The 144,179-nt window shown below is 43.8% G+C and overlaps 2 protein-coding genes across 8 annotated transcripts; both read left to right on the forward strand.

Moving 5' to 3' along the window:
- The first annotated feature begins 14,081 nt into the window (after positions 1-14,081).
- On the forward strand, positions 14,082-23,248 carry LOC139375398 (NIPA like domain containing 3). 2 transcript variants are annotated; one of them, XM_071117142.1, is made up of 11 exons: positions 14,082-14,422; positions 14,828-14,896; positions 15,027-15,198; positions 15,596-15,655; positions 16,161-16,306; positions 16,563-16,659; positions 16,952-17,087; positions 19,455-19,543; positions 19,636-19,699; positions 20,669-20,772; positions 21,129-23,248. In XM_071117142.1, the coding sequence occupies exons 1-11, from the start codon at positions 14,378-14,380 to the stop codon at positions 21,320-21,322; spliced, it is 1,176 nt and encodes a 391-aa protein (XP_070973243.1). In that variant the 5' UTR covers positions 14,082-14,377; the 3' UTR covers positions 21,323-23,248. The 2 variants fall into 2 exon arrangements, with proteins under 2 accessions (XP_070973243.1, XP_070973244.1); XM_071117143.1 differs by having other exon boundaries at positions 14,201-14,422; positions 20,669-20,763.
- Positions 23,249-23,350: 102 nt separating this feature from the next.
- LOC139375399 (calcipressin-3-like) lies at positions 23,351-109,131 on the forward strand. Of its 6 annotated transcripts, none has more exons than XM_071117151.1 (7): positions 23,351-23,401; positions 26,669-26,966; positions 57,020-57,118; positions 88,991-89,164; positions 95,751-95,922; positions 105,475-106,862; positions 106,926-109,131. In XM_071117151.1, exons 2-6 carry the CDS (start codon positions 26,769-26,771, stop codon positions 105,636-105,638), a joined length of 807 nt encoding a protein of 268 aa, XP_070973252.1. In that variant the 5' UTR covers positions 23,351-23,401; positions 26,669-26,768; the 3' UTR covers positions 105,639-106,862; positions 106,926-109,131. The 6 variants fall into 6 exon arrangements, with proteins under 6 accessions (XP_070973252.1, XP_070973248.1, XP_070973245.1 ...); XM_071117144.1 differs by lacking the exon at positions 23,351-23,401 and adding an exon at positions 23,687-23,879; XM_071117145.1 differs by lacking the exon at positions 23,351-23,401 and adding an exon at positions 23,705-23,879 and having other exon boundaries at positions 105,475-106,732; positions 106,824-109,131.
- The last annotated feature ends 35,048 nt before the right edge of the window (positions 109,132-144,179 follow it).

The raw sequence follows: 144,179 nt of genomic DNA on the forward strand, positions 1-144,179 counted from the left end.
TGTATTCTTAATGTGTTTGAGCCAATCAGTTGTGTTGTGACAAGGTAGGGGGGTATACAGAAGATTTGGTAAAAAACCAAGTCCATATTATGGCAAGAACAGCTCAAATAAGCAAAGAGAAATAACCGCCACAGGAAAGGAAGACCCAGAGTTACCTCTGCTGCAGAGGATAAGTTAATTAGAGTTACCAGCCTCAGAAAATCGCTGCCCAAATAAATGCTTCACAGAGTTCAAGTAACAGACATTTCTCAACATCAACTGTTCAGAGGAGACTGTGTGAATCAGGCCTTCATGGCCTAAATGTATCCTGCATAGCTGTCCTTTTTACTTGCATAGGGCTAGCATGAAAATCTGGGAAAAGAAATTGCCCAACTTGCTCCACGTGTCAGAATCATGATCATGCTGACTCGCTGCCTGCATTTATGATGGCAGTTCCTAAAGTTCACCCAGCAGAATTATGGAGAATATTTTTGGGTTGGTTCACACCAGAGTAATATACATCTATATCTCTATGAACAGAATGAAAGCATACCCAAATGCGCTTCAGCCCAGCTTGAGTAAAAAGGGAGTCAGGTGCTCAGCTCAGGGACTTGATAATCCCAAAAATCTGTCTTTACAACCAGGACACTTCAGCAGGTGAATGTCTGTAGAAAAACCAAAGCAAAAGGAAATCTCCATATAGAAGTTTGATTATTCACAGGGCACACAAACAGGCTTCTCTTTATTGACTTTGTCTGGTATAGTCAAACTATTGATGTGTCCTGGGGTAAGGAAGTATTTTTGTGATCTCTCTATATATATGTCTCTTATCCACAGCTGAGGGATACATGTCGTGTAATACTCTGACATAGGGTTGCAAAATTCTTGTACATTTTCCCGAAATTCCTTGGTTTTCCTTAAATCCTGGTTGGAGGACCCTGGATTTCCTGCTTATTCCTTTCTAATTCTGGGAATCTTCCAACCTGGATTCCTGGAAAACCTGGAATTTGGGGAAATTTTACAACCCTACTCCGACATGTTCTAATTTATGGCTACTTAGTTAACAGAAATTGTCTTTGTGTGAATAACGTGATGAGGGTGAGGAGCAGGTAGGTTACCTGAGTTGAGTTGACTCTGAGGGGAGCAGCCAGCGCTAGCCAGCATAAGGTGCATCAGACAGACAGGCAGACTATTGTGTGACTCAAGTACCTTCTGATTGAATGCACCTGTCAGGGAGAGAGAGGGAGGGAACGGGGGAACGAGGGATGGAGAGAGAGGGAGTGAAGGGGGGAACGAGGGATGGGGGAGAGAGGAAGGGAAGGGGGGAATGAGGGATGGAGGGAGAGAGGGAGGGAACAAGGGATGGAGGGAGAGAAGGGGGAACAAGATATGGAGAGGGAGGGAAGGGGGGAACAAGAGAGAGGGAGGGAATGGGGAACGAGGGATGGAGAGAGAGAGAGGGAAGGGAGGGATAGAGGGAGGGAATGGGGGAACGAGAGAGGGAGGGAAGGAAGGGGGGAACAAGGGATAGAGAGAGCGGGAGGGAAGAGGTGAATGAGAGAGAGAGGGAGGGAATGGGGGAATGAGAGAGGGAGGGAAGGAAGGGGGGAATGAGGGATGGAGAGAGAGAGAGGGAGGGAAGGGGGGAATGAGGGATGGAGAGAGAGAGAGAGAGAGAGAGAGAGAGAGAGAGAGAGAGAGGGGGGGGGGAGGGAAGGGGGAGAGAGAGAATGAGGAAATGGGGAATGAGGGATGAGAGGGAGGGGGAGGGAAGGGGGAGAGAGAGAGGGAGGGCAGGGGGAGAGAGAGGGAGGGAAGGGGGAATGAGGGATGAGAGAGAGAGAGAGAGAGAGAGAGAGAGAGAGACACAGGGAAGGGGGAGCGTGGGAGCAAAGGGGGAGAAAGAGAGAGACAGGGAAGGGGGAGCGTGGGGGCAAAGGGGGAGAGAGAGAGGGAGGGAAGTGGGCTAGAGGGATAGAGAGAGAGCGGGAGAGAAGGGGAGAAAGAGGGATGAGAGAGAGGGAGGGAAGGGGGAACGAGGGATGGAGAGAGAGAAAGAAGAAAAAGAGGTGCGAAGGATGACTTCCTTCAAGATGAATGTGGACTGTCATTATGTAAAACACCACAAATCAAGATTGAGTGTGAATGAAGGTTTGGAGGAGATAGAAGGAAAAGGAGGAGGACAAGGTGGAAAATACTTGGAGGAGGAGGAGGAGAGGAAGGAAGGGAGGGGGTGGTAACTTGTCATTATGTAAAACACTAAAAATCAAGATCGAGTGTGAATGAAGGTTTAGAGGAGATGGTCTGAGGAGGAGGAGGAGGAAGTGAGGGGGGGTTGTAAAACTTGTCCTCTCCTCTGCAACAGGTTAAACCTGAATTCAAAGCTAACAAAAGCCAGTGATTGCAGGGTGCTGAAAATAGGAAGGAACAAGCAAACAAAACAGAAGAAGAAATGAAACAGTCTTTGTTCCTCCTGCAGTCCTCCTCTCCCAGGACTTCTCTTTCAAAGCTCTGTCTTCAGCTGAGGGTCTCTCCCTCAATGCTTTGTCTTCAGCTGAGGGTTTCTCTCTCAAAGCTTTGTCTTCAACTGAGGGTCTCTCCCTCAAAGCTCTGTCTTCAGCTGAGGGTCTCGCCCTCAAAGCTCTGTCTTCAGCTGAGGGTCTCTCCCTCAAAGCTCTGTCTTCAGCTGAGGGTCTCTCCCTCAAAGCTTTGTCTTCAGCTGAGGGTCTGTCCCTCAAAGCTCTGTCTTCAGCTGAGGGTTTATCCCTCAAAGCTCTGTCTTCAGCTGAGGGTTTCTCCCAAAGCTCTGTCTTCAGCTGAGGGTCTCTCCCAATGCTCTGTCTTCAGCTGAGGGTCTCTCCCAACGCTCTGTCTTCAACTGAGGGTCTCTCCCAACGCTCTGTCTTCAGCTGAGGGTCTCTCCCAACGCTCTGTCTTCAGCTGAGGGTTTCTCCCAACGCTCTGTCTTCAGCTGAGGGTTTCTCTCTCAAAGCTTTGTCTTCAGCTGAGGGTTTCTCCCAACGCTCTGTCTTCAGCTGAGGGTTTCTCCCAACGCTCTGTCTTCAGTCGCAGAAACAAGATCAAGTTGTCACCGGACGACCGTGGCAAAATGTACCCAATCATACAGGCAACATGGCAGCAAGCATGCAGGCTGTGGCATACACACACACACACACACAGGATGGCACACAGGAAGGCACACACACACATATGCACGCAAGAAGGCACACACAAAGCAGCAATGCAGGCTAACACACACACACACACACACACACACACACACACGCCACTCCCAAACATAAATATACAGCCTCTCAATTACACATAATTATACATTCACACAGCCATACTAAATCAGGCACTAGCTGACACGCTGCTACACACAAACATACATAAATGACCATTATGAAAAATGAAGTGTTCTGAAGAAATGACAAAATATTAGATTTAAGATTAGGATGAATGCGTGGATTGTCTAAACACAGACCACTATGTAAAAACATACTTCTTACAGCACGTACAAAGGACGCTGCCAGAAGCATATGCAGCTGTGTAACATCTTAGCTGAGGTCAAAAGGTAAGACAATTAGTTCCTTTTCTCCCCTCGTCTTTTTCCTTGATTCGGTCATTGTTTCAGATCAGGGCTGTCAAAACATTAATGTTACAGTGGTGCAGTCATGGCAACACTGTCATAATGTTACAGTGGTGCAGTCATGGCAACACTGTCATAATGTTACAGAGGTGCAGTCATGGCAACACTGTCATAATGTTACAGAGGTGCAGTCATGGCAACACTGTCATAATGTTACAGCGGTACAGTCATGGCAACACTGTCATAATGTTACAGCAGTACAGTCATGGCAACACTGTCATAATGTTACAGCGGTGCAGTCATGGCAACACTGTCATAATGTTACAGAGGTGCAGTCATGGCAACACTGTCATAATGTTACAGCGGTACAGTCATGGCAACACTGTCATAATGTTACAGCGGTACAGTCATGGCAACACTGTCATAATGTTACAGCGGTACAATCATGGCAACACTATCATAATGTTACAGTGGTGCAGTCATGGCAACACTGCCCCGTTGTTGCTGTGACTTACGAGGACATTACTCACCTCTGCACAAAAACAAGCATGGACACACACACCAAGTCTGTCACGCACGCACGTACACACACACGGAGCATGACCCGTAAGCCCCAAACCTCCTCATTTGTATTCAGCCTAATTATAGTACTTATGTCATTAAGGATCTCCAGCAGGTTGACTCCTCTGTTTCTACTGAGCAGGTTGACTCCTCTGTTTCTACTGAGCAGGTTGACTCCTCTGTTTCTATTGAGCAGGTTGACTCCTCTGTTTCTACTGAGCAGGTTGACTCCTCTGTTTCTACTGAGCAGGTTGACTCCTCTGTTTCTAATAAGCAGGTTGACTCCTCTGTTTCTACTGAGCAGGTTGACTCCTCTGTTTCTACTGAGCAGGTTGACTCCTTTGTTTCTACTGAGCAGGTTGACTCCTCTGTTTCTACTGAGCAGGTTGACTCCTCTGTTTCTACTGAGCAGGTTGACTCCTCTGTTTCTAATAAGCAGGTTGACTCCTCTGTTTCTACTGAGCAGGTTGACTCCTCTGTTTCTACTGAGCAGGTTGACTCCTCTGTTTCTATTGAGCAGGTTGACTCCTCTGTTTCTACTGAGCAGGTTGACTCCTCTGTTTCTACTGAGCAGGTTGACTCCTCTGTTTCTACTGAGCAGGTTGACTCCTCTGTTTCTACTGAGCAGGTTGACTCCTCTGTTTCTACTGAGCAGGTTGACTCCTCTGTTTCTACTGAGCAGGTTGACTCCTCTGTTTCTATTGAGCAGGTTGACTCCTCTGTTTCTACTGAGCAGGTTGACTCCTCTGTTTCTACTGAGCAGGTTGACTCATCTGTTTCTACTGAGCAGGTTGACTCCTCTGTTTCTAATAAGCAGGTTGACTCCTCTGTTTCTACTGAGCAGGTTGACTCCTCTGTTTCTACTGAGCAGGTTGACTCCTTTGTTTCTACTGAGCAGGTTGACTCCTCTGTTTCTACTGAGCAGGTTGACTCCTCTGTTTCTACTGAGCAGGTTGACTCCTCTGTTTCTACTGAGCAGGTTGACTCCTCTGTTTCTACTGAGCAGGTTGACTCTGTTTCTAATAAGCAGGTTGACTCCTCTGTTTCTACTGAGCAGGTTGACTCCTCTGTTTCTACTGAGCAGGTTGACTCCTCTGTTTCTACTGAGCAGGTTGACTCCTCTGTTTCTAATAAGCAGGTTGACTCCTCTGTTTCTACTGAGCAGGTTGACTCCTCTGTTTCTACTGAGCAGGTTGACTCCTCTGTTTCTACTGAGCAGGTACGGATGGAAGGACAGGGATTGAGTGGTTTTGTCCAAGTCCTAATGGTTACACTTTCGGAGATGATCCATATCATGTTCTATATGGCCAGGTGTTGGGATCGTGCTGCTACCTTTAGAAATATGGGCTTCAGAGGGTTTGTTTGGTAACTCAATACAGTGAAAACAATTGTGCTTTATTATGTAGATGGCCTGGCATATGATAGGTAGTGAATCTGGGGCGGCAGGTAGCCTAGTGGTTAGAGCGTTGGGCCAGTAACCGAAAGGTTGCTGCATTGAATCCCCGAGCTGACAAGGTAGAAATCTGCCGTTCCCCTTTAACAGCATGCATTGTTAAATAAAGGTTCTAAAAATGAATAAAAAACGTATGAAGGTCAGTGATACGGGGACATAGAGGTTGCACGCTGTTACTAATAATAGAATGTTCTGGACTGGCAGAGTAGCGTCAGATCTCCCCAAGGAGATGTAGGTGTGGAGTCAGGCGCAGGAGAAACAAGTTCCGAAGGAAAATGACTTTTTTTTAAACAAGCTCAAAATAACAGGACACCGGACTACAACAGTAGCCACAAAACCCCACTCAGACACAGTCCAGGAAAAAAACACCTGTTAAAAATTAACTAAATTAAACGCAACCCAAAACTAACTGACAACAAACGAAAACAATTCCGCACAAAAACCCAAAGGAAATGTGAAGATAAATACCCCCCCCCCCCCCCCCCGATAACCAAAATGAAACCAGGTGAAACACAAAACAGACATAACCAAAAGAAAAGGAAAAAGATTCGGTGGCAGCTAGTAGACCTGCGACGACGACCACCGAGAGCGCCCACCGAACAGGGAGAGAAGCCACCTTCGGTGGAAGTCATGACAGTGCTGCACCTCCTTTACCGTGGTCAGAGTCGGCCAATTACGCACAGCCGCAATGCGGTCACACTCCATCACCACCCCAGATGTGGAAATGCGATACTCCAGGAAAGAGATGGCTTGTTTGGAGAACATGTATTTCTCGGCCTTGACGTACAGGTCATGCTCCAACAGTCGCCCAAGTATCTTGCGCACCAGAGACACATGCGTGGTGCGTGTGGTGGAATAGATCAGTATGTCATCAATGTAAACCACTACACCCTGCCCATGCAGGTCCCTGAGAATCTCGTCAACAAAGGATTGGAAAACGGCTGGAGCATTTTTCAACCCATACGGCATGTCGAGGTACTCATAATGGCCAGATGTGATACTAAACGCGGTTTTCCACTCATCTCCCTCCCGGATTCTCACCAAGTTATACTCGCTCCTAAAATCCAGTTTTGTAAAGAAGCGTGCTCCGTGGATTGACTCCACCGCCATGGCGATGAGAGGTAGTGCGTAACTGAACCCCACTGTGATGGAATTTAGACCAGTCAATGCACGGATGCAGACCTCCCTCCTTCTTCCTCACATAAAAGAAACTCGAGGAGACAGGTGATGTGGAGGGCCGAATGTATCCCTGTCCAAGAGATTCGGTGACATATGTCTCCATAGCCACCGTCTCCTCCTGTGACATGGGATAGAGGTGACTCCTGGGAAGTGCGGCGTTTACCTGGAGGTTTATTGCACAATCACCTCGTCGATGTGGTGGTAATTGGGTCGCTCTCTTTTTACAGAAGGCGAGTGCCAAATCAGCATATTCGGGGGGATGCGCACGATTGAGACTTGTTCTGGACTCTCCACCATCATTGCACCGATGGACACTCTCACACACCTACCTGAGCACTCCTCTGACCACCCCTTAAGAGCCCCCTGTTTCCACGAAATTGTAGGATTGTGATAAGCCAACCAGGGAATACCCAGCACCACTGGAAACGCAGGAGAATCAATGAGGAAGAGACTAATCCACTCCTCATGACCCTCCTGCGTCACCATGTCCAGTGGAACCGTGGCCTCCCTGATCAGCCCTGACACTAACGGTCGACTATCTAGGGCGGGTACGGGGAAGGGTTGGTCCATCTGAACCAAGGGAATCCCTAACTTAAGCGCGAAACCGCTGTCCATAAAACTCCCCACTGCGTCTGAATCGACTAGCGCCTTATGCCGGGAATGAGGGGAAAACAACACATACAGGAAATCAACACATACATATGACCAACTGGGGGCTCTGGGTGAGCCGGGTGCTGACTCACCTGAGGTGTTCGAGCCGTGCTCTGCCTGCCCTCTCGACTCCCAGACGAGCTCCTCCAGCACCGGTCAGCAGTGTGTCCTCTCCGACCACAACTGGTGCAGGAGGAGACCGTTGGCCCACTCCAGCGCTCCTCCATGGAGGTGGGAGCGTCCGCTCCTGCTGACTCCATGATTTAGTGGTGCGGGATTCTGTCAGATCTCCCCAAGGAGATGTGGGTGTGGAGTCAGGTGCAGGAGAAACAAGTTCCGAAGGAGAAGGGCGTTTTATTAAACAAGCTCAAAATAACAGGACACCGGACTACAACAGTAGCCACAAAACCCCACTCAGACACAGTCCAGGAAAAAAACACCTGTTAAAAATTAACTAAATTAAACGCAACCCAAAACTAACTGACAACAAACGAAAACAATTCCGCACAAAAACCCAAAGGAAATGTGAAGATAAATACCCCCCCCCCCCCCCCTCTGATAACCAAAATGCAACCAGGTGAAACACAAAACAGACATAACCAAAAGAAAAGGAAAAATGATCTGTGGCAGCTAGTAGACCTGCGACGACGACCACCGAGCGCCCACTGAACAGGGAGAGAAGCCACCTTCGGTGGAAGTCGTGACAAGTAGCTATTTAAGGAATAGAAGGAATGTTATGAAGAGGATTTCATACCGCCTGAATTCCACATTTAAAGACATCTCAAGGAAAAGGGTTTGAGAGTGAGCATCAACAGTTGTAGATGCGTAAGTAACAGCCTCTCAATGGGGCTATCGACTTCTCAACCTCAAAAAAAGCCCCATTGAACAGGAAATAACCTGAGAATTTAGGGTGTCTTAAAGATTACGAGATTTTTATAATGGCACATGCTTCCGAAAGCAATGCTCCCGATGGGTGCTTGTCCTAAAACAAACATAATGATCCAATCAATGCAGAATCATAATTCATGTCACACTCAAGGCAAAGGTATGCACAATCACACCCACCCAAACCATTCCTATAATGTTCTTGCTGGCACAGTCACCGTCACCTTTATGAATCAAAGCCTCTGTATTCCTGAACGTGCAAGGAGACAAGTCAGGACAGGTAGAAAGGATTTAAGAAAGTCCTGCTCTGCCACTACCTCATAACGACACAACATTCCTCTGCAAAATGGAGTACCACCTCATTGCTCAAAAGGAAACCAAACAGCCTTCCTGAAAAAGTGACATGCTGTTCGGTAATAACAAATACCCTTCCTTCCTCTTTTTTCTTCCTAATGTACATGGACTCTTCAGCCATGATTAGAGACGTATGTTTTGGCTGCCTGCAGGATTGTTTGCTTTTTGAAACTGGTTTGTCGGATGAAAGTGTACTTTAGGGACACTGGTCACCAACACACACTTATGTGCATTCTTACGGAGAAGGTGGGCATCGCCAACGCATGGCAACCAACGCACGGCAACCAACGCACGGCAACCAACACACGGCAACCAACACACGGCAACCAACGCATGGCAACCGAGGATGGCAAACGAGAAAGAGTGACATCCATACAGCTAAACACGATAGTTATATATGACAATATAAAAAAATGGATACATATGACATAACAGAAATAATATATAGTTAAATATGACAACATAAATAATAGGTATACATGACATAATATAAATATTACATAGTTAAATGACAATATAAATAATATATAGTTATATGATAACATAAATAATAGTTTGATATATATGACAACATAAATAATAGACAATATGACAATATAAATAATAGATAGTTAAATATGACAATATAATAATTAGATAGTTACAGCTGTATACAGTATATGACATAATAGGAATAACAGGGAGAATACGCATACGGAGGAGGCACGCATGAACACCAACAGACACACAAACAAGAACACACACACCATCAATCATGTGCTTCACCTCACAAACAATCAAAACTAAACACAATATATCTTGCCCCAAAGACAGAACAATGTTAAATATGAGATGCAGTAACAAAGACAATGGTGTGATGAGAGGACTCCTACACATCACCTCTGATCCCAACACTAACCCTAACTCCTACACATCACCTCTGATCCCAACACTAACCCTAACTCCTACACATCACCTCTGATCCCAACACTAACCCTAACTCCTACATATCACCTCTGATCCCAACACTAACCCTAACTCCAATACATCACCTCTGATCCCAACACCAACCCTAACTCCTAAACATCACCTCTGATCCCAACACCAACCCTAACTTCTACACATCACCCCTGATCCCAACACCAACCCTAACTCCTACACATCACCTCTGATCCCAACACTAACCCAAACTCCTATACATCACATCTGATCCCAACACCAACCCTAAGTCCTACACATCACCTCTGATCCCAACACTAACCCTAACTCCTACATACCCTTACTGATCCCAACACTAACCCAAACTCCTACATACCCTTACTGATCCCAACACCAACCCTAACTCCTACACATCAACTCTGGTCCCAACACTAACCATAACTCCTACACATCACCTCTGATCCCAACACAAACCCTAACTCTGACACATGACCTCTGATCCCAACACTAACCCTAACTCCTATACATCACATCTGATCCCAACCCTAACTCCAATACATCACCTCTGATCCCAACACTAACCCTAACTCCTACACATCACCTCTGATCCCAACACCAACCCTAACTCCTACATATCCCTACCGATCCCAACACAAAACTAACTCCTACATTCTCCTACTGATCCCAACACCAACCCTAACTCAAATGCATCACCTCTGATCCCAACACTAACCCTAACTCCTACACATCACCTCTGATCCCAACACAAACCCTAACTCCTACATACCCCTACTGATCCCAACGCCAACCCTAACTCTTACACATCACCGTTGATCCCAACACTACCTAACTCCTACACATCACCTCTGATCCCAGCACCAACCCTAACTCCTACATACCCCTACTGATCCCAACCCTAAGTCCTATACATCACCTCTGATCCCAACCCCAACTCCTATACATCACCTCTGATCCCAACACTAACTCCTATACATCACCTCTGATCCCAACTCCAACTCCTATACATCACCTCTGATCCCAACTCCAACTCCTATACATCACCTCTGATCCCAACTCCAACTTCTATACATCACCTCTGATCCCAACTCCAACTCCAATACATCACCTCTAATCCCAACACTAACCCCTATCTCCTATACATCACCTCTGATCCCAACCCTAACTCCTATACATCACCTCTGATCCCAACTCCAACTCCTATACATCACCTCTGATCCCAACTCCAACTTCTATACATCACCTCTGATCCCAACTCCAACTCCAATACATCACCTCTAATCCCAACACTAACCCCTAACTCCTATACATCACCTCTGATCCCAACTCCAACTCCTATACATCACCTCTGATCCCAACACTTTACTTTGACACTGCATCCGTCATAGCACATTAGACCAACACCTTTATGCACCTCCCCCCACATCCAAGACCCACACCTTCTACTGCGGCTTATGAAACGCCACAACCGTCCTCAGTCCTACCCATTCAACCCCCCAGTAAAACGACCTGCAGCTTGCCTTTATCCTCGACTGTAGAACCAGGAGGGAGTCATTAGCATTCAAAGCTATTACAATGACAAGATATTGGGGGATTTATTTTGGAGTAGCCGATTGATCCTCCCTTAACCCCTGTGGGTTATCCTAGCCAGACAGCTCAACAGCTGTAGAAACTCCAACGGTTATTATATGTGGGCGGATACAGGTGGAAAACTGAACTGGTCGGTCCACTATGCAGTATGTATGACCCTCTAAGGGCTCGAGTAAGATGGACCCTCTCCCCTTTGGCGCATGGCCCCAGGACCCCCACACCCACACTCATATATGCACACACACACACACACACACACACACGCTCACACACACACACACACACACGCTCACACACACACAAACACGCTCACATATGCACATACACACACGTTCACACGTTCACACGCTCACACACACACACGTTCACACGCTCACACACACACAAGTTCACACGCTCACACACACTCACACACTCACACACACACACACACACACACAAACACGCTCACATATGCACATACACACACACACACACACATATTCATTCATAGTCACAGATCACGTCCGAAATCTGTCTTGCCTACTTACTAAAATGATATACTGTGTACTAATTGTACTACATACTATTTAGAACATTCTGTTTAGTAAAAATGGAAGCAGTAAGCATCACACACACACATCCGTGTCAGGCGGTGCAGTTTAAGATGAGGGAGGACAATTTATTTTCATGACCATGGCCTTATTGGATGACAGTCATTCATATTCCCTTCACCCAGCTCAATGTAACATCGATGGGTTTAGGCTACTACATGATACTCAAATTTTCCCTATACACATCATTAGGTTGCAACAACCTAGCCTACGAATGAAAGTGTTCAATGTAGGTACACAGGTCGAGAGACATTTTTAAGTTATCAAGGTGACAGACAGTGACACATTCAATGCCGCCTTGCACACTTGCCTGCATCTAGCTGTTCTAAGGTGTAATCATTATACCAACAGTTGCAAACGAGAGTTTCTATTGGACAAATTCAGGTATGATTATCCCTGTTTCGTTCCGTTTGTTTCCGTTTGAGAATGAATACACCCCTGATCACACGCAAACACAGTTCACTTTCATAGCAGCCACATACGAACAGCATGATCAATTTTCTTATTGTATAATTCCTTCTGGCATCTATGCGCTCTCCTCCTTTTCCCTTCGCTTTCATCCATGTCAATGTGCCAATTTGAGTTTGTTATTCACTGTGTCTCATAGCTTCATTGCCATGGGCTTTGTCAGTTATTGTCAACACTGGCTACATGTCCCCAATGATTGAGTGAGTCTATTGGCAATTTCCCGTCTGACTAAAAACTCTGCTCTCTATGCAAAGTGATAGTACACTTCCAACTGCAAATTGACAACGTATCACATCAATTCCCTCAGTTCGTGTGGTTGTGTCCCCATGTGAGGGAATATCCAAGAGGCGAGTTGTTCTGGTTATTAGTTTTTTTTAAAGGGTTGCTTCAGGGCTGTAAGTATCACTTATACAAATCATATATATATATATATAGTTTTATTTGTCTGCGTTTATAATGGAATTCACCTACTCAAGGTAAGGACGACACTTTCCATGATCAAAGTCTACAAAATGAAGCCCAGGAAAGGTACTCCCTCTACTGGACATATTGCATGTTTTTCCCAACAAACTAAATACAAAATATAGACTACATGTAATCTATTTGCTTATTCACCACAAATAACAAATAGTAATGCATCCTCACATTAAGTAATGCATCCTCACAGACTCTCTGTCTGAAATATTTAATCTTATCATAAATGTGACATAGTTAGGCTACTTAATCGTATCATACATGTAACATAGTCTACTTAATCTTATCATAAATGTGACATAGCTAGCCTATTGTATCCATCTCCATCATTCACCTTTGTTTTATTATTTATATTTGACCATGGCTTTTCTCCAGTCCCGTATGCAAATCCTCGGAATGTAATTTCATTTAACAACTGAGTTCATCATGACTCATCTAGAACAGGTGTACAGGCGTGATCCCCGTGTGTAAAATTGGTGGGCACAAATATTTTCATCCCGTCTTTCACAGGCACAATACACCCTCCCTCTGTTGACCTTGCCTAAAGCTACAATTGCAGGGAATGCGTATGGAACCAGTGACTGTGACGCAGTGCAGGGCCTGTCAAATGCCCGTAGGACTGTATGGCACAATAGCAAAGCTTGCGTTTCATTAATCAACGTCAAAAATGACTGAATGGCATCAGATTATGGTGATCTGTCTCCAGGGTGGCCCGGTTACCACCCAGTTTTAATAATAACACCATAGAAAGTACAACGCACAGGCCGATCCCAAATTTAACACATTGCTGTATCCTACCATTACACATGTCACAGGTATGTTGTGGTGGATAGACGAACAGTCATTGGAAGACAACTTTATGAACCTCTGGTTTGCAAGCGTATAGCTTTAATGTAGTGGTTATTTATCAGAATTTGTTCTCCCATTATGATAAAATACGTTTTTATTGAGGTAAAAAAAAACATACTGTAAATAATAAACGCAAAAACCTAGACTCCTTCATACTGTAAATAATAAACGCACGTGTTGACTCCATACATAGGTAGTTACCTCCCTTATGTAGCCTTTTCCTTGCCTATTTGAAGAAATGGCTCGTTGGCGCGGCCTACTGTACTGATGTGACAGAGCGACAGCTGAATGGAGCATATCATGCAAATAAACAACATTGGCAAGAAAACAACTCTTGTTAAATTCGTGGCAATAATTTCCATTAGCAACAGGCCTACACACCAAATAAATCACATTAATTGTTTTTTGTTGTTGTGAATTTGTCATCTTTTTATTTGCAAGATGAACAAACCATTTTGGCATGCAAATTCAATCTGCTAAATTACTGTCATAGTCCCCCATCACCGCGCAAGTCATCAAAAGGATTGTAGTTGAAAGTTTCTCTCGCATTTCTATCACAGCATCCGTGTCCGTTTTTGGTCTTTCTTCCAGCGGCATTCAAATGAATCTCGCTGTGCGTCATGCGTAACAGCTGTGTGTAAAATAGAATCCGGAAATACAAGCATCCAAAGATGGCGTTCTTCTCGTAGAAGAGTCTTACTGGGAAATTAACTATTGCTATTGTTTATTGATTGAAGTTGCATTTGAACAGATACGTGATGTCTCTGGAAATGTTCGCCTGCTGTTGATGAATAGAAATTTCATTAAACCAGAATGGCAGGAGTAGAATATACTGCAGTCGGTGGCGATTCCTATACGGTGAGAATGTGATGCGTCGTGGCGAGTGTTACATCCTGTTATGAACCGCAAATAGCAGTTTAAAAAAAGAAATGGTCAAATGTAGCCAAAGAGCGATGCATTAATACATTTTGTCAAAATGTTCAGTCTGTAACTTGAAACAGCTGGATGAGTATGTCCAACATGTTTATTAGATCAACTGCCTGTTTTATTAGTTACGTTAAGGCGTTTAAAGTTTTGTGCTTAGTCTTATTCATTCGTCATTTGAAGATATCACATTCCATTAATACATTCTGTGTCCATGCAATAACAACATGTGGGTGTGGCCTACATGTCACCTGTGTCACTGCCCACATATTTGAAGTGTCTCTTGAAATATTTATGACCCCTAAGTGAATGGATTTGTTTGTTTGTTTGCATTTACAGGAAAACCTAATTGGAACCTTGCTGGCCATTTTTGGTAATTTGCTTGTCAGCATCTCTGTAAGCATTCAGGTAAGCTCAGGCAACTGCCAACCCTCATGTTGTATGTTTTGGATATAACAAGGAGTGGGTGTCCGAAGAGACACAATATTTGTACAACAGTGGTTCTATTTAATTGTCTTTATTTTCCTGAATTCTCCAGAAATACAGCCATGTAACATTAGCAGGGACCAAGGACCCCCGTGCCTTCTACCGAACCAAAACATGGTGGTGTGGCCTGGTACTTACCGTTCTAGGAGAAGCAGCCAACTTTGTCTCCTATGCCTTTGCACCTTTATCTCTAATAGCTCCATTGAATGCAGTGTCTGTCATAGGTAAGCAAATTACACTTCACTCTCACTGCTCGGGAGCTTGGCCTATCATAGCCTGGGGTGTATTCACTAGATACCGAAGAGAAGCGAACGGATTGGGGAGCGACCTACCTGAATTTGTCCGATAGACACTCTTGTTTTCATTGCAAAACGTTTCCCGTTTGGACAAAACGGTTTCCGATGCTAATGTTTTTTCTACGGTGCAAAACGTTTTGCCAACAGTGTCAATTTATGAATACAACCCTGAACTTGGAATTTAATAAATAAAAGGAAATGTGTACCAGATTGAAGTTGTTTATAACTATATTATCGACATTTCGGAAAGCAAACAATGCCTAAATGTCATGTGGCATTTTTTTTATCATGTTTAATGAACATTTGTTTTTTTTCTACTTTTCAGCAAGTTCAATCTTAGGTTTCATTTTCCTGAGAGAGAAATGGAAGCCAAAGGATTTTTTAAGTAAGTTCAATGGGTATTTTACGTTTTATGATTCAGTGTTGGAACTGACATTCTGCTTTAGGCAAATTGTATGGAAATGATGCTGAGACAATGCAAATACTGGTCCCACTGCACACACTGCTATTTGCTATGGATTTTATTTTCCTCATACAATAACCTGAATAATCAAGTGTTTTGGGGAAATGGGTGAAAAGTCTCTGAATATTTGTTTGGATGGTTATTCAATTTTTTAAATTTTTTTAAATGTAGTGTATATGCAGCCATTTACTTAGCATTTTAGAAATGCAAAACCCATATTTGGAAAGTTTGTGTACCAAAAGCATTTCTATACAATGCATGTTAATGCTAACATGATGCTAACATGCTAACGTGAATGCTAACATGCTAACGTGAATGCTAACGTAAATGCTAACATGCTAACATAAATGCTAACATGCTAACATAAATGCTAACACGCTAACATAAATGCTAACATGCTAACATGAATGCTTGTCTTTGACTCTAGAGCGATACGTTTTGTCTTTCCTTGGATGTATCTTGACGGTAGCCGGGACCTACCTCTTTGCCACGTTCGGACCCAACTATCACCAGAAACTTACTGCAGAGAACATAGTGAAACAGGTCGTAGGATGGCCCTTCCTCTTGTATGTGGTAAGAAATTTGATTCTGTATAGGAGAATGGGGATTGAGGTATTTCATAAATACTATTTTTAAGTCTACATACTTCACCTTTTTGTGCATAATTAGAATGTAAAAGATTTGGACAAGAGTGTATCTTTTTTTTTTTACCAGGTTGTTGTTTTCTTTGGCAAACCGATTTCCCCCGCCTCTATGTTAGTTATGATAAATGGGCTATTTATAAGAGCTGTAATATCTCCTGTTGTTGTTTGGGTTTTCTACGGGACAGTTCCTGGAGATTATTGCCTTCTGTCTTCTGCTGTACTTCTACAAGCAGCGCAACGCTAATCACCTTGTTGTCATTCTCCTGCTGGTGGCGCTGCTCGGTAAGTTGGACGACGGCAAAATATTAATGTTCAATATTTAGCAACAACAAACTATTTTCTGGACATCAGCAACGGAGAACAGCAGAGGTGTGTGTGTGTGTGTGAAGACCTCAACCCACTGATAGGTAGAGCTGTGATAAACAGTCCAATATTTGCTTGATAGGAATTGAACTCAGGTCTAAATAATACAATTTCATGAAAGTTGCTCTTTACTGAAAATGTCTCTTTTCACTAACATTTCTGTTTTTAAAGGGCTTGTTAACCACCCTACTGCACGGTGCTTCTTCCCCAGGTTCTGTGACTGTGATCACAGTGAAAGCAGTGGCAGGCATGCTGGTCCTCAGCGTCCAGGGCACCATGCAGCTCAACTACCCCATCTTCTACGTCATGTTTGTCTGCATGGTTACCACTGTGGTCTTCCAGGCTACGTGAGTGCACTGGCAGTTAGCAATAGCTAACCCTTCATTCCATTTTCCCCAAAAAATACAAATAATTGAGTATATACAGTCCCAGTGGAATGAATGCGTCCAAACTTTTGACTGGTACTGTATGTGGTAAGGACTGTATGTGGTAAGTATTCCATGAGTAGCCTACAGGGTAACTACTAGAGGTCGACCGATTAATCGGAATGGGCGATTAATTAGGGCCGATTTCAAGTTTTCATAACAATCGGAAATCAGTATTTTCGGACGCGGATAAAAAAATATATATATATATATTTTTTTTTACACCTTTATTTAACTAGGCAAGTCAGTTAAGAACACATTCTTATTTTCAATGACAGCCTAGGAACGGTGGGTTAACTGCCTTGTTCAGGGGCAGAACGACAGATGTTTACTTTGTCAGCTCGGGGATTCAATCTTGCAACCTTACAGTTAACTAGTCCAACACTCTAACCACCTACCTCTCATTGCACTCCACGAGGAGCCTGCCTGTTACGCGAAATGCAGTAAGAAGCCAAGGTAAGTTGCTAGCTAGCATTAAACTTATCTTATAAAAAACAATCCATCAATCATAATCACTAGTTAACTACACATGGTTGATGATATTACTAGTTTATCTAGCGTGTCCTGTGCTGCATTTAATCGATGCGGTGCGCATTCGCGGAAAAAGGACTGTCGTTGCTCCAATGTGTACCTAACCATAAACATCAATGCCTTTCTTAAAATCAATACACAAGTATATATTTTTAAACCTGCATATTTAGTTAATATTGCCTGCTAACACAAATTTATTTTAACTAGGGAAATTGTGTCACTCCTCTTGCAACAGAGTCAGGGTACATGCAGCAGTTTGGGCCGCCTGGCTCGTTGCGAACTGTGTGAAGACTATTTCTTCCTAACAAAGACAGCCAACTTCGCCAAACGGTAATGATTTAACAAAAGCGCATTTGCGAAAAAAGCACAATCATTGGACGACTGTACCCAACCATAAACACCAATGCCTTTCTTAAAATCCATACACATAAGTACATATTTTTAAACCTGCATATTTAGCTAAAAGAAATTCAGGTTAGCAGGCAGGTGAAATTAGCAGCCAGGTGAAATTGTTTCACTTCTCTTGCGTTCATTTGCATGCAGAGTCAGGGTATATGCAACAATTTGGGCCGCCTGGCTCGTTGCGAACTAATTTGCCAGAGTTTTACGTAATTATGACATAACATTGAAGCTTGTACAATGTAACAGCAATATTTAGACTTCGGGATGCCACCCGCTAGATAAAATACGGAACGGTTCCGTATTTCACTGAAATAATAAACGTTTTGTTTTCGAAATGAAAGTTTCTGGATTCTACCATATTAATGACCAAAGGCTCGTATTTCTGTGTGTTGTTATGTTATAATTAAGTCTATGATTTGATATTTGATAGAGCAGTCTGTAGGCAGCAGCAGGCTCGTAAGCATTCATTCAAACAGCACTTTCGTGCGTTTTTCCAGCAGCTCGTCGCTGTGCTTCAAGCATTGAGCTGTTAATGACTTCAAGCCTATCAACTCCCGAGATTAGGCTGGTGTAACCGATGTGAAATGGCTAGCTAGTTAGCGGAGTGCGCGCTAATAGCGTTTCAAACGTCACTCGCTCTGAGACTTGGAGTAGTTATTCCCATTGCTCTGCAAGGGCCGCGGCTTTTGTGGAGCGATGGGTAAAGATGCTTCAAGGGTGGCTGTTGTCGATGTGTTCCTGGTTCGAGCCCAGGTAGGGGCGAGGAGAGGGACGGAAGCTATGCTGTTACACTGGCAATACTATAGTGCCTATGAGAACATCCAATAGTCAAAGGTGTATGAAATACAAATGGTATAGAGAGAAATAGTCCTATAAATACTATATTAACTACAACCTAAAACCTCTTACCTTGGAATATGGAAGTCTCATGTTAAAAGGAACCACCAGCTTTCATATGTTCTGAGCAAGGAACTCAAACGTTAGCTTTTTTACATGGCACATATTGCACTTTTACTTTCTTCTCCAACACTTTGTTTTTGCATTATTTTAACCAACATTGAACATGTTTCATTATTTATTTGAGGCTAAATTGATTTTTATTGATGTATTATATTAAGTTAAAATAAGTGTTCATTCAGTATTGTTGTAATTATCATTATTACAAATAAGAAACATTTAAATCGGCCGATTTAATCGGTATCGGCCTTTTTTGGTCCTCCAATAATCGGTATCGGCGTTGAAAAATCATAGTCGGTCGACCTCTAGTAAATACATGTATTGTTTATATATAAGGTCTACTGCTATGTAAGACACTTGTATTGTGTTTGACTGACACCTCATTGTGAATCCTCTCAGGTTTCTCTCCCAGGCTACTCACCTGTACGACTCCTCCATGATAGCCTGTGTGAACTACATCTTATCCACATCCTTTGCGATTGTCGCAGGTAAGAGAGCTGCTGACATTGTCAATTTAACCTCTGTGGAATCACAGCTCAAGAAGGTGTGAACATCAAGTATTTTTTTTTCACATCTACAGGAGCCATATTTTACCTGGAGTTTAATCACGAAGACATTCTTCACATCTGCATGTTTTTGTTGGGGTGAGTAGGCGGTTCTATAATTGTCCACATGTGTCAGACTGGACATATGGTGATATGGCCCCAAAACTAGCGCTATCAGACAATTAAACAAATTAGATGTTTTTTTCTTTTCTTTTTCTATTAGTTAATTAATCTACAGATTAATCAGTTGTGTCATAAGTGGTATGTGATTGATAGTTTGAGTTTTATTTTATTTTTACAGGGACAGTGCACGTTTCAGTAAAAGTGCCGGTTTTAGCCAGCCGGCTAATTTTCAACCGCAGTCCCTGGGCAGGTTATTAAAAACAATTACAATATAGACAATAGCAACATAGGACAAGCAAGACGTAGCATACAGACAGAGCAACATTGAACAAGCAAGACGTAGCATACAGACAGAGCAACATTGGACAAGCAAGACGTAGCATACAGACAGAGCAACATTGGACAAGCAAGACGTAGCATACAGACAGAGCAACATAGAACAAAAAGCAGCAAAACAAAATTAATAAAAGCAACAAAGTGTTTCCACACCTCACAAGCTACAGACAACAGACAACATGGAAAGCGGCAACACACAGCTAGGGACCATGTTCACAAATCTGATTGACCTTTAGCCATGTCTTCAAGCATTTTGTGAAAGTGTGATATGTGGTGCAGTTATGTGTGTCTGATTGCAGTGTATTCCAGACATGGGAAGCTCTCACCGAGAAAATGGATTTACTAAAGGTGCTTTTCCTTAAGGGAACTATACAGTCACCTCTCATGGCAGACCTTGTGGATCTGCTGCCATATGTTTGGGTTTTCTGTTTAACAAAACTACTGAGTGGAGGGGGAGCCAGGCCATTTAGGATCTTGAATACAAGACATGCGTCGGTGTATTGCACAAGATTTTCCCAACTCAGGAGCTCATGCTTTCAGAGGATGTAACAGTGATGATGGCTATTGGGCTTCCTATCCAGGTAATGTCTTATCTCTGTCCTTCATTAGATGTTTATCTTGTTTCCTGGGAGTCTTCCTGATTACCAAGAACAGGAAAAGGCTAAAGACCTTTGAACCCTATGTGACAATGGACATGTCGCAAGGTAATGAAGGTACAGTTGCCGTGACGCCCCCCCCCCCCCCCCCATTGTCCCCAATACGAATTCAATAGCTTGCTGACGTTGTACGGTAAATTCCTTGCATCTTCTGACTTTAATATCAAAACTCGCTTGACTGTCTTTCAACATTAACAAAAAAAAGCTACCTGTGAATTATGATTGATTGCCACCATGGTGCTCTCCACGCGACACAGGCAATCTAACGGGAATTAAAGCCAATAGGTGAATTGGTTTCTGTGCCCCATTGCCATGAATTCAAACTCGCATTGAGTTAATGACATCTGCCTTGTGTTACAGATTCACCTTGTGTTATGAATTCATGTCATTCTCACCCCTTTTCCTAAACACAGGTATTCCCACCATTCACGACAAGGGCTGGCGAGCAGTGCAGCCGGACTATAACGGTTCCTTTTCCTACGGTGCCCTGGTTAACAATGACAGCGTGGCGCCCGCCACTCTACCAGAGCTGGATCATGACCAGCTGGCAGTCACACCCAGTCCCACCGCTGCCCCCTATAGTTCGGCAGACCTGAAGAACGACTGAGGCACCTTTCAGACGTGCTTCAACCTTCCCCTCCGTAGGCTGCGTCTCAATCCTCCACCCTTCTCCTGAAGTGGTGCACACGTCTGGAAAAGGGTTCAGAATAGGGATATAGCCATAGACTCAGTGTAGGATGATGTCATCATTACTATGTTACCCCCATCTGGCCATGTCTAACAATAAGGAAGTGTTTTGTGGGTTGTCAGAATCATGTGTAGCAATCATAAATGTTTAGTGGTTCCCAAACTGTGGGGTACCCCCCCCCCAAATAAACATTTATGATTGTTATTTTTGGGGGGGGGGGCACCCAGTCCAACTTTCAACTTACTCTTGAAAAGTTTTAGTAGTAGAATGCAGAAGGTGCAACTTCTAAATTGGGTAGTACATCATCAGTTCCTCTTGTCATGTCAGTCATTGCCTTCCTTAGTGAGCTAAAAAAAAAATGTATAACCTGTCAGAAATGTCCCGATCAACTGGCTAACTTTTTCTAGATAGGTTTTTTTAGCCCTTGGATTTTATGTTTGAGTCACTCAAATATCACATTTAAACATTACAAAATGTATAGCAATTTGAGTAAATTTGCTTTAAATGGGGGGGATGTTCCCCAATGCTGGAAGGGGGGTCTGGGTAGTTCCCCAAAACTGGAAGGGGTGTCTGAGGGAAAGTTTGGGAACCCCTACTCTACAGTAATTCAACTGAGCTGTACACTCTTCTTTTAATGTCTTCTTATCTACGGACTGCAATGAGGGACATTTCAACCATGAGACATTAGCTTTATTCCTGCAAATCATTCCAAGAAAGGTACTGAAGTATCCTGAAGTTGTCACTGACCACGGACAAACATCGACCTGGATCCAGGCCCATAGACATGTCATACCTTTGGACATTAATGTGCCTTAGACTAAAGCACCCTGCCTGTTTCTCCCTGCTGCTGTGTGTTCGCCACATAAGATTGAGTGACTTATTCCATGTTAATGCATTTCTGCAGGATTTCTTTCAATAGACTTGCCAATGAATACTGTCTGCAGTTTTCCTTGTATGTTTTGCTTGAGCAGTTGAAGTCACCCCACAATTCTGCCTCTGACGAGTAAGACGGTGTACGACTGCTTAGTCCAAAAATGACCAAAATGCTTAGAAACTGTTATTGTTTTAAGTTATTTTAGTTGCATTTGAATCATCAAGTTGTAGTTGGGACTATGGTCTTAAATGCACAATGATTGTGTGAATTTCATGTAAAACTGAAGAAAAAAAAAGTAACATATTTATTGTGTTTGAAGCATAATGTGATAAAAGTTGGACGGCTTTATTCAAGTGGTCTTCTTGTGTTAGGAATGGATTTGACGCTCGGGCTTCAAATCTACATAGCGTCTGACTGGGAGTGCTGATCTAGGATCAGGTCCACCCTGTCTATGTAATCCTGGATCAGAAACTCCAACTCTTGAGACGCTTTGTGGCTACGGGCCGAGTTCTGCTCACCCCACTATCCATTTATAACAATGTCAATGAGTGTGACGCCACTTTTCCGCTCTTTAAAAAAAAAATACATATGTTTTTTAAGTTGGGATCTACCTTTAGTTTAGCTGCGTTTATTATGTGGACTAAATGGGATTCTGAATGTCTTAAGTTATATAGATGTTATGACAATTTCCTTGTATCACTGTGCAAGCTAAACCAATATGAAGAAATGTCCAATGAGTGACTGAGCTGATTTAGAATAGACTACTGACGTCTCTGGTCAACGCTTGTTGTTTGTCATTCTGCCAGTCTTTTCAATGAATAGAAAATCCAGAGGTGCTGACACGACCAATGAGCTCACAGTATACTATTGTTTTCTTCCTGTAATGAATGATTTGTAACCCTTATTAACCTCATTGCCACCACTGTTGCTGTATTATGAACTAGGTAAGCAAATAAATAATATACTACTGACGTTCATGCAAAAGATTCATGTATAGATATGACTATATGAAACATTAAATTGGGAGGGTATCCAAATATAATTTAGGTGATGACAGAACGTCGTCGTTTTTCCACTAGGGTGGATGAGCTGCAACAAGTCCATTTGGAATCTCGCCCTCTGAGGTGAGCTGAAATTGAGGAAATATTAGTTTCAGACCTGTTATTTTCTTAGTCATGCAGTTTTTGTGGTATGTTAAATATCTCAAAAGATTTTACAACCCCATTGTCACTGTCGCAATATATCACCGAAGAGCTTCAGCATAGGGCTTCAGTAAAGTCCAGTGTGCGGTGTGTTTACTGCGTGCTTGCCACCAATCTTGAACACGAACATCCTCCCCTTGCTCAATTACCATTGGTAGAAAAGCGCATCAGCTGGGTTATCATTGGTCTCACCTGGCAGTGACCGGTGCTGGTGTAGGCTGCATCAGATATTGTACAATAATCTAATGTAAAGAAACACTGCGTCAGAGAGATACATCAACAACTGTAACCAACTGTTTTTCTTCAGGCGACAGTGAATGTTGATATTTCCGGCTGGACTGTCTTGACCAGAAATCATATTGACATTCTGGAATATTTTTTTTTCTTCTCAATGATAGTGGTAAGTCGTTTCAAGAGGCCACTATTCCGTCTATTGTCACTATAAAAAAATATCAATATGTCACTTTGACATTGATGGAGTTTCGCCCTTATTGACAGCTCAGCCGGCGCTATGCTTTTATCTGGCAGCTCTTATGTAACAAGTTTTGAAACAAATCGGTAGCTTTTAAAGAAAGACAAGTAAATATTACGTTAGGCTACAATGTTACAGTCTTGCGTTGTTGACATGCTGTGCAGTTTTGGCTACATCATTTGTTGTAGTCTGTAGACTATTCTGCGGTTTGGAAAGAAAAGTATGGCAGTTACGTTACCAGTCAGAAGTTTGGACACCCACTCATTCGAGGGTTTTTCTTTATTTGTACTATTTTCTACATTGTAGAATAATAGTGAATACATCAAAACTATGAAATAACACATATGGAATCATGTTGTAAGCAAAGAAAGTATTTTATATTTGAGATTCTTCAAAGTAGCCACCCTTTGCCTTGATGACAGCTTTGCACACTCTTGGCATTCTCTCAACCAGCACCTGAAATGCTTTTCCAACAGCCTTGAAGGAGTTCCCACATATGCTGAGCACTTGCTGGCTACTTTTCCATCACTCTGCTATCCAACTCATCCCAAACCATCTCAATTGGGTTGAGGTTGGTTGATTGTGGAAGCCAGGTCATCTGATGCAGCACTCCATCACTCTCCTTTTTGGTTAGCCCTTACACAGCCTGGAGGTGTGTTGGGTCATTGTTCTGTTGAAAAACAAATGATAGTCCCACTAAGTGCAAACCAGATGGGATGGTGTATCGCAACAGAATGCTGTGGTAGCCATGCTGGTTAAGTATGCTTTACATTTTAAATAAATCACTGACAGTGTCACCAGCAAAGCACCATCACACCTCCTCCTCCATGCTTCACGGTGGGAACCACACATGCAGAGATCATCCATTCACCTACTCTGCGTCTCACTAATACACTAATACACAATTTGGACAGATTTTCACCGGTCTAATGTCCATTCCTCGTGTTTCTTGGCCCAAGCAAGTCTCTTCTTCTTATTGGTGTCTTTTAGTAGTGGTTTCTTTGCAGCAATTTGACCATGAAGGCCTGATTCACACAGTCTCCTCTGAACAGTTGATGTTGAGATGTGCCTGTTACTTCTCGGACTGCAATTTCTGAGGCTTATTCTCTGCAGCAGAGGTAACTCTGGGTCTTCCTTCCCTGTGGCAGTCCTCATGAGAGCCAGTTTCATCATAGCACTTGATGGTTTTTGCAACTGCACTTTAAGAAACTTTAAAAGTTCTTGACATTTTCTGGATTCAAGTCTTAAAGTATTGATGGACTGTCATTTCTCTTTTCTTATTTGAACTGTTCTTGCCATAATATGGACTTGGTCTTTTACCAAATAGGGCTATCTTCCCTACCTTGTCACAACACAACTAATTGGCTCAAACGCATTAAGAAGGAAAGAAATCCCACAGATTAACTTAGAACAACAGTGTACACCTGATAATTGAAATGCATTCCTGGTGACTACCTCATGAAGCTGGTTGAGAGAATGTCAAGAGTGTGCAAAGCTGTCATCAAGGCAACGGGTGGCTACTTTGAAGAATCTCAAATATAAAATATGTTTTGATTTGTTTAACACTTTTTTGGTTAATTAATACATGATTCCATGTGTGTTATTTCATAGTTTTGATGTCTTCACTATTATTCTACAATGTAGAAAATAGTCAAAATAAAGAAAACCCCTTGAATGAGTAGGTGTGTCCAAACTTTTGACTGGTACTCTACATCATTGTATTTCAGCTTGACAGCATACATTAAATTGTACATATTGGATAAGGACTTCTTCCTCAACTATGATTATGAACGACATAGTAAGTTCTTACTACATTGTATTCATTTATAATTCAGGTTAGGTAGTGCTTTAATTATCCTTCTATTGGCCGCCAGATGTCACCCTATCCCACAACAGCGTTAGAAATTATCCTCAATTGATGTATTTGTTCAGGGCCCTGGTTCACCAATCTACGTCCCGCGTGCCAAATTCGGCCAGCTGTTGATTTTATTTCCCCCCCCCCCCCCCCGCCCTTCATGTTTTCTGAACACTTGTATTTATGTTGGACATAAAATACTGTGAAATTTAAATGAGGAAATCTGTTCCCAAGTATTCCCACGCATAAATAGAGAGACATCTTCTCCTCCTAGAGAGACACGTGATTGTATCCCAATTTGATCAAGGTTTGAAATAATTTTTTTGTTGTTGTCAAGTATTATATCTGGTTGGGATTCTTGCAGTCAATTTGCAGTGTACCAATTATTTATAACTATGTCTCCCCCCCCCCCCACACTCCCTACCATCTGCTCAAGGAAAAATCTGCCCACTGCTGAATGTAATTGGGGACCTCTGGTGTAGGGTATAAATGCTTGTGTTGCGGTCTTATAATGGGAAACACCCATAGACCTATAAGGACAAATAGGAATATCTGCAGTGTTTTGGTTTGTTCAATATTCTCATCAATTTGTTGAATAGAACTGTCTGTCTGTCATAAGATTGTGAGACCATGTAAGGAGCAGGGAAATTGCACCATCAATGTATACAATAGATATATTACTTGAGACAAGTGAAAACTAAATTCTCTCTCTCTCTTTCTCTCTCTCTCTTTCTCTCTCTCTCTCTTTCTCTCTCTCTCTCTTTCTCTCTCTCTCTCTTTCTCTCTCTCTCTCTCTTTCCCCCTCTCGCTCTCTTTCCCTCTCTCTCGTTCCCTCTCTCTCTCTCCTCCCCCCACCCTCCAGTCTTGTCCCAGCTAGAAGACCCAGAAAAGTTCCACCCCCCCTAGCGGCTCACCTCTCCATCCTATGTTCCCTGCCTCTGTGTCTTTGGACCTGGGTAGCCATGCTGCGGGAGGGGGCCAAGGCCTGGAGCAACGTCTCAGAGGCCTACAGCAGCGACCCTGAAGAGGAGGAGGAGGAGGACATGGTATGCGAGGAAGACGAGGACAGAGAGGAAGAGATGATGGACCTGAGTGAGCTGCCCACCGCCCTGTTCGCCTGCAGTGTCCACGAGGCCGTGTTCGAGGAGGACCGCCACCGGGTGAGACACTAGTGATGATATCACTTCCTAGTTCGGTTTCACCACACCCTCTTGTTGGGAGCAATTCACTTTTTTTTTATCTGACTATCCATCAGATGAGGCTTGTGGGAGGAGCTATAGGAGGACAGGTTCAATGTAATGGCTGGAATGGAATAAATGGAACGGTATCAAACACATCAAATATATGGACTCCGTTCCATTAATTCCATTCCAGCCATTACAATGAGCCCGTCCTCCTATAGCTCCTCCCACCAGCCGCCACTGCTAACCATGCACCATTAGTTCTGGATTAAGTTCCAAAAATAGCATGATGTCATTATCAGCGAGAATTTGCACCTCACACAGCCTCAGCCTGGCCAAATTCAGTCATCTCTCCCACAGTGGCTGCCAATGGCCCAGGATGCACACCTGCTGCCACAGGGTTCATTGGGGACATCAATGCCTGGAAACATCCCATGCTGGGGTCTGATATGATGACTCACACATCACACACTGTCCCTAGCTGAGCCACTTGCCATATTCAATCACCTCTGTCAGAGTTATGTGTGCTCATGTAAGAATGGGATCATTGTATGAATGCACATGGGGTTAACTTGGCCTGTGCCTGAAAACAGTACAATGATATAGTTTACAAGATCATACACATACACACACACACACACACCTACACAAACACCGACACACACACCTAAACTGAACCTATGGGCCCTGTCCACCTCTGTGCCACAGATCAAGGCCTGTCATATCTTTATCTACCAGAGATGACACACTTGGCCCAGGCTGACTGACCTTCATGTCTTAAAGTAATGATGGACTGTTGTTTCTCTTTGCTTATTTGAGCTGTTCTTGCGATAAGATGGACTTGGTATTTTACCAGATCGGGTTAACTTCTGTACACCACCCCTACCTTGTCACAACACAACTGATTGGCTCAAATGCATTTAGAAGGAAAGAAATTCCACAAATGAACTTTTAACAAGGCACACCTGTTAATGGAAATGCATTCCAGGTGACTACCTCATGAAGCTGGTTGAGAGAATGCTAAGAGTGTGCAAAGCTGTCATCAAGGCAAAGGGTGGCTACTTTGAAGGATCTCAAATATAAAATATATTTACATTTGTTTAACACTTTTTTTGTTACTACATGATTCCATATGTGTTATTTCCTAGTTTTGAGCCAATCAGTCTTCACTATTATTATGCACTGTAGAATATAGTAAAAATAAAGTCAAACCCTTGAATGAGTAGGTGTGTCCAAACTTTTGACTGGTACTCTATATCTTACTAGATTCAGGATATTTAAGCCTCTATATATCCACTAGTTTTAATATAACCATATTATTCGTAATTTCCTTAAGTGTTTGAAGGGGATAGTTGTATAGTGATTTCCTTTACGGTCCATTAAGGAATCGTATTATAATCTCCCACCGTAATAATTGAGTCATGTATTAACTGTAAGCTCGCTAAATCATTATATTTTCATAGAAGGATCATCTTTTAAAGGACCTACATGGGAGGAATATACCCCCCCCCCAGCCCTTTTTCCATACAACTTTGTCTAATGGTGTATAATGATTTTCCTGTAAACAGAAGATATTATATTCCTTCTCTTGTCGCCAGGTAAAGACTGGTCTTCTTTTCTTATTATCTACTAAGCCATTACAATTATAACTAGCTGTACTTATTTCACCACTGACCACACTGAACACAATATAACCCGATAAAACCTCCCCCCATCCCAAGTCGGGTTGTCGTTCCAGTGACAGGCTGACCAGCCCTGCACACATGGATCCTAGGACTTTAAGATATAGGGGCCCATCCTTTAAAAAGAGAACATGGTGCCACCTACAGTACAGAACCAGATTAACAGCCAACATCATTTGGAACGCCTTCACCTCGGTTCTACTGCATCTAGTTATATAAACATGTATACTGTGCCTTCGGAAAGTATTCAGACCCCTTGAATTTCCCCCCGTTTTGTTAGGTTACAGCCTTATTCTAAACTGTATGAAATCAATCAATCTACACACAATATCCCATAATGACAAAGCAAAAACTGTTTTTTTTTTAGAAATGTTTGCTAATTTATTAAAAAAAATAAAATAAATGAAATATCACATTTACAGACCCTTTACTCAGTACTTTTTTGAAGCACCTTTGGCAGCGATTACAGCCTCAAGTCTTCTTGGGTACGACGCCAAAAGCTTGGCACACCTGTATTTGGGGAGTTTCTCCCATTATTCTCTGCAGATCCTCTCAAGCTCTGTCAGGTTGGGCGGGGAGCATTATTGCACAGCTATTTTCAGGTCTATTTTCAGGTCGTTGTCCTGTTGGAAGGTGAACCTTCACCGCAACCTGAGGTCTGGAGCAGGTTTTCATCAAGGATCTCTCTGTACTTTTCTCCGTTCATCTTTGCCTGACTAGTCTCCCAGTCCCTGCCACTGAAAAACAGCAGCATGATGCTGCTACCACCATGCTTCACCGTAGGGATGGTACCCGGTTTCCTCCAGATGTGACACTTGGCATTCAGGCCAAAGAGTTTAATCTGGATTTCATCAGACCAGAGAATCTTGTTTCTGATAGTCTTTAGGTGCCTTTTTGCAAACTCCAAGCGGGCTGTCATGTGCCTTTTACCAAAGAGTGGCTTCTGTCTGGCCACTCTACCATAAAGGCCTAATCGATGGAGTGCTGCAGAGATAGTTGTCCTTCTCTCCACAGAGAAACTCCGGAGCTCTGTCAGAGTGACCATCGGGTTCTTGGTCACCTCCCTAAACAAGGCCCTTCTCCACCAATTGCTGAGTTTGGCCGGGTAGCCAGCTCTAGGAAGAGTCTTGGTGGTTCCAAACTTCTTCCATTCAAAAATGATGGAGGCCACAGTGTTCTTGGGGGACTTCAATAATGCAGAAATGTTTTGGGACCCTTCCCCAGATCGGTGCCTCGACACAATCCTGTCTCAGAGCACTACGGACAATTCCTTTGATCTCATGGCTTGGCTTTTGCTCTGACAATGCACTGTCAACTGTGGGACCGTATATAGACAGGTGTGAGACTTTCCAAATCATGTCCAATCAATTGAATTTACCACAGGATGACTCCAATCAAGTTGTAGAAACATCTCAAGGACGACCAATGGAAACAGGATGCACCTGACCTTCATTCTGAGTCTCATAGCGAAGGGTCTGAGTATTTATGTAAATAAGCTATTTCTGTCTTTTAAAAAAAAATACATTTGCTAAATTCTCAAAACCTGTTTTCACTTTGTCGTTATGGGGTATTGTGTGTCGATTACTGAGCAAATAATTTAATCAATTTTAGAATAATGCTGTAATGTAACACAATGCGGAAAAGGTAAAGGAGTCTGAATACAGAAAGTATTTTCCGAAGGCACTGTATATTAAAAAATCCTTCATATTTTAAGTTATTCCCACAATTGACAAATAATGGGCATAATAATATAAGCACTTCTATGAAGGATTGTTGCCCATAACAACGGTTGGTAGTAGGAATTCTACATGTTTGTCAACATATATGGGATTCGTACACTCACCCCACCCCACCCCTCCCCTCCCAAACAAACACCTCTGCTCCTCTCTCCCCTTCCACCCATAGATCGACCTTCACCCCCCCCCCCCCGCATGCACACACGCACACACACACACATACAAATGTGCAACAGTTGTTCCATCCCCGACCCCAACTCAAGAGAAGACTTGATGTGTGAATGTGTTTAACTGTTTGAGAAGGCATGCAACATTGATTAACCAATATCTAGTCTGAGCAGATGGAGCCACACACGCTCGTCCCCCATTGCGACCCATCTTCACAAGCACCTCTGTGCCGCCAGGGCCACAATAATATACCTCCTCTTTAATTGTCCGAGTGCGACTCCCTTCTTATGGGTTACTGCAGCCAGTGTTTGCCGGCACTGCCACTACCTGGGTGGGTGTACTCCACTGGAATTCCTACCGGCCAGGTACGAGGACGTCAAGGTTCTCATTAGCAGCTTTGAAAAATCCTTGTATATTATGTTCACCCTTCCGGGGGCTTTGGCTTTTGGACCAACCCTGCCAGGCAGGCTCAGAATCTTGAGGGGGCGGTTCTGATCTCATTTAAATTGCACAACAAATCTGATAACTAGAATGTGTAGACTTTCCAAGATACAGTGTGTCATCCTATCATCAGTAATAATGTCTCAGATGACAACTGATCTGACATCATATTCTTTAAGTATCAACGCATATTTTCAACTGGTTGGATTACCGAAATAGGGTTCTGGTCCCCACCCTTTTGATGTTTTCAGACTCTCTCTATGTTAACAAAGGACTTTCTAAGAGTGACTCTGTTGAGTAGAGAGAGAGGAAAGGGGGAAAGGTATTTATGGGGGTTATAAACCTCAACAGGCCAACGGCATGACAACATTATGGGAAAATCAAAAGAAATCAGCCAAGACCTCCACAAGTCAGTTTCATCCTTCAGAGCAAACGCCTGATTTCCAAACGCCTGAAGGTACCACATTCATCTGAAAAACAATACAAACAATAGTATGCAAGTATAAACACCATGGGTCCACGCAGCCGTCATACCGCTCAGGAAGGAGACGCGTTTTGTCTTCTAAAGATGAACGTACTTTGGTGCGAAAAGTGCAAATCAATCCCAGAACAACAGCAAAGGACTTTGTGAATATGCTGGAGGAAACAGGTACAAAAGTATCTATATCCACAGTAAAACGAGTCCTATTGTCACGCCCTGACCATAGTTTACTTTGTATTTTCTATGTTTTGATTGGTCAGGGTGTGATCTGAGTGGGTATTCTATGTTTCATGTCTGGTTTGTCTATTTCTATGTTCAGCCTGATATGGTTCTCAGTCAGAGGCAGGTGTTCGTCATTGTCTCTGATTGGGAACCATATTTAGGTAGCCTGGGTTTCACTGTGTGTTTGTGGGTGATTGTTCCTGTCTATGTGTTTTTTCACCAGATAGGCTGTTTTAGGTTTTCGTTACGTTCATCACGTTCTTTATTTTGTAGTGTTTGCATTGATTCGTGTTTTACGTTTGTTCATTAAAACATGGATCGCAATCTACACGCTGCATTTTGGTCCGACTCTCCTTCTCATCAAGAAGACCGTTACAGAATCACCCACCACAAAAGGACCAAGCAGCGTGTCAACAGGCAGGAGCAGCGCGAGGAGACGCGCAATAAGGATTTCTGGACATGGGAGGACGAATTAGAAGGAAGAGGACCCTGGGCTCAGCCAGGAGAATATCGCCGCCCCAAAGAAGAACTGGAGGCGGCGAAAGCTGAGAGGCGTAGATATGAGGAGGCAGCACGACGTAGCGGATGGAAGCCTGAGAGGCAGCCCCAAAAATTTCTTGGGGGGGGGCTAACAGGGAGTATGGCTATGCCAGGTAGGAGACCTGAGCAGACTCCCTGTGCTTACCGGGGGGCTAGAGAGACCGGACAGGCACCGTGTTATGCAGTGGTGCGCACGGTGTCTCCAGTGCGGGTGCATAGCCCGGTGCGGTATATTCCAGCTCCGCGTGTCTGCCGGGCTAGATTGAGCGTCGAGCCTAATGCCATGAAGCCGGCTCTACGCAGCTGGTCCCCAGTGCGTCTCCTTGGGCCGGCTTACATGGCACCAGCCTTGCGCTCGGTGTCTCCGGTTCGCCTGCATAGCCCAGTGCGGGCTATTCCACCTCGCCGCACTGGCAGGGCGACCGTGAGCATTCAACCAGGTAAGGTTGGGCAGGCTCGGTGCTCAAGAGCTCCAGTGCGCCTGCACGGTCCGGTTTTTCCAGTACCACCTCCACACCCCAGCCCTCCGGTAGCAGCTCCCCGCACCAGGCTTCCTGTGCGTGTCCTTGGCCCAGTACCACCAGTGCCAGCACCACGCATCAGGCCTACAGTGCGCCTCGCCTGTCCAGCGCTGTCGGAGCCTTCCTCCTCTCCAGCGCTGTCGGAGTCTCCCGCCTGTTTAGCGCTGTCAGAGCTTTCCGCCTCTACAGCGCTGCCGGAGTCTCCCGCCTGTTCAGAACTGCCAGTTAGCATAGAGCTGCCAGTTAGCATAGAGCTGCCAGTTAGCTTAGAGCTGCCAGTTAGCAAGGAGCTGCCAGTCTGCAAGGAGCTGCCAGTCTGCAAGGAGCTGCCAGTCTGCATGGAGCTGCCAGTCTGCATAGAGCTGCCAGTCTGCATGGAGCTGCCAGTCTGCAAGGAGCCGCCAGAGCTGCCTGTCTGCAGGATGCCGCCAAAGCTGCCAGTCTGCAAGGAGCCGCCAGAGCTGCCAGTCTGCAAGGAGCCGCCAGAGCTGCCAGTTAGCATGGAGCAGCCAGGGCCGCCAGTCAGCATGGAGCAGCCAGGGCCGCCAGTCAGCATGGAGCAGCCAGGGCCGCCAGTCAGCATGGAGCAGCCAGGGCCGCCAGTCAGCATGGAGCAGCCAGTCAGCATGGAGCAGCCAGTCAGCATGGAGCAGCCAGAGCAGCCAGTCAGCATGGAGCAGCCAGAGCTGCCAGTCAGCATGGAGCAGCCAGTCAGCATGGAGCAGCCAGAGCTGCCAGTCAGCATGGAGCAGCCAGTCAGCATGGAGCAGCCAGAGCTACCAGTCATCATGGAGCAGCCAGTCAGCATGGAGCAGCCAGAGCTGCCAGTCGACCAGACTCTTCCAGATCTGCCAGTCGTCCAGACTCTTCCAGATCTGCCAGTCGTCCAGACTCTTCCAGATCTGCCAGTCGACCAGACTCTTCCAGATCTGCCAGTCGACCAGACTCTTCCAGATCTGCCAGTCGTCCAGACTCTTCCAGATCTGCCAGTCGTCCAGACTCTCTCAGATCTGCCAGTCGACCAGATTCTCCCAGATCCGCCAGTCGACCAGATTCTCCCAGATCCGCCAGTCGACCAGATTCTTCCAGATCTGCTAGTCGACCAGGATCTGCTGAAACCGCCAGCCAGCCAGGTTCTGGTAGTTTCTACTACCTGCCTGGGCTTCCTCTCAGTGCTGAGCTTATTCTCAGTGCTGAGCTTCCTCTCAGTGCTGAGCTACCCATCTGTCCCGAGTTACCTCTGTCCCGAGCTGTCCCTCTGTCCCATGTTATCATTGTGGTGGGTAACCTATTTAGGGACGTTTAGGAGGGGGATTAAAACTGTCATGGAGTGGGGTCCACGTCCAGCGCCAGAGCCGCCACCGCGGACAGATGCCCACCCAGACCCTCCCCTATAGGTTCAGGTTTTGCGGCCGGAGTCCGCACCTTGGGGGGGGGGTACTGTCACGCCCTGACCATAGTTTACTTTGTATTTTCTATGTTTTGATTGGTCAGGGTGTGATCTGAGTGGGTATTCTATGTTTCATGTCTGGTTTGTCTATTTCTATGTTCAGCCTGATATGGTTCTCAGTCAGAGGCAGGTGTTCGTCATTGTCTCTGATTGGGAACCATATTTAGGTAGCCTGGGTTTCACTGTGTGTTTGTGGGTGATTGTTCCTGTCTATGTGTTTTTTCACCAGATAGGCTGTTTTAGGTTTTCGTTACGTTCATCACGTTCTTTATTTTGTAGTGTTTGCATTGATTCGTGTTTTACGTTTGTTCATTAAAACATGGATCGCAATCTACACGCTGCATTTTGGTCCGACTCTCCTTCTCATCAAGAAGACCGTTACACCTATATCGACGTAACCTGAAAGGTCGTTTAGCAAGGAAGAAGCCACTGCTCCAAAACCGCCATAAAAAAGCCAGACTACGGTTTGCAACTGCACATGGGGACAAAGATCAAACTTTTTGTAGAAATGTACTCTGGTCTGATGAAACAAAAATAGAACTGTTTGGCCATAATGACCATCGTTATGTTTGGAGGAAAAAGGGGAAGGCTTGCAAGCCGAAGAACACCATCCAAACCGTGAAGCACGGTGTAACGGTATTCCTGAGGTGAAGGAGAGGCGGACCAAAATGCAGCGTGGTGGTTATTCATGTTCTTTAATAAAGGAACTGTACATGAAATAACTAACAAAACAATAACTGTGCGAAAACCTAAACAGTCCTATCTGGTGCAAACACAGAGACAGGAACAATCACCCACAAAACCCAACACCAAACAGGCTACCTAAATATGGTTCCCAATCAGAGACAATGACTAACACCTGCCTCTGATTGAGAACCATATCAGGCCAAACATAGAAATAGACAAACTAGACATGTAACATACAATGCCCACTCAGATCACACCCTGACCAAACAAAACTATGGTCAGGGTGTGACACACGGGGGTAGCAGCATCATGTTGTGGGGGAGCTTTGCTGCAGGAGGGACTGGTGCACTTCACAAAATAGATGGTTTCATGAGGAAGGACAATTATGTGGATATATTGAAGCAACATCTAAAGACATCAGTCAGGAAGTTAAAGCTTGGTTGCAAATGGGTCTTCCAAATGGACAATGACCCCGAGAATACTTCCAAAGTTGTGGCAAAATTGCTTAAGGACAACAAAGTCAAGGTATTGGCGTGGCCATCACAAAGCCCTGACCTCAATCCCATAGAACATTTGTGGGCAGAACTGAAAAAGTGTGTGCGATCAAGGAGGCCTACAAACCTGACTCAGTTACACCAGCTCTGTCAGGAGGAATGGGCCAAAATTCACCCAACTTATTGTGGGAAGCTTATGGAAGGCTACCCGAAACGTTTGACCCAAGTTAAACAATTTGAAGGTAATGCTACCAAATACTAGTTGAGTGTATGTAAACTTCTGACCCACTGGGAATGTGATGAAAGAAATAAAAGCTGAAATAAATCATTCTCTCTACTATTATTCTGACATTTCACATTCTTAAAATAAACTGGTAATCCTAACTAACCTAAAACAGGGAATTTGCACTAGGATTAAATGTCAGGAATTGTGAAAAACTGAGTGTAATCAATTGAGTGTAACCGGGTCTCTAATCCGGACGCTTATAAGAAATCCCGCTATTTCCTCAGACGAACCATCAAACAAGCAAAGCATCAATACAGAATTAAGATTGAATCCTACTACACAGGCTCTGATACTCGCCAGTTGTGGCAGGGCTTGAAAGCTATGAAGGACTACAAAGGGAAGCCCAGACGCGAGCTGCCCAGCAACACGAGCCTAACAGACCAGCTAAATGCCTTTTATGCTCACTTCGAGGAAAGCAACACTGAAGCATGCACAAGAGCACCAGCTGTTCTGGATGACTGTGTGATACTGTTCTCGGTAACCGATGTGAGCAAGTCCTTTAAACAGGTCAACATTCACGAAGCCGTGGGGCCAGATGGATTACTAGGATGTGTACTCAAAGCATGCTAGGACCAACTGGAAAGTGTCTTCACTGACATTTTAAACCTCTCCCTGACTGAGTCTGTAATACTTACATGTTTCAAGCAGACACCATAGTCCCTGTGCCCTAGGAAGTGAAGGTAACCTGCCTAAATGCTTACCGACCCGTAGCACTCACATCAGTAGCCATGATGTGCTTTGAAAGGCTGGTCATGGCTCACATCAACAGCATCCTCCAGGATACCCTAGACCCACTCCAATTCGCATACCGCCCCAACAGTTCCACAGATGACGCGATCTATATCGCACTCCACACTGCCTTTTCCAACCTGGACAAAAGGAACACCTATGTGAGAATGCTGTTCATTGACTACAGCTCAGCGTTCAACACCATAGTGCCCACAAAGCTCATCACTAAGCTAAGGACCCTGGGACTAAACACCTACCTCGGCAACTGGATCCTGGACTTCCTGACGGGCCTCCCCCAGGTGGTAAGGGTAGGCAACAACATGTCTGCCACGCTGATCCTCAACACTGAGGCCCCTCAGGGGTGTGTACTTAGTCCCCTCCTATACTCCCTGTTCACCCTAGCTTCCTGCCATCCAGGAGGAAAACTCATAACATTGTCAGAGATTCCAGTCACCCAAGTCATTGACTGTTTTCTTTGCTACCGCACGGCAAGCGGTACCGGAGCTCCAAGTGTAGGACCAAAAGGCTCCTTAACAGCTCCTACCCTCAAGCCATAAGACTGTTGAACAATTAATCAAATGGCCACCGGACTATTACATAGACAGCATCAGCATCAGCATTTGTGGGTTCGATTACATTCTCAAAATGGACAGAAACACATAACTTTCTTCTGAAACTCTTCAGTCTATTCTTGTTTTGAGAAATTAAGGCTATTCACAGTGAGAAATTGCCAGGAAACTGAAGATCTCATACATCGCTCTGTACTACTCCCTCACAGAACAGCGCAAACGGGCCCTAACCAGAATATAAAGAGGAGTGGGAGGCCCCGGTGCACAACTGAGCAAGAGGACAAGTACATTAGAGTGTCTAGTTTGAGAAACAGTCCTCAACTGGCAGTTTCATTAAATAGTACCAGCAAAACACCAGTCTCAACTTCAACTGTGAAGAGGCAACTCCGGGATGCTGGCCTTCTAGGCAGTTTCAAAGAAAAAGCCAAAATCTCAGACTGGCCAATAAAAAGAAAAGATTAAGATAGGCAAAGAACACAGACACTAGACAGAGGAACTCAGCCTAGATGGCCCAGCATCGTTGAGCCTGGTGTTTTGCGGGTACTATTTAATGAAGCTGCCAGTTGAGGACCAGTCTTTCATCCCGTCGTTATGGAGTAACAGCCTTGTGCTAATACTTCATTTTACAGCCCGGTTAAAGCTGGTACCTTCCTTGTATTTACATGGTATTAACTAAGAAACTTTGTGGTAACAATGAATGCTATCTGGTACTTACCTGAAAGGATTCAACATTATTTGGAAGTACCATTTGGTATCAGAATAGTAACTACCGGGACCTCCCGAGTGGCGCATCGGTCTAAGGCACTGCAGTGCTTGAGGCGTCACTACAGATCCGGGTTCGATCCAATGTCGTATCAGAATATGTGTGAGGGAGTATTCAGTTAGTAACGAGAGAGAAGGAAGGGTGGCGGTGGAGTGGTTTAGGGACAAGGTCAGGAAGGCTATTAAGACCGCCCGATTCAGAGACTTTCAGAGATGCTTTCAGTGCTGCTGGCAGGAGCAATACTTGTAGGCTACTTTCACTGTCTATGGTGATTCAGGAAGACCCCCTGTCACAAAACAATAGCACAATGCTTTTTGTGGTGCAGACATGCAGCACTACCATGGAACAGTAGTGAAGCATCGGTAGTGCAGGGAAAAGTCCATTCTTAGTAACCCCGCAATATGTAAAGTGCTTTGAACACCAGGAAAATCCTAATCTAAAGTAATTATATGAAGTTTAAAGGGACACTTCGGGATTTTGGCAAGATTAACTCCCCAGAGTCAGATGAACTTGTGGATACCATTTTTATCTCTCTGTGTCCATTATAAAGGAAGTTAGAGGTAGTTTCACAAGCCAATGCTAACTAGCGTTAGTGCAATGACTGAAAGTCTATGGGTATCTGCTAGCATGCTCATTGCCAAAATCTTGAAGTATCCCTTTAACTATAATCAGAGAACATCATTACCATGATGGCATTGTATTGCCATTGTGCACTGTGGAATGTAAACCTCAGCTCATTACATCAGTGTTGGGATCAGCAACTCACTACGTCAGGGTTGGAGTGAACTACTCACTACGTCAGGGTTGGAGTGAACTACTCACTACATCAGGGTTGGAGTGAACTACTCACTACATCAGGGTTGGAGTGAACTACTCACTACATCAGGGTTGGAGTGAACTACTCACTACATCAGGGTTGGAGTGAACTACTCACTACATCAGTGTTGGGGTCAGCTACTCATTACATCAGGGTTGGGGTCAGCTACTCACTACATCAGGGTTGGGGTCAGCTACTCACTACATCAGGGTTGGGGTCAGCTACTCACTACATCAGGGTTGGGGTCAGCTCACTACGTCAGGGTTGGAGTGAACTACTCACTACATCAGTGTTGGGGTCAGCTACTCACTACATCAGGGTTGGGGTCAGCTCACTACGTCAGTGTTGGAGTGAACTACTCACTACATCAGTGTTGGGGTCAGCTACTCACTACATCAGGGTTGGGGTCAGATCCTCATTACATCAGGGTTGGGGTCAGCTACTCATTACGTCAGGGTTGGGGTCAGCTACTCACTACGTCAGGGTTGGAGTGAACTACTCACTACATCAGGGTTGGAGTGAACTACTCACTACATCAGTGTTGGGGTCAGCTACTCACTACATCAGGGTTGGGGTCAGCTCCTCATTACATCAGGGTTGGGGTCAGCTACTCATTACGTCAGGGTTGGGGTCAGCTACTCACTACATCAGGGTTGGGGTCAGCTCACTACATCAGGGTTGGGGTCAGCTCACTACGTCAGGGTTGGGGTCAGCTACTCACTACGTCAGGGTTGGAGTGAACTACTCATTACATCAGGGTTGGAGTGAACTACTCATTACATCAGGGTTGGGGTCAGCTACTCACTACATCAGGGTTGGAGTGAACTACTCACTACATCAGGGTTGGGGTCAGCTCACTACGTCAGGGTTGGGGTCAGCTCACTACGTCAGGGTTGGGGTCAGCTACTCACTACATCAGGGTTGGAGTGAACTACTCACTACATCAGGGTTGGGGTCAGCTCACTACGTCAGGGTTGGGGTCAGCTCACTACGTCAGGGTTGGGGTCAGCTACTCACTACGTCAGGGTTGGAGTGAACTACTCACTACATCAGGGTTGGGGTCAGCTACTCACTACATCAGGGTTGGGGTCAGCTCCTCATTACATCAGGGTTGGGGTCAGCTACTCATTACGTCAGGGTTGGGGTCAACTACTCACTACATCAGGGTTGGGGTCAGCTCACTACATCAGGGTTGGGGTCAGCTCACTACGTCAGGGTTGGGGTCAGCTACTCACTACGTCAGGGTTGGGGTCAGCTACTCACTACGTCAGGGTTGGGGTCAGCTCACTACATCATGGTTGGGGTCAGCTCACTACGTCAGGGTTGGGGTCAGCTACTCACTACATCAGGGTTGGGGTCAGCTCACTACGCCAGGGTTGGGGTCAGCTACTCATTACGTCAGGATTGGGGTCAGCTACTCACTACATCAGTGTTGGGGTCAGCTACTCATTACATCAGGGTTGGGGTCAGCTCCTCATTACATCAGGGTTGGGGTCAGCTCACTACGTCAGGGTTGGGGTCAGCTCCTCATTACATCAGGGTTGGGGTCAGCTACTCACTACGTCAGGGTTGGGGTCAGTTCACTACATCAGGGTTGGGGTCAGCTACTCACTACGTCAGGGTTGGGGTCAGTTCACTACGTCAGGGTTGGGGTCAGCTCACTACATCAGGGTTGGGGTCAGCTCACTACATCAGGGTTGGGGTCAGATCCTCACTACGTCAGGGTTGGGGTCAGCTCACTACGTCAGGGTTGGGGTCAGCTCACTACATCAGGGTTGGGGTCAGCTCACTACATCAGGGTTGGGGTCAGCTCACTACGTCAGGGTTGGGGTCAGCTCACTACGTCAGGGTTGGGGTCAGCTCACTACGTCAGGGTTTGGGTCAGCTCACTACGTCAGGGTTTGGGTCAGCTCACTACGTCAGGGTTGGGGTCAGCTCCTCATTATGTCAGGGTTGGTGTCAGCTCATTACGTCAGGGTTGGGATCAGCTACTCACTACATCAGGGTTGGGGTCAGCTCCTCATTATGTCAGGGTTGGGGTCAGCTCATTACGTCAGGGTTGGGATCAGCTACTCACTACATCAGGGTTGGGGTCAGCTCCTCATTATGTCAGGGTTGGGGTCAGCTCATTACGTCAGGGTTGGGATCAGCTACTCACTACATCAGGGTTGGGGTCAGCTCCTCATTATGTCAGGGTTGGGGTCAGCTCATTACGTCAGGGTTGGGATCAGCTACTCACTACATCAGGGTTGGGGTCAGCTCCTCATTATGTCAGGGTTGGCGTCTATTCTAAGTAAAGTCAGTCAATTCAGGGAGTAAACTGAAATTCCAATACAATATTTGAAAAAGGTGATTTTATTTTCAATGTCTTCTCAATAAACCAAAAAGGATCAACTATTCATTTTAATTTGTAGAAAGAGGAGGAAGGGACACGCTACTAAGGTACACAATAGTACATTTTGGTAGACAGAAGGGGCTCTTTAGTAAAAGGGGTGAATTGGTCATCAAAAAGAAAGGAGGACCAAGGCACTCTTCATATAATTAATTAAAATGCCTTTATTTGTATGGCATGTTCAATAGAAACAAAGTTGAAAAAATCTGACGTGTTTCGGCTGCATGGCCTTCGTCAGGGAGTACAAAGAAATAATACAATGTCCTCTTTTGAACAGCTTTTCCAATCAGCCCTAATTGGAAGAGGGAGTGGTTACACAATTGATTGGACACACCTAGTAAGCAATACCATACACATTAAAAGGTGAAATACTGCAGCTATGTTATCATAAAAATACAACTCCAAGCTAGAAGTATCAGAACACTTAGAAAGGTAGTTCTAACCTTAAATATGACTGGGAGAAGTGTCAAGAATAAGAAAGGAATATATTCCATAGAACCCTGGAGCACAGCAAAACATGAACAACAACAGTCTAAACATAACTAAAGGCAATTGAGCAAAATGTCCACTAGATGACTGCAAATGGACCCACCACGACCCTACAGGAAGGGTGAGAAATCCATATCTTCATTTAAACCAGGGTATTTAGTGGCCTGTAGTTTGTAAATCCATATCTTCATTTAAACCAGGGTATTTAGTGGCCTGTAGTTTGTAAATCCACATCTTCATTTAAACCAGGATATTTAGTGGCCTGTAGTTTGTAAATCCATATCTTCATTTAAACCAGGATATTTAGTGGCCTGTAGTTTGTAAATCCATATCTTCATTTAAACCAGAGTATTTAGTGGCCTGTAGTTTGTAAATCCATATCTTCATTTAAATTAGGGTATTTAGTGGCCTGTAGTTTGTAAATCCATGTCTTCATTTAAACCAGGGTATTTAGTGGCCTGCAGTTTGTAAATCCAAAGACTTTCCCTTTGGTTTAGCTGTTTCAGACGGTCCCCTTTTCTAATAGAGGATGGAATATGATCAATACCCATAGCTTGGGTATTAAAAATCCTACAATGTGATTTTCTGGATTTTTTTTCTCAATTTGTCTGTCATTGTTGAAGTGTACCTATGATGAAAATTACAGGCCTCTCTCATCCTTTTAAGTGGGAGAACTTGCACAATCGGTGGCTGACTAAATACTTTTTTGCCCCACTGTACAGTATATATATTTATTTTATTTATATGATTATTGTTATTATTTTTTTCATTCACAAAAGTAGTGCCTTTAATAGGGCTGCATTAATGGACCGGTATAGCGTCTGTAGCACGGGCAATAATATTTTTTCAGCACCCCCATTGAAGATACAGTTAAAAATATATAAATGTTTACAGAATCTACGCAGCACCCCCACCCCCAAACTACTTCCCGCAGCTATGTGAGCAGCAGAGCCATATAGAGCAGAGACTAGTGTCGTGGCCAGTGTGTTTGTTTGTATCGAGAACAGTGAGGTGACACCAGACAGAAGGATAGAGGGGATTGTGGAGAGAGAGAGCTACTGTGCTGCATGTGTTAAGTTGTCCGTCTATTTTTGGGACTCTGTCCCAGAGGGGGAACGTGCGGGAGGGTGTGCAGTTGGCTGAAGGTCATCTAGGGCTGGGCGATATGGACAAATATCATATCACAATATGTTTTTTAAAATTAGGTGGTCTTTGAGAGTATTTTATGTTTTTGAATAATAAAGGTTATAAATGTGTTTTGTGAGTAGTTCATGGCCCTAGGGTGGCAACACATACATTATAAGTGATTTCAATGGGTCTTTCTCCATTCTGATTGTTTTATACTGTTCAATGCAACTTCAACCCACATTTTTTTAAAATCATTTTCAAGAATTTCTGCATTTCCTGCACTAATTTGAGATAATTTCCACACTGCCTGCCACGCAGGGCGGCACGATATGGGCAAACCTTATTTTTAACCAATATTGCAATTGCTATTTGACTTGCGATTTAGAGCAAAACACTTAGGTGAACTATTGAAATCATGGAAATAAAACGATTATTCTAATTCTATAGTTAGAACATAATAGTGGGCACTTTGAATACAGTGTTGTTTGACATGACAACAAATTAAAATGCCAGAGAGGAGTTATTGTGACAGGGTAGGAACCAACGTGTTGATAAGTGTTTCCTAGGGGACCTTATAATCTTTAGCTACAGTGAATGTGTTCTCTTAGCTTCTTCATGTAGCTAACATATTCTTGGTTTGCGTATTCCTCTTTGATTTATTAGATACTTTTGCACAAACAAAATGTCAATGTACACTACCGGTCAAAGTTTTAGAACACCTACTAATTCAAGGGTTTTTCTTTATTTTTACTATTTTCTACATTGTAGAATAATAGTGAAGACATCAAAACTATGAAATAACACATATGGAATCATGTATTAACCAAAAAAGTGTTTAACAAATGAAAATATATATTATATTTGAGATTCTTCAAAGAGCCACCCTTTGCCTTGATGACAGCTTTGCAAACTCTTGCCATTCTCTCAACCAGCTTGATGAGGTAGTCACCTGGAATGCATTTAAATTAACAGGTGAGTCTTGTTAAAAGTTCATTTGTGAAATTTCTTAATGCGGTTGAGCCAATCAGGTGTGTTGTGACTAGGGTTGCAAAGGGTCGGAAACATTCCGGTAAATTTCTGGAATTTTTCCAGAAATTTTCCATGGGAAGTTAAGCCTGGGAATTTGGGGAATTTTGCTTAAATTAATAAAAAAAAGTTAGCTTATAAAATTGAAGCTTTTTGTGTGATACACATAAGCTAATTCTAGGTCTTATGTCATATTTTGGTTAAACTATCCCCAATTCAATGGAATTGCAACCCTCTGCATGCGCAGTGCATTCTTCCATCACATGTGCAGTGCACTCTTCCATCACATGTACAGCTGAGTCTCAAGATCTTGCACACTGATGAGATGCTATTGAGCCAAGGACTACATGCTTTCTGGTAAGTTTTGATTACAATACTGGCTGGGGTGAATATATTTTAAATGACATACATGATTTTATGTTAACTAGTAAATAGTAGCCTACAGCAAAATGTGTATAAATCATTTTTACTTGTTAACAATGTCTGCTAGTTCGTTTTTGCCACCATGTAGGTTTTAGCTAGCTTGAGCCTGCTAACTAAGGAGTGTTAATTCACATGTTTCCAAACATGTTTCATTTTAAAACATTTATCTTACAAAGGATCTGTTTAATCTAACTGCTTAATTATTTATCTATGCATGGAATTGTATTAAATCAGAGTTTTTTTTTACTCAATGGAGGAACGTAGTCAGAGAAATGCTCTTGCTCGAGCTGTGTATGCAACTGGTCCACCTCTGATGCTCACAGACAATATGTATTGGAAGAGATTTATGAATGTTCTTCGCCCAGCATACACCCCTCCAACCAGACATGCTTTATCTACTCATTTGCTGGATGCAGAGTTCAACAGAGTTCAAGTGAAGGTCAAGCAAGTCATAGAGAAAGCAGACTGTATTGCAATCATCTCTGATGGGTGGTCGAATGTTCCTGGGCAAGGAATAATTAACTACATCATCTCCACCCCTCAACCAGTATTCTACAAGAGCACAGACACAAGGGATAACAGACACACCTGTCTCTACATTGCAGATGAGCTGAAGGCAGTCATCAATGACCTTGGACCACAGAAGGTATTTGCACTGGTGACAGACAATTCTGCGAACATGAAGGTTGCTTGGTCTAAAATTGAGGAGTCCTACCCTCACATCACACCCACTGGCTTTGCTGCTCTTTCATTGAATCTGCTCCTCAAGGACATCATGGCACTGAAAACAATGGATACACTCTACAAGAGAGCCAAGGAAATGGTTAGGTATGTGAAGGGTCCAAGTTATAGCAGCAATCTACCTCACCAAACAAAGTGAGAAGAATAAGAGCACCACATTGAAGCTGCCCAGCAACACCCGTTGGGGAGGTGTTGTCATCATGTTTGACAGTCTCCTGGAGGGGAAGGAGTCTCTCCAAGAAATGGCCATATCACAGTCTGCGATATGGACAGCCCCATCAAGAGGATCCTCCTGGATGATGTATTTTGGGAGAGAGTGGTAAGCAGCCTGAAACTCCTGAAACCTATAGCAGTAGCCATTGCATGGATTGAGGGAGACAATGCCTTCCTGTTTGCTGTTCAGATTCTGTTTGCAAATGTAAGAGAAGAAATCCATACTGCCCTGCCCACTTCAATGTTGCTCCAAGCAGAGGAAACTGCAGTTCTGAAATAAATCAAAAAGCGTGAAGGCTTCTGCCTGAAGCCCATACACACCACAGCATACATGCTGGACCCTAAGTATGCTGGCAAGAGCATCCTGTCTGGTGCAGAGATCAACAAGGCCTATGGTGTCATCACTACCATGTCTCGCCACCTTGGCCTGGACGAGGGCAAGGTTCTTGGAAGTCTGGTAAAGTACACTTCCATGCAAGGGCTTTGGGATGGAGATGCAATATGGCAGTCGTGCCAACATATCTCATCAGCCACCTGGTGGAAGGGACTTTGTGGATCTGAGGCTCTTTCCCCTGTTGCCGCCATCCTCCTCCGCATCAGAGCGCAACTGGTCCTTGTTTGGGAACACACACACCAAAGCACACAACAGGCTGACCAATACAAGGGTTGAAAAATGTGTGGCCATCTGGACAAATTTTAAGCTTTTTGAGCCTGACAACGAGCTATCCTCAACAAGGTAGCAAAGTGACAGTGAAAATGAGGCCTCAGAGTGTGATGTTCTAGAGGTGGACATTGAGGAAGTCCAAGGAGAAGACATGGGAAGCCTGAGAGGAAGACAACCAAAGCTTTAGTTTCTAGACTATTATTTTCCAGATGTATGTTGAAAACGTTTTTGGGAGATGCAATGGATCATTGGGGATCTTTTGATGTTCTCTTTCTTGTGTTGTTCAGTGAAATCATCCCATGTGAAGAGTCAACTCACCGCCACAGGAATGGAAGACCCAGAGTTACCTCTGCTGCAGAGGATAAGTTAATTAGAGTTACCAGCCTCAGAAATTGCAGCCCAAATAAATTCTTCACGGAGTTCAAGTAACAGACACAGCTCAACATCAACTGTTCAGAGGAGACTGTGTGAATCAGGCCTTCATGGTTGAATTGCTGCAAAGAAAACACTACTAAAGGACATCAATAATAAGAAGATACTTTCTTGAGCCAAGGAACACGAGCAGCGGACATTAGGTCTGGAGTCCAAATTGGAGATTTTGGGTTCCAACCTCTGTGTCTTTGTGAGACTCGTGTGGGTGAACGGATGATCTCCACATGTGTATTTCCCACTGTAAAGCAAAGAGGATGAGGTGATATGGTGTGGGGGTGCTTTGCTGGTGACACTGTCTGTGATTTATTTAGAATTCTCCATCCCATGTGGTTTAGTGGGACTATCATTTGTTTTTCAACAGGACAATGATCCAACACACCTCCAGGCTGTGTAAGGGCTATTTTACCAAGAAGGAGAATGATGGATGGAGAGCTTCATCAGATGACCTGGCCTCCGCAATCCCCCAACCTCAAGCAAATTGAGATGGTTTGGGATGACTTGGACCATAGAGTGAAAGAAAAGCAGCCAACAAGTGCTCAGCATATGTGGGAACTCATTCAAGACAGTTGGAAAAGCATTCCAGGTGAAGCTGGTTGAGAGAATGCCAAGAGTGTGCAAAGCTGTTATCAAGGCAAAGGGTGGCTGTTTGAAGAATCTCAAATATATTTTGATTTGTTTAACACTTTTTGGTTACTACATGATTCCATATGTGTTATATATTAAAGCATAGCAGCTAACTGCTATGCTTTATCTTGGTCAGGTCGCAGTTGTAAATGAGAACTTCTTCTCAACTGGCCCACCTGGTTAAATAAAGTTGAAATAAAAATAATAAAACATTTCATAGTTTTGATGTCTTCACTATTATTCTACAATGTAGAAAATAGTTTTAAAAAATACAGAAAAGCCCTTGAATGATTAGATGTTCTAAAACTTTTGACCGGTAGTGTAGGTCTACACCATCACTGGTATTATCAGGCTCTTTAGCTAATTATGTTTGTGCTGACTCAGTACTTTTTATTAGTGAGCTAGCAATTAGCATTAGCAGCTAACAAGATTTATGCCCAAGTTGCTATAAAAATACAAACCAGCTGTTTGCAGATGTAACAAATAACAGTCTAATAGTGTAATTATAGAACACTAGTGTATTTACAGTGCATTAGGTAAGTATTGAGACTCCTTTACCTTTTCCACATTGTGTTACATTATAGCCTTATTCTAAAATGTATTAAATAAAACATTTGCCTCATCAATCTAACACAACTCCCCATAATGACAAAGTGAAAACATGTTTTTTTTAAAACATTTAGCAAATGTATTAAATATTTCTTTAAACAGAAATACCATATTTACATAAGTATTCAGACTTTTACTATGAGACTCGAAATTGAGCTCAGGTGCATCCTGTTTTCATTTGATTGGAGTCATTCTGTGGTAAATTCAATTGATTGGACATTTTGTGGAAAGGCACACACCTGTCTGTATAAGTTCCCACAATTGATAGTTCTGTCAGAGCAAAAACCAAGCCATGAGGTCAAAAGAATTGTCTGTAGAGGTCGGAGACTGGATTGTGTTGAGGAACAGATCTGAGGAAGGGTACCGCTCAGGACCTCAGACTGGGGCGAAGGTTCACCCTGCAACAGGACAATGACTCTAAGCACACAGCCAAGACAACGCAGGAATGGCTTCGGAAAAGGTCTCTGAATGTCCTTGAGTGGCCCAGCCAGACCCCAGACTTGAACCCGATCGAACATCTCTGGAGAGACCTGAAAATAGCTGTGCAGCAAATGGGAGGAACTACCCAAATATAGGTGTGCCAAGCCTGTAGCTTCATAGCCAAGATGACTTGCGGCTGTAATCGCTGCCGAAGGTGCTTTAACAAAGTACTGAGTAAAGGGTCTGTATACTTATTTAAATGTGATTTTTAAGGTTTTTTATATTGAATAAATGAGCAAAAATGTCTAAAAACCTGTTTTTGCTTTGTTATTATGGGGTAATGTGTGTCAATTTAAAAAAAATCATTTTAGAATAAAGCTGTAACGTAACAAAATGTGGAAAATGTCAAGGGGTCTGAATACTTTCTGAATGCACTGTATATTAAGAAGCAAAGTGAAAACTGCATCGTTGTCATTAACATGTTGCATGTGCTGCATTGATCATGCAGACTGAATGCAAGTGTCTCGTGGTCAAGGAACAACAAATGTGCTCCTTGAGTGTCAGGGGGTGGGGCTAAATCTTTGGAAAGCGGCATGGAGAGAGAGCGAGACAGAGATGACTCAAGTAGCAAAGTAAACTATAAAAATGGACGTTAGTCATGGCATATCACATTTAATAAACCAAACATTCAAATACCATTATAGGAGGTAAATTAAAATCCTAAACCGGTCCGTACATCAATACAGGTATATTGTAAAATACATTATACCGCCCAGCCCTAAGGTTACCCATGATGCAGCGCAGATTGCATCCATCTTCCAGCCCTCCTGCGGTCTTCTGTAAGCCTTTGGTGAGGTGAGCCTGCCTCTGGGTCAAGTCCATGGTTATGTAATGGCTAATCTCTTTGTTGAGGTGAGCCTGCATCTGGGTCAAGTCCATGGTTATGTAATGGCTAATCTCTTTGTTGAGGTGAGCCTGCATCTGGGTCAAGTCCATGGTTATGTAATGGCTAATCTCTTTGGTGAGGTGAGCCTGCCTCTGGGTCAAGTCCATGGTTATGTAATGGCTAATCTCTTTGGTGAGGTGAGCCTGCATCTGGGTCAAGTCCATGGTTATGTAATGGCTAATCTCTTTGGTGAGGTGAGCCTGCATCTGGGTCAAGTCCATGGTTATGTAATGGCTAATCTCTTTGGTGAGGTGAGCCTGCCTCTGGGTCAAGTCCATGGTTATGTAATGCCTAATCTCTTTGTTGAGGTGAGCCTGCATCTGGGTCAAGTCCATGGTTATGTAATGCCTAATCTCTTTGTTGAGGTGAGCCTGCATCTGGGTCAAGTCCATGGTTATGTAATGGCTAATCTCTTTGGTGAGGTGAGCCTGCATCTGGGTCAAGTCCATGGTTATGTAATGGCTAATCTCTTTGGTGAGGTGAGCCTGCATCTGGGTCAAGTCCATGGTTATGTAATGGCTAATCTCTTTGGTGAGGTGAGCCTGCATCTGGGTCAAGTCCATGGTTATGTAATGGCTAATCTCTTTGGTGAGGTGAGCCTGCCTCTGGGTCAAGTCCATGGTTATGTAATGGCTAATCTCTTTGTTGAGGTGAGCCTGCATCTGGGTCAAGTCCATGGTTATGTAATGGCTAATCTCTTTGGTGAGGTGAGCCTGCATCTGGGTCAAGCCCATGGTTATGTAATGGCTAATCTCTTTGGTGAGGTGAGCCTGCCTCAGTCAAGTCCATGGTTATGTAATGGCTAATCTCTTTGGTGAGGTGAGCCTGCCTCAGTCAAGCCCATGGTTATGTAATGGCTAATCTCTTTGGTGAGGTGAGCCTGCCTCAGTCAAGCCCATGGTTATGTAATGGCTAATCTCTTTGGTGAGCCTGCCTCTGGGTCAAGTCCATGGTTATGTAATGGCTAATCTCTTTGGTGAGGTGAGCCTGCCTCAGTCAAGCCCATGGTTATGTAATGGCTAATCTCTTTGGTGAGGTGAGCCTGCCTCAGTCAAGCCCATGGTTATGTAATGGCTAATATCTAATCTCGACATCCAGAAGCAGCCATCAGGTGATGGCTGACACTACACTGCTATCAAAATTAAGAATATAGCAACCCAAGTGCTTTTCCCCCATCAGACCTTTTCAATTTAAGCAACGTAATGTTTATAGGATTATTGATGTGACAAATGAAATATCATGGATTGCCTTGATCGATAATAATGACCGTACAATATCATAATCTAGTAATAAATCAGGGAGGCCAGATGACATCGTTCCTATTATCTAGTGTTATAATATGTTGTAGTTAGTTACATTACTGTACAACATTCAATTAAAACAGGCAACATTCTATGTTTGTTGTACTGTGCTATTTTTTGGCATTCACGATCTGCAGCAGATGAATGTACTTCAATATGTAGGGCAAAGGAGGATGCCTAGTCAGTTGCACAACTGAATGCATTCAACCGAAATGTGTCTTCCGCATTTAACCCAACCCCTCTGAATCAGAGAGGTGTGGCCTTAATTGACATCATCGGAACCCAGGGAGCAGTTGTGGTTGGGGGTTAACTGAGTTGCTCAAGGGCAGAACAGCAGAATTGTCCACCTTTCCGGCTCAGGGATTCGAACCAGCAACCTTTTGGCTACTGGCCCAACGCTCTTAACCGCTAGGCTAGCTGCTGAATGGTGTGTATCTCGGCTGAGCATGAGTAATGAAAAGAATCAACACAGGGTGCATTTTCAGTGTCAATAGCTTGTAGTTTTACTTACATCGTAAATTTGTCTGGCAGTGGTTAGAAGTATTGTGTTGGGAAGTCTGCCATGGTTTGACCTCCAAAGTATTGTGCAGGTTGTTGTTATTAAAGAAGGAGCGTGTGACATTTAAAGTACACTTCTCTTGTGCCCTTTGGAGAAAGGATATATCGACAACAGGCTTATGCTTTTGAGGGTGCTTGCAATTTGTCAGGTGGGAGTCTTGCTGGAGAATAACAAGTCAATGTATTACTCTCTCTCTTTCCATCTCTTTTTCTACACATATCACGGTCTGTATCCCTCTCTTGTCCTTACTTGCTCTCCATCTCTTAAAAAATATATATATTTTATGTACTTTTACCCAATTGGTAGATACAGTCTTGTCCCATCGCTGCAACTCCCCTATGGACTCGGGGTAGAGCCGTGCGTCATCCGAAACAGAACCCTGCCAAACCGCACTGCTTCTTGATACACTGCTCGCTTAACCCGGAAGTCAGCCGCACCAATGTGTCGGAGGAAATACTGTCCAGCATGGAGAACGGCCCGTCACAAGGAGTCGCTAGAGCGCGGTGGTACAAGGAAATCCCGGCCGGCCAAACCCTCCCCTAATCCGGATGACGCTGGGCCAATTGTGCGCCGCATCATGGGTCTCCCGGTCACAGCCGGCTGTGACACAGCCTAGGATCGAACCCGGATCTGTAGTGACACCTCAAGCAACGCGCCACTCGGGAGGCTCTCCATCTCTTTTTCATCCGTCCTCCATTTCGTCCTAGTCATTAACTCTCTCGCACGTTTTCTTTAAAGGTATTACTTTTATTCCCATGGCTTGTTATCTAGATACTGTATCTCTTAATGGCATTGTTAAAAACAGCGAGAGAGAGAGAGAGAGAGATGAAGAAATGGGAACACTTTCTATACTTGAGCAAAGTTCCATCCCTTCATTCAGTCTGTGATTTCCGTAAACAACAATAACGCTCCTTCTCTCTCTGTTTCTTTGCCTGGTGAAAATAGCACACTTAGTCTCGGAACACTGTGCTGTCTTCAATTCTGTGTGGTCTTCAACGCTGTGCTGTCTTCAACGCTGTGCTGTCTTCAACGCTGTGCTGACTTCAAAGCTGTGCTGACTTCAATGCTGTGCTGTCTTTCTCTACACATGCGTTTGAGCCAATCAGTTGTGTTGTGACAAGGTAGGTGTGGTATAAAGAAGATAGCCCTATTTGGTAAAAGACCAAGTCTATAATATGGCAAGAACAGCTCAAATAAGCAAAGAGAAACGACAGTCCATCATTACTTTAAGACATGAAGGTCAGTCAATCCGGAAAATTTCAAGAACTTAGAAAGTTTCTTCAAGTGCAGTCGGAAAACCCATTAAGTGCTATGATGAAACTGTCTCTCATGAGGACCGCCACAGGAAACGAAGACCCAGAGTTACCTCTGCTGCAGAGGATAAGTTAATTAGAGTTACCAGCCTCAGAAATTGCAGCCCAAATAAATGCTTCACAGAGTTCAAGTAACAGACATCAACATTAACTGTTCTGACTGTGTGAATCACGCCTTCATGGTCGAATTGCTGCAAAGAAACCACTATTAAAGGACACCAATAAGAAGAAGAGACTTGTTTGGGCCAATGACAATGGACATTAGACTGGTGGAAATCTGTCCTTTGGTCTGAGGAGTCCAACTTTGAGATTTGTGGTTCCAACCGCCATGTCTTTGTGAGACGCAGAGTAGGTGAACGGATGATCTCCGCATGTGTGGTTCCCACCGTGAAGCATGGTGTCACGACTTCCGCCGAAGTCAGTCCCTCTACTTGTTCAGGCGATGTTCGGCGGTCGACACTACCGGCCTTCTAGCCATCGCCGATCCACTTTTTATTTTCCATTTGTTTTGTTTTTGTTTTACATTAGTTTTGTTTTTCAATTCCCCAATTACATGTTCATTATTTAACCCTCTGTTTTCCCCATGGTTTTTGTGCGTGTTTGTTTCATGTGTTTCGGTCCTATTGTGTGGGCTTAGTATTACTACATGTGTTTGGTCATTTTGAGTTAAGTTACTTTTATTACTCATCTCTGCTGTCCTGTGCCTGACTCCTCTGCACAAGCTACACCCAGACCTGTTACACATGGAGGAGAAGGTGTGATGGTGTGGGGGAGGTGCATTGCTGATGACAAGGTCTGTGATTTATTTAGAATTCAAGGCACACTTAACCAGCACGGCTACCACTACATTCTGCAGCGATACTCCATCCCATCTGATTTGCGCTTAGCGGGACTATTTTTTTTTTTTCAACAGGACAATGACCCAACACATCTCAGGCTGTGCAATAGTTATTTGACCAGTAAGGAAAGTGATGAAGTGATGCATCAGATGACCTAGCCTCCACAATCCACCGACCTCAACTGAATTGAGATGGTTTGAGATGAGTTGGACAGCAGAGTGAAGGAAAAGCACCCAACAAGTGCTCAGCATATGTGGGAACTCCTTCAAGACTGTTGGAAAAACATTAGAAGTGAAGTGGACAAAGCTGTCATCAAGGCAAAGGGTGGCTACTTTGAAGAATCTCAAATCTAAAATATATTTTGATTTGTTTAACACTTTTTTGGGTTACTTCATGATTCCAAATGTGTTATTTCATAGTTTTGATGTCTTCACTATTATTCTACAATGTAGAAAATAGTCAAAGCTAAGAAAAACCCTTGAATTAGTAGGTCCAAACTTTTGACCGGTTGATAAGAGAATTATGTTCTCCAGGTACATCACCCAATTTAATTATATTACTCAGTCTGCAAACCAGAATGTGTAAGATGCTGGTCGAATGAAACAGACAGAGGCCCAGCTAAATAGTCAAAAAGGTTTATTCACGGAACGTTCTACCGTCAAGAATACAAAACAATTCATTTTATACTGACTTCTCACACCCACACAGCCACACAGCCACACGCACACACACACAAACAGACGCACACACATGTCCTGCTACCCAGCCGCCAGAGCTTTGTGACCTTGTTCTTGACACGTACTCCCTGTTCTCTCCCAATCTCCAATCGTCAGGTCGGCACCAAGCTCAGACAGTCTGTGTTTAAAATACCATAAAGACATTTTTTTACCCTAATTCTGACTAAGACTACACATTTATTGATTATGATTTTATACATTCTAATCAATTCCATACAATTATATGTTTCAGGGCAGAATATTCTAATCATTCAATTAACAGACAATTCTCACCTATCACCGGTACATTACAATAAAACAATATTAGACTATTGATTAAATATGCTCCTCATTCAACATAAGAACTGATATCGACGAGAAGAACCTCCTATTGTCCTATTGTACCATAACCAAAATCTTTCCTACGATACGTGCGCTAGTGCATTTTAAAGTATATTCCTTGGTCTCTTCCTATCATTTGGTCAGAGTCTTTATGGGCTGTGCTCTCGTCCAGGTCTCTTCCTGGTCAGAGTCTTGCTGGGCTGTGCTCTCGTCTAGGTCTCTTCCTGGTCAGAGTCTTACTGGGCTGTGCTCTCGTCTAGGTCTCTTCCTGGTCAGAGTCTTGCTGGGCTGTGCTCTCGTCTAGGTCTCTTCCTGGTCAGAGTCTTACTGGGCTGTGCTCTCGTCTAGGTCTCTTCCTGGTCAGAGTCTTGCTGGGCTGTGCTCTCGTCTAGGTCTCTTCCTGGTCAGAGTCTTTCTGGGCTGTGCTCTCGTCTAGGTCTCTTCCTGGTCAGAGTCTTTCTGGGCTGTGCTCTCGTCCAGGTCTCTTCCTGGTCAGAGTCTTTCTGGGCTGTGCTCTCGTCTAGGTCTCTTCCGGGTCAGAGTGTTTCTGGGCTGTGCTCTCGTCTAGGTCTCTTCCTAGTCAGAGTCTTTCTGCGCTGTGCTCTCGTCCAGGTCTCCTCCTGCACTGCGTTATCAATCTCTATACCTGCTGTCCTCCACCTGGCTTCTCTTGTTCTCGCTCTCTCTTTCTCATTTTTGCTTTCTCCCCCTTCTGTCTCTTTCTCCCCTCTCTCTCTCTTCTCTCTCTCCATCACTCTCTTCTCCTTCGCTCTGTGTTCTTTCTCTCTGTCACTATTCTCTCTCTCTACTCTCTCTCACTCTCTTCTCTCTCTGTCACTCTCTTCTCTATCGCTCTGTTTTTTCTCTCACTTCTCTCTTCATAATTGTTCTCTCATTTCCTTTCCCTCGCTCTCCACACTCTCTCCTCTCTCTCGGTTTTCCCTGGCTCCCTTCGCCTGTACATGGCCGATTTGCTTTATAAATAGCTTGGCCTAGATTACGGCAGCTGCAGTGGCGCCAGGGGGTGGCTGGGCAGGGCCGAGTGAGGTGGTGGGGCACTGGCAGCCTCCATCGCTGGGAAGGCTCAGGAATAGTGTGTGTGTGGAGGGGGGGGGGGTGTATGTATGTATGTATGTGTGTGTGTGTGTGTGTGTGTGTGTGTGTGTGTGTGTGTGTGTGTGTGTGTGTGTGTGTGTGTGTGTGTGTGTGTGTGTGTGTGTGTGTGTGTGTGTGTGTGTGTGTTTTGATGCAGCTACTGCCTGCATGCCTGCTGTGTACACATGCACAATGCCCAGGGCTCATACTGACCCCCATTCCCTCCCCCCTAGAGCCCTTGCCCCTTGCAGCTCGACAACCAAAACGACACATGACTGTTATGTCTCATGTCAGATGTGGAGAGGTTTGTTTTCTGGTGTGTGAGTCTCACGTGTGTATCCTGAAGGTTTGACGGTGTTGTTGCGTGTCATTGTGGGTTAGTGGGTGTCCCCTCTGTATGTGCAGGCTCAAACCAGATCAAATCGATGGTCTACTACCCTGGTTTCATGTTCCCACACACAACCATGACTTTGGGATTGCAAATGTCCATTATGTTTTACATAAAGTGGATTTTTGTGATGGTACAGTCAATTTAGCAACAGTTCTTTAATATCTGTGTACTTCTGTGGTCTGAAGTAACATGTTATGAGTCAATCATCTAGTAATGTCCCCATTTTAGATTCCCTATCAATTTTTTATTTGTATTTTTTTTAAACCTTTATTTAACTAGGCAAGTCAGTTAAGAACATGTTCTTATTTTCAACGACAGCCTAGGAACAGTGGGTTAACTGCCTTGTTCAGGGGCAGAACGACAGATTTTTACCTTGTCGGTTCGGGGATTCAATCTTCTAACCTTTCGTTACCAGTCCAACACTCTAACCACTAGGCTACCTGCCATCAATCAGGGATCTGGTGAGGGGGAAAGAAGTTTGAATATCCAGGACACCCAGAATATTCACATTCACAGATTTGCAAGGAGCATATACACCTCTGAAAGATCACATGATTAAAGGGGGGTAGATGATGGGTTTTTATTCCAATTACATTTTAAGATGGGTTTTGAAAATGCTGACTAACTGAGAGAATTTGAAATGAGGAGGAAGAAAACTAGAGGAGTGCACAGAAAATGCCTTAGTCTATTCACACCCTCACAGAGACCCCCCATTGCCTCAGGCCTGTCAGAACCAGATTGAGCCACCCTATAGTTACAGAGCATTATATCTGGCTCATGTGGTTGTCTATCTGAATGTCTGTCTCGGGACAATGTACCCTGTGATGAATGACATGACACACAGACAGACAGAAATAGCCCGCTGCTTCGTCCAGCCCATTGCCTACTCATCGTGGCTTATTGTCTTAGCTAGTGAATGATGAAACTGAGAGCTTGTGCCAGAGTTGATGAGTGTGAGGTTATGCAATGCTGAAGCCTGTTGGAAGTTTGGACCAATCGGATAAGGCTGAACTAGTAAGGGAGATATGACAACTGTGTTTACTGTAGATACTACACCACAGGCTGCTTCTGCAATGTCCACTACGTTATACAGTAAATTAGCAGGCTATACTGGATTTGTCTGGATTGTTTTTTACTTATTGAAGTAACTCTGATATTTCAATAACAGAATAGTCCTACATGGAAAAGTATTTAAATGGAACAGACTCAAACTTACTAGCATAGAGTAAAACATTAGATGGTGCATTCCGTTTCTGAAGAAAGACAAAAAAGCTGCATTTATGAAACCAAGACAATAGTGAAATTCTATTCCAGGATATTTTTTGTGGACTTCATTATAGGCCGTTCTGATTAGTGTTACTGGGTTAGAAGTAGGCCTAGAATTCATCATTTCAGAGCTATTGTCGCAGTTATGTTCATGGGCTAAATGAGAAGAAAAAATAAATAACAGAACCGAAGTGTAGCTCTACAAGCTGCAGTGCTCCGACCAACAGCATCGCAAATGAACAAACGAGGCTGATAATGACGTCAATGTTGTGCCCGAACGCGCGCTGGTTGGTGCACTCGAGAATGTTTCTGACCGCCGCTCTGTGTTGGAGCGGGGAGAGCGAGTTTTCTGCTGCAGCATCACTCACTTCAAATAGCGCACCCAAACTGTGAGGATACCACCTCATCCGAAGCGAACCCATTGGAGTTACAATCACCTGCGAGGCTGCGACTGCGCTTTCTCTGAAGCAGACAAGGACCGAACGAAATAATTTATTTTATTTATCTTTTCTCTCAGCTACGAAAGGGAATGCCATCTATAAATATGAAACTGGAGATGGTGACCATCATCGCCTGCGAGGTAGACACAGAGGTGTTTACGTCCGACAAGCTGCAGGTAGGCCTATGACGTTACAGTATCATTAAACCGCACGTTGAATATTTCAGAATTTTTGTCTGTTTGTGAAAAAACTTTGAATATTTCTTCCTTTTTTGTCTGTTCATACTCCGAAGTAGCAAAGACCCGTTTTTTCTGCATGTCCCAAAGTGCCTGTCTTGCTTACGTTCACCCTTGGTTTTTTTTTATCAATGAAACCGCAACTCATCAAAATGCACGCCCTGAATGCGCATGGATGCCCTCGGTGCCATTGATTGACGTTTGTGGGTTTGCTGAAGTGTGGACGAGAGGGGGAGATGGGGGGCAGACTTTTGTTTTTACTGTATGCGCTATAGACGACATCTTGCTGTCGCATCACTGGTCAATTTTAGTAGGCCTATGCAAGTTACATTCTTAAATGCAGGGGGTTTATAGGAGGGGGGGTTGTTGAATTGAACATGTGGAAGAGCACAGAACAGAAGTGAGGAGCAGTTTACACGCAGTGTCACAGTCTGACCTCCCTTTCAGCATTGCAGGTCTGCCAGATACATAAGAGCGCATGCATCGAATACAACAGTCATGGAGGCAGATGGTACTGAGATGCCTAAAGCCTTGACATTAGAAAGTGCCAGTGTTTACTTTAAATGCCACACAGATGGTGGTCAAAGCCATGGCTTACCCACTGAAGCCTTTAAAATTCCTTAGCCACATGTTTCCTATCCACAGACTGTCATTGTGGATTGAGGCCATTTGCCATCCATTGTAGCCTGTTGTACAGCACAGAGCCCAGAACATGCCGTACCAGAACAATAACTTATTAAGATTCCGTTATCCTAAGTCTTTCCTTAGTACAGTTAATCAGTCTGAACAGAGATCCTATACTATGAGTCAAAGTACAAGGTAATGCTGCCATGTTCTCAGAAAACATAAACATTGTGCACATGTCTGCACACCAGGGGTCGGAAAACCTAAATTATTTTCCAATAATTTAATTCTGAACAGAAGCATTTATTTTTTCCATTCAGTTCCACTGTTGCGACCAGCAACATAAAGTTCCAAACTGGTTGGAATCCCCCAAAAGTAATGGCTAATATCATTTCTTTCTTTCCCTTTTTAAACCTCTGAAATATATATATATATTTTTTTTAGCTCGACATTAAATCATTTCACCAAACAGTACCGATAGAGCATCTTGCTATGGAGCAGGCAAGCTATAATAGTTATTTACATGCATTGGACAGACAAGTGTATGGCATGAGATGCGACTGACATTTTGCTGATAGGGAGAGAGAGAGAAATAGTGGAGGAGGATACTTGGCTTAAAGTGCTGGGCATAATTAAACCTACAGAGGAGGATTGGCTTCTATGAAGGAATTTTGAATGTCTCAACTTCTGAGAGTTGGCTTAACGTTGGACCAGAGCTAACTAACTAGCTAGCTAACAAGATTGTGTGTGCAGAGCAGCACCATAATTAAAATAACAACACTTCTTACCTTTTTGTAGTAAAAAAAAAAAATAGAATGTGAAATGTAATAACTATAGTATCCTTAACTAGCATTGAAAAAGTTAATCAATTCTCAAATGAATCATCTCTCTCCATAATTTCTTAATCGCGCTATTATGCAGGTCATGTTCTTCACATTACTGTCTCTGGACACACTATATCAAATAAAATCTATGTTTATTTGTCACAAGATACAAAAAAAGGTGTTTTGCATACAAAAGGTGTAAACGCTACAGTGAAATGGTTTCTTGCATAACAGCAATATCAAAAACAGGAAGTGTCCAGATGAAAATATTTCATAATTATGAGATGACGTATACAGTACCTGACACACTGGTCTAACTTGATGGGTCATGTGAAGGAAATGCCATAACCAACCCCAGATACGTCTAGATAAGTGGTTGGGTCACTGTTGTTTAGACATGTACACATGTTCACGAAATACAATAGATGGACATAATCACCCCCAGACACACCTGGCTAATTTGATGGGTCACATACAGTGCATTTGGAAAGTTTTCAGACCTCTTCAGACCTTTTTCCACATTTTGTTACGTTGCAGCATTATTCTAAAATTGTGTCAATCTACACACAATAGCCCTTAATGACAAAGCAAAAACAGGTTTTTAGAAAATGTTGCAAATTTATTAAAAACAAAAAACTTAAATATCACATTTACATAAATATTCAGACCCTTTACTCAGTACTTTGTTGAAGCACCTTTGGCAGCGATTACAGCCTCGAGTCTTGGGGAGTTTCTCACATTCTTCTCTGTAGATCCTCTCAAGCTCTGTCAGGTTGAATGGAGAGCATCGCTGCACAGTTATTTTTAGGTCTCTCCAGAGATGTTAGATCGGGTTCAAGTCCAGGCTCTGGCTGGGCCACTCAAGGACATTTGGAGACATGTCAGAAGAGGACTGGCCACCCCTCAGAGCCTGTTTCCTCTCTAGGTTTCCTCCTAGGTTCCTGCCTTTGTAGGGAGTTTTTCCTAGCCACAGTGCTTCTACACCTGCATTGCTTGCTGTTTGGGGTTTTAGGCTGGGTTTCTGTATAGCACTTTATGACATTGGCTGATGTAAAAAGGGCTTTATAAATACATTTGATTGATTGATGTCCCGAAGCCACTCCTGCATTGTCTTGGCTGTGTAATTAGGGTCATTGTCCTGTTGGAAGGTAAACCTTCGATCCAGGTCCTATGTGCTCTGGAGCAGGTTTTCATCAAGGATCTCTCTGTACTTTGCTCCGTTCATCTTTCCTTCGATCCTGACTAGTCTCCCAGTCCCTGCCACTGAAAAACGTCCCCACAGCATGATGCTGCCACCACCATGCTTCACCGTAGGGATGGTGCCAGGTTTCTTCCAGACGTGACGCTTGACATTCAGGCCAAAGAGTTCAATCTTGGTTTCATCAGACCAGAAAATCTTGTAGTCTGAGAATCTTAAGGTGCGTTTTGGCAAACTCCAAGCGGGCTGTCATGCACCTTTTACCGAGGAGTGGCTTCTTTCTGGCCACTCTAACATAAAGGCCTGGTGGAGTGCTGCAGAGATGGTTGTCCTTCTGGAAGGTTCTCCCATCTCCACAGAGGAACTCTGGACCTCTGTCAGAGTGACCATCGGGTACTTGGTCACCTCCCTGACCAAGGCTCTTCTCCCTCGATTGCAAAGTTTGGCTGGGCGGCCATCTCTAGGAAGAGTCTTGGTGATTCCAAACTTATTCCATTCAATTTAATTTTGAATTTACCAATGAAGTTATAGAAACATCTCAAGTATGATCAATGGAAACAGGATGCACCTGAGCTCGATTTCGAGTCTCATAGCAAAGGGTCTGAATAATAATGTAAATTAGGTATTTCTGTTTTACATTTTTTATACATTTGCTAAAGTGGGGTACTATGTGTAGATTGATGAAGATTTTTATTTATTTAATCAATTTTAGAATAAGGCTGTAATGTAAGAAAATGCGGAAAAAGAGAAGGGGTCTGAATCCTTTCTTAATGCACTGTTGTCATCTGGCAAAGTGGAGTGTTTTGTTTAGCTAGCTAAACAATGAACCAGCATAATCCCAACTCATACCACTACCAATACAAACATTGTCATAGGTTTAGTATGAATGTGCAATACATTTCTGAGTGACAGAGTGAGGGCTTTGCATAGGCACGTTGTTGTGTGTTTGTTATTTTTAGTTTTTTTTGTTCTGTTCCCTGGATCGGTTCCAACCCCTGCCGCACACACACACGCACACACACACGCACACACACGCACATGCGCGCACACACACACACACACACGCACGCACACACACACACACACACACACACACACACACACACACACACAGAGAAAGAGTATAGACAAGCACCCAAAGGTATTTGACCTACGGGGAAGGGTAAGGTAAACAGAACAGACAGGCTCATACCACCTTGTCTTGATAAACAGCAGCTCATCTCCAAGTCCACGTTCTCCCCTGCAGCACCTGAGCTCTGCATATAACTCTTCACCACAGACTCCCAAAACCCTACTAGCACATCTTGTCTGAGGATGAGCGTAACATCATGCAACGCAGACGTCCCACTTCTTGGCAGAGTAGCCTATGTTTATGCTTGCCTTGTTTGTTGTGCATGTTATGCAAGTGCACATTTTTTATGTCATCGGAAAAACCACAACCCCTCATCCTACTACCCCGATCGGTCTTATCTGTACTGAGACTGATCTGAGTGCAGCCTTCAAAAACATCTGTGGGGGGAGAGAGAGAAAGGGGAGCGAATGGGCTGACTTTGGGGGAGGATGGCAGATAGATCTGAACTAATCCTGGTTTCTGGCACGTCCTGGGGACAAGAGGACATTAGGTGAGGGGGGGAGGAGGGGGGACGAGATTAGTGGGGTTAGGGAAGGCTCTGATTGAGCTCATCTCTCCCAGGCAGCTTGCCGTTGGTTCATCTCATCTGTTCCCTGTGTGTCTCTATTTATTACAGGTTTTTTTCAATTGCTAACAAGCATCGGTCAATACTGAAGCCACTTTTTCAAAACTCTTCACAGTCTGCATTACCAACAAAACACTTCACACAGTCTGCATTACCAACAAAACACTTCACTGCATTACTGCATTACCAACAAAACTCTTCACACAGTCTGCATTACCAACAAAACACTTCACTGCATTACCAACAAAACACTTCACACAGTCTGCATTACCAACAAAACACTTCACTGCATTACTGCATTACCAACAAAACTCTTCACACAGTCTGCATTACCAACAAAACGCTTCACTGCATTACCAACAAAACACTTCACACAGTCTGCATTACCAACAAAACACTTCACTGCATTACTGCATTACCAACATAACTCTTCACACAGTCTGCATTACCAACAAAACACTTCACTGCATTACCAACAAAACACTCTACACAGTCTGCATTACCAAAACACTTCACTGCATTACCAACAAAACACTCTACACAGTCTGCATTACCAACAAAACACTTCACTGCATTACTGCATTACCAACAAAACACTTCACGCAGTCTGCATGACCAACAAAACACTTCACACAGTCTGCATGACCAACAAAACACTTCACACAGTCTGCATGACCAACAAAACACTTCACGCAGTCTGCATGACCAACAAAACACTTCACACAGTCTGCATTACCAACAAAACAATTCACTGCATTACTGCATTACCAACATGCATCTTGGACAAACAGTTAATCTCACCTCTAAAACTCACTCAAACCACCAAAACATGTCATACATGTCTCAAAATTACCTCGTTCGACCATAACATCAACATCGACCATAACGCAACAATTCTCATTCAGAAAGCATGCATAACACACTGACCTAAAAACACTAACAATAGGGAGCATTACATAAATGATAAACGTTTTTCTTTGAGGTCTGAATGATTTTTCACAAAAATCAGTATTTCATAATAGAAAAATAATATTGACTTGTACTAAAGTATATGTAACAAGAATGAATCAGAAATGCAGCAGTTTGCTTTAATAGCCTTGATTTTTTTATATCACTTTGCAGATTAGTAATTTACATGTGAAAAATAAAAAGTTGAAACAAGAAACTAATTCTTAAAATTCCAGGGCTGCAATAATAATAAAATAAAACAATCAATAACATGTATAGTATAATCACTCATACTGTACAGTACTGAGAGGGTTCTAGTTCTCATCAACATGTATAGTATAATCACTCATACTGTACAGTACTGTAAGGGTTCTAGTTCTCATCAACATGTATAGTATAATCACTCATACTGTACAGTACTGTAAGGGTTCTAGTTCTCATCAACATGTATAGTATAATCACTCATACTGTACAGTACTGAGAGGGTTCTAGTTCTCTTCAACATGTATAGTATAATCACTCATACTGTACAGTACTGTAAGGGTTCTAGTTCTCATCAACATGTATAATATAATCACTCATACTGTACAGTACTGTGAGGGTTCTAGTTCTCATCAACATGTATAGTATAATCACTCATACTGTACAGTACTGTGAGGGTTCTAGTTCTCATCAACATGTATAGTATAATCACTCATACTGTACAGTACTGTGAGGGTTCTAGTTCTCATCAACATGTATAGTATGATCACTCATACTGTACACTACTGTGAGGGTTCTAGTTCTCATCAACATGTATAGTATAATCACTCATACTGTACAGTACTGTGAGGGTTCTAGTTCTCATCAACATGTATAGTATAATCACTCATACTGTACACTACTGTGAGGGTTCTAGTTCTCCCTCTCTCCTGCATTTGGCCACAAGTTCTCATCAACATCACATTTTATGTCTTCTCTGGCAATGCATCTTGGGAAGAATCTTCTGGAATGTCTAATCCAACCCTGTCAGTCTTCAGGAGAAGTGTCTCCACACCCTGCATTCATGGCATCCAGTAAGGACATCTGGTCATGTGGATGGTGGCCATAAACCTTCCACCTCCATGCAGAGAAAAACTCCTCTATGGGGTTTAGGAAGGGGGAGTATGGAGGCAGGAATATTTCTGACATCCTGGGATGTGCAGCAAACCAGTCTGACTGCAGCAGAGTGGTGGAATGCCACATGATCCCACACAACAACGAAGGTAGGGGAGTTTCTTGCCCCTCTCCTCCACTGGCACATGTCGATTATGCAGGTCATCCAGAAAATAAATGAGCCTCTCTGTATTGAAGGGGCCAATGAGTGGTTTGTGTAACAGCAAACCATCATTGGACAGTGCTGCACACATTGTGATGTTAGTCCTTCTCTGGCCTGAGACATCCACTCTCTGTCCAATCACATTTCTTCCCCTGCAGCGTTTTTTTGCCAGGTTGAATCCAGCTTCATCCACAAAGATGAATGTATGCGCAGTTTGCCTGGTTTCCATCTCCATTACTCTCTAAAATACAGTAAATCCACAGTTTTACAGTACTTTACATTATGCATAGCTGTGGATGTACCATGTTTGGTAACGAGACTAAAAACAGGACTCCTGGGTAGGCTTTTAGCTGTAAGCGTATACCTCAATGGTGAATACATACTCAGCTTTCTTTAGAAGTGGCATGGAGTTGTTTCTGATTTGTTGGGGTGGATATATAATGATTAAATTATATAATGATTAAATATTCTGCTGAGATTTTCTATATGTTTCAATCTGCTTCCTGCAAAAATGCACGACGTTTGCCATCATTCTGTTTTTGAATTTGTTAACAGTTTTGGAAACAGTGTGTTAGCATTTGAAAACGTGCTTCAAATATATAGTTTTGCAGGTGGTGGAGTATGAATGAGAAAAGAGTTCATGGATTTCGGAGAATGTGATCATTGAATGCAGTTTGTGTGAAAACAATGAAAAATGATTCACAGTTTGGTCCACATACACTTCTGTTTCCCTTGACTGTGTGAAGTGTTTTGACAATGTGACTTTAGTTTTGACCAATGCATGTTAGCAATTGAACAAAACTGTAATATATAGATGCCTGATCATCCCGCTCTGCTTTAGAGCTGTGCATCTGGGTTAACTGAACTACTATAGGCTGTGATGGACCACGGAATGGATCACTGTGATTCACAGTCAATAACATTAATATTTCAGCATGGTGTTCTAAGCTATAGCTGAGATATGAATGTTACCGAGCTAGCACAAAATGTTCCCTAAAAGTTCTCCTTTGGTTATTTTTGGTATATTTATTTCACCTTTATTTAACCAGGTAGGCTAGTTAAGAACAAGTTCTCATTTTCAACTGTGACCTGGCCAAGATAAAGCAAAGCAGTGCGACAAAAACAACAACACAGAGTTACACATGGGGTAAACAAGTGTACAGTCAATAACACAATAGAAAAAATAAGTAATTACAATTTAGCAAAGTAACACTGGAGTGATAGATGTGCAGATGATGATGTGCAATTAGAAATATTCTTGTGCAAAAGAGAAGAAAAGTAAATAAAAACAATATGGGGATGAGGTACAGCTGTACAGCTGCAGCGATCGGTTAGCTGCTCAGATAGCTGATGTTTAAAGTTAGTGAGGGAGATATAAGTCTCCAGCTTCAGAGATTTTTGCAATTCGTTCCAGTCATTGGCAGCAGAGAACTGGAAGGAACGGCAGCCAAAGGAGGTGTTAGCTTTGGGGATGACCAGTGAGATATACCTGCTGGAGCGCGTGCTACGGGTGGGTGTTGTTATCGTGACCAGTGAGCTGAGATAAGGCGGAGCTTTACCTAGCATAGACTTATAGATGACCTGGAGCCAGTGGGTCTTTGAGAAACAACTTTCCCATTTACATTCTATGAACAAACATTTGTGAGCTTGTTGAGGTGGTAGGAATTGAGGGGAAATGTGCGATGCTATTGTTGGTTATAGTGATACAGTGTCTGCTTGTGAAGGATACTCTGTCCATCTTGTGGTGGTTCATGGCCAACCTGCAACTGATACGGGTACTGTTCTGATTCTGCCATATTGAGGAATTGCCACCAACAATATCATACTTGACCTCTGTCTCGCTCATGTGCAGGGTGTTACTATGCATTCCTCTACTAACACCCTGTATCGGCATTGGTAGAGGAACCTTAGTAACCCAAGCCTTGCTGCCTGTTTGGATAGGATCAGACTTGGGCAGGGAAGTGAGATACCTGGTCAATTGCACAACTGAAAGCATTCAATCAAAATGTGTTTTCCGCATTTAACCCAGCCCCTCTGAATCAGAGCAGTGCGGGGCTGCCTTAATCAACGTCCACATCGTCGGGGCCCAGGGAGCAGTTGTTGTTGGGGGTTAACTGCCTTGCTCAAGGGCAGAACGGCAGCTTTTCCCACCTTGCCAGCTTGGGGATTCAAACCAGCAACCTTTTTGGTTACTGACCCAACGCTGTTAACCGCTAGGCTACCACCACCAACTACCATACTATGTTTTTTCAGATAGCCTCTGGTCTTGGATTAATCAGTCTGAAGTACTGGTTGGTCCTTTTGTCAATAGTGTGCTATAAACTGAACCGGTGACACTGCATATTCGATAGGCAAAGAGTTGAAAAACTACAAACCTCAGATTTCCCACTTCCTGGTTGGATTTTTTCTCAGGTTTTTGCCTCTCATATGAGTTATGTTATACTCACAGACATCATTCAAACAGTTTCAGAAACGTCAGAGTGTTTTCTATCCAAATCTACTAATGATATGCATATATTAACCTGAGTAGCAGGCAGTTTACTCTGGGCATCTTATTCATCCAAGCTACTCAATACTGCCCCCAGCCATAACAAGTCAAGTTGATTGCTGGCCTAGTCCTTAGCAGTTGCTATAGGACCGGAGATAGCTGATGCTAACAGGGTTAGTTTAAGTGGATGGCTGGCAGTTGCAATAGGACCTGAGATAGCTGATGCTAACAGGGTTAGTTTAAGTGGATTGCTGGCCTAGGCCTTAGCAGTTGCTATAGTACCGGAGATAGCTGATGTGTTAATCTGTGTGGTGGTGTGTTATTACCTGGAGAATATAGAGCAGCATCAGCAGATTAACACGCGTAAGGAATGAAATAGATGAACAGGCTCTCTAATTGGTACACGTCAAACATCATACAGTATACACGCACATACATGCAAACACACGTGCGCATGAACATACACATTACGCACACACACCACAGAGAAAAAATACACACATGCATATGACTATCACACACACACCAATACATTCTGTTTTACTACTAAGATGTTTAAATATATATATGTGTGTGTATATATTATATATGTGTGTGTATATATACAGTGCCTTGCGAAAGTATTCGGCCCCCTTGAACTTTGCGACCTTTTGCCACATTTCAGGCTTCAAACATAAAGATATAAAACTGTATTTTTTTGTGAAGAATCAACAACAAGTGGGACACAATCATGAAGTGGAACGACATTTATTGGATATTTCAAACTTTTTTAACAAATCAAAAACTGAAAAATTGGGCGTGCAAAATTATTCAGCCCCTTTACTTTCAGTGCAGCAAACTCTCTCCAGAAGTTCAGTGAGGATCTCTGAATGATCCAATGTTGACCTAAATGACTAATGATGATAAATACAATCCACCTGTGTGTAATCAAGTCTCCGTATAAATGCACCTGCACTGTGATAGTCTCAGAGGTCCGTTAAAAGCGCAGAGAGCATCATGAAGAACAAGGAACACACCAGGCAGGGGCGAGATACTGTTGTGAAGAAGTTTAATGCCAGATTTGGATACAAAAATATTTCCCAAGCTTTAAACATCCCAAGGAGCACTGTGCAAGCGATAATATTGAAATGGAAAGAGTATCAGACCACTGCAAATCTACCAAGACCTGGCCGTCCCTCTAAACTTTCAGCTCATACAAGGAGAAGACTGATCAGAGATGCAGCCAAGAGGTCTACAGAGATCTACAGCTGAGGTGGGAGACTCTGTCCATAGGACAACAATCAGTCGTATATTGCACAAATCTGGCCTTTATGGAAGAGTGGCAAGAAGAAAGCCATTTCTTAAAGATATCCATAAAAAGTGTAGTTTAAAGTTTGCCACAAGCCATCTGGGAGACACACCAAACATGTGGAAGAAGGTGCTCTGGTCAGATGAAACCAAAATTGAACTTTTTGGCAACAATGCAAAACGTTATGTTTGGCGTAAAAGCAACACAGCTCACACCATCCCCACTGTCAAACATGGTGGTGGCAGCATCATGGTTTGGGCCTGCTTTTCTTCAGCAGGGACAGGGAAGATGGTTAAAATTGATGGGAAGATGGATGGAGCCAAATACAGGACCATTCTGGAAGAAAACCTGATGGAGTCTGCAAAAGACCTGAGACTGGGACGGAGATTTGTCTTCCAACAAGACAATGATCCAAAACATAAAGCAAAATCTACAATGGAATGGTTCAATAATAAACATATCCAGGTGTTAGAATGGCCAAGTCAAAGTCCAGACCTGAATACAATCGAGAATCTGTGGAAAGAACTGAAAACTGCTGTTCACAAATGCTCTCAATCCAACCTCACTGAGCTCGAGCTGTTTTGCAAGGAGGAATGGGAAAAAATGTCGGTTTCTCGATGTGCAAAACTGATAGAGACATACCCCAAGCGACTTACAGCTGTAATCGCAGCAAAAGGTGGCGCTACAAAGTATTAACTTAAGGGGGCTGAATAATTTTGCACGCCCAATTTTTCAGTTTTTGATTTGTTAAAAAAGTTTGAAATATCCAATAAATGTCGTTCCACTTCATGATTGTGTCCCACTTGTTGTTGATTCTTCACAAAAAAATACAGTTTTATATCTTTATGTTTGAAGCCTGAAATGTGGCAAAAGGTCGCAAAGTTCAAGGGGGCCGAATACTTTCGCAAGGCACTGTATGTATATATATATATATATATATATATATATATATATATATATATAGATATATATATATAGATATATATAGATATATAACTTCCCCTTAGTGTAATTACCAGGTAAGTCGATAAATGCATTAGGTGTGTGAAGTTCACTGATGGATTGTAAGCTGGGCACGTTTAAGCATTAGAGGACAACAAAACGTGTAGGCTGTTTAAGACATGACCTCTTCCTAAAACACTGGAAAACATTATTAGGAAACTACAGATAGGAGAGAAACAACATATTCTGTGAGCTACACACTAGATACTAGACATCCTATACACACACACACACACACACACACACACATACACACACACACACACACACACACACACACACACACACACACACACACTCTCTCACTCTCTCTCTCAGTGACTCAGCAAGATGGAATAAGTTAGTTGTTGTTAATTCCGTCTCTGATAATGTTGTGTCAGCAAACCTCCATCCATCCAAACTAAATCCCAGGACTGTAGAACCCTACTTTCTTTCCATCAGCAGTTGAGGCCTGCTGGTCTGTTCCCAAGCCTACCATCATAACAATGGCAGTTGTCTGTGTCACCTCTGACTGTCGTCCTGGAAACTCAGCGTAGAGCTTTGAGGAGTCACACCTGTTTTGATGCCTGGCCAGCTCACTTCGACTTCTGTATGGTCTATGTTTTTGCTGAGATCTGTGTTTTGGTCTCTTGACTATTTATCAAGCATATTCTAATGGTACAGTATAGGGCTGGGTGATATGGCCAAAATATCATCTGATATTTTTCAAATTTGGGGTGGTGTTTTTATGGTTTTTAATAATAAAAGTTATATGTGCTTTATGAGTAGTTCATGACTCCAGGGTTGCAATCACATCCATTATAAGTGATTTCATTCTGGTTGTTTTATATTGTTCAATTCAACTATATTTAATTATTTATTTGGTGATGTGAATATATTTAATGTAGTTTTATTTAAAAAATTGTAACTTTATTAATGTTTCACTATTTTTATGAAATTCACTGAGGAGAATGGTCCTCCCCTTCCTCCTCTGCTGGAGATCTGTGTATAATGACAAGATGCTAATTTCTCCGCCCTAACAATAGGAGTTGTTGTCCCAAAGGCGGGAAGGCAGGCAACAAGCTTTGGTTCAACCTCTCGCATCACATGTAGCTAGCTAACATATTCATTTTACTTAACTAGGCATGTCAGTTAAGAACAAATTCTTATTTTCGATGATGGCCTAGGAACAGTGGGTTAACTGCCTTGTTCAGGGGCAGAATGACAGATTTTTACCTTGCCAGCTCGGGGATTCGATCTTGCAACCTTTCAGTTACTAGTCCAATGCTCTAACCACTAGGCTACCTGCCTCCCCAACGCTCTAACCACTAGGCTACCTGCCTCCCCAACGCTCTAACCACTAGGCTACCTGCCTCCCCAACGCTCTAACCACTAGGCTACCTGCCTCCCCAACGCTCTAACCACTAGGCTACCTGCCTCCCCAACGCTCTAACCACTAGGCTACCTGCCTCCCCAACGCTCTAACCACTAGGCTACCTGCCTCCCCAACGCTCTAACCACTAGGCTACCTGCCTCCCCAACGCTCTAACCACTAGGCTACCTGCCTCCCCAACGCTCTAACCACTAGGCTACCTGCCTCCCCAACGCTCTAACCACTAGGCTACCTGCCTCCCCAACGCTCTAACCACTAGGCTACCTGCCTCCCCAACGCTCTAACCACTAGGCTACCTGCCTCCCCAACGCTCTAACCACTAGGCTACCTGCCTCCCCAACGCTCTAACCACTAGGCTACCTGCCTCCCCAACGCTCTAACCACTAGGCTACCTGCCTCCCCAACGCTCTAACCACTAGGCTACCTGCCTCCCCAACGCTCTAACCACTAGGCTACCTGCCTCCCCAACGCTCTAACCACTAGGCTACCTGCCTCCCCAACGCTCTAACCACTAGGCTACCTGCCTCCCCAACGCTCTAACCACTAGGCTACCTGCCTCCCCAACGCTCTAACCACTAGGCTACCTGCCTCCCCAACGCTCTAACCACTAGGCTACCTGCCGCCCCTTTCATGCTTCTGATTTAGACGATACAGTTGCACAAACAAAATGCGTATCTAGGCCTACACCAGCATTAGATCGCTTGTTCTGACTAGTACATTTACCATGCTAGGTTGCCAGATAACTGTCAATTAGCATTAGCGGCTAACAATATTTATTTTAGTCACAACTTGCTGAGAAAAGACAAACTAGGAGACAGTAGTTTGCAGACAGTAGGATACACAAACTATAAGTGTAATTATAGAACACTTGTGGAAAACAGCATGTCACCAACATCGTACTGCATCTATCTGACTGTGCAGCATTGTGACCGGCAAGAAAGTGTTTGTGACTCCGTGGTCGAGCAACAGCTCTCTCTTTGAGTGACAGGGGGTAGGGCCTGGTGTGGAACGTGACATGCAGCAGAAGGGAGAAAAACGACTCAAGTAGAAAATGGAGAAACTAAAAAAAAACTGACATTACACGCGCCAAGTGAAGTACCGTTATAGAAGGTAAAGTAAAAACCCAAACCGGTCAGTGCATCCATACCGGTAGTAAAATACGGTATACAGCCCAGCCCTAGTAGAGTACATCAGCTAAAAATTAAATGTGTCAAAATGTCATGTTTGAGATTATGAGATTATGAAATGACATTTGATTGAAAACATGGAACATTTGGATTGCTGTTTGGCTTGCAAGGTCATCATATCAAAACAACCTGCAGTGATAAAAGTCTATACATATTTTAAACAATCAGCAAATAACCTTTAAGCAAGGTTGCACTCAGCAAGCCGTCACAAAGGGCAGCACTTGCTCGATGATATAACCACTCCAAAACAGCTGTGTAGATGTTTACATGGCTATAGTAGAGATTTAGACAAACAGCGTGTCAGACGGACCGGTTAAGGAGAGGGGGAAGAGTGGCGGACGATGCGGACGGCTGTACTATGTTCTGTCCAGGTGGGAAACCAGATCTGGCCCTGGCAGGTGGACCAGGCCGGGGAGCATGGGGCTCAGGTTTTTACTTCTCCCAGTCTGGGGACATGTCGAACTGGGCCACGGTCGGCTCACATTCCCCCAAAACCTTAGAGAGGCTCTGGGTCTCGGGTGTCACGTTAGAAAGGTTAGAACGATGTCCGCTGGTGTGACGTAGAAGAATGACTCTGGCTTCTATCATTGCCGGGGTGTCGGGTTACGGGAGCCAGGATGACGGGGTTGTGAGATGATAAGGTGAAGTCTAAAGGAAAAACCTTCAGCTAAGCAAATGGAATGTGGGACAAAGCTTTTTATTAATTGATGGGGACGTCAATTCGACATCTATTCCATGTTAGTTCAACGTAATTTCCTTTGAAATTATGTGAAAACAACGTTGCATCAAACAGTGTGTTTATGGATGACTTGATGAATTTATGAAATTGCTTCTTCCAATTATTGATAAAGAAACTGTTAAGAAACTGACTGTTAGAGCTGTTCAGGCTCCATGCATTGATGAGGAATTAAAAAATGGTTGAAAGAGATGGGGCAAAAGGAGTGGCTAATAAGTCCTGTTCTGACTGGCTGACTTACTGCAAATTGAGAAATTATGTGACTAAATAAAAAATAAATATTAATAAACTATATTATGAAGCCTTTTTGATATAAAGAATGATGGAAAAACAATTTGGAGTACTTTAAATGAAATTATTGGCAGAAAGACATTCAACTCCATCATTCATCGAATCAGATGGCCAAGTCATCACCTTTAATTGTTACCATGTATTTGAATGATTACTTCATTGGCGAAGGGGGAAAACTTAGGCAGGAAATGCCAACAAGGAACAGTGAGCCATCATACTCATGCATAAAAAAAAATATTAATGAAAGAAAATAATTTTAAGTTAGAATTTTGTAAAACCTCCTGACATTGACAACTTAGATGGAAAGCTACTGAGGATGGTAGCTGACTCTATAGCCACTCCTGTCTGTCATATCTTTAATCTGAGCCTAGAGGCAAGTGTTTGTCCTCAGGCCTGGAGAGAAGCCAAAGTCATTCTGCCACCCAAGCAAACTGTTGGAAAAAATAGTGTTTGACCAAATACAATGGTATTTCTCTGTAAACAAATTAACAAAAGACTTTCAACATGCTTATAGAGAAGGGCACTCAACATGTACTGCACTGACACAAATGACTGATGATTGGTTGATAGAAATTGATAATATATCTAATAGAACTCAGAGGGTTTTCTTTAATGGAAGCTTCTCTAATGTCAAACATGTAAAGTGTGGTGTACCGCAGGGCAGATCTCTAGGCGCTCTACTCTTTTCTAATTTTACCAATGAACTGCCACTGGCATTAAACAAAGAATGTGTGTCCATGTATGCTGATGATTCAACCATATATGCATCAGCAACCACAGCTAATGAAGTCACTGAAACCCTTAACAAAGAGTTGCAGTCAGTTTTGGAATGGGTGGCCAGTAATAAGAGACAAAGGAATTCCACTATCGTGTATACAGCTGATAACTATGCTCATGGAAATGTGAATACTTTGCAAATAAATGGCCGCTCATTCGAAAGAATTGCAATGTACCTATTTATGTGTGTATGTCTTTGCTGTCTCTCTGTTGAAAACACTTGATCCATCTACGGGGAGTAATTCAACAGAAAGTCTCTGGTTGTGTAAGTCTCTAGTTGTCCACCAGAGGTCACCAGGTCCTTTGTAGCTGCAGAATGGTTCTGTCAGAGTACCACCCGGTGGTTCTCGGTCGAGTTTTACTAGACTAAAGTACTTAAACAGCTTCAGACTGAATGTTACTGTGTAGTCTTCTTTTTCTTCTTCGAGAGAGAGGGTTTCAGAGTTTCTAACCATTTCGTACCTTTCAGCTCATGCTGTCTCATTTAAATTCCAACCATTTCAACGTGCAGCCACGCTCCACGTTTTTCTGGTCCCGTAGATTGTAATCATTCGTGACATCCGGTTCAACACCATCCGCCTGCTTTGTCTAGTGTAAATTTCATTAGGATGGGTTTTATGCACTCTGGCAAAAGGGGGCGTTCCATGACGCCAACATAATGTCTGTGCTCACGTGGGTGTGGTCACTGACTGGGTAGTACGTTTATATGAAAAACCATTCTCATTTAGAAGGCTAACATCACATGTCATCTTCTCACAAATAGTTTCAAATTGAATCCTATAAATTCCACAACATTTGGATGTAAACCTGACAACTGGGAAGTATACACATTCAGAGATACAGTTATGTTGTTACACCGTCCTTAATGAGATCCCAAAACAACAACTGATCTGACATAATTGTTCTTTAAGTACCCACGGACCATTCCAACTGTTTGGATTACAGAAATATTCTTTCATTATTCAACCTTTTGATGTCACTGTACTGTAAAGTCTCTCTCTGTGGTAACAAAGGGATATTTAACTTCCATTTCTGCAGAGTGGGAGAGGGAGTTGTAGGTATTTACGACCGTCATAAAACTGTGGTGGGAGAGAGAGGGGGGGAGGGGGAATCTGGCGCCTATGATCCTCACCCAAGAGGGCAAATCATGACACCATATAGCCAACTCCTTGGCATTAGGCGTATTTGTGACTCTGATTTATCATTTGATGTACATGCAAAAGATTTATGTGAGTGATTCAAAACAAGAGGGTATAAAGAAGAATTATTGGACAATTGTCTTAATAGAGTAAGACAAACTGAGCAGAATGCATTATTGCAACCACGTCAAAGGAATCCCTCTCCTCCCTCAGAAACGTAGGTGTCCACATACAGTCCCATTTCAAGGTCGATCAAGGAAGTGGTTAATAGACATTGGCACATATTACACAAATGACCCCAGCTTTGGTAATGCATTAGTAGGTTCTAAATAGGCAGAACATTTAGGTAAGGACATCATAATGTATTGGAATTGTGTGTCTATCTTTATTTGATGGTCATGTCTCCCCTACAGCGCCCTCTGCTGGGATCTCTTGATTGGGTTGATACTGACTGGGAATGTAAAATGATGCCCAACCTGTGAGATCTTGTTGTTTTGACATTGATTGTCATCGCCTTTCACTCTGAAGAAGGGCTCATACCCCAAAAATGTTTGTGCGGCATAAACAATATGTCAGTTTAAGTTTATTTACAGGAGGGCTGTCCTAATTCTGTTCTTTGGATTATATATGAGGATCCAGCACCCGATTTTAAGTTTATATAAGGTGGAGTCGAGGACGTTGTTTATCTTTTCATGTGTTTATGTACTGACATGTACAGTTGAAGTCAGAAGTTCACATACACTTAGGTTTGAGTCATTAAAACTTGTTTTTCAACCACTCCACAAATTTCAAACTATAGTTTTGGCAAGTCGGTTAAGACATCTACTGTGTGCATGACGCAAGTAATTTTTCCAACAGTTGTTTACAGACAGATAATTCACTGTATCACAATTCCAGTGGGTCAGAGGTTTACATACACTAAATTGACTGTGCCTTTAAACAGCTTGGAAAATTCCAGAAAATTATGTCATAGCTTTAGAAGTTTCTGATAGGCTAATTGACATAATTCGAGTCAATTGGAGGTGTACCTGTGGATGTATTTCAATGCCTACCTTCAAACTCAGTGCCTCTTTGCTTGATATCATGAGAAAATCAAAACAAATCAGCCAGTACCTCAGAAAAAAATTGTGGACCTCCACAAGTCTTATTCATCCTTGGGAGCAATTTCCAAATGCCTGAAGGTACCATTTTCATCTGTACAAACAATAGTATGCAAGTATAGACACCATGGGACCACGCAGCCGTCATACCGCTCAGGAAGGAGACGCGTTCTGTCTCCTAGAGATGAACGTACTTTGGTGCGAAAAGTGCAAGTCAATCCCAGACAACAGCAAAGGACCTTGTGAAGATGCTGGAGGAAACAGGTACAAAAGTATCTATATCCACAGTAAAACGAGTCCTATATCGTCATAACCTGAAAGGCCGCTCAGCAAGGAAGAAACCACTGCTCCAAAACCGCCATAAAGAAGCCAGACTACAGTTGGCAACTGCACATGGGGGACAAAAATTGTACTTTTTGGAGAAATGTCACCTGGTCTAATGAAACAAAAATAGAACTGTTTGGCCATAATGACCATCGTTATGTTTGGAGGAAAAAGGGGGAGACTTGCACGCCGAAGAACACCATCCCAGCCGTGAAGCACGGGGTTGGCAGCATCATGTTGTGGGGGTGCTTTGCTGCAGGAAGGACATCTCAAGATGCTCGTCAGGAAATTAAGCTTGGTCGCAAATGGGTCTTCCAAATGGACCTTGACCCCAAGAATACTTCTAAAGTTGTGGCAAAATGGCTTAAGGACAACAAAGTCAACAAAGTCATTTTGACCCCACGGGGTGAGATCTTGCGTGGAGCCCCAGATCGAGGGAGATTATCAGTGGTCTTCTATGTCTTCCATTTTCTAATAATTGCTCCCACAGTTGATTTCTTCAAACCAAGCTGCTTACCTATTGCAGATTCAGTCTTCCCAGCCTGGTGCAGGTCTACAATATTGTTTCTGGTGTCCATTGACAGCTCTTTGGCATGGCCATAGTGGAGTTTGGAGTGTGATATTTTGAGGTTGTGGACAGGTGTCTTTTATACTGATAACAAGTTCAAACAGGTGCCATTAATACAGGTAACAAGTGGAGGACAGAGGAGCCTCTTAAAGAAGAAGTTACAGGTCTGTGAGAGCCAGAAATCTTGCTTGTTTGTAGGTGACCAAATACTTATTTTCCACCATAATTTGCAAATAAATTCATTAAAAATCCTACAATGTGATTGAACATTGAATGAACATTGCAGGCCTCTCTCATCTTTTTAAGTGGGAGAACTTGCACAATTGGTGGCTGACTAAATACTTTTTTGCCCCACTGTATGTAAGCTTCCGACCCACTGGGAATGTGATGAAAGAAATAACAGCTGAAATAAATAATTCTCTCTACTATTATTATGACATTTCACATTCTTAATTTAAGTGGTGATCCTAACTGAACGAAGACAGGGAATTTTACTAGAATTTAATGTCAGGAATTGTGAAAAACTGAGTTTAAATGTATTTGGCTAAGGTGTATGTAAACTTCAACATCCATCCTGCCCTCCCTTTCTAAAATCTTCGAAAGCCAAGTTAACAAACAGATCCCCGACCATTTTGAATCTCACCGTACCTTCTCCACTATGCAATCTGGTTACCAAGCTGGTCATGGGTGCATCTCAGCCACACTCAAAGTCCTAAATTATATCATAACCGCCATCATTTAAAAAACAGTACTGTGCAGCCGTCTTCATCGACATGGCCAAGGCTTTCGACTCTGTCAATCACTGCATTCTTATCGGCAGACTCAATAGCTTTGGGTTCTCAAATGACTGCCTCGCCTGGTTCACCAACTGAGTTCAGTGTGTCAAATCAGAGGGCCAGTTGTCCGGACCTCTGGCAGTCTCTGTGGGGGTGCCACAGGGTTCAATTCTGAGGGAGAAGCATGAAGACCTGGTGGACTGAGGGAGACGCATGATGACCTGGTGGACAGAGGGAGAAGCATGAAGACCTGGTGGACAGAGGGAGAAGCATGAAGACCTGGTGGACAGAGGGAGAAGCATGAAGACCTGGTGGACTGAGGTAGACGCATGATGACCTGGTGGACAGAGGGAGAAGCATGAAGACCTGGTGGACAGAGGGAGAAGCATGAAGACCTGGTGGACTGAGGGAGAAGCATGAAGACCTGGTGGACTGAGGGAGAAGCATGAAGACCTGGTGGACAGAGGATGAGCACGAGGAAAACAGAACAAGGTGTTCTCTAAAGCTTTTCATCACAGTCGGCCCCTGTGGGCCCTGTTCATCTAACTTCATGGGGGAAGGTCTGTGCAAAATAACTGGGGGACATTTTATGTCACTGAAGCAGTAACAGGACATAATGAATGTTCAAAGTCTGGTTTGATCATATGAATGTACTGTAGATAAGTCAGTAGGTAAATAGCCTTGGCTTGTGTGAGCCGGAAGGTCTCATAGGAGCAGGAGCCTGTTTCTGCAGCGTGAGGCAGCTTGATGTACAAGTACCCACCCTGGACAACAGGATGCTAGTAAACTCATCAAAAAAAGAAACGTCCTCTCACTGTCAACTGCGTTTATTTTCAGCAAACTTAACATGTGTAAATATTTGTTGGAACATAACAAGATTCAACAACTAAGACATAAACTGAACAAGTTCCAAAGACATGTGACTAACAGAAATTGAATAATGTGTCAAAATCAAAAGTTACAGTCAGTATCTGGTGTGGCCAACAGCTGCATTAAGTATTGCAGTGCATCTCCTCCTCATGGACTGCACCAGATTTGCCAGTTCTTGCTGTGGGATGTTACCCCACTCTTCCACCAAGGCACCTGCAAGTTCCCGGACATTTCTGGGGGGAATGGCCCTAGCCCTCACCCTCCGATCCAACAGGTCCCAGACGTGCTCAATGAGATTGAGATCCGGGCTCTTCACTGGCCATGGCAGAACACTGACATTCCTGTCTTACAGGAAATCACGCACAGAACGAGCAGTATGGCTGGTGGCATTGTCATGAGCCTGCAGGAAGGGTACCACATGAGGGAAGAGGATGTCTTCCCTGTAACGCACAGCATTGAGATTGTCTGCAATGACAACAAACTCAGTCCGATGATGCTGTGACACACCGCCCCAGACCACGATGGACCCTCCACCTCCAAATCGATCCCGCTCCAGAGTACAGGCCTCAGTGCAACGCTCATTACTTCAACGATAAACGCGAAGGACGATCAACTGTCCGTCCTGTCTCGTTATTGCCCTGGCCACATCTGCCGTCCTCATGCCTCCTTGCAGCATGCCTAAGGCACATTCACACAGATGAGCAGGGACCCTGGACATCTTTCTTTTGGTGTTTTTCAGAATCAGTAGAAAGGCCTCTTTAGTGTCCTAAGATTTCATAACTGTGACCTTAATTTATTTTTTATCTTTATTTAACTAGGCAAGTCAGTTAAGAACAAATTCTTATTTTCAATGACGGCCTAGGAACAGTGGGTTAACAGGGGCAGAACGACAGATTTGTACCTTGTCAGCTCAGGGATTTGAACTTGCAACCTTCCGGTTACTAGTCCAACGCTCTAACCACTAGGCTACCCTGCCGCCCCATCTGTAAGCTGGTAGTGTCTTAACGACCGTTCCACAGGTGCATGTTCATTAATTGTTTATGGTTCATTGAACAAGAATGGGAAACAGTGCTTTAACCCTTTATGATGAATATCTGTGGTTATTTGGATTTTTACGAATTATCTTTGAAAGACAGGGTCCTGAGAAAGGGCTGTTTCTTTTTTTGCTGAGTTTATATCATAGTTCCTTACCCCCAATCTCTCTCCTTAATGCTGAGTGTCAAGAAAAAACCCATCTGGTCAAATTTTTTGTCTCTTTGGCCAAGCCTGAAACAGACAAAAGGCTCTGTTCCAATAGCCAATAGCTATACTAAAATATAGCACTTAGTATGAGGCAACCCACTGGGCATCCATTCTAAGTACATTGGAAAGTAGCCAAAGTCTACCCATCTCAATGCCACCTTTATGTACAACTCCAGGTGATTTGGACTGGCCAATGAGCTGGTCAAAAGGAGCCAAGAGAGAGAGAGAGACAGAGATGAGTGACACAATCCCCTGAGGCAGTGGTCATCTTTCAGCAGATTGCCCTGTGGGTAATGTGGTGGTCATTTTCCTGGTGGTAATGGAAAAGCTGTCATGGACATAACAACATCAAGACAACACAGATAGCAAGACAGGAAGTGATTATTCCCGAAAGGAAATCAACCGAAAAACAGTTGATCAAGCTAAAGACATCGATGGTTTGTGAATATATTGCGAAGGTACTGTTTGTTGTTCGGCTACTTTGGTCTAGGAGCGACACAAGGGATGAGTTAGAGATCGAATTACAATGAGCTGTCTCTGTGGTGTTACAGTGTGGATGAGAGGAACACACACCACACACGCACGTCTCTCACACACACAAACCGACAGCAACACACACGCAAATGTATCTGTCTGTTGTGTTAAGTAAACGTAGCATGACGTTTGCTTAGTTTAGCATCGGGCTCAGTGACGATTAGCAGGGCTGCGGGCCCATACTTAAAAACACACACACACACACACACACACACACACACACACACACACACACACACACACACACACACACACACACACACACACACACTCTGCTGATGCACTCAAACCAGGGTCATACAACAACAGTTGGGCTGTACTTCTATAAGCAGAAACAACGTCTCCCTGTTATTGCAAAGTGCTAATCACTGTAACAGGGCTGTTTTCCCTTCTGCTTGAATGTAGAAAAAAACAACACTAGGTAGTCATCTGGATGAAACCTCAGACATTTCATATTTGCAAAGTCCAAAGAGTTAAGTGAATAACATAATGGTGACTAAATGTTTTCTGATGACATAAGCATCAGTGGAAATGTACTGATAGTGGTGATTTCAGCATAACATTGGTACGACCCTGATCCAACCCTGGTTGACTAGCCAAAAACTCATATCCGTCTAGTCAGCGGGTAATCAGTGCTCCCATGAAGGCAGAGCTTTAGTTAACAGGGCTTTAGTTAAGGTCAACCCACCGAGGCAGGGCTTTAGTTAACAGGGCTTTAGTTAAGGTCAAACCCATTGAGGCAGGGCTTTAGTTAAGGACAAAGGCCTTCCCGCCTTTAGGAACAACACCCATTGTTAGGGCAGAGGTGTGCATCTCTTCATTATATACAGATCTCTGGTGTAAATGGGGAGGTGCACACATCACAGAACACCAAAAATACAACATGAGAACAAGCGGAAAAACTGTCATAAGAAAACGAAAAATAACTAAACTGTGATTATTTCAAAGCAGGCATTTGGAAAACATACATTTGCTTTAGTGAAGGACAAACCCATCAAGGCAGGGCTTTAGATAGGGCACTTGCAGCGCCAGGGTAGTGGGTTCGATTCCCATGGGGGACCAGTATGAAAAAATGAAAAAACAATGTCTCTCTGGATGAGAGCATCTGCTAAATGACTAAAATGTCAATGTAAAATATAGTTAACAGGGCTTTAGTTAGGACAAACCCATCAAGGCAGGGCTTTAGATAGGGCACTTGCAGCGCCAGGGTAGTGGGTTCGACTCCCATGGGGGACCAGTATGAAAAAAAAACAACAATGTCACTCTGGATGAGAGCATCTGCTAAATGACTAAAATGTCAATGTAAAATATAGTTAACAGGGGTTTGTTTAGGACAAACCCATCAAGGCAGGGCTTTAGTTAGCAGGGCTTTAGTTAACAGTACTTTAGTTAACAGGGCTTTTGTTAACAGGGATTTAGTTAATAGGATATATCACTAACCTCACCTACCATGCAATAGTGAACAAACTGCAACATTTTACAATATTTACATTGACAATATCAGCCATCTACTGTTTGCCTTTGCCTTTGTCCCTATTCTCAAATTAGCCTTGAACCAAACGTGTGTCCAATTGTAGGAAAGGGTGGTACTTGGTAGGAAAGGGTAGCTTTGAATGAGTCTAGATTATAATATCGAGGCTGTAAAAGAAACGGATGCATCTCATAATGAACGATAGGAGTGTTTGTTTGGTGTGGAAACAAGATAGCACAATGCGTTCACCCCCATACTAACTGGTAGGATTGCAGAGCACAGAGGCGAGTGTTAGCGCTCAGGCTAACATCTAGTTTACTTTCTGATTCTGCCCGTTGGGAGAGTGACCGTCACCTTCACCACAGACAGACTGAGTGAGGTCTGAGGTTGGCAACGATGGGAACTACTGACCACAGACTAGTCTGGACAACTTCACCAGACGCTATTATGAGCATTAACCTCAGATTGGGTAGTTATTCCTCACGTGCTAATGCTAAAGACAATACCAAACCAATAACAAAAAACACACGCACTTAAACTTTAGCCTAGCCTTCAGCGCTAGAAACTTGCAAAACAACTCACATTTACCTCCCTCATAGAGGCTTATGCTAATGCAGATAAAACTAAAACACACGTTAGATATCCTAGCCACAATAAGCCTTAGTATTCACTGCAACAACAAAAAAAACCTGTCCAAACAGTTAAACAACTCATGTCAAAATGACTGTGAGTCTACATAACTGCAACTGAGGCAGTCTGACAGTGGTTGTGTTATTGCTGTGGGATCGATATGGGAGTGGGAACGGTATCGACGGATGAGATGTAATGCCCCTGGGGACTCGCTCCGTTCCACAGAGATAGAAATCAGGGTATAGCGTTAATCCTATAGAATCCTATAGAATACAATTCAAATGGGGCTGGAAATATTGGCATACTACAGCTGAAGTCGGAAGTTTACACACACCTTAGCCAAATACATTTAAACATTCCCTGTCTTAGGTCAGTTAGGATCACCACTTTATTTTAAGAATGTGAAATGTCAGAATGATAGTAGAGGGAATTATTTATTTCAGGTTTATTTCTTTCTTCACATTCCCAGTGGGTCAGAGGTTTACATACACTCAATAAGTATTTGGTAGTATTGCCTTTAAATTGTTTAACTTGAGTCAAATGTTTCAGGTAGCCTTCCACAAGCTTCCCACAATAAGTTGGGTGAATTTTGGACCATTCCTCCTGACAGAGCTGGCAAAGTCAAGGTATTGGAGTGGCCATGACAAAGCCCTGAGTCAGGTTTGTTGGCCTCCTTGCTGACACACACTTTTTTCAGTTCTACCCAAACATTTTCTACGGGATTGAGGTCAGGGCTTTGTGATGGCCACTCCAATACCTTGACTTTGTTGTCTTTAAGCCATTTTGCCACAACTTTGGAACTCTGCTTGGGGTCATTGTCCATTTGGAAGACCCATTTGCGACCAAGCTTTAACTTTCTGACTGATGTCTTGAGATGTTGCTTCAATATATCCACGTAATTTTCCTGCCTCATGATGCCATCTATTTTGTGAAGTGCACCAGCCCTCCTGCAGCAAAGCACCCCCACAACGTGATGCTGCCACCACCATGCTTCATGGTTGGGATGGTGTTCTTCAGCTTGCAAGCCTTCCCCCTTTTTCCTCCAAACATAACAATGGTCATTATGTCCAAACAGTTGTATTTTTGTTTCATCAGACCAGGTGACATTTCTCCCAAAAGGTTTTTTTTAAATTCCCCATGTGTAGTTGCAAACCGTAGTCTGTCTTTTTTTTATGGTGGTTTTGGCTTCTTCCTTGCTGAGCGGCCTTTCAGGTTATGTCGATATAGGACTTGTTTTACTGTGGATATAGATACTTTTGTACCTGTTTCCTCCAGCATCTTCACAAGGTCCTTTGCTGTTGTTCTGGGATTGACTTGCACTTTTCGCACCAATGTACGTTCATCTCTAGGAGACAGAACGCGTCTCCTTCCTGAGCGGTATGATGGCTGCATGGTCCCATGGTGTTATACTTGCGTACTATGAGGGTTCTAGTTCTCATCAACATGTATAGTATAATCACTCATACTGTACACTACTGTGAGGGTTCTAGTTCTCCCTCTCTCCCACATTTGGCCACAAGTTCTCATCAACATTACATCATATGTCTTCTCTGGCGATGCATCTTGGGAAAGATCTTCTGGAATGTCTAATCCATCTCTGTCAGTCTTCAGGAGAAGTGTCTCCACACCCTGCCAGTCTTCAGGAGAAGTGTCTCCACACCCTGCCAGTCTTCAGGAGAAGTGTCTCCACACCCTGCCAGTCTTCAGGAGAAGTGTCTCCACACCCTGCCAGGCTTCAGGAGAAGTGTCTCCGCACCCTGTCATTCTTCAGGAGAAGTGTCTCCGCACCCTGTCAGTCTTCAGGAGAAGTGTCTCCACACCCTGTCAGTCTTCAGGAGAAGTGTCTCCACACCCTGCCAGTCTTCAGGAGAAGTGTCTCCACACCCTGCCAGTCTTCAGGAGAAGTGTCTCCACACCCTGCCAGTCTTCAGGAGAAGTGTCTCCACACCCTGTCAGTCTTCAGGAGAAGTGTCTCCACACCCTGTCAGTCTTCAGGAGAAGTTTCTCCACACCCTGCATTCATGACATCCAGTAAGGACATCTGGTCAAAGCTCTAACCCCTAGGCTACCATGCCTGTATGACAAGGTCTGTGGATGTTATGGTGCCATACTGTGACAAAAAAATAAGAAAAGGGAGAATTTTATTTTTCAGGCTTGTGGCCATAAACCTTCCACCTCCATGCAGAGAAAAACTCCTCTATGGGGTTTAGGAAGGGGGAGTATGGAGGCAGGAATAGTACTGACATCCTGGGATGTGCAGCAACCCAGTCTGACTGCAGCAGAGTGGTGGAATGCCACATGATCCCACACAACAACGAAGGTAGGGGAGTTTCTTGCCCCTCTCCTCCACTGGCACAAGTCGATTATGCAGGTCATCCAGAAAATAAATGATCCTCTCTGTATTGTAGGGGCCAATGAGTGGTTTGTGTAACAGCAAACCATCATTGGACAGTGCTGCACACATTGTGATATTAGTCCCTCTCTGGCCTGGGACATCCACGGTTGCTCTCTGTCCAATCACATTTCTTCCCCTGTGGCGTTTTTTCCCCAGTTTGAATCTCCATTACTTTCTAAAATACAGTAAATCCACAGTTTTACACTACTTTACATTATGCATAGCGGTGTATGTACCCTGTTTGGTTATTGAACCTGGACATATTGATACCGGAGTTCTTTCACACGTTCACCGTTTCTCTGAAAGGGTACAGTTTACAACTGCTTCGTCCTTATTTAATGTTTCTCTGGGACTCTGGCAATTGTCGTTGTGCTGACCGTATTCACATTCCCAAAAGTGATATCGTCTGCCAGCACTCTGTCCCGAATTTCCTGCAGTTTTAGTGCATTGTTGTGCATGTCAACAATGGCAATTTCCTGCGCGTCTGATAATATTCTGCCTCTCCCTGGGAGGCAACCTTTGGGTCCTACTGAAAAACACAAAACAATCAATATATTTCAAAATGTCAGTACATGTAAAAATGTGAACATACTGTTATTGTACTGTGATATGTATTATCACTTATCAATTATCACTGACGGATGCACATCTCACCTGTTGTTTTGCTAGAAAATGTGTGCTATTGATGCAACTGTTGAACGCTGCAGATTTGGTTGCACCCTTAAACCGGTCTCTCTCAAAGAGAGAGCATGGTTTACAACAGGGTCGATAATTGTGGCCCTTATCTCATCAGAGACCACCGCTCTTGGTCTTCATCTCCTTTGTCCTCCCCACATTCTCCCTCTCGCTCCCTGACACTCTTCTTCCCCCACCAACCTGTCTTCCTTGATCCCATGTTTCTAAACTAAATCATCCTGAAGCCGTCCTCTTTTGTCTCTTTGGTAACGAGACTAAAAACAGGACACTTGGGTCGGCTTTCAGATGAAATTACAATCAGCTGTGTTTGGAATGATTAAATATTCTGCTGAGATGTTCGATATGTTTCAATCTGGTTCCTGCAAAAATGCACGACATTTGTCATCATTCTGTTTTGAATGTGTTAACAGTTTTGGAAACAGTGTGTTAGCATTTGAAAACGTTGTGCAAATATATATTTTAGCAGGTGGTGGAGTAGGAATGAGAAAAGAGTTCATGGATTTTGGAGAATGTGGTCATTGAATGCATTTTGTGTGAAAACAATGAAACATGTTTCACAGTTTGGTCCACATACACTTCTGTTTCGCTGACCGTGTGAAGAGTTTTGACAATGTATGTTAGCAATTGAAAAAATGTAAATGAGTGTGGGGTATTTCAAAGTACAAGTTTATCACTGGGAGTTTGATGGCATGCAGCCTAGGTCCATTCCTGATTAGATTAGGGCATGTTTCAGGTCCATTCCTGATTAGATTAGGGCATGTTTCAGGTCCATTCCTGATTAGAGTAGGGCATGTTTCAGGTCCATTCCTGATTAGAGTAGGGCATGTTTCAGGTCCATTCCTGATTAGATTAGGGCATGTTTCAGGTCCATTCCTGATTAGAGTAGGGCATGTTTCAGGTCCATTCCTGATTAGATTAGGGCATGTTTCAGGTCCATTACTGATTAGATTAGGGCATGTTTCAGGTCCATTCCTGATTAGATTAGGGCATGTTTCAGGTCCATTCCTGATTAGAGTAGGGCATGTTTCAGGTCCATTCCTGATTAGAGTAGGGCATGTTTCAGGTCCATTCCTGATTAGATTAGGGCATGTTTCAGGTCCATTCCTGATTAGAGTAGGGCATGTTTCAGGTCCATTCCTGATTAGATTAGGGCATGTAGAGCTTAAGAGGACTCTACAATACAATACAATGCAACACAATACAACAGACTTTAACATAATGTCAACAAATTGGTTTTAAAGTTTTAGAAAGATAACTTATTCCAATCAGGTCAATGTTTTGGTCATTTTATTCATATTTCTGAAGTAGTCTTGAAGGCAGGATTGTCTGGAACATAGCAGACAGAAACATTGGGGAAAGGGGGAAACCTAGTCGGTTGTACAACTGAATGCATTCAACTGAAATGTGTCTTTGAATCAGAGAGATGCAGGGTGCTTCCATAATCGACATCCGCGTCTTCGGCGCCCAGGGAACAGTGGGTTAACTGCCTTGCTCAGGGCTAGAATGACAGATTTTTACTATGTCAGCTCGTGGATTTGATCCAGCCACCTTTTGGTTTCTGGCCCAACACTAACACTAACCACTAGGCTAGGCTAAATTGAAGCCTGTCATAGCATGAGTTGAAGTTACCATGATGTAACCATTATGTCATTATGGCGTAACTGTGACTGGATGAAATCACTCACTGTACTGTAGCGGAGGATACCGTACATCTGCACTGAGGTTCTTCAACATCCTGTTGTTTACTATGACATCAACTTTTTAATCACACTGTTTCACCGGCCTGTCGTGCTTACCTAACACCGAGACCCGGACCAAACACACCTATGTTTACCTTACTGTGTGTGAAGCACCCACCACTTTTGCCTGTTTTTCACACTACGCACTACACACTACGCACTACACACTACACACTATGACTACATACTACGCACTACACACTACGTACTACACATGACACACTACAGACTACGCACTACTCACTACACACTACAGACTACGCACTACTCACTTCCCACTACCCCCTACGCACTACAGACTACGCACTACACACTACGCACTACACACTACACCCTACACACTTGATCTTAAAGGTGAGCCTGTCTTGTCTTCTCCTTGTGCACAACAACACATCACCAGATTACACAACAACACATCACCAGATTACACAACATCACCAGATTACACATCACCAGATTACAAAACAACACATCACCAGATTACACATCACCAGATTACACAACATCACCAGATTACACAACAACACATCACCAGATTACACATCACCAGATTACACAACAACACATCACCAGATTACACAACATCACCAGATTACACATCACCAGATTACACAACAACACATCACCAGATTACACAACAGCACATCACCAGATTACACAACAACACATTACCAGATTACACAACAACACATCACCAGATTACACAACAACACATCACCAGATTACACAACATCACCAGATTACACATCACCAGATTACACAACAACACATCACCAGATTACACAACAGCACATCACCAGATTACACAACAGCACATCACCAGATTACACAACAACACATTACCAGATTACACAACAACACATCACCAGATTACACAACAACACATCACCAGATTACACAACAGCACATCACCAGATTACACAACAACACATTACCAGATTACACAACAGCACATCACCAGATTACACAACAACACATTACCAGATTACACAACAACACATTACTAGATTACACAACAACACATCACCAGATTACACATCATCACCAGATTACACAACATCACCAGATTACACAACATAAGCAGGTTACACAACATCACCAGATTACACAACAACACATTACCAGATTACACAACAACACATGCCTTAGACCGCTGCTCCACTCGTGTGCCCGAGTGTGGGGTACTGTGGGGTATTGTGTGTAGATTGATGAGGATTTTTTTTATTTAATCCATTTTAGAACAAGGCTGTAATGTAACAAAATGTGGAAAAAGTGAAAGGGTCTGAATACTTCCCAAATGCACTGTAAATAGACCCTAAAGCTCTGTGTGTAGGACGATACTATTGGAACGAGGTGAATTACATGATATGATCTTGTTATCATCTTGTACCAATAGTAAAGTCTGACACATACGCCTACAGTACACATACCAATATTATTTGTGTTTCATTTTGAGGACTAATTCTTATTTTGTGTCATAGTATATTAAGCTTCATTCATTCAATTGTGTCATTTTAGTAAAAACTACAGTATGTATGTGATTGAGAGCCTTTCTGTTCAGCCAAATTCTATCACAGTTGCTCTAGCCCAAAATGGCACAGCCAAGCCGACCAGCAGGCAGTCGGCGCCATTTAAACGTTGCCTAGTTTCATGGCTACTTGTCTTCCCTCTCTCCGGAACAGGTTTGATGAGCGAGAAAGAATAGTCTCCTTGATGGCTCCTTGAAAATCCACTAACCGTAGCATATGCCCCTAGAGTGCCACCACAACAGACGGGAGTAACAAGAAGAGGATCTATGACATGGGACACCCCTATGTCCCCTATTGCTCAAATGACAGGATCATATCCTGTTTCAAATGGCTGAATGATTCACCTGACTTTTCCGCTACTCCCATCTCTCCCACTGTATTTCTGCTCCCTTTGACGAATGAATAGAATAGATACATTATTGTCCCTTTTGTGAGAAACAGAAATGTGGGCCAGACACGTAGCAATGCCCTTGGGCTATGCTACCTTACAAACAATGCCCAACATGATGTGGCATGCTACAGAAAGAAAGTCATGTTTCTTGAAAAATGGATTACATGCAAAATTACATGCAAAACATGTTGGGACTGTATCATAAGTAAATACCAACATATCGAACAAGGAACATCAATGCAATGTCATAGACATTTCCAAGCACAAACCTGTGATAGAGCTAGAAACATGAATTGGCGTTTTAGTTAATAGCTATTTATTTAACTAGGCAAGTCAGTTAAGAACAATTTTTTATTTTCAATGACAGCCTAGGAACAGTGGGCCTGTTCAGGGGCAGAACGACAGTTTTAGCACCACTACCTTGTCAGCTCGGGGATTTGAACTTGCAACCTTTCGGTTACTAGCCCAACACTCTAACCACCTGCCGCCCTATGTAAACAGGAAGTTAGTGGTGCTAAAACTACAGCATTCAGTAGAACTACATAATCAACATCTTGTAACATACAACAGAATGCTGTTTTTTGAATGGATTTTTCCTTTAACAGAGACATTTCAGGACGGGTGCAGGGTCATCTGTAGTCTAAAATGGCCATCCTCTCTTTCTTTCCTTCTCTCCCAGGAGAGGTTCGAGGCCCTGTTCAGGATCTATGACGAACAGACGTCCTTCCAGATGTTCAAGAGCTTCAGGCGAGTCCGCATCAGTTTCAGCACTCCGGAGGCGGCCGCCCGCGCTCGCATTGAGCTCCATGAGACTGAGTTCAACGGCAAGCAGCTCAAGCTCTACTTTGCCCAGGTGAGTGAGCTCTTCCTGGGGGAAGGTTTGGTCCGGAACTGGGGCCTTTTGGGAGATATGGGAGTCATTACAGTCCAGGTTAGACCTGCCTTTTTAGAGTGTTTTCTTCCAGTTAGTCTGTTTTCTTTCATTTGGTGCATAATGAGCACGGCCCCAGATATTACAGAGGCTAAACTCAGAGCAGTATACTGAATCCTAGGGCATGCACTGTACTCTCCAAGGGTGTGAAACTGGCCCCAACAAGACTGGCCCCAACAACACTGGCCTCAACATGTTTTTTGAAAGACTACCTCATCTCTGTACTCCACACATTCAATTATCTGTAAGGTCCCTCAGTCGAGCAATGAATTTCAAACACAGATTCAAACACACAGACCAGGGATGTTTTCCAATGCCTCGCAAAGAAGGGCGGCTATTGGTATTTAAAAAGCAGACATTGAATATCACTTTGAGCATGATGAAGTTGTTAATTACACTTTGGATTGTGTATCAATACACCAAGTCACTACAAAGATACAGGCATCCTTACTAACTCAGTTGCCGGAGAGGAAGGAAACTTCTCAGGGATTTCATCATGAGGCCAATGGTGACTTTAAAACAGTTACAGAGTTTAATGGCTGTGATAGAAGAAAACTGAGGACGGATCAACAACATTGTAGTTACTCCACAATACTAACTAAAATGACAGATTGAAAAGAAGGAAGCCTGTACAGAATAAAATATTCCCAAACATGCATCCTTCACTAAAGTGAACCTGCAAAAAAATGTGGCAAAGTAATTCACCCTTTGTCCTGTATAGAGTGTTACACTATATATGCACAAGTATGTGGACACCCCTTCAAATTAGTGGACTCAGCTATTTCAGCCACACCCCTTAATGACAGGTGTATAAAATCGAGCACACATACATGCAATCTCCATAGACAAACATTGGCAGTAGAATGGCCTCACTGAAGAGCTCAGTAACATTTTGGGGAAGTCCCTTTCCTGTTTCAGCATGACAATGCCCCGTGCACAAAGCAAGGTCCATAGAGAAATTGTTTGTCAAGCTTGGTGTGGAAGAACTTGACTGGCCTGCACAGAGCCCTGACCTCAACCCCATCGAACACCTTTGGGATGATTGGAACGCCGACTGCGAGCCAGGCCTAATCGCCCAACATCAGTGCCCGACCTCACTAATGCTCTTGTGGCTGAATGGAAGCAAGTCCCCACAGCAATGTTCCAAAATCTAGTGGAAAGCCTTCCCAGAAGAGTGTAGGCTGTTTTAGCAGGAAAGGGGGGACCAACTCCATATTAAAGCCCATATTTTCGGAATGAGATGTTCGAGGAGCAGGTGTCCACATACTTTTGGTCATGTAGTGTATGTTTGGGGCAAATCCAATACAACACGTTACTGAGTACCATTCTCCATCTTTTCAAGCATAGTGGTGGTTGCATCATGTTATGGAAATCCTTGTAATCGACTGGGGAGTTTTTCAGGATAAAAAAATAAATGGAATGGAGCTAAGCACAGGCAACATTCTAGAAGAATGAATTCACCTTTCAGCAGGACAATAACCTTAAAGACAAGGCCAAATCTATGCTGGAGTTGCTTACCAAGAAGACAGTGAATGTTCCTGACTGGCCGAGTTACAGTTTTGACTTAATAAATCGACTTGAAAATCTATGACAAGACCTGAAAATAATTGTCTAGCAATGACCAACAATCAATTTGACAGAGATTGAAGAATTTTGAAAATAATAATATGGAAATGATGAACAATCCAGGTGTGCAAAGCTCTTGGAGACTAACCCAGAAAGACTCACAGCTGTAATTGCTGCCAAAGGTGCTTCTACAAAAGTATTGACTCAGGGGTGTGACTACTTATGTCAATTAGATAGTTCTGTATTTAATTTTCAATACATTTGCGAAAATTTATTTCAAAATGTTTTCACTATGTCATTATGGAGTATTGTGTGTAGATGGGTGAATCTGTTTTGAATTCAGGCTGTAACACAACAAAATGTGGAATAAGTCAAGGGTTTGAAAACTTTCTGAAGGCACTTGTGGCGCAGGTTGAATCAAAGCACTCGGGAGGAGCCTATTTGTGTGCAGACTTTTATCCTTTCTTTATTTCTCTACTGTACTCTCCCCATTCAGAATGTAGTGGTATTTCTCTACTGTACTCTCCCCATTGAGAATGTAGTGGTATTTCTCTACTGTACTCTCCCCATTGAGAATGTAGTGGTATTTCTCTACTGTACTCTCCCCATTGAGAATGTAGTGGTATTTCTCTACTGTACTCTCCCCATTGAGAATGTAGTGGTATTTCTCTATTGTACTCTCCCCAATGAGAATGTAGTGGTATGTCTCTACTGTACTCTCCCCATTGAGAATGTAGTGGTATTTCTCTACTGTACTCTCCCCATTCAGAATGTAGTGGTATTTCTCTACTGTACTCTCCCCATTGAGAATGTAGTGGTATTTCTCTACTGTACTCTCCCCAATGAGAATGTAGCGGTATTTCTCTGCAGTACTCTCCCCATTGAGAATATAGTGGTATTTCTCTACTGTACTCTCCCCATTGAGAATGTAGTGGTATTTCTCTACTGTACTCTCCCCATTCAGAATGTAGTGGTATTTCTCTACTGTACTCTCCCCATTGAGAATGTAGTGGTATGTCTCTACTGTACTCTCCCCATTGAGAATGTAGTGGTATTTCTCTACTGTACTCTCCCCATTGAGAATGTAGTGGTATTTCTCTACTGTACTCTCCCCATTGAGAAGGTAGTGGTATTTCTCTACTGTACTCTCCCCATTGAGAATGTAGTGGTATTTCTCTACTGTACTCTCCCCATTGAGAAGGTAGTGGTATGTCTCTACTGTACTCTCCCCATTGAGAATATAGTGGTATTTCTCTACTGTACTCTCCCCATTGAGAAGGTAGTGGTATTTCTCTACTGTACTCTCCCCATTGAGAATATAGTGGTATTTCTCTACTGTACTCTCCCCATTGAGAAGGTAGTGGTATGTCTCTACTGTACTCTCCCCATTGAGAATATAGTGGTATTTCTCTACTGTACTCTCCCCATTCAGAATGTAGTGGTATTTCTCTACTGTACTCTCTCCATTGAGAATGTAGTGGTATTTCTCTACTGTACTCTCCCCATTGAGAATGTAGCGGTATTTCTCTACTGTACTCTCCCCATTGAGAATGTAGTGGTATTTCTCTACTGTACTCTCCCCATTGAGAATGTAGTGGTATTTCTCTACTGTACTCTCCCCATTGAGAATATAGTGGTATTTCTCTACTGTACTCTCCCCATTCAGAATGTAGTGGTATTTCTCTACTGTACTCTCTCCATTGAGAATGTAGTGGTATTTCTCTACTGTACTCTCCCCATTGAGAATGTAGCGGTATTTCTCTACTGTACTCTCCCCATTGAGAATGTAGTGGTATTTCTCTACTGTACTCTCCCCATTGAGAATGTAGTGGTATTTCTCTACTGTACTCTCCCCATTGAGAATATAGTGGTATTTCTCTACTGTACTCTCCCCATTGATAATGTAGTGGTATTTCTCTACTGTACTCTCCCCATTGAGAATGTAGTGGTATTTCTCTACAGTACTCTCCCCATTGAGAATGTAGTGGTATTTCTCTACTGTACTCTCCCCATTGAGAATGTAGTGGTATTTCTCTACTGTACTCTCCCCATTAAGAATGTAGTGGTATTTCTCTGCTGTACTCTCCCCATTGAGAATGTAGTGGTATTTCTCTACTGTACTCTCCCCATTAAGAATGTAGTGGTATTTCTCTACTGTACTCTCCCCATTCAGAATGTAATGGTATTTCTCTACTGTACTCTCCCCATTGAGAATGTAGTGGTATTTCTCTACTGTACTCTCCCCATTGAGAATGTAGTGGTATTTCTCTATTGTACTCTCCCCAATGAGAATGTAGTGGTATTTCTCTACTGTACTCTCCCCATTGAGAATGTAGTGGTATTTCTCTACTGTACTCTCCCCATTGAGAATGTAGTGGTATGTCTCTACTGTACTCTCCCCATTGAGAATGTAGTGGTATTTCTCTACTGTACTCTCCCCATTGAGAATGTAGTGGTATTTCTCTACTGTACTCTCCCCATTGAGAATGTAGTGGTATTTCTCTATTGTACTCTCCCCATTGAGAATGTAGTGGTATTTCTCTACTGTACTCTCCCCATTGAGAATGTAGTGGTATTTCTCTACTGTACTCTCCCCATTGAGAATGTAGTGGTATTTCTCTACTGTACTCTCCCCATTGAGAATATAGTGGTATTTCTCTACTGTACTCTCCCCAATGAGAATATAGTGGTATTTCTCTACTGTACTCTCCCCAATGAGAATATAGTGGTATTTCTCTACTGTACTCTCCCCAATGAGAATATAGTGGTATTTCTCTACTGTACTCTCCCCATTGAGAATGTAGTGGTATTTCTCTACTGTACTCTCCCCATTGAGAATGTAGTGGTATTTCTCTACTGTACTCTCCCCATTGAGAATGTAGTGGTATTTCTCTACTGTACTCTCCCCAATGAGAATGTAGTGGTATTTCTCTACTGTACTCTCCCCATTGAGAATGTAGTGGTATTTCTCTACTGTACTCTCCCCATTGAGAATGTAGTGGTATTTCTCTACTGTACTCTCCCCATTGAGAATGTAGTGGTATTTCTCTACTGTACTCTCCCCATTGAGAATGTAGTGGTATTTCTCTACTGTACTCTCCCCAATGAGAATGTAGTGGTATTTCTCTACTGTACTCTCCCCATTGAGAATGTAGTGGTATTTCTCTACTGTACTCTCCCCATTGAGAATGTAGTGGTATTTCTCTACTGTACTCTCCCCATTGAGAATGTAGTGGTATTTCTCTACTGTACTCTCCCCATTGAGAATGTAGTGGTATTTCTCTACTGTACTCTCCCCATTGAGAATGTAGTGGTATGTCTCTACTGTACTCTCCCCATTGAGAATGTAGTGGTATTTCTCTATTGTACTCTCCCCATTGAGAATATAGTGGTATTTCTCTACTGTACTCTCCCCATTGAGAATGTAGTGGTATGTCTCTACTGTACTCTCCCCATTGAGAATGTAGTGGTATTTCTCTACTGTACTCTCCCCATTGAGAATGTAGTGGTATTTCTCTACTGTACTCTCCCCATTGAGAATGTAGTGGTATTTCTCTACTGTACTCTCCCCATTGAGAATGTAGTGGTATTTCTCTACTGTACTCTCCCCATTGAGAATGTAGTGGTATTTCTCTACTGTACTCTCCCCATTGAGAATGTAGTGGTATTTCTCTACTGTACTCTCCCCATTGAGAATGTAGTGGTATTTCTCTATTGTACTCTCCCCATTCAGAATGTATTGATATTTCTCTACTGTACTCTCCCCATTGAGAATGTAGTGGTATTTCTCTACTGTACTCTCCCCATTGAGAATGTAGTTGTGTGTGTGTGTGTGTGTGTGTGTGTGTGTTCTGTGTATTTATGCATGCCCGTCTGTGTGTGTACTCAGCATGTGTTTGTTCTGAGTGTGTGTTCTGAGGTGTGGGTTCCATAAGGGACGAGCCAAGGTGTGTGTGTCTTATATTAGATATAATCCAGTACATTGTGTTCAGTCCAGGGAGCCAACAGGAAGATCATTTATATATTATACTGATCCAGTCCTCTCAGATCTACATGAATAGCCTATAGTGGTAAGAGTCTATAGGGGTAAGAGTCTATAGGGGTAAGAGTCTATAGGGGTAAGAGTCTATAGTGGTAAGAGTCTATAGGGGTAAGAGTCTATAGGGGTAAGAGTCTATAGGGGTAAGAGTCTATAGGGGTAAGAGTCTATAGGGGTAAGAGTCTATAGGGGTAAGAGTCTATAGGGGTAAGAGTCTATAGGGGTAAGAGTCTATAGGGGTAAGAGTCTATAGTGGTAAGAGTCTATAGGGATAAGAGTCTATAGGGGTAAGAGTCTATAGGGGTAAGAGTCTATAGGGGTAAGAGTCTATAGGGATAAGAGTCTATAGTGGTAAGAGTCTATAGGGGTAAGAGTCTATAGGGATAAGAGTCTATAGGGGTAAGAGTCTATAGGGGTAAGAGTCTATAGGGGTAAGAGTCTATAGGGATAAGAGTCTATAGTGGTAAGAGTCTATAGGGGTAAGAGTCTATAGGGGTAAGAGTCTATAGGGGTAAGAGTCTATAGTGGTAAGAGTCTATAGGGGTAAGAGTCTATAGGGGTAAGAGTCTATAGGGATAAGAGTCTATAGTGGTAAGAGTCTATAGGGGTAAGAGTCTATAGGGGTAAGAGTCTATAGGGGTAAGAGTCTATAGTGGTAAGAGTCTATAGGGATAAGAGTCTATAGGGGTAAGAGTCTATAGGGGTAAGAGTCTATAGGGGTAAGAGTTAGAGGTCGATTGGGAATAGAGACAGTTAAAAAAAAAACAGGCAGGGACTACCTAGACTTGTTTCATTTTCAGTTGCTAAACGTTTTCAACATTTTCCATTCCAAATGAACATGACCCAGATTTTATCACTGACATCCATTCTGACATGTCCCACTCTCCTCTCCACTTCATATAGATTCAGAATTCTGGGGAGGATATAGACAAGTCGTACCTGGCTCCTCCTGCTCCCGTCAAACAGTTCCTCATCTCTCCCCCTGCCTCGCCACCCGTGGGCTGGAGCCAGAGCGAAGACGCAACGCCTGTTATCAACTATGACCTGCTGTGCGCGGTGGCCAAGCTGGGCCCAGGTCAGTGCATACATATACACACACTCACATGCATACACACATAGATACATACACATACATATTGACAGTCTACACACCCTACAAACTCATATAGCATGTATCTACTGGCACTGTTATCTGAACTGAGCTCATCAGCTCCATGTGCTGTGCTATTGTGAGAATCCTAGGATGGCAGTAAGATACCAGAAAGTGCACCAAGTAGCGTAAACACATCCAATTCCTTTGTGCAGTATGCAGTATGCAGTATGCAGTATGCAGTATGCAGTATGCTGGACGGTTATCTAAGTATGAATGTGTATCAGAAAAAGAGATTAATCCTTACAATATTTACAATTTAGTAATTTAGTCGATGCTCTTATCCATGGGTGATTTACAGGAGCAATTAGGGTTAAGTGCCTTGCTCAAGGGCACATCGACAGATTTTTTCACCTAGTCGGCTCGGAGATTCAGACCAGCGACCTTTCGGTTACTGGCCCAACACTCATGAGCGCTATTCTGTTTCTTTAATGGCTCTCTTATGGTACACAAACTTCCTAATGGCATACTCTGAGACTGTCTATCTGGCTGAGTTAAGGGCTAGCATTGACCATACTCTGTGATTGTCTGTCTGGCTGAGTTAAGGGCTAGTGATGGCCATACTCTCTGACTGTGGCTGGATGAGTTAAGGGCTAGCGTTGGACATACTCTGTGATTGTCTGTCTGGCTGAGTTAAGGGCTAGCATTGGCCAAACTCTGTGACTGTCTGTCTGGCTGAGTTAAAGGCTAGTGATGGCCATACTCTCTGACTGTCTGGCTGGATGAGTTAAGGGCTAGCGTTGGCCATACTCAGGGACTGTCTGTCTGGCTGAGTTAAAGGCTAGCATTGGCCATACTCAGGGACTGTCTGTCGGGCTGAGTTAAGGGCTAGCGTTGGCCATACTCCTGTCTCTCTTGCTAGGTAAAGGGCTAGCGTTGGCCATACTCTGTCCCTGTCTCTCTTGCTAGGTAAAGGGCTAGCGTTGGCCATACTCTGTCCCTGTCTCTCTTGCTAGGTAAAGGGCTAGCGTTGGCCATACTCTGTCACTGTCTCTCTTGCTAGGTAAAGGGCTAGCGTTGGCCATACTCTGTCCCTGTCTCTCTTGCTAGGTAAAGGGCTAGCGTTGGCCATACTCTGTCCCTGTCTCTCTTGCTAGGTAAAGGGCTAGCGTTGGCATTCAGGAGGTGACCTTTTAGAAATGCCAGCCATATCAAACAGGGAGTGTTCTTTCTACTGGAGACAGGGCAGTAGTGTCACATGGTTCAAGAGGTCACCGAGTTCTCAGAATGCTTCACTGTGTCATCTGGAGTCTTTTCTGTGCGGCCCAATACTGTGTCCTTTATCCTGAAGTGTGCACTCGTACACAACTCCCCAACAAATGTAAAAGCATTGAGCTAGAAGGAGTTTCCACCATGTTTCTTTCAGCCATTTCCTTCCTCGTCTCCTCCCCTTTGAACTTCTCCTCCAATGGGTTTTGAGATGAGGAGAGAGGAGAATGGACGCAAGGAGTATGCTTTTGAGATCCCTATGAAGGAATGTGAATAAGTGCAGATTATTATTGTATTTGTTTACAATGGTATAGACCCTGGTTATCTATGGAAAGGAAACCCTTCTCACCAGTAATATACGAACTTAACGGCAGACAGATCCTCTAGTTAGTTACTCCTTTATATGATTTAGTAGGTTCCGGAGGCAAAGAGATTGTCTTGGCCACTCCCAGCCTGGGTTTTTGTCTGTGGTTGTCTGGAAATCCAGACATCTGAATATTGCAGCACTTTGAGTGCCTCTATCTGGTCTACCTACAAACCTGAATGGCTGTCAAAGAAGATGTCATTGAGCATGGCTTTGACTTGGCTTCATCTTTTATGCACCTCCCCCAGCCCCTCAGCATAATGCATTACAGGAAAGAATAATGATTCCTACATTACATGATTTACCATGTTGCAGTGAAGACCCACCATCACAGTGCCGTTACTATGGTAACACCAGAAGGCATCAGGAAATAGGCCTTGGCTCTTGCTGGGGGTTCTTTAGCCTGCCTCTAAATCATATTAGTGCTCTGCTGCAGTGTGGCCCGCTGGCGCTCTCTGCTGGCCGCCTGTGGTAGTGACCTTCCCAAAACGAAACAGGGCCTTTTTCTGTCAGACGGCAGTGTGGGAAACCTCTTCTCATGTTTCCCTTGGCCCTGTCTGGTCTCCATGGCAACTGTGATGCAATCTGCATATGCATTTGTGTTGCTTTAATCCTGGGATTCTCCGGATCCCACAGCACCGACTACATCAAATCTTATCTGTGATACCTCAATTTTATGTACTGATACTGGCTGTATTTTTTAGGAATCAGGACATTACTGTTATGGCATGGATAAAATGTGTGTGTGTATGTATATATATATATATATATATATATTGTAATGACCTGACTAGATCATAAAGGAACAATTGTCCAGACTGAGGCTTGAGTTTACGCATAAACCAACCGTGACCTTCTCTTGTGAATGCCAGACGTAAGAGAGAGAACAATAGCTAAACCTGGTTTTAACTTCCAATGCTCCATCCCCCTGCCCAACCCCCCTGCACGCCACTCCGCCAATCGCCAGAATGCCAGGCATCAGAACATTCCAGGCATTCCCATTATTGTCAGATAGCAGGTTGATTGGCATGTCGGACCCCGCGAACACTGGTAAGTACAACACAACCCACTATTAGCCTAACACATAACACACAGCTGTCTGTGCGGGTCCCTACACAGCCCCCCCACCACAAAGTCGCTCGTCCCCGAGGGAACAAACAGTGTCTCTGAAGCGACCCAGAGGTCTCCTTTGCCTGCCTGGCCGTGATGGTCAGGGAGTGTCCAGATGTGAAACAGGGGCTCCATCCGTGGCAGGGGGCTGCCCCTCTGGGACCCAGGGGATGAAGGAAGGGATATGGGGGACAAGGAAGCAGGAATGGGGAATACAGTCCGTGGCTCCGGGGAACCACGCGGTGACACAGGGAGGGAGACAGGGGAAGTGGGCTGTCTGGAGCCTTGTCTGCGGCACCTAGGGATGGGTGCCTGGAGAATGTCATTGCCAGAGAGGGGAATTGTGGAGGTCCCTGGGGTTTGGGGAGAAGAGGCCCCTCTGTATGGAGCTAACCTGTCCCGGTGCAGTGCCACCTTTCTCCCCCTGGGAGGAAACTGCACCTGGTAAACAACCTCCCCTACCCTCTCCAGGACACTGCAGGGTCCCACCCAGTGACTGTCCAACTTGGGGCATCTGCCTTTCTTTCTCATGGGGCTGTAGACCCAGACCAGCTCCCCAGCCACAAAGTGCACGTTGTGTGCACGTTCCTCTTCTGCCTCACACCTGCATTCACCAGCTGTTCTCTGGCGAAGGTGTGGGCTGTCTCCAGGCGGTCCTGGCGTCTCCGGGCATACTCCGGTCCCGGGGAAACAGGAGGACTATCCCGGGGCTGACCAAACGCCATCTCCGCAGGGGTGCGGATCTCTCTCCCCAGCATGAGGAGGCGTGCAGGAGGTGGAGTCTTGGACAGCGGAGCGGCATGCCATGAGGAACATAGGCAGGTGCTTGTCCCAGTCACGCTGGTGTTTGGCAGAGACGATGGCAAGCTGCTGTCCAAGCGTTTTGTTGAAGCGCTCCACAAGGCCATCACTTTGAGGATGGAGAGGAATAGTACGGGTCTTGTGCATACCCAGCCTCTCACACATGGTGGCGAACACACGGGACTCAAAGTTTCTGCCTTGGTCGCTGTGGATGGACTCTGCAGCTCCAAACCTGCTGAACATCCCCACTGTCAGGGCGTAGACAATGGTCTCTGCCTCCTGTGGTGGGGAACGGCCCAACTACATCCACTCCCACCCTCTCCATGGGAGCTCCCACTGGGAACTGTTGGAGCTGAGCATGAGAGCGGCCTGGGGGAGCATTTCTCGCTGTGCAGTGGTCACAGCGGCGGCAAAAGTCCTCCATATCCCTCTTGTGCTGCCCCCAGTAAAAGCCCTGACGTAGGCGGCGGAGTGTTTTTGTGACCCCAAAGTGTCCAGTCCCCACCCCCCCATGAGTACTCTGGAGCACAGCCTCCCGCAGTGCTTTTGGGACCACCACCTGCCACCTCTCCTCTCCCGTAGCTGACTCCTTCCATGCCCGCTGTAGCACGTCTTCAGCCAGCCGCAGTCTCTCAAACTTTGACCACAACCCTTTGGTCGCGAGTGAGAACGCTGTCACCTCTTCCCATGGTGGCCTCACCTGCTCCTCTACCCACTGTAACACTGGCTGTAGGTCTGTGTCCCGTCCCTGCTGCTGCCCCCATTCAGCCACGTCGACAGTCTGCAGCTCACAGCAGACAGGCCCGCTCGCCCGACACACTGCGGCACAGACCCCTTCCTCTGCACACAGCTCTCTCTCCCGTCCCTCTCTTCGCTCACAGCGGCGGCAGCCGTCTGCAGTACAGGGCCGACGGGACATGGCGTCGGCATTGGAGTGGCGTTCCCCTGCCCAGTGCACTACGGTGAAGTCATATGGCTGATGCTCCTCCAACCAGCGAGCCACCTGCCCCTCTGGCTCTCTGAACGACATGAGCCACTGTAGAGCAGAGTGGTCAGTCCTTACAGTAAAGGGCAGGCCACCCAGGTAGTACTTGAAGTGTTTGACGGAGGCCACAACAGCCAAGAGCTCAGTAGCGGCGCTCGTGTTTGTTTTGCTGAAGAACGCCACCACTCTCTCCCCCTGTGGCCCCACCTGGGCCAGCACCCCACCCATGCCCACATTGCTCGCATCTGTGTCCAGGATAAAGGGCAAGGTGAGGTCAGGGGGAGCGAGCACGGGGGCCTCGATCAGTGCACGTTTGAGGGTGTTGAAGGCCTCATTACACTCCACGGTTCAAGTGAAGGCCTTCGGGAGCAGGCGGTTCAGGGGAACAGCTACGCTTGAGAAGCCCCTTACAAACCTCCTGTAGTACGAGGCCAGGCCCAGGAAGCTCTTCAGCTGACGCTGGTCGGTGGGGGTGGGCCAGTCTCGGACAGCCCCCACCTTGTCCTCCATGGTGCTGATCCCCTCCTTTCCCACTCTGTGGGCCAAGAAGGACACCTCTTGAAGTGAAGTGACACTTCTCGGGTGGAGCTTCATGAAGTGACACTTCTCGGGTGGAGCTTCAGACCTGCCACCCACTCCAGCACACGCCGAAGCGCCACCAGGGCTGACTGGAAGGAGCTGCCATGGGCCAGGATGTCATAGAGGTATACCAGACACTGCTGTCGGGGGATGCCATCCAGCACCCTGTCCATCAAACGCTCAAAAGTAGCTGGAGCATTGCACAGGCAGAAAGAAGCACAGGACCTTGAACTGCCAGTGTCCTCTGTTAGTGGAGAATGCAGTTTTGGCTCTGGCCTCTGGGGAGAGGGGCACCTGCCAGTAGCCATTGCGGAGGTCTAGTCCAGGTCCAGCGACTCATCGATACGTGGTATGGGGTATGACTCCTTCCTGGTTACCTCATTCAGCCTCCTGTAGTCCACACAGAACCTCAGCTTGCCCTCCTTCTTAGAAACCATGACGACTGGCGCCGCCCGGGGGCTGTCTGAGGGCTGTCTGCCCGCTGCATCTCCAACACAGCCTTGTCTGCCGCCTCCTGGCGTGCCAGTGGGATACGGCGGGGACGCATCTTGATGGGTCGAGCATCACCTGTGTCGATCTCATGCTGCACCAGATGAGTCTGACCCACCTCCTCCTCACTCTCTGAATTCAAACAGCAACTGCCACAATCGTTCCTGCTGCTCGGGGTCAGGACCAACACAGTTCCTCATAAAAAATATGACGTTTCCAGCTACAATGGTCATTTACAACATTAACAATGTCTACACTGTATTTCTGATCCATTTCATGTTATTTAATGGGCAAAAAATGTGCTTTTCTTTCAAAAACAAGGACATTTCTAAGTGACCTCAAACTTTTGAATGGTAATATATATATATATACATATATACAGTTGTTTGTTGGGAAGAGCCCGTGAGTAAGCATTTCCCTGTTCATCTACACCTGTTGTTTATGAAGCATGTAACAAATAAAAGAGGGAATGATTTATTTCAGCTTTTATTTCTTTCATCACATTCCCAGTGGGTCAGAAGTTTACATACATTAAATTAGTATTTGGTAGTATTGCCTTTAAATTGTTTAACTTGGGTCAAACGTTTTGGGTAGCCTTCCACAAACGTCCCACAATAATTTGGGTTCATTTTTGCTCCTGACAAAGCTGGTGTAACTGAGTCAGGTTTGTTGGCCTCCTTGCTCGCACACACTTTTTCAGTTCTGCTCACAAATGTTCTATATGATTGAGGTCAGGGCTTTGTGATGGCCATTCCAATACCTTGACTTTGTTGTCCTTAAGCCCTTTGCTACAATGTTTTGCTGACAACGTTGTCCATGTGGAAGTCCCATTTGTGACCAAGCTTTAACTTCCTGACTGATGTCTTGAGATGTTGCTTCAATATATCCACATAATTTTCCTTCCTCATGAAGCCATCTGTTTTGTGACCAGTCCCTTCTGCAGCAAAGGACCCCCACAACACGATGCTGCCAGCCCCGTGCTTCACGATTGGGATGGTGTTCTTCGGCTTGCAAGCATCCCCCTTTTTCCTCCAAACATAACGATGGTCATTATGGCCAAACAGTTCTATTTTTGTTTCATCAGACCAGAGGACATTTCTCCAAAAAGTACGATCTTTGTCCCCATGTGCAGTTGCAAACCGTAGTCTGGCTTTTTTATGGCGGTTTTGGAGCAGTGGCTTCTTCCTTGCTGAGCGGCATTTCAGGTTATGTCGATATAGGACTCATTTTACTGTGGATATAGATACTTTTGTGCCTGTTTCCTCCAGCATCTTCACAAGGTCCTTTGCTGTTGTTCTGGGATTGATTTTCACTTTTCGTACCAAAGTACATTCATCTCTAGGAGACATGAGCGGACATGAGCGGTATGAGGGCTGCGTGGTCCCAGGATGTTTATACTTGCGTACTATTGTTTGTACAGATGAACGTGGTACCTTCAGGCTTTTTGAAATTGCTTCCAATTTGGATTTGGATTTAGGATTTTCCCATGATGTCAAGCAAAGAGGCACTGAGTTTGATGGTAGGCCTTGAAATACATCCACAGGTACACCTCTAATTGACTCAAATTATGTCAATTAGCCCATCAGAAGCTTCTAAAGCCATGACATCATTTCTGGAATTTCCAAAGCTGTGTAAAGGCACAGTCAACTTAGTGTATGTAAACTTCTGACCCACTGGAATTGTGATACAGTGAATTATAAGTGAAATAATCTGTCTGTGAAAAATTGTTGGAAAAATAAGTTGTGTCATGCACAAAGTGTAGATGTCCTAATCGACTTGCCAAAACTATAGTTTGTTAAACCTCTCTGGGATATGTGGGACGCTAGCCTCCCACCTGGCCAAAAGGCAGTGAAAATGCAGAGCACCAAATTCAAATAAATTACTATAAAAATCAAACCTTCATGAAATCTCACATGTAAGATACCAACTTAAAGCTACACTTGTTGTGAATCCAGCCAACATGTCAGATTTCAAATAGGTGTTTTGGAGAAAGCAAACGACACTATTATCTGAGGATAGCACCTCCGTAAACAAAGAGAGAAAAACATATTTCAACCCTGCAGGTGCGACACAAAATGCAGAAATAAAAATATAATTAATGCCTTACCTCTGACGAGCTTCTTTTGTTGGCACTCCAATATGTCCCATAAACATCACAAATTGTCCTTTTGTTCGATTAATTCCGTCGATATATATCCAAAATGTCAATTTATTTGGCGTGTTTGATCCAGAAAGACACCGGTTCCAACCTGTGCAACGTGACTACAAAATATCTCAAAAGTTACCTGTAAACTTTGCCAAAACATTTCAAACTACTTTTGTCATACAACTTTAGGTATTTTTTAACGTAAATAATCGATAAAATTGAAGACGGGATTATCTGTGTTCAATACAGGAGGAAAACAAACTGTAGCTAGCTTTCTGGTCGCGCGCCTCTATCTAACAGTACACTACAAGTGACCCTCGTTCTGAACAGGGCTACTTCTTCATTACACAAAGTAAAAACCTTAACCAATTTCTAAAGACTGATGACATCCAGTGGAAGCGATACGAACTGCAAGAAGATCCCTTCGAAATCTGGATTCCCAATGAAAACCCATTGAAAAGAGAGTGACCTAAAAAAAAAATCTGAATGGTTTATCCTCGGGGTTTCGCCTGCTAAATAAGTTATGTTATACTCACAGACATGATTCAAACAGTTTTATAAACTTCAGAGTGTTTTTCTATCCAAATCTACTAATAATTTGCATATCTTATCTTCTGGGAATGAGTAGCAGGCAGTTGAATTTGGGCATGCTTTTCATCCGGATGTGAAAATACTGCCCCCTGTCACCAAGAGGTTTTAACAAGACATATTTGGAGTGGTTGAAAAACAAGTTTTAATGACTCCAACCTATGTGTACGTAAACTTCCGACTTCAACTCTATATATCTATATATATCTATATATATATATATATATATGTGTGTATTCTGTCTACTCCCCTATTGAAGTAGTTTGGCACACGATAGCAACAAGAGCCGGTGTGATCCTATCCTATCCTGCAGTACATTTCATTAGGCTGCAGCCAGCCAGCCAGTGTGATCCTATCCTAGCCGGCAGTACATTTCATTAGGCTGCAGCCAGCCAGCCAGTGTTATTCCAGCTGATACCGTCAGCCATCGCAGGGGAGGTTCCCTCTTTCAACAAGTGCTAGGCTAACACTCAGTTAATAGTTCTAGAGGAGCCATGTTAGACAAGCATTTCGCTACACCTGCAATAACATCTGCTAAATACGTGTATGCAACCATTCAAATGTGATTTCATTTGATTTTCTGATCCTGCGGCTTAGCGGTTAGCGTTGTTTTTTTAAATGACTGTTGGGCTTATTTACAGGCTCCTCTACCTCAAGTATCATAAGCTTGGATCTGTCCTGCAGTCTGTTCAATCTGCTTCAATTGTAGATCAGACTTTCATTGGCCATCTAATCAAGAGATTGAACCTGGAATGATGATGTAGGGCTGTTGATGTATGTGTGGCATTCTAAAGGCAAATCAAGTCTGGTGTATTAAAGTCTTTGTCTGTTTTTCTTTCTCTCTCTTTCTCACGCTCTCTTCTCTTTCTCAACCCCTTTCTACCCCTTTTCTCTCTTCTCTTTCTCAACCCCTTTCTACCCCTTTTCTCTCTCTCTTTCTCACGCTCTCTTCTCTTTCTCAACCCCTTTCTACCCCTTTTCTCTCTCTCTTTCTCAACCCCTTTCTACCCCTTTTCTCTCTTCTCTTTCTCAACCCCTTTCTACCCCTTTCCTCTCTCTCTTTCTCATGCTCTCTTCTCTTTCTCAACCCCTTTCTACCCCTTTTCTCTCTCTCTTTCTCAACCCTTTCTACCCCTTTTCTCTCTCTCTTTCTCTATCCTTCGCTGTCTCTCTCATTCCATCCCTGCCTACCCTCTCCTTCTTTAGGGGAGAAGTATGAACTGCATGCGGGCACTGAGTCAACCCCCAGCGTTGTGGTGCATGTGTGCGACAGCGATGCAGAGGATGACAACGACGAAGCGCGGCCCAAGCAGAAACAGCAGATTGTCCAAACCCGGCGCCCCGACGGCCCGTCGCAAGTCCTGAACTAGGACGCCCGTTACGGACCCCACTCCTACGACCCCAACACACACACGCACCAAGCCCTGTCTTCTCTGTCTCAGGAGTCGCACAGCAAGACAACGCCCCTCATTTCAGTTCAACCCAAAACACACAAACAGCAGACAGTTGGTGGTGTTTGTGGAGGGAGCATGGCTATTGGATGGGATGAGGCGGCCTGGCCTGTATGGACGATGGAGGATGGATGAGATTTACACACACTCATCACACTCAAAGGAAAGGGAGGGAGGGGTGAGGGTGCCTAACTCTTGACCCCTGACCTCGGATCAGCCAGGGGCAGTAATGTAACAACTTGTCCTCCTAAAGCAGGCCCCCTGTCATAGATTATACACTCAGCTCTCATCTGTAGTAGTTCTTCTGTAGTAGTACTTATTTCCTTCCTGCTTACTGTCACTGGTTAGTTGTGTCACGCAGTGGTCTTTCGGGGACATGCTATACCTCTAATGACGTTTTGAGTTTTTAAACTTTTGTTTTATATACATTTGTTCTTCTGATTGTTTGTCTCTTCTTCTTCTGCTATTTATGATATCAGCTGATTGGTTGTTTCTGCTAACACAGAATGAGGATTGGTTGTCTGGTATTCCTCTTCTTGTCTTCATGTATATATAAGAACATACTCCTACAGAGACTCAAACACTAAACTGTTATATAAAGCAAAGGAACCTATGGAGGTCACACTAATTAGCAACAGGTGGCCATGTGGTAACATCAAAGTTGTGGTGGTGTTTGCATTTTATTTCATTTTTGGGGAGGGGTCTGCTTATGTCCTTTTAATCAGAGAGGTGTCAATTGACGTGTTGCTGAACTAGGTGTGCATTCTTCTTAACATGTATTTGATACCACAAACAATTGTTTTTTTGCATGCTTACTAACGTAGTCGGGAGCTGAGGCATTTTATACTGGTCAAGATGACAGGGAAATGGAATGAAGCTTTTGACGACACGCATATCTCTAGTTTTATAGTGTCAGGTGAGAGGGGAGAGGCTGGCTGGGTGAGTAAAAAGACAGAGTGAATGAGACCTTTACAGTGTGAGTAAAAGCCTAAGAGTTGGGCTTTAGGATAGGAGTACAAGCCTAAGAGTTGAGCTTTAGGATACAAGTAAAGCCTAAGAGTTGGGCTTTAGGATAGGAGTACAAGCCTAAGAGTTGAGCTTTAGGATACAAGTAAAGCCTAAGAGTTGGGCTTTAGGATAGGAGTACAAGCCTAAGAGTTGAGCTTTAGAGTAAAAGTAAAAGCTAAGAGTTGAGCTCTAGAGTAGAAGCAAAAACTAAGAGTTGAGCTTTAGAGTAGAAGTAAAGGCTAAGAGTTGGGCTTTAGAGTAGAAGTAAAGGCTAAGACTAATCTCCTACAGGAATGTTGACATTTTCAGAGGGCATTTATTTTTATTCCATCTTTCCGGTAATGTTTTGGGGTCTTTTTATGATATCAACACAGCTTTCTTCTTCTCAGACCTTAATGGCTTGTTTTACACTGAACATCTCTCAATCTCTCAATCTCTGGAGCTATACTAAAGGAATGTCCTGATTTTCCTCTGTCAGCTCTTAAAATGTAAGACTGCTTCTTAGTTCTTGCTGTAAATAGCTCAATCGTCATTAGGTGGAAATAGTCCATTAGGTTTTAATGATTGACATTAAGCGTTGGTGAGAAATTGAAAAAGTTTCCTTTGTCACCCAGCCTCTGGAGATATAAAAGCAAAGCCTTCATCTCACCTTGCAGTCACAGCACAAACCTTTGGAAACTCAAGAAACTAAAGAGAACGTAAAACAAAAAAAATGTATTAAAAATTTGTTTTATTGTCACATGAAATGTGTTTTACAGGGTCAGCCATAGTAGTACAGCGCCCCTAGAGCAAATTACTCTAATTTGGAATACTGCTGCATTAACAGTTGTTACTTTGCTCACAGCAACTCCCAAATAAAATTAATAATTAATTAATTTACTGTGCTTTTAGTCATTCATTTGAATCCTATCCTAAATATCTCAGGAGTACATTTAAGAGTAACTTTTACCAGAATGATAGATGTTTCTCCTGACCATGCACTTTGAATAACAACAAGCATAAAATGTCAACTATAATGTAATGTGTCTGTTATTGGTCTGTCTGCATGCGAGCACTTTATTGTCAGCAGTCTTTTTTCTTCTCACTGTAAAGGCAGTCTTTTTTCTTCTCACTGTAAAGGCAGTCTTTTTTCTTCTCGCTGTAAAGGCAGTCTTTTTTCTTCTCGCTGTAAAGGCAGTCTTTTTTCTTCTCGCTGTAAAGGCAGTCTTTTTTCTTCTCACTGTAAAGGCAGTCTTTTTTCTTCTCGCTGTAAAGGCAGTCTTTTTTCTTCTCACTGTAAAGGCAGTCTTTTTTTCTTCTTGCTGTAAAGGCAGTCTTTTTTCTTCTCACTGTAAAGGCAGTCTTTTTTCTTCTCACTGTAAAGGCAGTCTTTTTTCTTCTCACTGTAAAGGCAGTCTTTTTTCTTCTCACTGTAAAGGCAGTCTTTTTTCTTCTCATTGTAGAGGCAGTCTTGCTAGAGAGAATGTTCTGTATTTATTTTGTTATTTTTTTAATCTTCTGTTTTTCAAGATGAACACCTGGGTAGCCTTCTCACTAGCAGAGCAGCGTGAGTTTAACACTCAACATCTCTTGCTACTGGGGTTTTGAAGGCTTGGAGGCCTTTGGATATATGTGCAGGAGTGTACTACTGAATATGTGTGGTAGGAAGAACAGGAACATGTGTCTTTTGAGATGATGGTTGGTTGCAACCACAGAACAAATGTGTGTTTTTGTTAGTGTTTGTCCCTGGAACATAATTTCAAGTGCAAGCTTTGTCCTTTCAGAGGTGACTTCTAAAAACCAAGCAGCCAGCGAGTGTTGAAACACAATGCAATGACACAGAATCTTTCTAGTTGTGCTGACTGGTGATAATATTGCTGATTGATGACTAAGATAATGATTATGTTGACGAGGCTGATCTGATGTTTTCTACCGACTGCTGTCTCTGAAACTGGGAGCATTTTGGGTCACAGGCGAAACGAGAAACATTTATAGTGATGTTGTTGCCGACGCCAGTTCCAGTATGCGGCTAAAAAATGTTTGCTTCTAATTTTATGTTGATGTAAAGATAAAAAATAAACAAAAAGTTCTGAAATGCTCGATCAAATCAATTCTTATTGTGTCGTGTTAAAAATTGACTCAATGTTGTTTTTTTTGGAACGTCTACAAAGCAAAACGGTCAATACTGTCCGTTACTGTTGTTCTGTTGAAATCTGAATATTATGTCTAGTACTGTAGTTATCCAGAACACGAAGTAGCAATCAAGCAATAATTTACAGTTATATACAGGTATCTGTATTTTATGTTGTGTACTAATTTCCAGAGTTTGTTGTCTCTGACTGTTACAACAGTACTTGCTTATATTTGTGTGGTATGATGGTCATTCGTTTCACATGAGAAATACATAAAGAACTATTCTTAAAGACGTTTGGAGTTTGTGTTTTTTAAGCTCCGGCATAGTCCGTTTTTCCTTTTGCCCTGAATGTACTGTATCTTCAAGTATACGACATAATGCTACGCTACAGTTGAAGCCGGAAGTTTACATACACTTAGGTTGGAGTCCTTAAAACTCGTTTTTCAACCACTCCACAAATGTATTGTTAACAAACTATAGTTTTGGCAAGTTGATTAGGACATCTACTTTGTGCATGACGCAAGTAATTTTTCCAACAATTGTTTACAGACAGATTATCCTTTTTGGGATAGGGGGCAGCATTTTCACTTTTGGATGTATAGCGTGCCCAGAATGAACTGCCCCCTACTCTGTCCCAGATGCTAATATATGCATATTATTAGTAGTATTGGATAGAAAAAACTCTGACGTTTCTAAAACTGTTTGAATGATGTCTGTGAGTATAACAGAACTCATATGGCAGGCAAAAACCTGAGAAAAATCCAACCAGGAAGTGGGAAATCTGAGGTTTGTAGTTTTTCAAAGCTTGGCCTCCCGAATACACAGTGTCTATGGGGTCAAGTTGCACTTCCTAAGGCTTCCACTAGATGTCAACCGTCTTCATAAACTTGTTTCAAACTTCTGCTATAAAGGAGGTGGGAATGGGAGCTGAATGAGTCATGGGTCTGGCAGAGTGTCTCAGGCTCGTGACGCGCGGTCCCGACAGAGTTAGCTCTCATTCCAGTGCTTTTCTACAGACAATGGAATTCTCCGGTTGGAACCTTATTGATGATTTATGTTAAAAACATCCTAAAGATTGATTCCATACATCGTTTGACTTGTTTCTACGACCTGTAACAGAACTTTTCGAGTTTTTGTCTGGACGAAGTGCTCGCGCCTCATAAAGATGGATTACTGGGCTGAACACGCCAACAACAAGTGGCTATTTGGTCATAAATTATGGACTTTATGGAACTTTATGGAACAAATCAGTAATTTATTGTCGAACTGGGATTCATGGGAGTGCATTCTGATGAAGATCATCAAAGGTAAGTGAATATTTATAATATTATTTCTAACTTCTGTTGACTCCAACATGGCAGATATTTCTCTGGCTGTTTTGGGCTCTGAGCGCCGTACTCAGATTATGCTTTTTCCGTATTTTTTTTTAAAATCTGACACAGCGGTTGCATTAAGGAGATGTATATCTTTAATTCTGTGAATAACACTTGTATCTTTTATCAATGTTTATTATGAGTATTTCTGCAAAATCACCGGATGTTTTGGAATCAAAACATTACTGCACGTAACGCGCCAATGTAAACTGAGATTTTTGGATATAAATATGCACATTATCAAACAAACATACATGTATTGTGTAACATGATGTCCTATGAGTGTCATCTGATGAAGATCATCAAAGGTTAGTGATTCAATTGATCTATATTTCTGCTTTTTGTGACTCCTATCTTTGGCTGGGAAAATGGCTGTGTGTTTTTTTGACTTGGCTCCGCTAGCGGAACGCCTGCCCTAGAAAGGTTATTTCACTTATCATTTACTCTATCACAGTTCCAGCAGGTCAGAAGTTTACATACACGATGTTGACTGTGCCTTTTAACAGCTTGGAAAATTCCAGAACATGATGTCATGGCTTTAGAAGCTTCTGATAGGCTAATTGGCATTATTTGAGTCAATTGGAGGTGTATCTCTGGATGTATTTCAAGGCCTACCTTCAAACTCAGTGCCTCTTTTCTAGACATCATGGGAAAATCAAAACAAATCAGCCAAGACCTCATAAAAAAATGTGTAGACCTCCACAAGTCTAGTTCATCCTTGGGAGCATTTTCCAAACACCTGAAGGTACCACGTTCATCTGTACAAACAATAATACGCAACTATAAACACCATGGGACCACGCAGCTGTTATACTGCTCCGGATGGAGACGTGTTCTGTCTCCTAGAGGTGAACATACTTTGGTACGAAAAGTGCAAATCAATCCCAGAACAACAGCAAAGGACCTTGTGAAGATGCTGGAGAAGACAGGTACAACAATATCTATATCCACAGTAAAACAAGTCCTATGTCGACATAACCTGAGAGGCCGCTCAACAAGGAAGAAGCCACTGCTCCAAAACCGCCATAAAAAAGCCAGACTACGGTTTGCAACTGCACATGGAGACAAACATCATACTTTTTGGAGAAATATGCTCTGGTCTAATGAAACAAAAATAGAACTGTTTGGCCATAATGACCATCGTTATGTTTGTAGAAAAAGGGGGAGGCTTGTAAGCCGAAGAACACCATCCCGACCGTGAAGCACGGGGCTGGCAGCATCATGTTGTGGGGGTGCTTTGCTGCAGGAGGGACTGGTGCACTTTACAAAATAGATGGTATCATGAGGCAGGAAAATTATGTGGATATATTGAAGCAACATCTCAAGCCATCAGTCAGGAAGTTAAAGTTTGGTCGCAAATGGTTCTTCCAAATGGATAATGACCCCAAGCATACTTCCAAATATGTGGCAAAATGGCTTAAGGATAACAAAGTCAAGGTATTGGAGTGGCCATCACAAAGCCCTGAATCCTATAGAGAATCTGTGGGCAGAACTGAAAAAGCGTGTGCGAGCAAGGAGTCATACAAACCTGACTCAGTTACACCAGCTCTGTCAGGAGGAATATTATTGTGGAAAGCTTGTGGAAGGCTTCCCGAAACATTTGACCCAAGTTTAACAATTTAAAGGCAATGCTACCAAATACTAATTGAGTGTATGTAAACTTCTGACCCACTGGCAATGTAATGAAAGAAATTAAAGCTGAAATAAATCATTCTCTCTACTATTATTCTGACATTTCACATTCTTAAAATAAAGTGGTGATCCTAACTGACCTAAGACAGGGAATTTTTACTAGGATTTAATGTCAGGAATTGTAAAAAACTGAGTTTAAATGTATTTGGCTAAGGTGTATGTAAACTTCCGACTTCAACTGAATATACTGTATTCTAGTCAAGGCTCTGTCACGATCGTGTGGAGAGACGGACCAAGGCGCAGCGTGTGTTTATTACATCTTTATTATAGTGAAACTTTAAACAAAACAAGATACAAACAAATGTAGTGCTACATGCACTCACTCAAAAACAATATCCCACAAACACTGGTGGGAAAAATGGCTAACTAAATATGATCCCCAATTAAAGGCAACGATTACCAGCTGCCTCTAATTGGGAACCATACAAAACACCAACATAGAAATATTGAACTAGAACACTCCCTAGTCACGCCCTGACCATAGAGAACCAAGGGCTCTCTATAGTCAGGGTGTGACAGGCTCATCCTATATAACTACTGCTGTGCACACCTTTTCTATTCATATGCTGTCCATTCTGTCTATACACACCATTATATACAGTATATAATGTATATGTATTTATTTTAAGGATTTCTTTCTTTTTACTTTTGGATTATGTGCATATTGTTTTCTAGATATTATTACGGCACTGATGAAGCTAGAAACCTGCGATAACATCTGTAAATCTTTGTACGACTTCGAGAAGGTGGATGTTTCCATATGTTTTTGCAAAAATGGTCCCAGCCATTACAAGTCAAATGCCTTCAATCTAGCTTGTGAGGGCCTAGCTAATGGCTGAGACCACAAAAGAAAAATCCTGATTTGGACATCTTTTTCTCTTCAGTGTTAACCCTTTCCTTTCCAACATAACCTGAAGAAATGACATCAGAATATAATTGAAAAATAATGATATAATTAGAAACCCATTGAAATATTATTGATAAGATTCAACTGAATTTAAATTGAAATGTATATTTCAAAACTACAACAATTTTTTTTATAAATTCTTAGGCCTTTTTTTGAAGGTTGTAGAAGACGCTCACGGTTCCTCATTGTTTGAATTGTACATTGACCATGCATTCTTTCAGTACAGTCCAATTCTAATAGGGCCGGTTTCTCAGGCACAGATTGAGCCTATATACTTTTTTAATGGAGATTTTCTCTGATCTTCCTTTTTAGTCCAGGAGTAGGTTTACTGAAATCTGTTTCTGGGAAACTGGCACATAGTGTTTTGGAATATTAGCTAAATCTTTCAATGAACACTAAGCCTACATTATAAAAAAATAGGACAAATATTGATTGATTTATTGCAGGTCATATCACACCTCATCTGTCTTGACCGTGTTGAGAAGAAGCTGTTAATGCCATGAAGAGATATAGGCAGAGGAATGAGGCTAATGTCAACACTTTAATCTACACCTCCGGTGGGAGAAGTGCACAAAAGTTGACTTGCTATTGTAAAGCCGCTTTGACTCACCTTTGACTGTACTGAAGTAGCCGATTTCTGTTTGTGTAGAATATATGGAAACTATCACTGGAAACATGATACGTACTGTAAGAGATACTTAGTTCTGTATGTAGGGGCTGAACTAGCAATACAAATAGCCATATAGTGGTGTGATATCTCAATGGCAACAATGCAAAAATGAATGCTGACATATATTAAAGAATATGACTAATATCTGATAATCCTTATGTTAAACAAAAAAATTCTGTAGGGGAACTTTTCAAGCTAACAGGCAAACAGAGTTTAGCCTATTGGGAGCAGGCAGAAGAACAATTCCTGTCAAGTTGAATGACTCAGTTACACTTTCTCACAAAAGAGGTAAAGTAAGTAACTAGGTTTGGAGTTCTAGAGGGCCACCACCTAGCCTCGCACAGGTAAATATACCCGGTCAAAAATACTGTTTGAAATCATTTAAAATACTTCATCTGTACTTAATTGAGTTTGCCTGGCTCAATGGACCAATAGAATAATCTCAAACGGCAAACCCCGCCCATCTGGCACTCCAGGAAGACGAGAGCAAACACTCAATGTATTTGAAAGATTTCTAATAATATTTGAACCCAGGTGTGCAGGTAACATGAGGCTAACATCTAGGAGAAAGAACCCTTGCTGCCTGTCATGGGATCTGGTCAGAAGAGAGGAAAGAAGAGGAGTGAAAAGAGAATTCCTCACAGAGAGAAAGCATATTTCCAATTCAGTGAGACACTTGTTGGCCAAGCCTTTCATTGAGGCTGTTTGTCTTGGTAATAGAATATCCCCCTTGGGGTGAGGGCAGTGGCTTTCTGAAAGAGAAAAGTCATCCCATTACATATATGTTCTGTTATAAACCAATCCAATGGCCTGTGTATACAATGTATTGTACATTAGGAGGGTATATTACATAAAATGAAATGGGAAATACCCTATAGCTAGAGGGACATAAAATACATTATTTAATTAGGGATCTTTTATTTGGGGACCTTTTAGTTGGGGACCTTTTAGTTGGGGACCTTTTAGTTGGGGACCTTTTAGTTAGGGACCTTTTAGTTGGGGACCTTTTAGTTAGGGACCTTTTAGTTGGGGACCTTTTAGTTACTGACATTTTAGTTAGGGACCTTTTAGTTGGGGACCTTTTAGTTGGGGACCTTTTAGTTAGGGACCTTTTAGTTGGGGACCTTTTAGTTACTGACCTTTTAGTTAGGGACCTTTTAGTTGGGGACCTTTTAGTTACAGACATTTTAGTTAGGGACCTTTTAGTTGGGGACCTTTTTAGTTGCGGACCTTCTAGTTACAGACTTTTTAGTTGGGGACATTTTAGTGACGGACGTTTAATTTATAGACCTTTAGTTATGGACATTTTAGTTGGGGATCAGGGTTCAGGTCAGCGGCGTCATCTTGTTCTGGGCTTCCCCCTGTGGAAAGCGGGCCTCATTGGAGCAGAGATGTAGGGGAGAGATTACTAGCACGTTCACCCGCCTCTTGCTCAAAGTCTGCTACCACCCATAGGATGCCCACAGCCAGGGTAAGCAGAGTGACCCTTCTTGTAGGAGTAAAAGGAGTAACATCTTCTTCTGTTACATCTTCTTCTTCTGGCTCTGCTACTTGCTTACAGTTGGAGGCGTGGTACCAGGTGTCTCCCTAAGCACATTACCGCTGTTGGGGTGGTGAGGACAATCTGAAGTGGTCCCTTCCACCTGGGTTTTAAAGGTTCTTTACCTCTTTGGTGCCTCCTGACCACTACCCAATCTCAAGGCTGGAGATCGGGATGGGGATGGTCATCAAGGGGAGTTTGGGCAGCAGAGACCTATGAATGAACAGCTGGAATACAGTTGGCCAGAGCTATACGGTACTTCATCATAGCGTCATCTAACAGATAAAGAACTGGGACTGCAGCTGGTGGTGACGCAGGGGTCCTCAAGGGATGGGCCATCAGTACCTCATGTGGACTGAGGCCAGTTTTACAGACTGAGGTGAAATATATTGAAAACATGGCTATGGGTAGCACATCCACCCAGGTAAGTCCTGTTTGAAAACATGGCTATGGGTAGCACATCCACCCAGGTAAGTCCTGTTTGAAAACATGGCTATGGGTAGCACATCCACCCAGGTAAGTCCTGTTTGAAAACATGGCTATGGGTAGCACATCCACCCAGGTAAGTCCTGTTTGAAAACATGGCTATGGGTAGCACATCCACCCAGGTAAGTCCTGTTTGAAAACATGGCTATGGGTAGCACATCCACCCAGGTAAGTCCTGTTTGAAAACATGGCTATGGGTAGCACATCCACCCAGGTAAGTCCTGTGTGAAAACATGGCTATGGGTAGCACATCCACCCAGGTAAGTCCTGTTTGAAAACATGGCTATGGGTAGCACATCCACCCAGGTAAGTCCTGTTTGAAAACATGGCTATGGGTAGCACATCCACCCAGGTAAGTCCTGTGTGAAAACATGGCTATGGGTAGCACATCCACCCAGGTAAGTCCTGTTTGAAAACATGGCTATGGGTAGCACATCCACCCAGGTAAGTCCTGTTTGAAAACATGGCTATGGGTAGCACATCCACCCAGGTAAGTCCTGTTTGAAAACATGGCTATGGGTAGCACATCCACCCAGGTAAGTCCTGTTTGAAAACATGGCTATGGGTAGCACATCCACCCAGGTAAGTCCTGTGTGAAAACATGGCTATGGGTAGCACATCCACCCAGGTAAGTCCTGTTTGAAAACATGGCTATGGGTAGCACATCCACCCAGGTAAGTCCTGTTTGAAAACATGGCTATGGGTAGCACATCCACCCAGGTAAGTCCTGTTTGAAAACATGGCTATGGGTAGCACATCCACCCAGGTAAGTCCTGTTTGAAAACATGGCTATGGGTAGCACATCCACCCAGGTAAGTCCTGTGTGAAAACATGGCTATGGGTAGCACATCCACCCAGGTAAGTCCTGTTTGAAAACATGGCTATGGGTAGCACATCCACCCAGGTAAGTCCTGTTTGAAAACATGGCTATGGGTAGCACATCCACCCAGGTAAGTCCTGTGTGAAAACATGGCTATGGGTTGCACATCCACCCAGGTAAGTCCTGTTTGAAAACATGGCTATGGGTAGCACATCCACCCAGGTAAGTCCTGTTTGAAAACATGGCTATGGGTAGCACATCCACCCAGGTAAGTCCTGTTTGAAAACATGGCTATGGGTAGCACATCCACCCAGGTAAGTCCTGTTTGAAAACATGGCTATGGGTAGCACATCCACCCAGGTAAGTCCTGTGTGAAAACATGGCTATGGGTTGCACATCCACCCAGGTAAGTCCTGTTTGAAAACATGGCTATGGGTAGCACATCCACCCAGGTAAGTCCTGTTTGAAAACATGGCTATGGGTAGCACATCCACCCAGGTAAGTCCTGTTTGAAAACATGGCTATGGGTAGCACATCCACCCAGGTAAGTCCTGTTTGAAAACATGGCTATGGGTAGCACATCCACCCAGGTAAGTCCTGTTTGAGCACATTTTTGTTTTTTTGCCCATTTTTTTTTCAGAACACCATTGTAGCGTTCTATAAGTCCAGAACATTCCAGGTGAAACGGTACATGCAAACGTCTCTTAACTTGCATCACGTCACACAATTCTTTTATTATCTTCCAGGTGAAATGTGTCCCCCTCTCTTTATCATAACTTTGTGGGTACGCCGAATCATGAAACAATATCACATAACAGGCATTTAGCCACAGTCTTTGTTTGCTTCCTTATTAGATGTGGGGAAGTGTGCAATCCATTTGGAGTAGTTTTAAATCACTACCAACAAATACTTGTTCTTCACACTGCATTTACATAGTTACAGCATAGCTTCCATCCTTACATGGACTGTAATGGTTTTGCTCTTCCAAAGTTGGGGCACACACACACGATACACACACACACACACGCGCGATACTCACACACAGCCACACCCTCTGTGTGGGATGCCATTGAGAAATCCTGGGTGTTTGAGACAGGTAGGCAGACTGGAGTGGAGGTATGGCTAGCTAGTCAGTTACCCTGAGATTGGAGGTGTGTCATTTTCATTAACGCCTAGGGCCAGGCAAGCAGACCTGAAAAACTAGCTGCTCTGGATTATACTTCCCAGCATGACCAGCCTACACACACACACTCCACAGAGAAGTAACAGAAACCATCTGACATTCTGTTGTGTGTGTTTTGTATTCCTCCCCTGTGTGTATAGCGTGTAGTTTGTGGTTTCTGCGTCTCGTGGGATTTTGTGATTTCTTCTTTTCGACCGCCATTGTATCCCCCCCCCCCCCCCAATCTCCTTCCCCAGCTACAACGGTCTCTGAGTGGACCATGCCCCCCCTCGGCTGAGGGAGTGGGTGCCAGGCGCTGCTTTTGATGCTCCTGGAAGAATGGTCTGGAACAGAACTTGACAGACAGCGGAGACAGTTAGTTGAGCAATCTGAAAAGAGGAAAAGTTGTGACAAAGGGAACTGTCTCTCACTTTATTTCCCATATACTATATCTCTACCAGTGTCTGCTGTATCTGTGAGTGAGTTGGTCACAATACTGGCTCTCAGACAAGCTAATCTGGGAGTGGGATAGAACCGAGTAGCCGAGAGGGGGGGGGGGATCCCAGACGACTTGACGACCGCCAGGCAGCAGGTGAGTCTCAGGTGCAACACCAAAGCCGGTCTATCTTTCTTTAAGAGCACTAACTACTTTGTTGTTGTTTTTTTACCATTAACAATTATTTCCATAGCCTTGAATTTATGAAATGTGTTCATTTTCTTATATATGAAGACTGATTCCTCTCTGTACTGTTCTAAAAGTAGATTCTTGACCTGTCATTCTACTTTCCAGCAGCTAAAGAAAATGTAATCTAGCCTTTTGTTTTTGTGGATGCTCTTCAACTCACACTTCCCTTATGTATAAGTGGTTTGATAAACTCAATATGTGTCTACTAATCGATAAACAGTGTTAGACAGTACTAGATGAATGTCTTGTTTGTGGCACAGTTCATCGTTGTCTCCTTTATGTGAAATACTATAAATGTATTATTGTCCCGACTGTCTTTTGAAAGGCTGCTAACAATGCATTCTGAACTGAATGAAATCATTGCGCAGGTACACCCTTTTCACAACACAAACGAAGACATGCTCAAGTGTTTTTTGTTGTTGTTGTACAGTTTCAGAGTATATGTATCACATATAACAATAGTCCATTGTGTATCTATACTGTGTATCTATACTGCCAGAAATCCCTGTTGATACATTTCATACATTTTACCATTACAAATATTAATATATTACGTAATGACATTTTGGATTTGGATTCAATACATTCTCGTAACTTCTAAAAGCAGTGGTCTCTTTGCCTCTTAGGAAAGGCTTGTGTGCTCGGGGACTAGATGGAGCCCTTTCAAGGACCCAGACACTGGGGTCTGAAAAGTGGGCTATTGGTGAACGGTGAATTGCTTTGGAAACAATTAATCAAACCTGCAGTGGAAAACTAGGAGTCAACAAATGTTTCTGTAGTTTTAGCGTGTGCCGAAGAGCCCGAACATTGTTGATGTTGTAGCTGCATGACATTATATGAAGAGCGTCTAGCTGCACCTGTGCCATGTTACAGCCTCAGAGCTCGCTGTCTTTGATTGACTTGTTCAATATTGACTCAGACCTGCATTTAATTAAGGGTTAGGTTGCTCAGCTCATTGTACTGTGTAGAGAATGTCTAACCAGTTAACAATGCTAGGCCTTTCTGTTGTTGAGGAAACTAAATTGACTGTTGGAAGTAAATTGTATGAAAAGAACAATACAACCATATTTGTTTGCTGAGGGAAATGGAGGGGATATTAGCTTTGTGGAACAGCATACACTACAAACATGTGGCTTGAGGGGTCAGAGAGGGTTAGAGAGGGGTCAGAGAGGGTTAGAGAGGGGTCAGAATGGGGTCAGAGAGGGGTAAGAAAGGGGTTAGAGAGGGGTTAGAGAGGGTTAGAGAGGGGTTAGAGAGGGGTCAGAGAGGGTTAGAGAGGGGTTAGATCGAGAAAGAGGAAGAACAGCAAATAGAACAAAAGGTACAGTTGAAGTCAGAGTTTATAGTCAGCTTTATGTTCAGTAGACTATTGGTTGTTGAATAAATGCAGATGATTGGTAGAGTATTGTTGTATCGGCCTATTTCCTTTCCTAAGCTAATTGTGTAATGTACTACTGAAACAGCAAATGTTTCAATTTTGATGTCATATGTTCGCTTATTGATCTCCAAACGTCTACAACGTCCATGACTCATCTATACAACATGTGATCGTTAGTTATTAATGGCTGTCACCTCAGTAAATAGCCAAGCTGATAAATATGTAATTAGTAATCGCCCTGCTTCGCCCATGATTTAATGTTGAGTCACCAACAGAGACCTAGTTTTGTAATACTTGCTGCAGACTAAAGCTGACAGATCAAGAATGGTGAAATTGGAATTGGAAGCGTTAGTTGAGGTCCATTATTCTCTATTTTGACTGTCTGAAAATAAGACTAATTGACTATTGCCTGAGATTTGGTTTCAAACAGTTGACAGTCAACTGTTCGGTCGAAACCTTGAACAAACAATGTGTCAATGGAGGGAACCCCCTTTTGAGCCCTTCATAGTCTAAGTACAAAGCACATCCTCATCCGCTTTGATTATACCAACTAACTGTCTTCCAATACATGAGCTAATTCCAGCTGTGCATCCAAAACACTGAGAAAGGTCACATCTCTGTCTCCACTGTCAGCTGGGTTTCATGGGAAAGCCATGCGTGGGGGTCGTAAACCCCGTCTCACCTAGCTTCCTGATTGACCAGCTCAAAAGTGGATCTCATCCAATAGGAAGTGGCCCTGGAAGTGGAATCCAGCTGGCTGACCTGTGAATGAACCTGGCAGTAGGTGTTGCCTGGCAGTGGGTGTTGCCTGGCAAAATGTACCCGGAAGCCAGCTTTTTAAATCTTGTTGTGATGGTTTTAGTTAGTGTGTTGGTTGGTAAGGCAGGTCCAGGATCAGATCAGTATAGGTAGCTTGCTTATTAGGACATGGCATGTGCTATCACAAAGGTAGTGAGGATAGTGGTGGGCATTGGACTCTGTTAACCTGAGAGGTTCTAAATAAAATCAGATATTGGCTGAGACAGCACTACTGACTTGATTCTGTCATAACCATGGGCAACACAGAAAATGGCTGATTTAAAAGACTACAAACTACAAATGACTTAGTTTTCGGAGCAAGGAGAACAATGCTTTGGTATTGTTTATCTGGCTGCTGTTAATGCTAACCCCTGACCACTAAGTTACCATGAGATGACAACAATACAGAGAACGGTTGACCAAGGAGGTTCCGCACTGATCCTTAGACTAACTTTTCTATTATGTTATTGAGTTTTTGTTTGAACAAGGGTGTATTACCAAGAACTAAAGATCTTGAGACGGAGTAGAATCGTCATAGAATCGTTGTTCTTCCTTTCTTACCAACTGTAAATATCTATGTAATATCTATCTAACATGATGACGCGATAATATTAATTTCTGATCGTTTTACAGTCAAAGTCTCCATAGTGACTCACTTTATAAAGACTTCAGATCTGTGTGTTAAATCTGACATGATCTCCCGAGCTAGAGAACAGACTGCATGGAGGCCATGGTCTGAAAAAATGGGGGCAATACTCGACTGGCTTGTGTTTTAGGATATGTGCTGTGTACTTTTCCCTCAGGATTAGTGCCGATCTAAACTCAGCAAAAAAAAAGAAACATCCCTTTTTCAGGACCCTGTCTTTCAAAGATAATTCGTAAAAATCAAAATAACTTCACAGATCTTCATTGTAAAGGGTTTAAACACTTAATGAACATGCACCTGTGGAACGGTCGTTAAGACACTAACAGCTTATAGACAGTAGGCAATTAAGGTCACAGTTATGAAAACTTAGGACACTAAAGAGGCCTTTCTATTGACTCTGAAAAACACCAAAAGAAAGAGGCTCATGGTCCCTGCTCATCTGCGTGAATGTGCCTTAGGCATGCTGCAGGGAGGCATGAGGACTGCAGATGTGGCCAGGGCAATAAATTGCAATGTCCATACTGTGAGGCGCCTAAGACAGCGCTACAGGGAGACAGGACGGACAGCTGATCGTCCTCGCAGTGGCAGACTGTACTTTATTGGCTGTTACTATTTTGGGAGGGAGTTACTATGAGGTTGTTGTACTGATAACTGTGGAGTAGAGACACAGTGTCTGCATGTACATTGACTTCCAACATGTTGATCACTTTGGACAGAAGTTTGGATTTATGGAAAACAGATGTGGGGCCTCCCGGGTTCTGCCCTGCTCAGTTCCTTGCATTAGGAGAGGAGGTAGCTATCTACGCCCCCAGCGTGGAAAATATTCTTGCTGTTATGAAATTGTGTTTTGCATGTTTTGTGGTGGTGAAGCCATTTGAATGTAATCAGCTAGGAATGGGGCTGACTTTTTTCTCTCTCTCTGAGTGTGTGTGTGTGTGTGTGTGTGTGTGTGTGTGTGTGTGTGTGTGTGTGTGTGTGTGTGTGTGTGTGTGTGTGTGTGTGTGTGTGTGTGTGTGTGTGTGTGCGTGCGCATGTATCAAATCAAATTGTATTGGTCACATACACATATTTAGCAGATGTTGTTACGGGTGTAGAGAAATAATTGTGTTCCAAGCTCCAACAGTGCAGTAGTATCTAACAGTGCAGTAGTATCTAACAGTGCAGTAGTATCTAACAGTGCAGTAGTATCTAACAGTGCAGTAGTATCTAACAATTCACAACAATACACACAAATCTATGAGTAAAATAATGGAATTACGGTCATAAAAGGAAATCAGTCAATTTAAATAATGTCATTAGGCCCTAATATATGGATTTCACATACCTGGGAATACAGATACGCGTCTATTGGTCACAGATACCTTAAAAAATAGGTAGGGGTGTGGATCAGAAAACCAGTCAGTATCCAGTGTGACCACCATTTGCCTCAGTGCAACGCACCTCCTTTGCATAGAGTTGATCAGGCTGTTGATTGTGGCCTGTGGAATTTTGTCCCTCTCCTCCTCAATGGCTGTGCGAGGTTGCTGAATATTGGCGGGAAATGGAACACGCTGTCGTACACGTTGATACAGAACATCCCAAACATGCTCAATGGTCTGGTTAGTTTACAGACCATGGAAGAACTGGGACATATTCAGACATATTCAGCTTCCAGGAATTGTGTGCAGATCCTTATGGCATGGAGCTGTGCATTATCATGCTGAAACATGAGTTGATGGCGGCGCATGAATGGCATGTCAATGGCGTCAGGATCTCGTCAAGGTATCTCTGTGCATTCAAATTGCCAAAGCTAAAATGCAATTGTGTTGGTTGTCCGTAGCTTATGCCTGCCCATACCATAACCCCATCGCCACCACGGGGCACTCTGTTCACAATGTTGACATCAGCAAACCCCTCACCTACACGACGCCATACACGCTGTCTGCCATCTGCCTGGTACAGTTGAAATCTGTGAAGAGCACACTTCTCCACCATGCCAGTGGCCTTTGAAGGTGAGCATTTGCCCACTGAAGTTGGTTACGATGCCGAACTGCAGTCAGTTCAAGACCCTGGTGTGGACAACAAGCAGGCAGATGAACTTCCCCTGAGACGGTTTCTGACTGTTTGTGCTGAAATTCTTCAGTTGTGTAAACCCACAGTTACATCAGATGTCTGGGTGGCTGGTCTCATGCCGCAGGTGAAGAAGCCGGATGGGTGTACTGCTGAATTCTCTAAAACGACGTTGGAGGCAGCTTATGGTATAGAAATGAACACTAAATTCTCTGGCAACAGCTCTGGTGGACATTCCTGTAGCCAGCATGCCAATTGCACGCTCCCTCAAAACTTGATACTTCTGTGACATTGTGTTGTGTGACAAAACTGCACATTTTAGAGTTGCCTTTTATTGTCCCCAGCACAAGCTGCACCTGTGTAATGATCATGCTGTTTAATCAGCTTCTTGAAATGCCACACCTGTCAGCTGGATGGACTATCTTGGCAAAGGAGAAATGCTCACTAACAGGTATGTAAACAAATTTGTGGCCAAAATTTGAGAGAAATAAGCTGTTTGTGCATAATGAACATATTTTATTTCAGCTCATGAAACATGGGACCAACACTTGACATGTTGTGTTTAGATTTTTGTTCATTATACATAGGGCAGCAACCACTCATAAAGTGACCAGTGTTCCATTATTAAAGTGACCATTGTTGCATGAATGTACATATGACAGCAGCCTCTAAGGTGCATGTTAGAGTACCCGCGTGGTATCTGGCTAGTGACAGTGACTAAGTTCAGGGCAGGGTACTGGGCGGAGGCCAGTTAGTGGTGACTCTTAACAGTCTGATGGCCTTGAGATAGAAGCTGTTTTTCAGTCTCTCGGTCCCAGCTTTGATGCACCTGTACTGACCTCGTCTTCTGGATGATAGTGTGGCGAACAGGCCGTGACTCGGGTGGCTGAGGTCCTTGATGATCTTCCTGTGATGTCAGGTGCTGTAGATGTCCTGGAGGGCAGGCAGTGTGCCCCTGATGATGCGTTTGGCTGACCGCACCACCCTATGGAGAGCCCTGCGGTTGCGGATGGTGCATTTGCCATACCAGGTGGTGATACAGCCAGACAGGATGCTCTCAATTATGCATCTCTAGAAGTTTGTGAGCATCTTAAGGGCCATGCCACATTTATTCAGCCTCCTGGGATTGAAGAGGCACTGCTGCACCTTCTTCACCACACTTTCTGTGTGGGTGGACCATTTCAGATTGTCAGTGATGTGCACGCTGAGGAACTTGAAGCTTTTCACCTTCTCCACTGCAGCCCTGTCGATGTGGGTGGGGACGTGCTCCGTCTGCTGTCTCCTGAAGATCACGATCAAGCTCCTTCGTTTTGTTCACGTTGAAGGAGAGGTTATTTTCCTGGCATTACTCCACCAGGGCCCTCACTTCCTCCTTGTAGGCTGTTTCGTCGTTGTGGCCCCTGGCGGAATGGTGCCAGGAAAATAACCTCTCCCTTAACGTGTGTGCAAGCTTCCGTGTGTGTGTGCGAGAGAGTGTGCGGGTGTAGTACTAGCTGCATGTAATGGTACAAAAGCTGCTCTTCCGTGTTCCAGGGTTTTCAGCTTTTTATAGCCGATGCAAATGTTATCGTTTGAAGCACCCCGTTCAGATTGAATTATATTCAAATCAAATCAAATCAAATGTATTTATATAGCCCTTCGTACATCAGCTGATATCTCAAAGTGCTGTACAGAAACCCAGCCTAAAACCCCAAACAGCAAGCAATGCAGGTGTAGAAGCACGGGGAAGCAAGCATATTGTATTGAACTCTTAGTAGCCGCCACACAATAACCCAGAAGCCAGGTTACTGGATGAAGCTGTTACACAAAACACACTTACTGTTTGATTAGTTCATTTTTAAGGTCATGTTTAAGAAGTGTTAGCTTAACTTAGGGCGTTGTAATTTCATCCAAGTCATTTTTAGTTTTGGTATTTAGCTGGCAAGCATTTTTGAAGTGTGTTGAAAATATACAAAAACTTCCAAAAAAAGTAAGCTATCCCTTTGAGCACTAGGAGTAAGTCAGTGATCTACTAATATTCTAAGAAATGGGGAGATGCACCACCTATTAGCATTAGCCGCAACGCCAATGAGAATACTAATACTTTCAATAGACCGCGCAGTGCATTCTGGGTCGAGGAGAGCACTCCTTTATGGAGTCAATTGGACGCTAGCTCAACCACCCAACTTAACATGAGATGTTTACTATTAACTTGTTCTCCCTAATATTGTATACAGTGCCTTCTGAAACTATTCACACCCCTTGACTTTTTCCACATTTTGTTATGTTACAGACTGAATTTTAAATGGATTCAATTTAGATTTAGCCTACACACCCCATAATGCCAAAATACACGATAATGTCAAAGTGGAATTATGTTTCTCAAAATATTTACAAATTAATAAAAAATGAAAAGCTGAAATGTCTTGAGTCAATGAGTATTTAACCCCTTTGTTATGGCAGCCTAAATAAGTTGAGGAGTAAAAATGTGCCTAACAAATCACATAAAAGGTTGCATGGACTCACTATTTGTGCAATAATAGTGTTTAACATAATTTTTTAATGGCTACCTCACTTCTGTACCCCATACATACAGCAGACATTGAATATCCCTTTGAGCATGGTGAAGTTATTAATTACACTTTGGATGGTGTATCAATACACCAAGTCACTACAAAGATACAGCCATCCTTACTAACTCAGTTGCCGAAGAGGAAGGAAACTTCTCAGGGATTTCATCATGAGGCCAATGGTGACTTTAAAACGGTTACAGAGTTTAATGGCTGTGATAGGAGAAAACAACTGAGGATGGATCAACAACATTGTAGTTACTCCACAATACTTACCTAATTGACAGAGTGAAAAGAAAGATTCCTGTAAAGAATACAAATGTTCCAAAACATGCATCCTGTTTGAAACAAGGCACTAAAGTATTGCCTAAAAAAATGTGGCAAAGCAATTCACTTTTTGTCCTGAATACAAAGTGTTATGTTTGGGCCAAATCCAATACAACACATTACCATTACCAATGTCCATATTTTCAAACATAGTGGTGGCTGCATCATGTTATGGGTATGCATGTAATTGTTAAGGACTGAGGAGCTTCTCAGGATATAAAATAAACTAAATGGAGCTAAGCACAGGCACAATTGTAGAGTAAATCCTGGTTCAGTCTGATGTCCACAAGACACTGTGAGATTAATTCAACTTTCAGTAGTACAATAACCTAAAACACAAGGCCAAATCTACACTGGAGTTGCTTACCAAGAAGACAGTGAATGTTCTCAAGTGCCAAGTTACACTTTGTCATTATTCGGTATTGTGTGTAGATGGTTGAGAAAAAAATAGATTTGATCAATTTTGAATTCAGACTGTTACACAACAAAATGTGCAATAAGTCAAGGGGTATGAATACTTTCTGACGGCATTTTAGCTTTGAAATCAACACAGTCGTGAAGAAGGTACGAAGACACCTCTTCCCCCTCAGGAGGCTGAAAAGATTTGGCATTGGCCCTCAGATCCTCAAAAAGTTCTACAGCTGCACCATTGAGAGCATCTTGACTGGCTGCATCACCGCTTGGTATGGCAACTGCTTGGCATCCGACCGGATGGCGCTACAGAGGGTGGTACGGACTGCACAGTATATCACTGGGGCTGAGCTCCCTGCCATCTAGGACTTTTATTCCAGGCTGTGTCAGAGGAAGTCCAGGTAAATTATCATAGACCCCAGCCACCCCAGCAATAGACTGTTCTCTCTGCTACCGCATGGCAAGCGGTACCGGAGCGCCAAAACTGGGACCAGAAGGCTCCTGAACAGCTTCTACCCCCAAGCCATAAGACTGCTGATCAGTTAATCAAATGGCTACTCTGAGTATCTATTTTGCACTGACTCTATGCACTGACTCTATGCACTGACTCTATGCCCTGACTCTATGCCCTGACTCTATACCCTGACTCTATGCTCTGACTCTATGCCCTGACTCTATGCCCTGACTCTATTCCCTGACTCTATGCTCTGACTCTATACTCTGACTCTATACTCTGACTCTATGCCCTGACTCTATGCCCTGACTCTATTCCCTGACTCTATGCTCTGACTCTATGCACTGACTCTATGCCCTGACTCTATTCCCTGACTCTATGCACTGACTCTATACCCTGACTCTATGCACTGACTCTATACCCTGACTCTATGCACTGACTCTATGCCCTGACTCTATACCCTGACTCTATGCTCTGACTCTATGCTCTGACTCTATTCCCTGACTCTATTCCCTGACTCTATTCCCTGACTCTATGCCCTGACTCTATGCACTGACTCTATGCTCTGACTCTATACCCTGACTCTATGCACTGACTCTATGCCCTGACTCTATGCACTGACTCTATGCCCTGACTCTATGCCCTGACTCTATGCCCTGACTCTATGCACACTCACACATACTTACATTGACACTCCAAAGACACACATGTGCATATTCACGGGGTGAAAGTAGATTTAATTTCTTTCCGGTTGGGGACCTCCTATGTATGTAATCATAGAATTCCATATAGAACCTGTATTAATTCAATAGGATCTGTGGGCCTCATTGTAAAGATTTGTCTTTTTTTTTTTAAACGTATGACCTTTTATTGTGGCATAAACACAACCAGTCATGATGTTTTCATCTGATTGTCAAACCATCACTTCAAAGGGCTCCTTTACGAGGCGCCTGCGTACGTTCATCCAACATATTTCCAGCCTCTAAACAATGGTAAATGGAAAGAGTAATCTGTTACACAAAACACCACAAAGTCTCATGACATTTGGCGAATCATCATGAGGCCAGAATGAATGCCTCCACCGCTGTCTTCTCGTGTCTCGGGTGTCAGACATTCATCTCTGCCTTGGCTAAATTTCTGTGTTCTCATTGAACCACATCGCATTTTGGAACGTAGGCTATACAACCTGTTTTCAAGTCCATTCCCTAATTGTCATGCCTAATGATGAATAATGGTGTAGCTTAATAGCCTACAGTTAAAAAAAAAAAAAAAGTTTTACATTTTGCTTTAATTATGGTGACAGGCTCTTGTTTTCCCCAAGCATTAATTTAGCCGGGAAGCCTTTCTGGACCACACCGCCTTACTTTCACCCTTGTATGATGCCCCCCCCCCCCCCCCCCACACACACACACACACACACACACACACACACACACACACACACACACACACACACACACACACACACACACAAACACTTTCACAGACGCTGCTGCTACTCTGTTTATTATAAATCCTGATTGCCTCACTTTTACTCATACTGACATGTATATATCACCTAAACTACCTCGTAACCCTGCACATAAACATGATTGGTCAAGAATCCTCATTTTCCAAGCGTTATGCATTTCTCCACCCTGTATAGTAAATATACATTTACAGCCCTTAGGGTTAATTACAGTAGGTCAGTTAGGACATTAACAGATTAACAGGTGCCCCTATTGCTTGCTTTGCTCACTTATTCCTTCCTTAGTTTGTTGAAAGGCTTATGGAGCGAGCACCTCAAACTACGCAACAGTTTCTAATTTAGGGCGAGCACCTCAAACTACGCAACAGTTTCCAATTTAGGGCGAGCAAAGGGAAGGTTCTGTACCAAAATAGATAGAGCTGACTGTGCCATCTACATTGTTCTGTAAACTGTACAATCAACATTGTTGAACAAGGAGAGACACAACGTCTCACATCGTTATTGTCTTGGTCCTATTAATAGTTCATGCTCAGGCGTTACAGGGAAGACATCCTCCTCCCTCATGTGGTACCCTTCCTGCAGGCTCATGCTGACATGACCCTCCAGCGTGACAATGCATGTGCATGATTTCCTGCAAGACAGGAATGTCAGTGTTCTGCCATGGCCAGCGAAGAGCCCGGATCTCAATCCCATTGAGCACGTCTGGGACCTGTTGGATCGGAGGGTGAGGGCTAGGGCCATTCCCCACAGAAATGTCTAAATGGCTGCCCAAGGTAGGCCAACTGCCCAAGGTAGGCCAACTGCCCAAGTGTAACGGATGTAAAACGGCTAGCTTAGTTAGCGGTGCGCACTAAATAGCGTTTCAATCGGTGACGTCACTTGCTCTGAGACCTTGAAGTAGTAGTTCCCCTTGCTCTGCAAGGGCCGCGGCTTTTGTGGTGCGATGGGTAACGATGCTTCGTGGGTGACTGTTGTCGATGTGTGCAGAGGGTCCCTGGTTCGCGCCCGGGTATGGGCAAGGGGACGGTCTAAAGTTATACTGTTACATTGATGCTGTTGGCCCGGATCACTGGTTGCTGCGGAAAAGGAGGAGGTCAAAAGGGGGGTGAGTGTAACGGATGTGAAACGGCTAGCTTAGTTAGCGGTGCGCGCTAAATAGCGTTTCAATCGGTGACGTCACTTGCTCTGAGACCTTGAAGTAGTAGTTCCCCTTGCTCTGCAAGGGCCGCGGCTTTTGTGGAGCGATGCTTCGTGGGTGACTGTTGTTGATGTGTGCAGAGGGTCCCTGGTTCGCGCCCGGGTATGGGCGAGGGGACGGTCTAAAGTTATACTGTTACACAAGGTAGTGCAACTTCCCAAGGTAGAGCAACTTCCCAAGGTAGGCCAGCTTCCCAAGGTAGGCCAACTGCCCAAGGTAGGCCAACTGCCCAAGGTAGGCCAACTGCCCAAGGTAGAGTAACTTCCCATGGTAGGCCATCTGCCCAAGGTAGGCCAACTGCCCAAGGTAGGCCAACTGCCCAAGGTAGAGTAACTTCCCATGGTAGGCCATCTGCCCAAGGTAGGCCAACTGCGCAAGGTAGGCCAACTGCCCAAGGTAGACATCCTCCTCCCTCATGTGGTACCCTTCCTGCAGGCTCATGCTGACATGACCCTCCAGCGTGACAATGCCACCAGCCATACTGCTCGTTCTGTGCATGATTTCCTGCAAGACAGGAATGTCAGTGTTCTGCCATGGCCAGCGAAGAGCCCGGATCTCAATCCCATTGAGCACGTCTGGGACCTGTTGGATCGGAGGGTGAGGGCTAGGGCCATTCCCCACAGAAATGTCTAAATGGCTGCCCAAGGTAGGCCAACTGCCCAAGGTAGGCCAACTGCCCAAGTGTAACGGATGTAAAACGGCTACCTCAGTTAGCGGTGCGCGCTAAATAGCGTTTCAATCGGTGACGTCACTTGCTCTGAGACCTTGAAGTAGTAGTTCCCCTTGCTCTGCAAGGGCCGTGGCTTTTGTGGTGCGATGGGTAACGATGCTTCGTGGGTGACTGTTGTCGATGTGTGCAGAGGGTCCCTGGTTCGCGCCCGGGTATGGGCAAGGGGACGGTCTAAAGTTATACTGTTACATTGATGCTGTTGGCCCGGATCACTGGTTGCTGCGGAAAAGGAGGAGGTCAAAAGGGGGGTGAGTGTAACGGATGTGAAACGGCTAGCTTAGTTAGCGGTGCACGCTAAATAGCGTTTCAATCGGTGACGTCACTTGCTCTGAGACCTTGAAGTAGTAGTTCCCCTTGCTCTGCAAGGGCCGCGGCTTTTGTGGAGCGATGCTTCGTGGGTGACTGTTGTTGATGTGTGCAGAGGGTCCCTGGTTCGCGCCCGGGTATGGGCGAGGGGACGGTCTAAAGTTATACTGTTACACAAGGTAGTGCAACTTCCCAAGGTAGAGCAACTTCCCAAGGTAGGCCAGCTTCCCAAGGTAGGCCAACTGCCCAAGGTAGGCCAACTGCCCAAGGTAGAGTAACTTCCCATGGTAGGCCAACTGCCCAAGGTAGGCCAACTGCCCAAGGTAGGCCAACTGCCCAAGGTAGGCCAACTGCCCAAGGTAGAGTAACTTCCCATGGTAGGCCATCTGCCCAAGGTAGGCCAACTGCCCAAGGTAGGCCAACTGCCCAAGGTAGAGTAACTTCCCATGGTAGGCCATCTGCCCAAGGTAGGCCAACTGCGCAAGGTAGGCCAACTGCCCAAGGTAGAGTAACTTCCCATGGTAGGCCAACATCCCAAGGTAGGCCAACTTTATTCCTGTGGCTCGCCCATTTTGTTGGTGAGGATACTCATAAATGATTCATGACTCATACTCTGACTCATGTCAATTGAATGACTCTGACTCAAGTCAAGTTTCATATCATTCCTATGACTGAATAGCCTCCATGCTAATATTTCAAAATACCTGTTCAGCAGGTACATCGTTAATATGACAGACTTTCTTGCAGGGAGATGCCAAGCACCAAGATCATTAGCAATCATCTTACAATAACCTAGGTAATAAAATGAACATATAGCCACTTTGTAGGACATGTTTTTACCTTTTTAATGGGCCAAACTGTAGTCCATCTACCAATGATTCTTATTTCCAAGGTCTATACAGCAAATGCTCTAGCAAATATACAGCAACAACCAGCAAAATAAGCACAACAGAAACCTGAAAACACCATCCAACCTGGAACTGAGTGAGTTTAGTCTGAAGCTAAACTCAGCAACAACAAAAAACGTCCCTTTTTCAGGACCCTGTCTTTCAAAGATAATTCGTAAAAATCTAAATAACTTCACAGATCTTCATTGTAAAGGGTTTAAACACTGCTTTCCATGCTTGTTCAATGAACCACAACATGCACCTGTGGAACGGTCGTTAAGACACTAAAAGCTTATAGACAGTAGGCAATTAAGGTCACAGTTATGAAAACGTAGGACACTAAGGAGGCCTTTCTATTGACTCTGAAAAACACCAAAAGAAAGAGGCTCATGGTCCCTGCTCATCTGTGTGAATGTGCCTTAGGCATGCTGCAGGGAGGCATGAGGACTGCAGATGTGGCCAGGGCAATAAATTGCAATGTCCATACTGTGAGATGCCTAAGACAGCGCTACAGGGAGACAGGACGGACAGATGATCGTCCTCACAGTGGCAGACCACGTGTAACAAAATCTGCACAGGATCGGTACATCCGAACATCACACCTGCGGGACAGGTACAGGATGGGAACAACAACTGCCCGAGTTACACCAGAAACAAACAATCCCTCCATCAGTGCTCAGACAGTCCGCAATAGGCTGAGAGAGGCTGGACTGAGGGCTTGTAGGCCTGTTGTAAGGCAGGCCCTCACCAGACAGCATCGGCAACAATGTCGCCTATGGGCACAAACCCACCATCGCGTGGGTGCTCTTCACTGACGAGTTGCGGTTTTGTCTCACCAGGGGTGATGGTCGGATTCGCGTTTATCGTCGAAGGACTGAGCGTTACGCCGAGGCCTGTACTGTGGAGCGGGATCAATTTGGAGGTGCAGGGTCTGTCATGGTCTGGGGTGGTGTGTCACAGCATCATCGGACTGAGCCTGTTGTCATTGCAGGCAATCTCAACGCTGTGCGTTAAAGGGAAGACATCCTCCTCCCTCATGTGGTACCCTTCCTGCAGGCTCATCCTGACATGACCCTCCAGCGTGACAATACCACCAGCCAAACTTCTCTTTCTGTGCATGATGTCCTGCAAGACAGGAATGTCAGTGTTCTGCCATGGCCAGCGAAGAGCCCGAATCTCAATCCCATTGAGCACGTCTAGGACCTGTTGGATCGGAGGGTGAGGGCTAGGGCCATTCCCCACAGAAATGTCCGGGAACTTGCAGGTGTCTTGGTGGAATTCTGGGGTAACATCTCACAGCAAGTCTGGTGCAGTCCATGAGGAGGAGATGCACTGCAGTACTTAATGCAGCTGGTGGCCACACCAGATACTGACTGATACTTTTGATTTTTGCTGAGTTTACTTTTAAAGCCATGAAGAAAAATAAATTACAATGATATATTATACTTTATAAGGACTGAATGCTAAGTTAAGGCTACCAAGCTTGCTATTGGACAGAACAGATCCGGCTGCAACTTCAATTAGCACTGAGGTGTGAAGTGAGAGACGTCAAAGCCATTGAGCCCAACTATGGCAGGAGAGTTTCACAGCCTTCCCCACCCAAATGCAGAGGCCTTTGAAGCCCCTTCCCTCTGTGTAGAGGTCATTACAATACAGTACCCCTTGGATTAATCTCTATTTTGAACTGATATGCAGCCAGGACACTTCAATTGTAAATTACCTCATTATGAAACAATATTGTTGCTTTGATCACATCAGAAGATATCCTCCTTGCAATCTCCAAAAACACAACAGTCACAGGACAACTTTGTTTGGATGTCGTAAAGGACCCGTAGCCGAAACTGAAGAGATATAGCTAGCTAACGACTTCCTTATCTACGTGGAAAAAAACAGTGGACAGAGACTTGCTAGCTACGTTAGCTAGGTAGCTGGGATTTTCTATAAGGAATCTGCCTCCTGAAAAAAGCTTCTCCCAAGTGGGTGTGACACCTACTCCCGTTGCCTGCTGGACTGCTGCTTGGATTCCACCTTGTGATCCGTTCACTGTCTGCCATGGCCTGTCTCCCCCTGTCTGGTACAGGAAACCCAGCCACACTCCCCCCTCTCCCCCTGGCCTGTCTCCCCCTGTCTGGTACAGGAAACCCAGCCACACTCCCCCCTCTCCCCCGAGCTTTCTCTCGCCTCCAGCACATACACACTGTTGGGACGAGTGACTCTGAACTTAGAATGGCTAGCCCCAAGTCGTTATATTTCTTTCTTGTGCTTTATGCTATTTGCCTCATGACTCCTGCATGTTGACTATGAACTTGCTTGTTTACCCGACTGTGGGACAGACTATGTTTGTTCCCACACTCGGGACTCTGACTCTCTATTGGCTACACGGACTCTTGGCCTCCCATCCTATTCTAACCACCTCTCACTGGCTTTGTATTCATGTTACTTAATGAAATTGCTGTACAATATGATCTCGTTGCCATTTGATGCACATTTAAATGTCATAGAAAATCAACACTGCAGAGCTCTCCCTGTCCTCTGCCGTGCCCTGATTGTATTACTGCTGATGATATCTGGAAATGTGCACGTACATCCTGGCCCATCTACTGTTGCTAGCCCCAATTCTGACTTGTGCTCTGATTTCTGCTTCTCTGATTTCTGCTCTAGTAAAAGCCTGGGTTTTCTGCTGGTTATCACTAGAAGTTTGTTACTTAAAATGTATCAATTGAAAGTGTGGGTTCACAGCTCTAATCCAGATGTGTTGGTCATTACTGAGATGTGGTAAGAAAGAGTGTTTTGAACACTGATGTTAACCTGTCTGGTTATAATGTTTTTCGGCAGGGTAGCCTAGTGGTTAGAGCGTTGGACTAGTAACCGGAAGGTTGCAAGTTCAAATCCCCGAGCTGACAAGGTAGAAATCTGTCGTTCTGTCCCTGAACAGGCCGTCATTGAAAATAAGAATTTGTTCTTAACTGACTAAAGGTTAAAAAAAAGACAGATCTTCCAAGGAATATCTTCAGTGCTCCGTTGTCTCCACCAAGTCTGTCCCCAAACAATTTGATTTGCTGGTTTTAAGCATTAAATAAATAGCTCTTTGTTGACTGTTCCTGGGTGTTATCGTCAACCATCAGCAACGGCCTACCTGCCCTAAACTCTCTCCTGGCCCCTTACACTTAGTCTGAATTTGTCCTGCTAAGTGACCTAAACTGGGACATGCTTAAACCACCTGGCCAAGTCCTAAAGCAATGGGACTCCCTACATTTTTATCAGAGTATTACCAATCCCACAAGGTATGACTCCAAACACCCAGAAAAGGCTACTCTCCTTGATGTTATCCTGACAAATAATCCTGATAGATATCAGTCTGGTGTTTTCTGTAATTAGTGATCACTGTTTTACAGCCTGTGTTCGTAATGGCTTGTCAGTGAAACGACCTGTCCTGATTTGTCAAAGACGCTTGCTAAAATAAATTTAATGAGCAAGCCTTCCTTCATGACCTGGCCTCTGTAAATTGGTGTCGAAGACGCTTGGACCTTCTTTTTTGATATTTTCAGTGAAATTGTTAACAAACACGCCCCCATAAAGTAAATGAGAATTAAAAACAGGTTCAGCCCCTGGTTCAACCGTGATCTGACAAAGTTACTCCACCTCGGCACACGCATATTCAGGCTGACTGGCTCTAGTTCAGGTAAATTAGAGATAAGTGCTCTCAGGCTATCCAGAAGGCCAAAGTTAGTTACTTTAAGGAGTTCTCTCTTTGTGGGTCCAAGAAGTTTGGAAAATGGTTGAAAAGCTGAAGAATAAACCCTTTTCTTCACACTTGCCCATGTTACTTAATGTTAATGATGTGGTTGTTACTGACAAGGAGCACATGCGGAAGTCTTCAATCATCACTTCATTGAGTCAGGATTTCTATTTGACTCAGCAATGCCTCCTTGCCCGTCCAACATTTCCTCACCTCCCACCCCTTCTCATGCGACTAGCCCCGATGCTCCTCCCTCTTTTTCCCCTGCCCTGCTACAAAGTTTCTCCCTGCAAGCGGTCACTGAGTCTCAGGTGTTTGGAAGACAACCACGGTGCGTCCTTTATTTAAAAGGGGAGATCAAGCTGATCCTAACTGTTATTGGCCAATTTCTATTTTGCCCTGTTTATCAAAAGTGTTGGAAAAACTTGTCAATAATCAACTGACTGGCTTTCTTGATGTCTATAGTATTCTCTCTGATATGCAATCTGGTTTCCGCTCAGGTTATGGATGTGTCACTGCAACCTTAAAGGTCCTAAATTATATTACCATTGCCCTTGATTCTAAGCAATGTTGTGCTTCTATTTTTATTGACTTGGCCATAGCTTTTGATACGGTAGACCATTCCTTTCTTGTGGGCCAGTTAAGGATTATTAGTGTCTCTGAGGGGTCTTTGGCCTGGTTTGCTAACCACCTCTCTCAAAGAGTGCAGTGTATAAAGTCAGAATATCTGCTGTCTCAGCCACTGCCTATCACCAAGGGTGTACCCCAAGGCTTGGTCCTAGGCCCCACGCTCTTCTCAATTTACCTCAACAACATAGCTCAGGCAGTAGAAAGCTCTCTCATCCATTTATGTGCAGATGATAGTCTTATACTCAGCTGGCCCCTCCCAGGATTTTGTGTTAAACGCTCAAAGCTTTCTTAGTGCCCAACAATCTTTCTCTGCCCTTAACTTTGTTCTGAACACCTCCAAAACAAAGGTCATGTGGTTTGGTAAGAAGAATGCCCCTCTCCACACAGGTGTGATTACTACCTCTGAGGGTTTAGAGCTTGAGGTAGGTAGTCACCTCATACAAGTACTTGGGAGTATGGCTAGAGGATACACTGTCCTTTTCTCAGCACATGTCAAAGCTGCAAGCTAAGGTTAAATCAAATCAAATGTATTTATATAGCCCTTCTTACATCAGATGATATATATGATATATATATGCTGTACAGAAACCCAGCCTAAAACCCCAAACAGCAAGCAACGCAGGTGTAGAAGCACGGTGGCTAGGAAAACCTCCCTAGAAAGGCCAAAACTTAGGAAGAAACCTAGAGAGGAACCAGGCTATGAGGGGTGGTCAGTCCTCTTCTGGTTGTGCCGGGTGGAGATTATAACAGAACATGGCCAAGATGTTCAAATGTTCATAAATTACCAGCATGGTCAAATAATAGTAATCACAGTGAACAGGTCAGGTTTCCATAGCCGCAGGCAGAACAGTTGAAACTGGAGCAGCAGCACGGCCAGGTGGACTGGGGCCAACAAGGAGTCATCATGCCAGGTAGTCCTGAGGCATGGTCCTAGGGCTCAGGTCCTCTGAGAGAGAAAAAGAAAGAAAGAAAGAAAGAAAGAAAGAAAGAAAGAAAGAAAGAAAGAAAGAAAGAGAGAATTAGCGAGAGCATACTTCAATTCACACAGGACACCGGATAAGACAGGAGAAATACTCCAGATATAACAGACTGACCCTTGCCCCCGACACATAAACTACTGCAGCATAAATACTGGAGGCTGAGACAGGAGGGGTCAGGAGACACTGGCCCCATCCGATCATATCCCCGGATAGGGCCAAACAGGCAGGATATAACCCCACCCACGTTGCCAAAGCACAGCCCCCACACCATTAGTTTAAATCTAGTTTCCTCTATCATAATCGCTCCTCTTTCACCACAGCTGCCAAACTAACCCTGATTCAGATGATATCCTACCCATTCTAGATTACGGATACATAATTTATAGATTGGCAGGTAAAGGTGCTCTCGAGCGGCTAGATGTTCTTTACCATTCGGCCATCAGATTTGCCACCAATGCTCCTTGTAGGACACATCACTGCACTCTATACTCCTCTGTAAACTGGTCATCTCTGTATACTCATCTCTGTATACTGCTAATTTATAAAACCCTCTTAGGCCTCACTCCCCCCTTTCTGAGATACCTACTGCAGCCTTCATCCTCCACATACAACACCCGTTCGTTCTGTCACTTAAATTGTGTTTAACGTCCCTAAAGCACACACATCCCTGGATCGCTCCTCTTTTCAGTTCGCTGCAGCTCACGACTGGAAGAGCTGCAATAAACACTCAAACTGGACAGTTTTATCTCATTTTTTTCATTACATCTTTAATTATTTAACTAGGCAAGTCAGTTCAGAACAAATTCTTACTTAAAATGCCTAGGAACAGTGGGTTAACTGCCTTGTTCAGGGGTAGAATGAAAGATTTTTACCTTGTCAGCTCAGGGATTCGATTCAGCAATCTTTCGGTTACAGGCGCAATGCTCTAACCACTAGGCTACCTGCCTCTTAAAAATCACTCACTCTTCCTGACAGTTGGGGCTGCTTTGCGTGATATATTGTTGTCTTTACCTTCTTGCCCTTTGTGCTGTTGTCTGTGCCCAATAATGTGTGTACCATGTTTTATGCTGCTATCATGTGATGCTTCTGCCATGTTGTGTTGCTACCATATAGTTGTCATGTTATGTTGCTACCGTGCTGTGTTGTCATGTGTTGCTGTCATGCTGTGTTGATGTCTTCAGTCTCTATTTGGGTAGTGTTGTGGTGTCTCTCTTGTCATGATGTGTGTTTTGTCCTATATATATATATTTTAATCCCAGCCCCGGTTCCCACAGGAGGCCTTTAGCATTTTAGTAGGTCGTCATTGTAAACAATAATTTGTTCTTAACTGGCTTGCCTAGTTAAATAATGATTAAATAAAACATTAAAATAGAAGAAATAAACATCATCTCAATGTGAAGGTTTACTGCAGGTCTTGAATGTACCATATGACTGCGTGTTTTCTCTCTCTGCACAGGATATTGTTGAAGATGACTTCAACTGTCTCACCTGAGACCAACTTCACTACAGCCGTCTCAAATACCACGACCACCACCAAGTCCAAAGAACAAATACTCACCCAGAGTAAGTGGGAGAGGGTGTCACAGGAGGTTGGTGCCACCTTCATTGGGGAGGACAGGCTCATTATAATAGCTGGAGGGGAATCGGTGGAATGCTGTCAAATACATCAAACACATGGTTTGATGCCATTCCATTCGTTCAGTTCTAGCCATTATAATGAGCAGTCCTCCCTCAGCGGCCTCCATTGGTGTGTGTGTGTGTGTGTGTGTGTGTGTGTGTGTGTGTGTGTGTGTGTGTGTGTGTGACATGTGTACTGTGAGTGTGTGTGTGTGTGTGAGTGACATGTGTACTGTGAGTGTGTGTGTGTGTGTGTGTGACATGTGTACTGTGAGTGTGTGTGTGTGTGTGTGTGTGTGTGTGTGTGTGTGTGTGTGTGTGTGAGTGACATGTGTACTGTGAGTGTGTGTGTGTGTGTGACGTGTACTGTGAGTGTGTGTGTGTGTGTGTGTGTGTGTGAGTGACATGTGTACTGTGAGTGTGTGTGTGTGTGTGACACGTGCGTACTGTAAATTAGTGTGTGTGTTTTTTTCCCACGTCAGTTTATTTGGAGTTGAAATTAAAAAAGATTCAGTAGTTAATAAACTTTTCAGAATATTTTCTAAATTCCACCAAGTGGTTATCGTCAAAACAAAACACTTCCCCTATGGAAGTTCAACTCAATTGGATAGTATGGCCTAAGTTAAGATAAGCATGTGCTGATAAATAACATCCCAGTGCGTCACACCATCTAATCATGATGTACTGTAAGGGACGGGCAACAACTGATACTTAACCTTTTCACTAAAGGATACATCTACAATCCCTCCTAAATATGCTACCTATCAACAACGAGAGGCTCAACACAGTATGCACGATGGCTGACGAAGGAATGTTGAAGACAATGTACTAAATTACCATTCACTCTCACTAATAAATAACATGTTACCGTTCTGCTCCTTTCTTCCAGGTTCAGGGGCTATGATTGCTGTCATCGTAATTGGTATAATTATCCTCCTAACTATACTGCTTGTCATCCTGAAGACATACAACAGGTCAGGCTGCATTACATATAAATAGGCCTCCATGACATTCTCAGGGTGTTTTCACACTTAGTTCCTTTCAGCCAATTTTTGTGAACTCAGTGTGGTTCACTTAATTTTTTGTTCCGGGTGAACATTCCAAAGGAACTCAGACTCAAAAAAAAAGAAGTGAACAGAACTGAAACCATCTCTGGAGTTGGTCTGAGTTCAGTTTGCTTGAATTTCGCGATCCGGGTCCCTCTTTTAGGGCAATGTGAACACAAAGCTCCCCAGGTTCACTTGTCATTATTCTCGCACCACACACTAGACTACGGCAACATCGTTTCCCCTGCTATAACCCCTCACACTAGACTACTGCAACACCGTTTCCCCTGCTATAACCCCTCACACTAGACTACTGCAACATCGTTTCCCCTGCTATAACCCCTCACACTAGACTACTGCAACACCGTTTCCCCTGCTATAACCCCTCACACTAGACTACTGCAACATCGTTTCCCCTGCTATAACCCCTCACACTAGACTACTGCAACACCGTTTCCCCTGCTATACTCCCTCACACTAGACTACTGCCATAACCCCTCACACTAGACTACTGCCATAACCCCTCACACTAGACTACTGCCATAACCCCTCACACTAGACTACTGCCATAACCCCTCACACTAGACTACTGACATAACCCCTCACACTAGACTACTGACATAACCCCTCACACTAGACTACTGCAACACCGTTTCCCCTGCCATAACCCCTCACACTAGACTACTGCAACACTGTTTCCCCTGCTATAACCCCTCACACTAGACTACTGCCATAACCCCTCACACTAGACTACTGCCATAACCCCTCACACTAGACTACTGCAACACTGTTTCCCCTGCCATAACCCCTCACACTAGACTACTGCCATAACCCCTCACACTAGACTACTGCCATAACCCCTCATACTAGACTACTGCAACACTGTTTCCCCTGCCATAACCCCTCACACTAGACTACTGACATAACCCCTCACACTAGACTACTGCCATAACCCCTCACACTAGACTACTGCCATAACCCCTCACACTAGACTAATGCAACACCGTTTCCCCTGCCATAACCCCTCACACTAGACTACTGACATAACCCCTCACACTAGACTACTGACATAACCCCTCACACTAGACTACTGCCATAACCCCTCACACTAGATTACTGCAACACTGTTTACCCTGCTATAACCCCTCACACTAGACTACTGCCATAACCCCTCACACTAGACTACTGCAACACCGTTTCCCCTGCTATAACCCCTCACACTAGACTACTGCAACACCGTTTCCCCTGCCATAACCCCTCACACTAGACTACTGACATAACCCCTCACACTAGACTACTGACATAACCCCTCACACTAGACTACTGCAACATCGTTTCCCCTGCTATAACCCCTCACACTAGACTACTGCAACACCGTTTCCCCTGCTATAACCCCTCACACTAGACTACTGCAACATCGTTTCCCCTGCTATAACCCCTCACACTAGACTACTGCAACACCGTTTCCCCTGCTATACTCCCTCACACTAGACTACTGCCATAACCCCTCACACTAGACTACTGCCATAACCCCTCACACTAGACTACTGCCATAACCCCTCACACTAGACTACTGCCATAACCCCTCACACTAGACTACTGACATAACCCCTCACACTAGACTACTGACATAACCCCTCACACTAGACTACTGCATTACTGTTTCCCCTGCCATAACCCCTCACACTAGACTACTGCAACACTGTTTCCCCTGCTATAACCCCTCACACTAGACTACTGCCATAACCCCTCACACTAGACTACTGCCATAACCCCTCACACTAGACTACTGCAACACTGTTTCCCCTGCCATAACCCCTCACACTAGACTACTGCCATAACCCCTCACACTAGACTACTGCCATAACCCCTCATACTAGACTACTGCAACACTGTTTCCCCTGCCATAACCCCTCACACTAGACTACTGACATAACCCCTCACACTAGACTACTGCCATAACCCCTAACACTAGACTACTGCCATAACCCCTCACACTAGACTACTGCCATAACCCCTCACACTAGACTACTGCAACACCGTTTCCCCTGCCATAACCCCTCACACTAGACTACTGACATAACCCCTCACACTAGACTACTGACATAACCCCTCACACTAGACTACTGCCATAACCCCTCACACTAGATTACTGCAACACTGTTTCCCCTGCTATAACCCCTCACACTAGACTACTGCCATAACCCCTCACACTAGACTACTGCAACACCGTTTCCCCTGCTATAACCCCTCACACTAGACTACTGCAACACCGTTTCCCCTGCCATAACCCCTCACACTAGACTACTGACATAACCCCTCACACTAGACTACTGACATAACCCCTCACACTAGACTACTGCAACACCGTTTCCCCTGCCATAACCCCTCACACTAGATTACTGCAACACTGTTTCCCCTGCCATAACCCCTCACACTAGACTACTGCAACACTGTTTCCCCTGCTATAACCCCTCACACTAGACTACTGCAACACTGTTTCCCCTGCCATAACCCCTCACACTAGACTACTGCCATAACCCCTCACACTAGACTACTGCAACACTGTTTCCCCTGCCATAACCCCTCACACTAGACTACTGCCATAACCCCTCACACTAGACTACTGCAACACTGTTTCCCCTGCCATAACCCCTCACACTAGACTACTGCCATAACCCCTCACACTAGACTACTGCAACACCGTTTCCCCTGCCATAACCCCTCACACTAGATTACTGCAACACCGTTTCCCCTGCCATAACCCCTCACACTAGATTACTGCAACACCGTTTCCCCTGCCATAACCCCTCACACTAGATTACTGCAACACCGTTTCCCCTGCCATAACCCCTCACACTAGATTACTGCAACACCGTTTCCCCTGCCATAACCCCTCACACTAGATTACTGCAACACCGTTTCCCCTGCCATAACCCCTCACACTAGATTACTGCAACACCGTTTCCCCTGCCATAACCCCTCACACTAGACTACTGCCATAACCCCTCACACTAGACTACTGCAACACCGTTTCCCCTGCCATAACCCCTCACACTAGACTACTGCTATAACCCCTCACACTAGACTACTGCCATAACCCCTCACACTAGACTACTGCTATAACCCCTCACACTAGACTACTGACATAACCCCTCACACTAGACTACTGCCATAACCCCTCACACTAGACTACTGCCATAACCCCTCACACTAGACTACTGCCATAACCCCTCACACTAGACTACTGCAACACTGTTTCCCCTGCCATAACCCCTCACACTAGACTACTGCCATAACCCCTCACACTAGACTACTGCCAGAACCCCTCACACTAGACTACTGCAACACCGTTTCCCCTGCTATACTCCCTCACACTAGACTACTGCCATAACCCCTCACACTAGACTACTGCCATAACCCCTCACACTAGACTACTGCTATAACCCCTCACACTAGACTACTGCCATAACCCCTCACACTAGACTACTGCCAGAACCCCTCACACTAGACTACTGCAACACCGTTTCCCCTGCCATAACCCCTCACACTAGACTACTGCTATAACCCCTCACACTAGACTACTGCCATAACCCCTCACACTAGACTACTTCCATAACCCCTCACACTAGACTACTGACATAACCCCTCACACTAGACTACTGCCATAACCCCTCACACTAGACTACTGCCATAACCCCTCACACTAGACTACTGCAACACTGTTTCCCCTGCCATAACCCCTCACACTAGACTACTGCCAGAACCCCTCACACTAGACTACTGCAACACCGTTTCCCCTGCTATACTCCCTCACACTAGACTACTGCCATAACCCCTCACACTAGACTACTGCCATAACCCCTCACACTAGACTACTGCTATAACCCCTCACACTAGACTACTGCCATAACCCCTCACACTAGACTACTGCCATAACCCCTCACACTAGACTACTGCAACACTGTTTCCCCTGCCATAACCCCTCACACTAGATTACTGCAACACTGTTTCCCCTGCCATAACCCCTCACACTAGATTACTGCAACACTGTTTCCCCTGCCATAACCCCTCACACTAGACTACTGACATAACCCCGCACACTAGACTACTGACATAACCCCTCACACTAGACTACTGCAACACCGTTTCCCCTGCCATAACCCCTCACACTAGACTACTGCAACATCGTTTCCCCTGCTATAACCCCTCACACTAGACTACTGCAACACCGTTTCCCCTGCTATAACCCCTCACACTAGACTACTGCAACACCGTTTCCCCTGCCATAACCCCTCACACTAGACTACTGCAACACCGTTTCCCCTGCCATAAAACTCCAGCACACTGGTAATGTTGATGCTTCTGAACATTTCATGGGTCTCAGAAAATATCTGTGCTATAACAAATAACATTTTAGCACATTTACTATTGAATTGTATATATTGTCCTAATCCAGATGGTATTGACTGTATATGTTGTCCTAATGCAGATGGTATTGACTGTATATGTTGTCCTAATGCAGATGGTATTGACTGTATATGTTGTTCTAATCCAGATGGTATTGACTGTATATGTTGTCCTAATCCAGATGGTATTGACTGTATATGTTGTTCTAATCCAGATGGTATTGACTGTATATGTTGTTCTAATCCAGATGGTATTGACTGTATATGTTGTTCTAATCCAGATGGTATTGACTGTATATGTTGTCCTAATCCAGATTATATATTGTTCTAACCCAGATGTTATTAACTGTATATGTTGTCCTAATCCAGATGGCATTGATTT

The sequence above is a fragment of the Oncorhynchus clarkii genome, chromosome 19, assembly GCF_045791955.1.
Source record: "Oncorhynchus clarkii lewisi isolate Uvic-CL-2024 chromosome 19, UVic_Ocla_1.0, whole genome shotgun sequence".
Taxonomy (NCBI): domain Eukaryota; kingdom Metazoa; phylum Chordata; class Actinopteri; order Salmoniformes; family Salmonidae; genus Oncorhynchus; species Oncorhynchus clarkii.

Excerpts from the sequence above, each read along its gene's own strand:
- LOC139375399 (XM_071117151.1), top strand. The coding sequence starts at position 26,769 with ATGCTGCGGGAGGGGGCCAAGGCCTGGAGCAACGTCTCAGAGGCCTAC. Across the intron at positions 26,967-57,019 it reads TCGAGGAGGACCGCCACCGG|CTACGAAAGGGAATGCCATC; the intron begins GTGAGACACTAG and ends CTTTTCTCTCAG. Across the intron at positions 57,119-88,990 it reads TTACGTCCGACAAGCTGCAG|GAGAGGTTCGAGGCCCTGTT; the intron begins GTAGGCCTATGA and ends CTTCTCTCCCAG.
- LOC139375398 (XM_071117142.1), top strand. The coding sequence starts at position 14,378 with ATGGCAGGAGTAGAATATACTGCAGTCGGTGGCGATTCCTATACG. Across the intron at positions 14,897-15,026 it reads GCATCTCTGTAAGCATTCAG|AAATACAGCCATGTAACATT; the intron begins GTAAGCTCAGGC and ends TGAATTCTCCAG. Across the intron at positions 19,544-19,635 it reads ATCCTTTGCGATTGTCGCAG|GAGCCATATTTTACCTGGAG; the intron begins GTAAGAGAGCTG and ends TCACATCTACAG.